A 137,984-nucleotide genomic window follows, 5' to 3' on the forward strand; every position below is an offset into this window, starting at 1 on the left:
ACACAGAGCGATTTGGTTAGAGCCGAAGGACTTTAATTTGCTGTCACAATAAGGGGAAGACGACCGGTGGAAAAGCGAGTCACGCGTTTACACTCGATGATTTCATATCCCTGCGCACTCCCGAAACTTCGAAACAATTCCCACAATACTGCTTGTATTTTTCTGTCTCCATATGACAGTATCCAATTACGCTCATAATATTAACAAAGGCGAACAATGCATAAAACAAAAATGTCATACGAAATAACTTTAACAATGCATTTCTGGAACGATGCAATAGATTCTTAGATAATCAAACCGTAATTTCGAGACTCAAACTCGTTATATCTTGCCTCCATTTATCGAATACAGGAAACATGCGATAATTGCACAAAACGATCCTCTGAATAATTGCACACTCGTCATTCCCTCTACGGAGGGGTGGTTCCCCTGACACATGGATAAGCTTAACGGCTCGCTGCGATCGAGTAGTGTAACAAGATCAAATATCCATGATATCGCTGAGATAATGTATCTAAATGTTAATTTAAAAGTGAAACTTTTCTTATCTTTGACTTTTTAAAAATTAATCTTTTACTAATGTATTTGCGAGATTTTTCCGATTAAATTGAGTAATTAAATACGTTCCAAATTATACCGTGTTTGGTGCCACTTTAATCAGGAAGATGTAAGAAACATATTGGTAAAAGTTTCATTAGTCACAAATTGAAAATATTGAAAGAAAGAAAACAAGCAGATTTGAGTCTTGAGTTAAAAGGTTTGACTTATCGCAGGTATTTATATGTTGCCGACTTTGACTCTTCGTTCCTCTTTCTCTTTCACTCTAGTTTTTAAGTTTTCTTTTTTAAGTTCGGCACATCTAATATGTCAGTTTCCAAAAATAGTATCGTTTCCACATCTGCATAATTGCAACACTCAAATCCCGACTCTTATGTAATTATCGAATGTTTCCTATATTATAAAAAAGCGCAATAATAGTTCGGAAAAAGTTGTGCTTGGAGACGAAGTTCAGTCATTTCTTCAATTAAAATATATTCACGGTAGTGGAATTTATTGATGATATCTTAGGATTTACAATAAAAGTGTTACGTAGATTTTCTTTATTGAACGTTCACTACCGACCACAGAGATAGTGGCGAGCAATATTACTCGATCCGAGATCGAATATCGATAATGAATCCAAAAATAAAACTTCTATATTACTGGCCTATTTTTATGAAATTTTCATCATGTTCGTAATATTTTTCTCATTAAAACGTCACGAAACACGATATAATTGGTTAAAATTAGCGAACTAGTGTAGGTTTCTTCGTAAACGGAAAACGAAGACTGATAAAATTTATTTGAATCAATCATAATTTATGTTACAATGCACAGATATAAGTATACAATGTATAGATATGGGAACTTGATAAGATTCATATAACAACAATGTAATTCTCGTTTATGTATTATACATATATGTGAGGGGAAAAATAAAATTTAGGCTTGCATTACACGGGTGTCTAAGGCTGAATGCATGGCATACCTATAAGCACTCTGTATATCTTATTGATTGCGCCTGTAACATATACACGTGTATATCTCAAATGGAAATAAATGTCAAATGAAGCACTAAACGCGATATGTACCTTGTTTCCCGCCAGCCAGACAATTTTGATATAAAACGAAATACCTTGTTTCCCGACATCAATATGTTTTACTCTTTTCATCTATATTATTTTCTATTACTATCTGTACGTACTACTCTTTTAACAGGAAATCCAAATCTAAAACGTTATGCCAGCTCCACTTTGAGAAACATGGGCGTTTGTGCCGATCATTTTTCACCCGAAATGTTCAAATCAAATCCTAGAAAAAATACGAATAAAATAAGAAGGTTGAAGATGAATGCCATACCCGAACCACCAGAAAATGTATTTATAAATGAAGAAGAAGAAGATGTACAAGCAAGTCAGCTCGTGATCGAAGAACAGCTGAAAGAAGGGGAAGAGGAAGAAGAACGATATCAACATCACCCCTATCACTATCAACAACAGCAAGAGGCAGAAGAGGTAGAAGAAGAAGGAGAAAATGAATTATTTATTAATAAACCAACACTGGACTATACAAAGGGGCCGTTAAAATTCTCTGACAATGAGGATTCAATGGAATGGGCAGCAGTTGAACCACAGATGACTTGCGCAGTACAACATGAGAATTCGACAACCAGAACTTTCCAAGAAATGAAATTGGACAACGAATGTGCTCAGCTGTTGAAAAAAAATAGAAATTTGAGAGCACAAATAAGATATCTCAGACAAAAATTCATAAGAATCAAGAAATCCAGAGATCGATTCCGTAAACTGTTACTTAAAGCAGAAACTGTCGATGGATTTTTAGACAGATATGAATGCAAAAATGACGCCACAAGAGCACTTATTAAGTCGCAGCTGGAAAGTGAAAGCATAAAATATACAACCGAAGAACAAGATGAGTGCGAGGAGAACAATTAGAACAATGATCATGAACTGCAGTCGTATACATAAGTCTGGAGTATCGAAGATGATCCACGCCATCATATGCAAGAATCTATAAGTTAGGAATCTGCAATGTTTGGTTTCACGTTACAGACAAAAGAAACAATTTAGTTCCACCACAAACGAGGTATACTTGTATAGTTCCACGTTACAAGAGAATTAATCTTAGATGACACAGAAAGAGAAATCAATCCTTTATTATATATATATATATATTTTTTTTTTAGTAAAATAAAGAAACTCTTTCCTTTCAAACAATAATGAATTCGTGGGATAATGCAATAATTTTAATATATCCCCAGTAGACAATAGCTTTTTAGATTTAACATTAAACTTACTTTTCTCAGGATAATGTTTTTTTTATAGCTAAACCTAAATTTTATTTTAATAATAATTTCAGCAGTTAGTAGGCCGTGAATGACATATCTGACGTGATATATCTTGAAAACGAAATTTTATATTATTTTTTCACCGATAGTAGTAGATAGTAGTATAGATAGTATTTCATGCTTCAATAATTACATCTTTTAATTTTGTAACTTTATTATATTTTTGATTTTTCGAATAAATCTGAAAAACTAGTATTCTCCATGTGTTTCCAATCTGATTTACGTCGGGAGAACGTGCAGGCCGTTCCAGAAGAGGTATATTGCTTTTCACAAACTAATGTAAAGTATGTATATATTATTTTAAAATATATTTGACGGGTTTCAAAAGCAAGATATCTCGTCATTTAAATAACAACTCAGATAACCATCCTCTACAATTGGTAACCCCGACGTGCGAAAAGCGATTTCAAAGTGAACGTGTTACAATCGATATGACGAGTACAAGCGGATCCGACTGTGTGTCGATCGAGTAAGATCGAGTAGATGCGGTGAGCACACCGCTCTGCGTACCGTCGTTAAAATATATTTAACGGGTTTCAAAAGCAAAATATCTCGTCTTTTAAATAACAGCTCAGATAACTATCCTCTACCAGTACAAGCCGACTTATGAATGGGTGCATTGTCTTGCATAAAAATTAAATTTTGATAAGTTCTAAAGGATTATAACTAATCTTGTAGCACATCTATATAGCTAATTCTACTTATTCTATTTGAACAGAGCTTTGGCCGGAAGCTGATAAGCACACAAAAGTCATAACAGAATCTCCTACAAAGTTGTGTTTTGAAAAACACAACTTTTCTTTTCTTTTCTGAGGTCGTGCCAATAATAATTATAGCCATCGGGCCATCTGGACTAAATATTTTTTCTTCGCTGAATACTACTTACATACAAGAAAAATTTTTATTACAAAACTTTGAGGGATTTTTTTACAATTTTAGGAGAATTTTATTATAATTTTGAAAGAAAAAAAATCATATTTATTGTTTTCCAATATCTGTTCACATCTTCCTTTGCAAATGCAAATTTTTTTTCATTATCGATAATCTATAATTTTGATGCCGATTTCATTTTCAGGATCACAATGTTGGATAATTTTGTAGTAAGTGTGACCAATGGTGTTTCTTGATGCATTTATATTACTTTCATTTTTAATATCCAACAGTGACTTTGATGATCAGATGTTATTTTCAGTACTTCTCGTTCATCTCATGGAGATAATTGTTTCGGCTGGCCTGACCTTTTCTTTTCTCCATGATTACATCTTTTCGTAACATAATTTGCAATTACACTCTTCAATCGATTCGGAAGTTTACGATATAACCATATCTATCTATCATTGTCTTTCCTTTATCGGAAAGTTGTTTTTCATAAGGGATTCTAATTTATAAATGTTGTAACGAACACCAAATGTCAAAAAGGATGTCAAGCAAACAAATAAACGACTGCAATATGGACAATAAAAACGGCAAATATTAATGAAATGCTCGAGATTTAATTCTTTCTCTTCTGTAGTACTTTTTTTTCTAAGTCTATTATATACATCGATTGTTGTTTAAAACTTATTTAAACTATCCTATATATTACTTTAAAACAGAACATAGGTACAATTTTTTCCTAAACTGACAAAATATCTCAATGTGGTAGGGTTGGTATATTTCTGATGTGCATTGTAGATTGCTCACGAACGATACTTCCGACGTACCCAGTGACTTTTTTGTTTACATACTTAACAATAAAAATAATGACGCGTAATGGCAGGAGAGAAAAAAAAGGAGAAAGGACAATGTGCTTTTGTGCTATGGTATGTTATGTTCGTGTTTATTTATATTGCCCATTAAATGAGTGTAAGACTTAGGCTCTCGGCCTATGTTTTATTAGTTTTGTTATTCTTTAGCGACAAATACAATGATTCATAAGACACGACAAATAAGATTCATAAGCACAATCAACATAATCGAATTTTATAACAATATTTATAATAATTAATGCAGTACATATAAAAATACATATATAAATAGTTTTATTTATACATGAAATATAGATCTATTATGTGGTCTATTATGTGATAAATATGGATCTTAATGAATAATAATCTTAAGAAAAGTTTCGACTTGAGAGATGTTTAAGAGATGTTAAGATGTGCATAATAAAAAATTCATCGTGGAGCCACGGCCAAACCTTGTAAAACTGGCGTGGCATTCAATGAGTTAAAGAAACGAAATATTATTTGCCAGTTAGTTTTCAAAATGTTTTTGTTCATAGCATTTACATACTAAATAAGTCCAAGTATATTAAATTTTGTTTCAGTTAGTAGTAAATACTTTTATATGACTGTGATCTCCTTGCGACCTAACTACCGTAAAAATATATTTTCTGACTGAAAATATGATGTATTTGTAAGAAAACACGAATCTTCGAACGCTTGGAACAGTTGCCTGGATTTCATCATCCCGAGTTCTAAAAAGAGATGGGGAAAACACTTGAGGGTACCGTAAATTATGTTCTCTTTTTTACGGTACTATGGACTAGCTGATTCCGGTGTTTGGCGACCGTGATGACTAGCGTATCTGGACATTCCTTATGGTATCATTAAAACGAGCGAACGGAACAGACTATCTTACGCGTATTCTACTATTCTGGTTAAACGTAGTAATTTCGGATAAATCGAACTGCATTTATAATATGTAGATTATATTTTTTTAAAATTCACTTACATATTTATCCTTTACTTTTTCATACTATTCGGTTAGGACACATATATTTGTGGTCTTGTTGGTATAAAATGGTATAAAATAATTTCGAGATACGGAAATCTGTAATAATTACAAGAAGTTTGAGATGCAAATTTTGCAATTATGCAGATGTGGAAAAGATATTATTTCTGGGAACTGAGTTTTCAAACGTGCCGATCTTAGAAAAAGAAACTTAGAAACGAGAATGAAAGAGAAAGAGAACTGAGAATCGAAGCGTTCAGCAACATATGAAAGCTCGCGACAAGTTAAGACTTTTAACTCAAAACTCATACTTTCTTATTTTTAATTTGTGATCAATGAAACTTTTACCAACATGTTTCTTACATGTTTCTGATTAAAGTGGCATCAAACACGATATAATTTGGAGCAAATTTGCTTACTCAGTAAATAATAATTAAATAGGAGAGTGGGTACCCTTTCCCGTCCCAGCCCCACGGGCTATAGTTCGATGTGCGGCTTAACCCCGTTCTTGGGGTTGCCGTGCAAAGTTACCTGGTTTCCCAATCAGGCAGTTGGCAGCGCCAATCTCTTCTTAGACACAGGCATGACGGAACGAAGGCAATCGCTACGAGCATTCAAATTCTCACGGTTTCAATGTCACAATTACAAAACATAGAGACCTGCTGGCCCACACATCATGCGGATAAGGGAATAATTTATAACAGCAATTTATAGTGTTGACGCTTTCCATGCTCTTTCCACAGCCAAGGGTGATGAAGGCCAGGCGGCCGTCCCAGGCGTCCGGACGTCATATTTTCTTACACATGTAAAATAGGTACATCGCGTCAGAAATATTATTCGCAGCTTATCAACTGCTAAAATTATGATTAAAATAACGTTTATGATTTATTATAACAAAAGCATTGCTACAAGAAAAGTAAATTTAATGTTAAATCTAAAAACTATTGTGTATGGAGAATATATTAAAATTATTGTATCATTCCACTGATCCATTATCGTTTGAAAGGAAAGATTTTCTTTTCTTCTCTAAAAAAATGATATAATCAACTAAGCAACTAAGTTTAATTATTGCGCGATTTTGTTATTTTCATATTTGTTTATAATAAGTATTCCTTGTTCGTAAGAATCTAATCGATCCAATTAAAATCATCTTACATTAGTGAAATAAAAAATATAAGAGGTGTATATTTCTTGTTTATCACCGGTACGAATTATAGTTAAATCAGAAATTGTTTCGAGCGATCAGTTTCAGAAAATGGTGGGGATAGTTCGCGAACAAGTTCCTTTAAAGGGATTTTGTGTTTACTAGATAGTACGGATATAGGAAATTATGATCTTGGGCGGGCATGGAAAAAGTCAGTGATTTCAGCTATCGTGAAGAATGATGCGTCATTGTCTCCTTCGCTCCTTTGATTACGCCTCGATCAGTATTGCGGTCGTGTCATAGCATAACTTTGTTTGTATTAGGATACAAAAATGCAAGCCACGTCGAGCGCTACTTTATGAAGTATCTGAATCGCATGTTTTGTAAAGTTTAATTTTAATTCTACAAGGCTGTCTCGTATATGCCAATGTTTTTTTCTGTATGTAATGTGAAAAAAATATTTTGCTAATTGTAAATAAATTGCTTTTAAGGAGTAACGAATATCTCTAATTTTTTGCATTACCAGGTATGTAAATATGAAACCGGAATTTTTGTATAGAAAACACGTTTATTGTATGAAAATGATAAAACATATTTTATTCGAAGTATTGCCCATCGCTAGCTACATTTTTCCCACTTGTTTGGCAATTGGTGGATGCAATGCCAAAAAAAACTGTCCCTCTTTTGAGGCAAACCAGTCATCGAGCCATTTTCGTACATTTTCGTAAGAAGTGAAGTGCTAGTCAGAAAGTGCGTGTCCCATCGATGCAAATAAGTAATCGGACGGAGCCAAGTCTGGTGAGTAAGCCACGTGCGGAAGTATTTCCCAACTGAACGCTTCAATCGTTTCCTTAACCGGTTTTGCTGTATGTGATGGTGCATTATCATGAAGCAAAATTACTTTGTGTTGCCTTGTTTGATATTCTGGTCGTTTTTCACGCAAAGCTTGATTCAAATCGATCATTTGTTGTCGGTAGCGCTCAGTATTAACGGTTTCGCCAGGTTTTAACAGCTCATAATAGATCACACCCTTCTGATCCCACCAAACACAGAGCATTGTCTTCCGTCCATGGCGATTTGGTCTTGTAGTCGATGTCGGTGGTTCGCCTGGGTTAGGATTCTCAAAATATATCCACTTTTCATCGCCAGTCACAATTCGGTGGAGAAATGACTTTCTTTTGTATCTGGCGAGCAGCATTTCGCAAGTGGTTTTTCGGTTTTCCTGCTGTCTTTCATTCGGTTCATATGGAACCCATTTTTCCATCTTCTGGATCCTTCTCATGGCTTTCAAACGTATGGAGACGGCTTCTCGTGACACGTTTAATTGATCAGCGAGTTGTTGTTGCGTTTAAGTGTCATCCTCATCCAACAATGCCTGCAATTCGCTGTCTTGAAACTTTTTCGGTGGTCTTCCACGTGATGCAAATAAGTAATCGGACGGAGCCAAGTCTGGTGAGTAAGCCACGTGCGGAAGTATTTCCCAACTGAACGCTTCAATCGTTTCCTTAACCGGTTTTGCTGTATGTGATGGTGCATTATCATGAAGCAAAATTACTTTGTGTTGCCTTGTTTGATATTCTGGTCGTTTTTCACGCAAAGCTTGATTCAAATCGATCATTTGTTGTCGGTAGCGCTCAGTATTAACGGTTTCGCCAGGTTTTAACAGCTCATAATAGATCACACCCTTCTGATCCCACCAAACACAGAGCATTGTCTTCCGTCCATGGCGATTTGGTCTTGTAGTCGATGTCGGTGGTTCGCCTGGGTTAGGATTCTCAAAATATATCCACTTTTCATCGCCAGTCACAATTCGGTGGAGAAATGACTTTCTTTTGTATCTGGCGAGCAGCATTTCGCAAGTGGTTTTTCGGTTTTCCTGCTGTCTTTCATTCGGTTCATATGGAACCCATTTTTCCATCTTCTGGATCCTTCTCATGGCTTTCAAACGTATGGAGACGGCTTCTCGTGACACGTTTAATTGATCAGCGAGTTGTTGTTGCGTTTAAGTGTCATCCTCATCCAACAATGCCTGCAATTCGCTGTCTTGAAACTTTTTCGGTGGTCTTCCACGTCCTTCGGTCTTCACGTCAAAATTGCCATTTTTGAATTTTTTAAACCACTCAAAGCACTATGATTTACCAAGAGCATGCTTACCGTAAGCTTCGACAAGCATTCGATGCGATTCTGCAGCAGTTTTCCTCAAATGGTAACAGAAAATCAATGCTGTCCGCAAATCGTAGTTTCCAGGCACAAAATTTGACATGTTCAACGCTATTACAAACTATGCTGTTGTATGAAACTTGCATTGTTCCGAGTCGAAAATGCTTGTGAGATGTCAACAAAGACTTTTGGTATCAATGACACATTATCAGCTAGGGCCATCTATAGGCAAATTCCGGTTTCATACTTACAGGCCTGATAAATGTAAACAAATAATATGAAATTGTAACGGTAGATTTTGTAACGATATTTTAGAAACATTGTTAACTTAAACCAGTTTGCGAAAAATTTAATGAAAATCTTTGAAAGGCATTTCAAATGCAAGTACAAAAAGTTTCAAGAAGTGTAAACTCATGGTGTAGATAGAGGATATTGAGGATATTTAAATGGATAGTTAAGCATTAAAGCATTTGTAGAAAGTGACTGTTAACAAATTTTAAATTATAACATAACAGAAAATGTTTAAAGCGTTAAGAATGATACATATCGAATGAAGTAGAGAAAGTGTTATGATACTTGTAAAAATGCGAAGCAACATGGTATTTCCGTACAAGATTAATTTTAAAATACATAATCGCTGTGCACTATAAGGTCTATATCTAACTCTAGTTCTACCAGTAACTCATAGATGGCGCAAGTAATTCTGTAGTAAGCGTACATGTGGTTATGTTGCCATTTTCCAAGTTCTTGAGCCCGCGGGTTTCAAGTTACGTTGGTGACTCTGCATATACCTATATTGCATTGTACGTGTTACATGAAGTCAGCCTAAACAGTCTTTCGCAACACTAACCTAATGTATAAATATAAGAGATGCGGTTCATGTTACTCTATTCAGAGAAGAAATTTCTTCCTTGGTTTGTAGCGCTGTTGCAGACGACGTAGTAATATTATGACGTCACACGTTCGTCGGTAAAAAAATTTTTAATTGTTTGTAACTTTCTCATTTCTAATAATTTTTGAAACAAGAAATACCTGTCTATAATGTTATCTGCGTGAATTCATTTACATAATTAGTTAAAAATGTGCAAATACCGAATTCATACCAATACGCACTTACTCATAATTGTAGTTTCTGATTGAAAGATATAAATAGTCATGCCTACGATTTTTATACACCTGATAATATGATGTTATTGGTGCAAAGCTAACATTGTATAAACAATGTATTGACATGATACTAGTATGTAGGAATAAAGCTTTTAGTTTAGTCAAATTAGTCTTAAAAGTCAAATTCAACATTAAATGGTATCTGAAATTTTCTTGCGCGAACTTATAAAAATCATGTTCAGGAAGAAATCCTATATATTTGCCATTCGAGATTTCTTACACGGATTTTGTAAACAAAAGTTAACGAATAAGTTTAGCATATAACAACGTGCCGAAAGTTAGTTATAAGAGCTGTATGTATTAAAAGTATTTATCGAATGAAATGTTACGATTGGTTAATTCTTTGAGCCGTAAATAAATGAAAACCGTCCAAAATCACATTATTTTCAATCACTTATTATGTAAAATGAGTGAGTATACAAAGTTGAAACTTTGTGAAAATGTAGCTTTTTTCATTTGTAAAAAGTGTGCAAGATTTCATCCCCAAATGTTTATTAAATTTTACAAAAAGCTGTTTAACAATTAAAAAGGCGTTTTCGTAGAACTTAATTTCTACAATTTTCGGAAATACAGCAACTGATGGGGGCTTTTTCTACTCTGGAAGAGTTGCACTATCATGTACAACTTGAAACAAATTGATTTTTTAATCGTAAACTATTTTAAACAATGGCGTCAGAAACTGCACATCATTTTACTGTTTATAATTATATTAACATTAATGAGACACGTTTATAGTATAAATAATATAACATTTATCATTAATATTTATATTAAAAAAGTAAAAATTACTAGAATTCAATAATACAGACCAAAATAAACGCATAATTATAATAAAAATGACTAAAAATCTTTAATTATTTAATAATAAAGTTACAATTCTATCTTTCTTAATATTAGTTATAAAAATATATACAGGTAATGTTAATGATTATGATCCACAGCAAATTAATGACGAAAATTAAACGTAAACAAATATAAATTCTAATTCTGAAATCAATTTATTTATTAAGCATAATTTCCGGAAATTGTAGAAATTAAGTTCTACGAAGACGCCTTTTAGTTGCCAAATATCTTTTTGCAGAAACTAGTAAATATTGGGTGAAATATTGGGGAAATTTTGCACACTTTTTACGAATGAAAAAATACTACATTTTCACAAAGTGTGAAACTATAAACTTTGTATATTCAATTTCATATGAATAATTAACGACTGAAAATAGTGCGATTTTGGATGGTTCTTATTTATTTATGGCTCAACAAATTAATCAATGCTAACGCGTGATGTCTCATTTGATAGATGTTTTTAATGCAATTTTTATTCGAAACTTGTTTTATCTAAAAATACAATTTTTATTGCGATCCGATTATTAGATTCGTTGTTATATACAAAACCCTGTTTTCGTCACCTTTGGAAATTGTTTACAAATTGTTTACAAAATCCGTCCAACAAATCTTGAGTGAAAAATATATGGGATTCGTCTCTGAACATGATATATATGTATGGTGATATATATGATATAAGAATTATATAGGTAATACAATCTATCGGTATCGCCATCGCGTAAGAAAATTTCAGATATTATTTAATATTGCGTAAAAGACTAATTTGATTGGGTTGTTTAGTGCATATAGTTCTTTAGGTAAAACGCATATTGACTTTGCTATGACTAATAATAAATAGCCAATAAGTTAGGTGAATCAAGTTAAAGAAATATAAATACAAAATTAGATAAAGTTGAACATGAAATTCTAGGAGGTTGGATGAATAAATTACCTTTGCATCACGAATTAGCTTTGCACTTCTTAAAGTAAAATTGTGATTTTTTCTGGAACGTATATATAAATATATACACAATTTATAACATTACTCTGCTTGGAGGTTCTACAATACATGTGCGATTATTAATAGTTGTTCGATACTATATACTCGCTATCACAATACATAAACATATGTGTCATACATTGGTAATAGAAAACGTGTAAAATACCACGCATTAGATTTCAAATAAATGTACATATGTTAGTATTAGTCATACACTAATTCTAGAAGATACATAAAAGCGTGCCATAAAAGTATGTATCTATATATGTATATATATAATACACCTATCAAGTATGTATACTTATTAGATGTACTATATACTATAACGTCATATCATCTTATTGTTAGTATTATGTACTTAACATGAGCAAATTCTTTTATAATGTGCAGCTTTGAGCGTAAAATGCCTCAAGCTAAAATGACTTGGATCAGTAGTTTTGTTAACAAAAATAATGTTGACGATGCTACGTAAATGGCACGTAATATTTTTGGAAGCCATTTTTCATATTATTTAAAATTTCATATTATTAAATTATTATTTTTCATATTATTAACGCGAATATACTTAGATGGATGTGTGATGGATGATGTGTACTTTTATCGAGTACAAGTAAATTAGTGAGAAATACATATTAGATGAAACAGAATAAAGGGGAAGGGGTAGGATCTTGAAAGGAGTGGGAAATAACGAACGTAACAACGTCTGCGAGAGTCGTGTCGCTACTTCCGAGCAAATAACGTCTTATAGGATACCCTGTAAGTTCAGGTACAAAATATTATAATTTTATAATGCCATACATTTTTTTATACTTATGTATGCTTGTGTGATGCTTATTAGAATATACATATATATAAATTAAATTGATTTATTCGAGTAACATTGAATGCATTTAGTACAGTGTCATTCGTGAAAAGTGTTCAGTTAAAAATCGCGGATAGGGTAATAATGACAATACTATAATATCTACATTGCTAGTATTGACTTTGACGTGAATATACTATATTAATCTACCTTAAAACTTTGCTTTTTTGGGCCTAATGAAAGTTATAACCATAAGACATGTATAAAATAGAAACGTTGCTATCTATTGTTACTCTCTTCTGATCTTTTTTCATTAGCCTAATTTTCATTTATCTCTATTGTTTATCACATTTCACAACTTCCACGATTTTTTAATTTTATTACGATACCTATTTTACGCTAAATAAATTTGATCAAAAATTAAAAAATATTTCATTTAGTTATATTTATATATTTTTATAATAATTCGAATTACTTATTATATTTTTTTAAATGTTTAAGAAATTCGTTTTGGCATTTTAAATAATTGTATATTATAACTAACATCTGATTACACTTAGTTATTTCAAATACGCTTAAAAACCGCATTATGTATAATAAAGGTTTTTGAAATATAGACAATAATGGCTGAAATAGAAAGTCGTTAATAAATCTGAAATATTTATTTTTGTTGCAAATTATAAAAAAATGATTCGATTGAAATGATTTTGGAATCGATATCATTATTTTAAAACTATGTCTGCAAGCTAAATTTGGTAGTTCTTACGTAACGTGTTAACGAACGCACTCTCACTACTGAATATATGTATGTACTTATTTAGGTATGTACCTACTCTTCGTTTCAAATTAAACTTCATAAAAAAATGCATCATAATTTAATAAATAATTATGCCTTTATAAGACTTGTGTTAGTTACGATGTGAATGATAACAAAATTATTGAAATTATTAAATAACAAAATATTAATGACAATGACAACAACTGTACTAATAATATTAATAAGAATAATAATGATAAAAGTAATATTGATGATAAAAATAACAATAAAAATAAAAATACGAAGAATTTCTATAGTTATTACACATCGATAAACATTTTTAAAATGTTTAATATTTCTCTCAATTCATAAATGTTTTAATGTTCTTTTTAACATAACAAAATATTATTTAAGTAGCTTTGTTGTGCATTAGATACTTAATTTTATATTAAATTTATATTTTTTTAATTGGTAATTGTCCGCTGATAATTATAAACATTACTAAGCTTCATTGACAAGTCAATTTTATTTTGTCACACAGAGTTGGAAAATAAAAATTGTTTTTTTTTTAATATATGTAAAACCGTAAATATAAATAACTACATACAAAAAGGACGATAAATATCACGTTAAAATTACAAGTAGGTATATTACTTATATTCTTCAAAACGTGATATATTCTCCAAAATCGGTAAAATTTTTTAAATAGACATGCAGTGTAAAACTTTTGTTTAGTTTAAATAACTGATTCAATAACATTAATTTCTTCATAACTTTTTTGGTGATTGTTATACTAAATTTAAATAATTATAATACGTTACACAACTTAATATTATCGAAGTAAGAAAATAAAAAATTGAGAGTGAAGTATTCGATTTTTACTTGGAAGAGTAATTATAGACAGATGTTGCTGTATTTTTCATATCGAATGTATATGGGTAGATTTATTATGAGAACAGATTAGAAAAATATTATATTAGCTAGTTTTTAAGAAATTGAAATATAATGTTTCATACCTGGTTGTATTAGAAAAAAATTTAGTTCTAGACTTTAATTTTGTATGTTTTACTTGCTATTTACATAATATGGCATTTTTGATTCTTGTTTCTTATACATGTTTTAATAAATTATCAGGGACCTCATGTTCTGTTTTGTTGTAAATGTGAAAGGAGTGTTTTTCGAAAACATACATCGTGTTATCTACTTATGATAGTTATCTTGTATAACTCTAGTTTAAGTATATTTTGACTAGTTTGACTACTTGTATAGTTGAAGTTCACTTGTTTATGTTGTTTCTATGACATTACGTAAATGTTACAAATTACGAAATATTTAATACTGATTTTGACATTTTGTATACTTAAATAGTAATTACATAGAAGCAATGTAAAATGTTTACAAGTTGATTGAATCATATCAATTTTATATCCTTTTTTTATTCGTTGCATATCAAAATCTTGTAATACTACAATTACGTTTGAACTGAATCGATTATAATAACTTGGTTTATGCGTGCATACATCTTATATTTAACTTTAAGTTTTTCAGAAATTTCATTGTGATTTTATATTAACATATATACGTAATATACTATTCGTAGTACGTAATTTTTTTGTGAAAGCATAAAATATGAGCAGAGAAAGAAAACAATTCTTAAAGAGATTAAGATAAAATAATTGACGTATATCATTATTATAAACCATTACAAACTACTCCTGATAGTTCATGATAGATCAAGCTATTTTAATGTTGCAAAAATTGAATTAGAAATTTTGTTAGTTATGTATTATGTCTATCTTTTCAGAATAAATATTTTAGATTTGATACATTATATATACTGTGATAATTAAATATTTATTCCAATAAATATAATTTAACAGTATGTGATAGAACTTGAAGCATATAAATTTAATAAAAGTATGTACTACAATTATTAGATACAATAATAATTAAAGATAGTAATATAGGTAAGTAAGTATTCATTGCACCATTCGTACATTTCAATAACTCAATGTTTTCAGATATAATATATGAAAATATAGTATCATATGTATACATATAAATACTTCTATATTATATATATTATTGCCATAACACTCCATAACATCAATTTATATTTTAAATGCGTATTAAATATATCTTACTTAAAATATACTTTAAATTAAAATTCTGATCACAGCGATATATCTTTTACAACATAACAGAACATATATGCCTCCGAAGTAATCATTGAGTTTAGATAATATCTAGTTGTGTCTGAATTTACGTTTATTTGTATTGTTGAGTCAATATAGGAATTGAATATTTGATATAAAAAATCAATACCTTGATATCGAGCTGCAAGTACAGTATATATCCTATCACTTTAATTGGTTTGAAAGTAAGTGAAATATACTTACGAAAGCGAAAATACTATATTTCTTGTTGGTTCTTACGTAAAACAGAAACGAAATGATTGATTTAGGGGAAGAAAAATATAAAAATAACTAAATAAATCGAGAGAATAATAAGAATAAAAGAGATAAATCTGAAAAAAACAATAAGGTCAGACATACTTCGTAATTGAAGGCGGTCGTCCGGGACTTGAGAGTACTATGTGCCAGTTCAGTTCACGGACACCAAATTAGACATGGTCTATTTTTGACCAACTTATAGTTGCTCTCTTGTTCCAATTTACTGGTTACTCATGCTAGAAACTCTATAGCAACATTACACGAGGAATTTAGTATTTCATACATTTTCCATTGAAAAATTGTTTAAAATAAAAAGATTAAATAACAAAAAAGGCAACAGGAAAGGAACAACTTCAATTCGAAATTATCATTATCTTCAATTAATCAGTAATATGTTATTTGTAGTTAGGTGATATTACAAAAAAAATTTTTAACTTTTTTTTACTTTGCTTATTCCGAAAAAGTTGTTTTCAAAATATAATACAAATGGTGAAATACATGCTTGGAATAAAATAATTGAGAAATTTTAATTCCTTTGTAGTGTTTCTCAACAGAGCCTATTCGTTTTATAATTTAGTTTGATGAAAATAGTTTTTTGGTTTAACGTCTAATTACACATTTCCAACTATTTAATGATGCGACGCCGTTATACATTGCCAACTGGAAAATTATACGTGAAAATGAAATGATCTGGCAACCTGCCATGTATACGTATAACGTATTGTATCTTAATTTAAGATTATACAATAGAAATACAAAAGTATTTGTGTCTCAGATTTTAATACTTAGGTATAGTGTATATTTGTTTAATATTCCACTAAATGAACAATTTTTGTTGTTTTTACAATTCAGAAAAGTATCCCATTCTCATTATTCTCTTCTTACTATTTTTACATCTTTTGCGCAATATTAACCCTCCAATTTCCATAGCTCAGATTATGTTACAATCTTTTGTCATTTATTATCTCTATTCATAAAAACAACAGGTTTCGAGAATTTGTTTTAAAATATATGTGAAATATTCTTTATATAAGTATTTGTTTATTTTTAATGAAATTTTAATTATTTTTTATTACCATTTTTTATATCTAATTTTATATTTTTCTTTGAATAAGATAAATTTGTTTACTATTATTTATTAAACTTAGTTCCTGCCTTTCGGCTTTGGACAACTTCCGGTTTACATACTTTCTTACATTACTACTTAAGTCACCTTACAGTACACTTATGCCACCTTGTAATACGACATATGTTACATTGCACTTTGTTATATTGCCCTAACCCTTCTGCCTGTCGTTCTTTGGCCTTTGATTCTAGCTGTATTCTCTTCTTTTCTCCATTATCTCTTTCAGCACTGCTAGCCCCTCTCCTGTCTCCTTTAGTGTCTCTTCCAGTGCCTTTGATCCCCCTGTTACCTCACATTCTTCCAGGATAAATTTGTTTACTATATTTCATTAAATGAAGAAGTTCACTGGAAAGTGAATGGTAAACAAATTTGACTTAACAGTAAAAGTTGAAATAAACGAATAATACAAACAGCAACACGCTAGAGTCATAATATCAATATTATGTACTGTATTGTATTAGTATTCAGTATTTTGCGTAGTAAGTAAAGACAGAGGCGTTACTAGATTTCAAAGACAACCGGTCACAAAAATATTTGCACATTGCACAATTTTAATTTCTAAGTTTTATATTTTCAGTAAATGTACAAGCACCAACAAAAATGTATTACATTATGTTACACTATACTACATAGATAATAGCAGAAAAAGAATTTTTGAGTTATTATTTATTGTTGTCTAAATTTTAAAAGAAATATTGAAAAAGAGCGAATTTCTATGTCACAAAAAGTTCCAGACGCAAAATATCCATTCAGAAATTTCTCAGTAAAGAAAAGCAAGTGTGAACACATCGGATTGCAAATGTGCATTAATTTCGTTACTCATTTATTCAGAATGAATAGCAAAAGGGAATATACAAATTTTGAAATACGATAGTTAGTAATATATCACTACGAATAGAAAAAGTCAATTCGTAAAACAACGGATACGATAAAAAACAATTCAAAAACGTTTAAAAAAAGGAAACAAAGCAGTATTGATTATTTAAAAAAGCTTATTTTCACTATTACAAAACACCATATTATCAAGCATATAGCATACCCAACTAAATATTAAATTTTAGTGAATAATCATTATTGGTTTTAGTTTTATATGTATCATTTGATTAATTTTACATGTATTTTTAGTATTATTAATTTAGTATTTAGTATTATAGTAATTTTAGTATTAGTGTCCGAAACTTTTTCTGACATAAAAATTCACTTTCTTTTAGTGCTTATATTAATATTTAGACAAGAATAAATAATCACTAATAATAGCGTAATGTAAAGTGATGTAATACGTTTTTGTTGGTCCTTGTACATTTACTGAAAATATAAAGCTTAGGAATTAAAATTGTACAATGTCCAAATCTTTTTATCGCCGACTACTCACGTACAAACTGAAATATCAGAAAAGTATTAATAAATTCTATATGTAAACTCAAAACAAAATGTGTATTTACCTTTTTCTTGACATTATGGCAGTAAAATTAACAAAGCATTATATGAAACGCTTTTTCAGTGAAAAGTCTGTTAAAAACAATCAAAAAATGAAAAGTGAAGCATTAGATTAATGTGCTTATACATACTATAGAATAAATACAGGGTAGTACATACACGCAGGCAATTGAAGAGTTCATTTTTATCTAAAAAACCATATAAGTAAACAGATAACCGCGTAACTAAAAATATAAATTTATATTATAATTTTCAGGATGCAATTTATTTGAATGTTTATCTCGGAAATAGTAAAAAAAAATATAGTAAAATAAAGTAGAAATTTATTTATGTAAACGATAAAAGTTGATCAAAATTTGTACAGCGCGGATCATTTTTCTTTTCACATACATATCTACATCATAAAGGATATATTCCTAAGTAGCACACGCCTTGAATTTTGCAGTTGTCTCTTTGGTTTCTTAAATAAAAGAGCAATAATTGAAAATAAATGAAAATTGCTTTTACGGAAACACCTAAGTTAAGTGACTTTAAATGTATCTCTTAAATGTATCTCTTATTGTTACAACAATTAGAACACGCGTTTCAAACCACATTCTAAAAGTTTATATAGATTTTATGAAGTGTGAACTATATATTAGAGATAAATATGAAATTGATTGATCCAAACATAATCCTCGTTTCAGTTTCAATTTAGCAGAACATTCAGTTTCAGTTATAGCAAGAAGTAAATAGTTAACAGTAGAGAAACATTCTTCTATCATAATGTTGAAGATATAATAAAAATATCAATGTTTTAATTGGCTTGCAGCAAGTGTCCAAGTACTTGTGTTCAGTAGTGTATGTATATCCTGCTGTAGCAAAGTGTAGTGTAGGCTTCTAAAGCAATCTACATATGCTAAATGTTGCGTTCTACATGTTGCGAGCATTGAAAATGTAAAAAAAAAATATGAAAACATTGCAAATGATATTTTTTAAAACTCACATTGGAATTTATGATTGTTTATACGGTTTCCTTTAGGCAAATAAATTCATGGAAGTAATTTATACATTTTTTAAAGAAGTTTCACGGTGATTATGTTTCTGAATAATGAAATTGAAAACTCCATAAAGGTGGAGTTTAATCAGTTTGGCTTCTGAGAGGCTTATATGTGTAGATTCGTTGCGACTTGCATCGATACAAGAATTACTATGTACTGTCTTGATTAGAGAACAAGATCCGATATTGATACAGTGTCATTAAACTTCGGAGTGATGCAATGCATTAGAATTTGACGAGCAATCACACATCCGTATAACACAACGGCGACGATGGACAAGTATGACTATGACATCCGCCAATCTATCGGTACAGACATTGTTATATTTGACGCGTTCTTGTAGATGTAGTCACACGATCGTAGAATTGATGTCCGTGTTTTGGCGAATTTGAATCCTTTATTATGAAAGATTACTGTAATTATCTATAAAAATTTCGCATTAAATAAGAATCCTTATCAGACACAGCATAGTATTTTTGTATTAATATTATGTGTTTTATTCATTTGTTAAGACCAATAGCCAATATTTAGCAAACCAATATTTTCCTATTTGCTACTTGAGAGTAGCAGCTATCATTTCCTGACATATGTATTAGGTTGTCCGAAAAGTTTCTTTCGTTTCATAAGGTGATAATAGATGAACAAGAATTTCTGTTTTATATTATTTTATTGAATTAGGTATGATTTCGTTCTATTTCTATTACTATGTTCGTACATAATTTAATAAACTAATATAAAACAAAAAACATTGTGCGTCTACTATTTTCTTATAAAACGAAAGAAACTTTTCGGACAACTTAATATTTTCATCAAACCTAATAATACTGCACATTTCATGTTTGTGTCCTTACGTACTATTTTTTTAAATTGTCATTAAATGGTCACTAAACGATGGCTCGTGCGAAAGTAATCAAGAAATTTAGTTTAGTTAGCTTTCAATTGATTGAAAAGTGTATAAAATGCACTTTCCATGAAACTTGTTCTTGATATACGACATATCCTTGATCTACTTGATTTAGTTAGTTTTATTCGTACTCGGTATAAAATCAGTTTAATGTCGGATATAGATCGAAATCCAGTAGCGCTTATTTATGTGCAAAGGTATAGGACTCTCCAAACCTTTTATATTCTATCGGCAGCCCAGACACAAGAAGACAATGAACAAAAAAAAATGATTCAGAAGCCAAATTGACCAAAGTTACCAGATTTTATGATAGATAGATAGTTGTATAGATGGATATTTGATTTCAATTTGGCGGTCAAGAAGTAGAAATAGACTTGGTTTACAATAACTATAGTACGATATACTTATTCATCCACCCACTCTCTCCATACTTATGATAACTTAAGATTAAATCGAAAACTAGAACTGAGGCTAAAATTAGAATCATATGATCATAATACTGCATAATTCTGTAACAATGTACGTAATTCCTTTGGCTTATTTTTTCTTTTTTTTTTATCTTTCCTTAATCGTACCACGCTTCTCAACCCTCCCATCACCTTCCATCACCTCTGATCTTTCATTTCCTAACGTTTCCTTTAACGTTAATTTTGTTCTGCTCATACGTATACAATCTTCCACTATATGTCTTAAATTTTAACTATCCTATTTCTAGCTCACATATTTTACGTGCCTTGTTCTTTTCTTCCCTTTAGTAATTATTTTCTTTTTCTAAATTTCCACATCTTGCCTTCCCAAACTTTTCCTGCCTGTTTCTTTTTTTTTTTTTATTTATTTATTCAAATTTTACAATTTGTCCAGTAGGACATTGCCTGTTTCTGCCTCCTTTTTCAGATACCTTGGTCTACCTATACTCTGTATGTGTTTGTATGACAGGATACAGTAGGGTGTTTTCTCTTTAGTCTTCTTCATTGTACTTAAACTTTATTTTGTTATATCGTACCCTGCATTTATGCCTACTTTTTCCTATTCGTCCTCGCTCCCTTTATTAGTATTCCTAATATATATTCTTCCTCTTATTCTTTTTCCGTACTATATCCAACTAACTATACCAATTTCTATTCAGGTACTCTGCTTTGTTTCTATGCTCTTTTCTCTTCTTTCTTTTAAACATTCCTCTACTAGCATAAGCTCCTTTGTTTCATCACCTAACATTAATTTCAATCATCAAAATTTCAACAATTTCAATTAATTTCAATAATCAAAATTTATTGCTCTTAAATCTGCCCTGATTCTAATCCTCTGTATTTTAATATCTTTCAGAACTATACTAATTAAGGTACTATTTCACTTATTCTGTATCTTCTTCAGCTCTTCTCTCTCTTTCCATTCAAATATTTCTACTTCAGTAGTGTATCCCCTACCATAAAATGGTCAAATAAATACATTCTTCTTTTAAAATAATCTTTGAATAGTCTCCTACTTGAGGTCTTGGGGCACTCCTGTTAAGCGTCAGGTTGGCCATCGTGCGGTTTTAGTGGGTAAGTCCGACACTACCCTGCCGCTTCCTTTTACTAATGCTCTTTTCACATTTTTCACACCTCTGTCTCTCTGTCTCTCTCTCTCTCTCTCTCTCTCTCTTGTTCTTTCACAGATACCCATAATTTACTCCTACCCTCACAGAGTCGAAGATCATATTCTTAGGTCTACGAAAAATACGCATCACAAAATACGTCACGCTAAGATCCTTAATAGATGCACCTTGGTATGTTACCAACGAAACAATACATCGCGACCTCAAGATACCCACAGTTAAAGAGGAAATAGCAAAATATAGCGACAGATATAGCAAAAGAATCAACAAACACCGAAACCCCCTAATCACTGGACTACTTGATACGACGGACCAGATTCGCAGGCTGAAGGGACACTACCCGCTAGACTTAAACGCTAGATTCAATTAGTTATATAAATTAAGTAATATCCACTTATTTATAATACTTACTTATAAATTATACTTATCTATAATAAGTATTAACTTATCATAAATAATCAGCCATGTCACTGCGCCACGCCAGAAAAATTACTGAAAATTCTCAACGCGAGAATTGATTGTAATTTTAATAAATAAATAAAAAAAAAAAAACAAAATATGTCAAGGTGTATAGAGGTCATTTTACTGCAAAGAGGTGCTCTTTGCGAACACTTACAGAATCGTTAGCTACTTAACAGTTTATTTATGATAAATCTTTGGAATTTCAGGTAGCGAAGAAATAGTTCTGTCAAGATGTCAAGGCCAATCCTTAGCAGGCCGCGTACACGCGTATATGGATGCAACTATGACAAAGGAGAATCATATTATAAGCCAATGGTCGACCACTTGGATCGAAAATACAGTTCTCGACCGCTTTTCTCTGAACCAAGAACTTCATTGGCTGACGAGATCGCAGCCCGCCGAGGCGACATCGGTAACATCTTCAGTCGTTTTCCAAAATGGTTTTAAGGGGTGAATTTATCCTAATCCCTTTCTCCTTAACTATTACAACCGTAGTAGTCAATAACTCTTTTCATTGTCAGTAAGAAAATGCTGAATTATTTTTCATTATATTGGTAATTAATGAGTGGCATGTCCGATCCAAGTCCTGATGTGAAATGAATCGAATGTACTGTTCTATACATCTGCTGTTACAGCCACAACAAAATTTTACTCTATAGAGGGTCATCGTAAGAAAATCTTTGCCCCAATAATAAAATAAAATAAAATCGTGACATAAAGCTGCAACGTCTAATGATTTATTATCTCCTGTGACATGATACGAACTTCTGTTATTTAAACGTTTTTTTCTTCATATAAAAGTGAGAAAATGAAACTTAATTTTTTATCACTTAGGTTCCACATATGAATAAAATATTAATTACTATTTTTTCCAATTTTAAATTGCTCGTGTATTCTGTTCCTTTATATATTTTAAGCTAAAGATAAAATATATTAATTTAGTTTAACTTCAGTTCTTGTTACAGAAATGGAATAACATTACCTGTGCTATTGTAAAATTACATAGAACCAAGCTAATATATGTGTTTATTACATAGATATGTGTGATAAATAACCTACATTATGAGCATGTCGAGATCACATTTTCAATTTCGTTTACGGATATTTAAAAAAAAAATTATTCAAAATTTGAAAAGAACGATATATATCATTATTACCGACAATGAAAACATCATCATTAATTACAAGCATTGATTACACATTATAATGTATTTATATCGTATGTTATTGAAATTCACTCATATTAATTTATGTTCTTCATTTTTTGATTTTGCTATCTTTTTATGTTAATTTATATGCATGTAATAGGAGAAAATCAATAGAATTTACGAATCACTCAATTTAAGTATATGATATAAAATAAAATGAAATATAAGTAGCTCTCTCCCCAGACAAATATCGAATTTAATCATTGAATATTTTGTTTACGAACATAGTAACAAATATTTGACATACCGATTCTATTTAAGTACATATTTTAATAAATAATTGTTTCCCATTTGTATCCCATTAGAAAGTTGTTACTTGAAACTGTAACAATCCTTGTTACCAAGCTTATTTATCGGAAAAGAGTAAATATAGAAATAAACTATGAATCCGCAATCGATAAATTGTAACGTAATTGAACGTAATTATAATTAAACCGTTTATCGATATCTACTTGTCAATTATTTATTCTATTACGCAGCGAATGGCAGCGTACTTACATCGACCTAAAAGCGGTTTCATTGCAGTAAAATGGTGGACTTTTAAAGAGAGTTTCAATTCAGATGACATTTATTTTTTCATTAGTCAAATATAATACATACCTACATATGTATAAGTGTAATAGTGTACATATGTTGAGATATCGGTTTTTACAGGCACGCATGACCTCTCTGGTCCTCGCAACACTTCCTTTGGGCGTGACCTTGACCTTGAATTAGACCCTTCCATTCGCGCTTCCCAATTGCCACTACCTTCCTTGACTACCGACAACTTGTTCCCCGAAGACGAGGATATTGTCTACGACAGCCGTGGCCAGCGCAGTCGACGTCGATTCGCTGAAAATTTTGCCAACGATGTCGTAGCGACGACGCAACATCTGAAAGCGAAACTGGCCACGTTCGGGTTAGAGGATGAGGTCGATGCTGTATTAAGAAAACCACGACGCCTACGTCAAGGACAGGATCAAGTTGATAATATTCTCAGTTCAAGGAAAAATCTGCAAGACATAAAATCAATTAGCGAAGAGGCAGAAAGTACGTTTAAAAGACGTTCGAAGCTTTTTGACGAAACCGATCGATTAGAAGAGAGTAAACCAATGCTTACGAAATGGTCGAAATTAATTAACGAGGACGAAAGTTCAGTGTCCGCTAATGCTGCTGCGACAAGGGCTATGCAAACCAAAGCTCGTTTGAACGACCTTGAGTCTGAAATGGAAGAGCTTGCAGAGAGACAGGCAAAAAGAGAACGCAGGGCAGCTGCCCTCAGGGCATTGATCAACGAAAATATGTCCGATACGGAAAATTTCCAAGAACAATCTGTTCATAGCAAGAAGGTTTCCATCCGTGAACACTCTGAGAAACACGTCCTCTGAACAAGAATGAATATTTATAACTCAAATATGAGAATATTCCCTCGTTATTTACCATTTACTTTCGATCAATTGACTGTCATTTGTTCCTAATGATCCTGCAGATGTTGTTTGTATTATATGTACTATTTGAATATTCGATCACTTTTAATTGACAGTGCATAGGTGCAACAGAAACAACGATCTATTCACATTACACGAATAATACAGATATTTGTATAAAATTATTTATGTAATAGAAATACATTGGCAATATCATGGAAATACAATTTCAATCGGATTATCGCTTATTTTATATACCCAGGAATATATAACATATGCAGAGAGTTCTTGTATGTATTAAAAGTCATGCTATACGCGTATAATATAAATATACGCATATACATATGTACGCACGAATACGATACCAGCGAGTACACGCAGATATACTTATTACAGCGCACATATTTATTATTTTACGTACACTAGTTTATACAGTATTATCGAGAAACTATATAATTGTAAATTTTATTGGACTTTCGATTATAATTCTGTAATTTTTCTGAAGGCGAAAGATAAGTTAAGAGTTTCTTCCTATTTATTGTCTACTTTAAAATTAGAAAATCATATTTTTAATAAAATATTGTTGAATCACTCATTAGTTAAAAAGATATTAAATAACATTAGTTAAAATAGCAGAACGTGAATCTTTGAAACTTGATATTTTTTTAATAATTGTATAGACAAACACTTATTTCCTCGTCGTCGTTGTTTTTTAAATATTAAGTACTAATTGTTTGTTTTTCTTGATATGAAAATGGAAAATGGAAAATGGAAAATTTATCAATGGAGAAGCAAAAGTATACTTTCGACTAATACATAGTATTTAATCAAAGTTAGCAAATAGAACGTAACTTATGTATGTAATATGTTCAATACCTTGTTGAATAATCAATATTTCGTTTTCGCAAATTTTACGTAAAATAAAACCGTATAATACTTATATACAGGGTGATTGGTAACTGGTGGTACAAGTGGAAAGGGGATGATTCTACGCGAAAAAAGAAGTCGAAAATATACAATAAAAATTTTTCGTTTGAGGTTTTGTTTTCGAGAAAATCGACTTTGAATTTTCGCTCGGACGCGTGCGGTACGTTACAACGGATCTCACTGTAGATCGTTGTCTCGATGGAAAAAATTAAAAAAAAAAATTTTTATTCTATATTTTCGACTTCTTTTTTCGCGTAGAATCACCCCCTTTCCGCCTGTACCACCAGTTACCAACCACCCTGTATATAAAATTAAGCGAAGAATTAATTTCATTTCTACTCTTTCTTTTATAGTCAAGAGTCAAATCACAACATAGTGTGCCAGAAAAAAACATTGTCCTAACCTTACTATATGTATTTCTGTTAATCTCTCTTATTTGTAAATAAATTTCACTGTTCCAATGTATCCTGAATACATAGTGTGTTTGCATGTTGTATACCCACCCATATATGCAAGAACGATTCCTTTTTGAATACCATGTTTTTTGTTTATATTATGAGAATACCTTTAACTTTTTGTTTTGATTAAGAGAATTCTTGATCACAGATTGTTGAATATTTGCATATATTTTTTTTGTTTCATCTTTTCTTATTATTACAATCCATAAAAAAATTCACAGCTCTTGGAACATAATCGAATAATAATAGAATTACTCTCAAAAGTATTAACATTTTTATTCATAAAAAAGATTCTGTAACTTACATCAAAAGTGTTCGTGACAATGCTAAAGGTAAGTCGAAGGGCAGTGACGTCATTATACACACTTTGAGACATTGGTCATCTCTTCAACAAATACATTATTCATTTTCACAAGCTCCCCTATTTGCTAAACTTACTGTAGGCTAAATTTCTGTTATGGATGATTTGAAACAAAAGAGTGTCTGACTCATTGTTTATGATGCCGTTTAAATACATTATAATTATACGAGTACATACGATATATAACATAGCATAGTATACACGAGTACATACATGTATATTCATTAAATCACAAATTACTATTTTCCGCTTAATTGATCTTATCAATTTATACAGAAACAAACAACAGGCATCAAAATATGGACTAAAATGTGGATATATTACAATTAAAAGCCGATGGATAGTAGAAAAATTAAGCGAAGAATTAATTTCATTTCTACTCTTTCTTTTATAGTCAAGAGTCAAATCACAACATAGTGTGCCAGAAAAAAACATTGTCCTAACCTTACTATATGTATTTCTGTTAATCTCTCTTATTTGTAAATAAATTTCACTGTTCCAATGTATCCTGAATACATAGTGTGTTTGCATGTTGTATACCCACCCATATATGCAAGAACGATTCCTTTTTGAATACCATGTTTTTTGTTTATATTATGAGAATACCTTTAACTTTTTGTTTTGATTAAGAGAATTCTTGATCACAGATTGTTGAATATTTGCATATATTTTTTTTGTTTCATCTTTTCTTATTATTACAATCCATAAAAAAATTCACAGCTCTTGGAACATAATCGAATAATAATAGAATTACTCTCAAAAGTATTAACATTTTTATTCATAAAAAAGATTCTGTAACTTACATCAAAAGTGTTCGTGACAATGCTAAAGGTAAGTCGAAGGGCAGTGACGTCATTATACACACTTTGAGACATTGGTCATCTCTTCAACAAATACATTATTCATTTTCACAAGCTCCCCTATTTGCTAAACTTACTGTAGGCTAAATTTCTGTTATGGATGATTTGAAACAAAAGAGTGTCTGACTCATTGTTTATGATGCCGTTTAAATACATTATAATTATACGAGTACATACGATATATAACATAGCATAGTATACACGAGTACATACATGTATATTCATTAAATCACAAATTACTATTTTCCGCTTAATTGATCTTATCAATTTATACAGAAACAAACAACAGGCATCAAAATATGGACTAAAATGTGGATATATTACAATTAAAAGCCGATGGATAGTAGAAAACTGCAATTTTCATCATTTTTAACCGTTTCTGGCTCATAGCAACGTTAACCGATTTCAATGAACTTTTCAGAATGTATATAGCTGACTAATAGTATGTACATAACTCTTCAAAATGTGTTGTTTAAATTTTCATTACAGCCCCATATAATAAAGTCGTAGAAGGTGACTTTTATTTTTTCCTTCGTGCTTTCAATCAAACGCTTTTTTCAAAATTTTCTGTACATGTTCGACCGTTCGCGGAGAGACGCGGTAGCAGTTACGATACGATAATCGACGCCACGAATCAGTCGATCCCCTATTTCGGTTAAGAGAATAGAGGTGGTTGAAACGATGATAACACTGAGTTAACAGGTTAAAACACATGTAGAAACACATGATTTAAACAAATGTCAAGAGTAATAAATTTGTTATTATTTCCATCGTTACTACAATGATGTAACGAAATTAATGCAGTATAAAACATATAAAAATAATTTTATTTATACATGAAATATAGATCTATTATGTGCACCTCCCATCAGTGGCTGTCGAACATGAGAAAAACCTGCTTTTGCGTGTTTTACCTTAAGGAACAATAACCCTAAGGAAAGTTTCGACTTGAAATATGTTTGATAACAATTAAGGGCCTTCATAGTAAAGTAGAAAATGCTAAATCTCAATAATGGTTCTTCAGGTCTATTGCCGGTCCGAATAAGTATGACCGAGGGATGGATTATGATTTATAGTAGGTTCCTGGACATAACAACATAGAATAGTTATTTAGCATTTCATCGTGGTGTCACAGGCAATTCCTGTAAAAGTGGTGTTAATTTTAACACCACTAAATTGGTGTATTTTGTTATATACTGTACTTTATAAAAACAGAAAAAGTGACGCAATTAATTGGGAACAATACCTACTTATTGTTCCTTAAGGTAAAGAATAATTGATAATAACAATAAAAAAAAAAAAGAAAACCCGTTCCTAAAATGAAAAAGGGAGATCTCCCCGTTCGGTTTGACTAAGTGTTAAGATGATGACTAGTCAAAGAACGGAAAATCAGTCAAGATGTTGACTGGTCCAAGGACGTAAACCCAGGGAAGTTCGGCGACGATGCTGTCGTCGATGTTGATGGCAATTTTGGTTAGGAAAGTTAGGGCAACGGTCATTGCTGTTAATTGGATAAGGAAAAGGCTGGTAAATCAGGACGGATATGTCAGGATGAGTGCTGACCGCCCCCAATCAAATGGATAGTATTGTACATAGGAAAACCCGCTTTCCTGTGTTTTCTCGGACTGGACAGTAAATATAAGAAATACTTTAATTTAAAAGATACTTGTATGGTCTTAAGAACCTTACTTATGAAAATGCTAAGATTTATGATGAGTCCTTAAGGTTATCGAGGATCGGCAATAAGCGTGTTTACACATCAGGTAGCCATTTTGCCCGAGATATGGAGTCTACTTTGTGTAGAAAGTCACGGGACGTAACAATACATGTCATATAATCAACTACATAATCTTTCTAACCCCTCAAAAAAATTCAAGTCTTTGATTCAGTTTGAAAAATATCACTCTGTTTTGGAGGACATTCGAATACTTTCGTGAGTCACTGTATTTTGTCAATGACGATAAAAGTTGGTCGATACTAGTTATTCGAATAATCATATACTCATGCAAAGTAATCTATCGTATATAAATATCATATCGTATAGAACATAATATTCATTTACTTACTTTCGATACTCAAATTAATCAATATTAATTTACGCAGTAACTAGACACGAAGCAATCATACGCTAGAGTTGAGATTTACGATCATAAGAAAGAAGCAAATCCAGGTGGTTCAATTGCAATGTTGTACATATCATAAATAATATATTGTAGTGTCAGAGAAATCCCAATGTACTTTAGATACAAAGCAATATAAGTGCTGACCATTTATCCGTCGTCCTTTACGACATGGGATAATTAAAAATGGTGTACCTGAGCATGGGTCATCCACATCTATGTGTGTGGTAGACATACCGAAACCGTAGTATAAAAGGCAGCCGTTAGTCAGTTGCAAGGACAGTTCTAATCAATTTTGCACAGAGTACTGTGGAAGGAGCTTCACTACGAGTCACTAAACTAAATTTGTGCTAAATTGTGTACAATGAGTGGACGAGTTATTGTAAGCTTCCGAGTTGCTGTTAGTTGCTGTTAGTTGTTGTTAGTTGTCGTTAGTTGTTGTTAGTTGTGGTTAGTTATTGTTAGTTGTTGTTAGTTGTTGTTAGTTGTGGTTAGTTGTGGTTAGTTGCTGTTAGTTGCTGTTAGTTGCTGTTAGTTGCTGTTAGTTGCTGTTAGTTGCTGTTAGTTGCTGTTAGTTGCTGTTAGTTGCTGTTAGTTGCTGTTAGTTGCTGTTAGTTGCTGTTAGTTGCTGTTAGTTGCTGTTAGTTGCTGTTAGTTGCTGTTAGTTGCTGTTAGTTGCTGTTAGTTGCTGTTAGTTGCTGTTAGTTGCTGTTAGTTGCTGTTAGTTGCTGTTAGTTGCTGTTAGTTGCTGTTAGTTGCTGTTAGTTGCTGTTAGTTGCTGTTAGTTGCTGTTAGTTGCTGTTAGTTGCTGTTAGTTGCTGTTAGTTGCTGTTAGTTGCTGTTAGTTGCTGTTAGTTGCTGTTAGTTGCTGTTAGTTGCTGTTAGTTGCTGTTAGTTGCTGTTAGTTGCTGTTAGTTGCTGTTAGTTGCTGTTAGTTGCTGTTAGTTGCTGTTAGTTGCTGTTAGTTGCTGTTAGTTGCTGTTAGTTGCTGTTAGTTGCTGTTAGTTGCTGTTAGTTGCTGTTAGTTGCTGTTAGTTGCTGTTAGTTGCTGTTAGTTGCTGTTAGTTGCTGTTAGTTGCTGTTAGTTGCTGTTAGTTGCTGTTAGTTGCTGTTAGTTGCTGTTAGTTGCTGTTAGTTGCTGTTAGTTGCTGTTAGTTGCTGTTAGTTGCTGTTAGTTGCTGTTAGTTGCTGTTAGTTGCTGTTAGTTGCTGTTAGTTGCTGTTAGTTGCTGTTAGTTGCTGTTAGTTGCTGTTAGTTGCTGTTAGTTGCTGTTAGTTGCTGTTAGTTGCTGTTAGTTGTTGTTAGTTGTTGTTAGTTGTTGTTAGTTGTTGTTAGTTGTTGTTAGTTGTTGTTAGTTGTTGTTAGTTGTTACTTAATTTTATGAAGAAATTGAAAAAAATTAGGGGCATTTTGCAAAATTATTGTTTAGGGGTATTCCAAGAATTAGTCTAGTAAACGCGTATCTGTCTTTTCAACTTCGATTTTCTCGAAAACTAGATCTAAAACGAAAGAATTTCATTCTACATTCAGAATTTCTTTCCATGTATAAAATAATCTCCTTCAGTAATATTCAGTTAGAATATCTTTCAATTGAAGTTGTTTAAAATATTTTCTTCGAAAACTATAGTTTTTATCATACTATTATACATATACCATTTATTAACTATAAATTAATTATAAAATGTTATTTGATGTCAAGTTGTCTAATATTATCATTCAAATACTTTAGATCCTCACAATATATCTGGATGCCGCAATGACCTATTCGATGACTTGTGTTATATATCTGGGCGAGGAATCGAAGACGATTTTGAAGACAGTTTTGTCATCAACCAACGGCGTTACAAGGAGCGTGCGGCCGCTGCGTTTAACGAAGATCTGGCGGAATTGAGGCGTAAACGAAGAGACATGCAGGTTATATTATTTACATAATATAAAAAAGATCGGTTGAATTTCAATTAAATTCCAAAATCAAGGTCAATTTGGCGATATATTTTTTAAACAAATCTCCATCCACTCAGATATAGAATCACCTTAAAATCATCTCATATACATTATATATATATATAATATAATATATATATATAATGGAATCTTTTATTTTGAATGAATAAATGAGTAATATATGAAAATCTGTCTATAAATTTGTATAAGTTTCATTAAATAACGATATTACAAGAATTTCATAAATTTATGCTGTCATTTATTTTTGCAGGATCGTATTTTCGACGTTATTGACTTGAATGCAGAAATCGAAAAAGCTAGAAATACTCTCGAACAAGCGGATATTGCTTTTGCACAACATGCAACAAAATTCGATAACACAGATAGCTGCGATGACACCAGATTAAAAAAATTCCCTAATATGGAAATTTTGTCAGAAAAACCACAGCCAAAAACCATAAAATTTATAAAAGTTCCTAATATTGATATAGAATCGTGTATGCCACAACCTACAAAATCAAGAAGAGACAAAATCAACTCAATAATGGAACCAAATGAAATTGTCAATCCATTAAATACCATTGCATTGTTACCGTTAAAAAGGAAATTCTCGAATAAAAAGAAAAGTGTTACATTTTAAAAAATTCAGTGAATATTTTAAATTACTATTGTGTTATATAAAATGTACCGATATTATTTAATATTAATATTTAAATAAAACATATATATATAAACCACACGAAAATTTTGTTTTCATAAACATTTGTAGTTTTAATAAACATCATGAAGTATACCACATGTAACCGAGAAGAAAATGGTTGAAAAACATAACTATGAAATAACATTTTTTCATTAGGAGATCATAATGAATGAGAATGCGAAAGTCCTTTGACAAACAGTGGTCTGAATATGATAAATTTTCGAAAAATTTTTAAGAACGAATTTCTTAGGAAACAGCAGGAATTTTTGGTCGAAATTTGGCATTATTCTGAAATTTATCTATGTAATGAAAAGTTCCTACAATATCAAAATTCATTTGCAAAGGTTTCAATCTATATTAGATGTATCTCATTGATTCAAAATATGTATATATAGTTAAATTTACTTTATAACGATATTGCGATGACATACATACATTGTAATAGGTGTATGCAGAATTTGATGTTAGATATAATACATAGCTTATACATATGTGTATGTTATACGTAAATACGTATATACATATGATGTAAGTAAGATATGTGTACATATAAGTATGAGTTACTAAACAAAATTAAATGGTCATATAACAGAATAACGAAGGAGGTTATACATTTTAAATAGGATAAAATGTACCTTTTTTACAGTGTTTCTTAATGACACAGTCTGTGTACTTAGCACAATACAATCCTTATACAAAATTAAGAGATAGAGATTTGAATTTTCTGTGGAATCAAATATAGATAATGACTTCTGGTTTATTATGGTTTATTTATTAGCTGAAGAAATAAGAAATATTTCTCTAGTTTATTTTTGTAGTAAGAAAATCCATTTAGAAAATATTCAATGCTTAAAATTGGTATTAGTATTCGTGAAAAATATATAGTTACGTTTGGGTAAATAATTAATATTATTAGAAATTTGGTATTATAAATTTCATATAGATAAAAACGACTGTAATGTACTTTACATCTATGCTGCATATGTCAATTCTGCCAATATATCATTAAGTTATATAACTTTATTATCAAAAAATAATTTACAAAATTTTCTGATACTTCAAACTATAATATGCTCGAGTATGGTAACTGTAATATCTAGGTTCATGTCTCATATTAATTATATATTTCATATCTGCAGATCGTTTGAAACTCTTGTCGGTATTCTTTTCGTCGTAAGTCCTCATTGCTCGTTCAGCCCACTCTTGTGCTCTGGGAGGTTCTCGAAATATGCCTTTCTCCCGTTGGTTCAGATAATCAATGACATCGTTGTAATAATTTTTTCTAAAGAAAAAAAGAATCAAAAATTCATAGAAATATACTTATAGTACCTAATTATAATTATTGTCATCGTTTACATTAAAAGAATTTATAGATCTTATGAATTATCTTTTTCAATTATTAAAATTATAGCAACTTTTAAATTAGAAGAATTATTTTAGATGTATTATAAATCTTCTCTAAAACTATTTTATGCACTTTTTGTGCATCTCTATGTTTAAATTCTGATAGCTGGTAGCGAATTAATATAAACAAATTGTATAATACTAAATATTATTCACTAGTTTATTTTTATTAAATAAATATTGAAATCTCAATAATATCTGTTCTCCTAATAAAATAGTGAAACTACTTTCAATAGCTGAATTTAATTCGTTGGGTATATTCACAGTATCTAAATTTGATTTCAACCTCAATTTGACATTATAATTGAAGAAGCTGCTGAAATAAAAAGACAACTCCACTTATCAATAATTTATAATATATAAGATCATAATATATAGTAAACCAACAAGAACCAACTCAACCAAATTACTTTTCCAAACCTGCTATAAAGTCATAATCGACAAATATTCATAGTAATAAACTCTTCTACTCTTTTAAGTATGAACCCATACCTCCCTTTCTTATCCAATAAAGAAAATTTAAACATTGAGATACCCTCTTATTGTTGCAAACTCTTCAATTGTAAAAAGAGAAAAGTAAATAGTTTTGTAATTGTAATTAAAATTAGTCAATTTTTTCTTTAAATTCTTTATGAAAATTCATTCTAAATTTAAAGTAATTTAAAAAATTCATAACTTTAAAAATATTGATACTTCAATTTTTAAATGAATATTTGTACTGTAGGACTTTATTAATAAAATGTGAAATATTAATTAATTGAGTTACATTAAAAACCCATACCTATACTCATAAAGATACGCGTAATTAAGAAAGAGAGGGCGAACCCAATGGTGATTGTAGTGCGGTGGTTCAATTTTTTCTAATTTGATTTTTGGTTTCTCTCCAGTCGCTGCATCAGCAGCTGGGGCGGCTGATTCTGCAGATGCTTCAGGAGCTTGTTCCGCCGGGGCTTCTTCGACATCCCATGGCGCTGGTTCCTCATCTGCCCACATATTTGTTCACGTCTGTCAAAAGTAAACTGAGATATAACAACAATTTTTCCTCTTCTTCTTCTAAACTCTTTTTTTATACAGTGAAATTATGTATATTATTTTGATTTTATAGATGTATGTATCGTTATACTTATATATGTATGTATGAGTCAACAACCGAAATGTTTAGGTTTGTTCGAAAGAAAGAGAAATATCAATTATATTTTTTATTTATATTGGTTGAACATATTATTGTTCTACATATATAACTGATAGTTTATAGAAAGATCTAGCGGGTCTCGTTCATTTCAAAGACTCGTTCGCATATTTTAAACACTTATCAATGTTTGGTAGCCTTCTTTCTAAGTAGATGTTACAACTAGTACTCTCGATTGATATATTTAGCTAATGAGATATATTTAACGAATGAAAGCAGGTCACGTTAAAGTACAACAAACTGTTTGATTGTGACATCAATTCCTATTTATTATAACAGAATGCTTTATTTATCGACAATCTAATTAAATCAATTATGTCAATTATATCATGATTTTGATATAATTCCCATATGATATACGATATAATCATACATGTATGAAAAAGCAAATTCAATTTTTAATAGCTCATAATACATTCCCAATTATTCGCAAGCAACATACAAACTTTAGAAATAAAAATAGTATAAATATTAAAAGTGTAATTACTGTGAAAACATTTAAGAAACAGACGTAAGAAAATGGAAGCAGGAAGAGAAGAAACAGAGACAATATTGGAGGAAAAAGTAGGAAAGAACTGGATGAAAGGAATAAAAAGGAAAATAAAGGAAATGTGGGGTAGGAGTGTGAGGAGAGAAAACACGGCAAAGAGAACAAGAAAAAAGAACAAACAAAAGATAGAGAAAAAATCACATAAAGCAAAGTGCTTTGATAGGAAAGCAGGAGATGCACCAAAAATAGGTGTATTTAGTATTTGGTAATAAGAGATAAACAGATTCAGCTGTGCTTCAGATCTTAAATCTGAAAATTATTAGGTTGTAACATAAGTAAATTCAGTTAAACTCAATATTTTTCTTTATTTGACCGAACCTATTTATGTTACAACCCAATAAATTTATAAATAGATACGATAGATACTAGGTCTTAAGTTTATATGTATGATATATTTATACTACCGAGTAGCGAGAAGTAGATATAAGGGTATAAAAACCAAAACCCCCAAGGTCCGAAAAAGCAAATAAGATATCAATGAATAAATATTAAAGGTAATCGATTAACTTTTCATAAAATTGTTTTTATAGTTTTATTAAACTAATAAAATTTCACTAAGCTTAGCAAAAGTTACTATCCAGTTTACTTTAGTTGTCAACATTCAAACTCAAACTTATTAAAGGATTTATACGATAATGCCACGGCAATATCACTTTCAACAAAATATTACGTTCCTCTTCTTTTTATTTTTCTATTTGATTTATTGCACATAAAACAAAATGCGACTTCTTCACTTTCGGACGATTTCACAATAGATTATCATTACCTCACTTATAATTTCAGCTTGTCAATTATACAATATAACGTGTTACAATATTTGAGAAGATAATACCTGTGATACGATAATCACTCCACTAAGCACTTCTTGAGACTGAAAAAAATACTCCCGCGGACTTTGCCTTGTTTCGCTTTTATTTTAGCTTATAAGATTTTCCTTGCCTTCCCACCGGTCTTCCCTTTAAGTAAAAGAAGAGTGCCCCTCTCCGAAAGAACAGTGGCAAAGAAACGACTTAGAGGGAGGATAGAGGGAAGAGAGGTGGATTTTTGGCAGCTAAACTACTGTAATCGTTATCACGCAAGACAACGATCAATTTAATAATCATTGGCCAATTTTACGACTCTGTATCGAACGATCTCTATCTTGGTACGAATTCATTTAATTAAAGCTTAAAGTAACAATTTATGCCATTACACGCAATGAAAGTTGTAGTATATCAAAACATTGCAATTAAAGATGCTTAATTTATAAGAAAAATATAAAGACATAAAAAGCTTTAAGCGATAATGTCAAAATATATATATATATTATATATATGGTTTTTTATTAAATTAGTTTTTTTCTAAACTATCATTAACTTTTTTATTTCAAATAATTTATTTTTTGTCAATAGCAATATTTATTTCTTTTCCTATTATTTAACATCAAAAATGTATATTTAAATGTTTTTATATTTATACACATTATACGTAGGTATATGTACCAGCCAGATATTTCCTATAAGCACAAGCTAACAAATATTTAACCATTAAAAATGGACTACTATAATAAGCTACTGCATTTCATGATTGTCTTTTCTAAGAGATACTCTTTATATTTTACGTTTCCTGATTTAGAAATACTTTTCTTCGGACATTTATCTATTTATATTAAAAAATATTTTATATTTATCACAAGCAACATTAACTTGGAAACATCGTATGCATTCAAATAATCTCTCATACACATTGACCACAAAAAGTATTTGCACATCATTTTACTTATTACTGAATTTGTATCTTACTTCATTAAAACCAGGTACATTTGTTAAATTTCATATCATTTAGAAGTAGAAGGATTCGTAGAAGGATTAAAATTTGATATTATGAAAATAAAATGTAGAAAAAAGCCTTTTATTCATTATGTGCAGGTACTTTTTGTAACCACTGTGCAAAACAACTTTTTAGCGAATTGAGTAGATTACGTACATAACAAATTTATATCAAAATAACGTAAATCTATAAAAACAGTAGCATATTTATGCCAGATTTATGTGTATTCAAAGAAACGTGCGCGCGCGCGCGCGTGTGTGTGTGTAATATACACATACCGCAAACATATACTGCAACATACATATAAATATAAGCAATCCTTTCTTTTCTAATTGTTTTGTACATCTTTGCAAAGTAATTCTTCGTTATTCTTCAGTTCTATTATTTCGTTTCCAATATAATTGTATGTAAGAGTATATGCTTTGCAACGTATGACCGTCATTGTAAGTTCAGTTTATTTATAAATTTGTCGCTATAGAAGGCTTAAACACGTATCAAAGAGTGTAGCGTTATGTCGAAATAGAAGCATTGACATCGTACCCTGGTTTAGTTACTATTCACAATACTAATCATAAGCTACGTTAAAGACATATATTATTCACAAAACTGGCGTTTATTATAGTATATTTGTCTGAAATTGTCATATATAAAATATAAAAAGCAAAGAACACTGAAAGCATACAATAATACTATTCTTTTCTAAGCATTGAAATTGGTAGAATTTTTTCTTCATAATAAGATGAAGTAGACTTATCAGCGTTCTATTTTATTATAGAAAGAGAATTATTGGCGATAGTAAATTTAATAGATCACTTAAAATTTTATCTATATAGATATTTATATGATCGAACGTATATATATACATATATTATATACTATACATACAAAGGCATTTCAACAAGAATCTTAACGGTGTATTTATGCGACATTACTCTAATATAGTTGCAAAAAGTTGAACTTGTTTTCCCAAACTTTCATAAAGTTTCCAGTATGCAGAATATCATATGAAAACTGTTTATCGACGATGGTCGATACCATGATAGTCGATACTTCTTCAATACCATGAAGAAGTTACAAGATTGGATGAGTGAGTGACTTGTAGCAGGGTTTAACAGAATGACCTTGCGGAGTAGAACGAAATGACTTCCTTAGTACATCATATACTTACATATAAAAATATATAAGATCCTGTTTAAAAAAAAGAACTTGACCTCAATATCTTCCTACTATTCTATTGCGAAAAAATACATGGTTAATATATTTATTCTATATACAGGATGATTCATAAATACATGTCAATATTTCAGAGATGGGGACAGAATATCTATCGGAATATCACGAAAATAAGTAAAAGACATCTTATGGACATATGTATGTCCTACATAGCTTAGTTTTCGAGTTACAGACATTTAATGAAAATATTCAAAGTGTCCGCCTTGTACCTCAACACACGCTGCTTAACGTTGAGTTCTGTACTCGCTCGAAAACTATTTTGTCGAAGATTAAGGCCGAATTTACACAATTTCATTTTGAAAGAACACCACGGATGATTCATTGAAAAGCACTGTTCTCATCCTTGTTTCATCCGCAGTGTTTCTCCAGAGTAAATAGTGAATAGAGTAGAGCCAAGCTCTATTTTGGATAAATAGTGAAACAGCACTGACACGTATAAACCGCATACTGAATGCATATTCGGGCAACCAGTTCTAAACCAGTCTAATTAGCCTCCAAAATACCCAAAATCGAGAAAAATTGTAAACAACAATTTTATTGCAGAAAATGGTTCGATAGGTCATTGGAAATGAAACATATGAGTTTGAAACTCATAAAAAGTTGAGCGTCATTGTTTCAAAAAGATATAAACGAGCTTTTCGCATATGAAAAGAAATGTAATAATTTTTCAGAAAAAGGATTCTATTGCGGAATATAGCCATTGGAAAGATCTGCAAAATAATATCCATAAAGTTAAAATCGATCGATACGTTAACTTGCAACAAAACAAAAAACCGGTAACATTTTCTTAAAGATTCTCTAATTATAGCATTATAACGAAAATTGCATATTTAAGAAATTTAAATTATATGACATTTGTTATTGTCACGTAAAATGTCATTTATGTCATTTATGTCATATATAAATAGTGAACAAGAAATATAAAAAATAAGAAACCAAAAAACTAAAAATTTTGAGCTTGAATATAATTTTTGAAAGAATTGATTGTATTCTCTGTCAATACCTCATTGAGCTGCCCCAGATTTTTAAAAATCATCGTTTTACGTCAATTTATTGCTGAGATAATGTAGGTACCAGCAGTTTGAAAGCGCAAATTCAATTTTAGGCGTGTTCGCAGATAAACCGACGCATGTCGCCACTGTTCCCACTGCGCAACTGCTCGCTATTTTGTCCGTATACTGAAACTTCATGACTTATTAAAGTTAAAGCAGGTTTTCTGAAATAATTCATTCGAAAATTGAAGGGCAATTAATTCCACTGTTTTACACTTTGTGAAATTTTTAGCTCTTATTGTTAAGAATTACTTTTTTGAAAGAAAAAAGTTATCTCATGAAAGAAAACTTTTCTGTAAATTCGTGTAATAATAATAGTTTTTGATTGATTTTATTGCCAATTCGCTATGACAAAAATTAAAAGAATTGTTTCATTCTTTTAGAGGAAAGAAACATATTTATTTTCCAGAACCACTTTTAGATGATTTAATTTAGAAATATTACTTCATTTCAAAATGTATACGATAGTGCAAGTATTAAAGAATAGAAAGCATGCTCACAGCTTACTATGCAACTTATCAAAGGCGGAAACGGTCGACACATCAAGCATAAAAAGAAGATTAAAAAGGAAACACCCAACAGATCTCACAAAGGACATAACCTAACAAACACGATGATGGTACCCCGCTGGGAGTAGCCACCCACATGTTATATTAGTATACAGCTACAACATTTTACCAAATGTCCTACTGGACAAATTGTAAAATCCAAATAAATAAATAAAAAAAATTAAAAAAAAAAACTTATCAAAGCTATAGAAACTTAACTTCTACGGAGACCCTTTTGGGATGAGGCGAACAATTTTGTACAAAATCTAACAAAAATTTCAAACTGAAATTTGGCACACTTTTTATGATTACCAAGATCATGTTTTATTAAAATTTTAAAGTCGTGCGTTCAAATCTCTGTGAATAACAAACGAGTGAAAATGAGGTCTATTTTGACAGTTTTTATTTTGTTGCAAGTCAACGTATCGATCGATTTTGATCTTATAGGTCTCATTTTGCCGATCTTTCCTACATTATGCCTGCATTTCTCAATCTAAATTTTTTCCTGTAAAATCACTATTTATCTTTTTATACGCGAAAAACATGTTTTTCGTACCTATATGCCTTTTTTTAACTACGACGCCCAACTTTTCATAAATTTGCAACACATACATTTCATTTCAAATGATCTTCCGAACCATTTTGTGTAAAAAAATTACTTTTACAATTTTTTCCGATTCTAATTCGACTGGTTTATTCGCATTTCGTACATATTTCGTAGACATATCGTAAAATAAATATAGGTATGAATACAAATAAACTAAAATTTCGATTTTTTGCAAATTAACGAATATAATCATCATTGATATTTGAATACCGCTCCCGATTAGCTATACATTGTAAAACCAGCAACGTGCTTTCATGGAAAGTTGTTTCATATGCATTTTATATGTTTTCCTTACAATAAATAACATCGCTAAATTTTTGGTTATTATCAAATATTAACAATCAATTGAAAATTTGTCCGTCATTATAATATTAGTCATATTAATATATCCACGGTAACTCTGAACACTGGACAACCTTTTATTTCCTAACGAATTTTTCTTATATTATTATTTTCCGAGATATAAAGAAGTTCGCTTTTTAAGCAGCACTATATATTTCTCTATGAATCATCTGATAGTACTTCTGAAGACAGGTTCATCAGCCTTTCATCTATACAATTTCAATTAGTTTTTGAAGTATTGAGCTTACAAATTTACTGATTTTTAGGCAAGAAACTTTGTTAGAGTAGGAAGCTCGGATGGCGCTATGTGTTAAACATTGCCTTTTGAAACAGATACAAAAGCTCTGTATCAAGACGGCAATTCAGCATGGCATACAGGCATAGCTTGAATTAGCGCTCACAATCAGCGGATATATTGAGGTACCAGGCACTTCGAATATTTTCATTAATCATTCATAACTCGAAAACTAAGATATATATGTCGGAGATGAAAGGGCACCGGAGCCTTCCCCTGGAACTTCGGGAAAATCCGTAAAATCGTAATTAAAGTTTACAGTTGTAATTAAACAATTTGCCGTCATTCTGCCCAATGGTACTTGTTTGCGATTTGTGATTGTTACGTCGCGTAACACTCTACCTAGCCCAGGCCACACATCGCGGGCAAGATGGCAACCAGATGTCTTCGGATACTCACGGCGTACCCTCAATAGCATCAAGTACCTTCCATAAATCTCATAGATTTCCTAGTAAAGGTCCTTCAAACCAAACAAACGTCTATTTCCGAAGAATTTCTAAAGACTATTGTCTACCACGGCTGGACAAGGAAAAGTTAGTTTTTCTCACGTATGATGCAACTTTCCTCCTACTACCCACTTTCTCTCGAGGGCGGTTAAGACCCTTCGTTTAACCAATTAACGACGAAGCCTATTTCCCTCACTCTCTTAACTAACATCGGCACCAACAAATCCGATGGTCCCGTGCGCTAGACACACCCATCCTTAGCTTTCCTTCGTCACAACATCGTCTCCGAACGGACTGATTTTACATCCTTCGAACGGTCAACATCCTTTAACCGGGTATACACAGCCGTAGATCGATCACTCACTCATCTCGTACATACGCACCAGCGTAACTGTCTTCGTTATAAGTTGTTAGAATAGACGGTGATATATAACTTACTATACTGTGTCATATTCATTCAACCACCTCTGTTATCTTAACCGAAACAGGGGAACGACTATTTCGCGGCGTCGATTAACCGAATCGTAGCGAGAATTGACGCCTCTCGCTGACGCGTTTTCCTCGCGACCGCGTCTCTCCGCGAACGGTCGTAACAATGATACTAATGCAGAAGCATTGTTGCGAACTTACAATAATTTTCTGATAATCATATTTATCATTTTAATAGAATCTTTATATTTAGATGTTTCATCTTATATACCACTTATGCCTATATGTAAGAAAATGTGACGCTATCACACAGTGACATTGTAACACTGAACTTCATACGTGAATTCATTTCTTTATTTTCAAATGGATTTAAAATTCATCAGTTAACAGTATCTTTCATTATCAAAAATTGCATGTTGGCTATGTTATCGCATCCTTGTTACACGAAGAACGTAATTACACGTTAAAAATAATGTCTAATTTACGTAGAATTAATAAAATTTCTGTTTCTATTATAATTAAAATGACTACACTAACTCAATCAAAACAATCAAAATGTATACAAATTAAAAGAATATTATTTGTTTATAATTATTGTGAACAATAGCTATTTCTATTAAATTAATATTTGCTAAACAAATAAAAAATAATTCAAGCTTAAAAAGAATAGAGTAATAATATGGGAACGTACATAGATTCGTTTACATACGTTAAAGTATGTCTTCAAACAATATCGTTCGAGGGGTTTAACGTTTATCGAATCAATTCTTTTTTGTTTTTCATCCGCTTATCTTCTAAGATATATTCACGTAGGAAGAAGTAACTTATACACATATATATGTGAATATGTATTGTAAATACAGCTTTTTATCTATCGTGCTTGACCTCTACATAATGGTACTATCAAATACTAATAATATAGAGAGGTCTCGTTACAAACGATTGTAAAAACGTTTCTCATATTCGACAAGCTCGTTCATTTCTCATTGATGCAAATTCGAAACAGCATTACGATTACTTATGTAACGATAAGATAACGGTATTTTACTTGTAGCAAGTTCCAAGCGCAATTAATGAAAACTTCGCAAGGATTCTCTAGGAAATGTTAATTCCTAACGGCACAAGGCGTATAAACTGACAGTATTTTGCAGTTGCGAAATTTTGTACCTATTTTATTTGTAAATATTCTGGAACAGAAATTGTTGACAAAGAAAGGTATAGCACTCTATAATATTTAGTCAATAAAATAATTTTCCGTCTAGATTATATCTTTTTAATTATATTCATAGGAATAGGAATTTATAGATATAAAAGTCTATATATAGTAACAACGTACTATATACGCATCATTGTAACTGCCTTCGTTATAAGTTGTGGAATAAACGGTGAAATATAACTTATTCTGCTGTGTCATATTCATTTAACCACCTCTGTTATCTTAACCGAAACAGGGGAACGACTACTTCGCGCCGTCGATTCACCGAATCGTAGCGAGAATTTACGCCTCTCGCTGACGCGTTTTCCTCGCGACCGCGTCTCTCCGCGAACGGTCGTACCATTTGGTCCTTCGAGCCGGATCATCAGTGGCAGTGGATAGTTTTGTCACCCATCCGGTCGAAACATTTGGTCCTTCGAGCCGGATTCAGTGACAAGTGAAAAGTGTGGACACGTAACCGGTCGAATCATTCGATCCTCAAAGCCGCATCACGCGTCAAGTGAAAAGCGCATACCAGTGACACCCACTATCATACAGTGCCACGTGAATCCAACATAACCAGCAGCGGAAGCGTTACCCCCCAGCGAGGTCAATAACGTCAAGGATCGTCACCCTTGAAGAGGTATAATTCGGTGGTTAAAACGCAACCACGCAACCTCCTGCCGCAATTGGACAATCTTCAACAGAAGTAAGTTATAACCATTCCACTCTTAATTATCTAACAAATAATGGCCACCGAAAACGAACTTACCGCCTTGCGTCGACGCCGGGGTCATTGTATCAGCCACTTTACACGCTTATCGAAAAAACTGGTCGAAATTGAACAATCCGGCTGTCCGCGAGAGAACGAGCTAATTCAAATCAAAAATCTGGAGCCATCGTCATTTGCATCCATGGCTAATTCCCGAGGAGATACCTCGGCCGCCCCCAACCTTACTCCCGATGGCACTCCGACATATATATGTTCATATACATTTTTTACACGCGCGCGCGCGTGTGTGTATATGTGTACTTCAATATTTACTATCGTATTTGAAACTTTGTATTAGATTCTTTGTTGTACTTTCTTAAAAAATAAAATACGTAAAAGATTATCTACATATATAGGTAAGATATTACAAACTTTCATGACCGGTTACTATAGAAACGAAAGTCGTACACAAAGTAAGTAAGTACATACATACGTGTATAGATATCAGATGTACACAAAATGTGTCGTTTTACAAGAAAAGATATCTTTTTCTATTTCTTAATCTATTCGGTAAATTTTACCCAAATTGTTGCTGTGAGTAAAGAATTATTTGAATATTCTCAACCATCGAAATGTAAAAATAACGAATATTTTGATACCACATCACTTACCTGCATGCCATGTGATGCCAATAAAAATTTAAAACCATCTGTCGACCGTGAGTTTGAAATTAAATTTTTCAACATTTTATTTAAATACTTAAATTATTCCTTTTATAGGATTACGATGTATATGTAACAAATTTAGTAAAAAAATTGGTTTCAAGGATGGTTATCCCGTATGCATATTTTGTGGCATTAATGCTACAGTAACTTCGGATGGGAACGACTGCATATCATGTAACACGACGTGTAGATGCGCCCCTAATGAAATACAAGGTAATAATTAAAGCATTTGCAATAGACAAAAGTATTTATGTATTAGCATTTAAACCAAACTACTTTAAATTACATATTTGTAACATATTATCTATTGATTAAATTGCAGATTCTTTAATTATTTATATTATTATTAGTTATATTTTAATCATTTTACAGTAGATAGACACTTAGATGGAACGTTATTGGATACTATACATTGTGTTCCATGTATCAATAATACTTATCCATTTTTGGATGTATCTAGATGCTTGCCCTGCAAAAATTTTAAATATGATTATTATCAAACTGATATGTATTTAACAAAGTACCATTATACACAGCTACAGAATTATTGTTTACATAAAAGTACTTCTGTTGATAAAGAGAATCTAAAACCTGCATTTCAAGTGAAGTTTAACAGTCAAAACACAAATAATTATTTTAGTAATGAACTTCAGACTGCTATATATTTTTGTAAGGTAAGAGAGCAAATAAGAATATAAAAATAAGAAAATAATAGTACACGCATATTTTTAGAAAAGAGATAAATTAGCATGTGAATATTTATCAAACATATGTGTTTTAAGTCTTTATGGTAATGATATTGCATGCAAGTTCTTTATGCAAAAACAAAAATCACCTATATGGTTATTTTATAATAAAGATGAAGCTACAACTGTATTAAATAGCAAACAAATTACGCAAAATTATAGCTTGATGAAAGGAGACAAGGTATGTAACACATATATATGTATTTGTAATATTTGTAACAATCTATTACTTAAATGTATAATATTTGATAATATAAACCATATCTTTTTAGGATAATATATTAAATTTTACAGTTGTAACATTCTCTTTACATGGCAATTTCAAATCAATTGGTACACCTAATATTCCATGCAATTTGTTAGAGCATGTTAAATTTGGTATTAATTTTGAAAAAAAATGTAAATTTGCAATTAAAAATTTACTGCACACAGAGATAGAATTTCTATCTCCATACTTAACATTTATAAGAGATAACAAAATTTTAATGTATGCATTACCTGTATTTGTTAAAAACATTAATCAGGTAAGAAAATCAATTATGAAGTAGTCAATAAATTTAGATATAAATACTTGATTACTATATTAGATTGTAAATGGTGCTTTGTGCATTATTTTATGAAAGTGTTTTAAAATATATATAATCCTAACAATTTTACAGAATCATAATAAATTATCAGATTGGCAGTTAGTTCGAAAATTTTTCTTTGTTGATAATATTAGTGGTTTTAAAACATTATATAATCTCACAAGTAACAATGGTGATGAACTGTCTGTATTACGTTATATGAAATCTTTGAACGTAATGTGAGTCCTTTACCTACTCTTTATAATTTGACTTTATCAAACAAAATTTGATTTTATCAAACAAATTATATATTAAATTTAACACATGACTACTAAAATAACAAATTTATATATTATAATACTTTTTACAGAATTAATATTCAAAGTACAAAGGATAACAATAAAATATTTCCTCCATTATTAATTATTGAATATGCTGAATTAACATATGAACAGATTGATAAAATTATAGAAGTTACATTAGATTATAAAATAAGATTCACTCTAAAAGATGAGAATATTGATTCACATTTCATGGTAAATATACAAAACAGTAATAAGAAGAAAATAACAATAAGATATATTTATAATATTATTATTGTTATATGTATATTCGTTCCTAGATAATTATTGGGATTTTGTCAGGATTAAGTTTCATTTTATCTGGGATAAAAACATGGAAATACAGTAAACAACATCACGCTTCTTCCATTAATGTATTTGTACTTATTTGGTTTTTTATTTACACTATGTCTGCTATAGGAAGCATAATTATTTTGTGTTTGGTTATTTTATGCCTATATCTATTTATGTTTTATAAAGGAAAAACAATACCATATATCCTCTTCTCTGAAGATATCAATGAAAAGATGATAAAAACATTTAGTACAGTAGCATTTTTTTCTAAAGTAAGTATTTAAACATAAAATATAAATATACAATTAATTACTTTAAGTATTTCAAATTTATTAATTTCTAATTTAGCTTATAGAAATATTTGGATTTATTTGTCAATATTGGAATACTGATATATTCTTTATTGATTGGGAACAACCAAAAATGACATACAATCAATGTAATGATCTTCCATATGTACCTATAAATGAATTCCATAATGATAAACTCTCAAGGAATAAATTAAAACATTTGCAAATGTCATCAGAAACAATAACAGCTAAACGCAAGAAAATCTTGTATAAGTTAAATAAGCATAATAACTTCAAAAATTTTAACAAATCTTTTCCAGTTAACAAGCACAAAACTAATATTTCAATTACAAACTCGATATCAAAAAGTTCTGATCAGATGATAAATAAAAGTAGCAATTTTAATAATTCATCTATTAGTATATGGAGGACATACTTTATTGCAAGTCAGTGGTTAAATCTTCAAACTGAAAGAAAGATAAACATAAAGATACAATTGCTTGTGGTTTTATGTATTTTTCAGGTAAATTATTTTATGTATTTTTTATGCAAGAGTAAGTAGCGAGAAATTAAATGATTAACATTAAATTTTATATTTCGAATAGGTCATACGACTGTATCCATGGATTCTTGGGATACCAGAAATAATCCCAACATTTTCTGAAGATTGTAATTTTATTTTATATTTTACAATATGTATCTTAATATATATATTAACTTATTCCATCCAGTGGTTAGTGTTCATTGTATTCTATGAACAATGTATTGCAAACAAAATGCAAGAATTTATAAATGTATGTTCAATTGCAAACATCAGTGTATTTATTTTACCATTTAATTATTATGGTTTTTATATTCATGGAAGGTAATATGCATTAATAAATATAAATATACAGAGTGGTTGGTAACTGGTGGTACAAGCGGAAAGGGGGCGATTCTACGCGAAAAAAGAAGTCGAAAATATAGAATAAAAATTTTTCGTTTGAGACTTTGTTTTCGAGAAAATCGACTTTGAATTTTCGCTCGGTACGCGTGCACTTTATCACGTCTCGTTATAACGGATCTCACTGTAGATCGTTGTCTCGATGGAAAAATTAAAAAAAAAAAAATTAGAAAAAAGATTTTTATTCTATATTTTCGACTTTTTTTTCGCGTAGAATCACCCCCTTTCCGCTTGTACCACCAGTTATCAACCACCCTGTATAGAAGTAAAGTGCTTATAATTAAATATTTTCATCATTTCACAACAGATCAGTGCATGGATTTGCAGACACAGACTTACGTACTTTAATTAATGATTTACAAATGGAAAAAAATAATTTATGTGCACATAGAGGTCTTGTACCAGGAACAACTCAACAAACATTTATATTGTACTTAACAAAAACTTTCAGAATTACTTTTAACAAAAGTTTAGAGCTGATGAATATCGTATGTATAACGCAACTTTAGCTAACATTTCTTAAAATTTATTTTGCGAACTAATTATTTATAATTTTTACTTCTTTTCAGGAACCAAGTAATTTTATAAGGACTTATTATTCAAATTGGGAATATATTTTCAATAATCAATTAAAACTGAAAGAATATCTATGTAAATATCTAGATCACAGCATAACAAATGAAGACTATGCCATTAAAGAACAACATTTTTTTGAGAAGTTATTTAATATAGTATTTTCCCACAACGAAGAGAAATCAATTTTCTATATTGGTAATGCTTCTTTTAATAGAAAAAGAAAAAAAGTAGCTTTAATGATAACTCATATATATAATTTTTGCAGATAATAATTATTCTTTCAGTCAAGTATTATTATATGGAAATGAGTGGTTATTTGCAACATTTGAAATTTCAGTATTTACTTTCATTATTGTGTTATGTAACGATTGTACATTAGCTATTATAATTACAGTATTAGTGTCAATGCTGTTAGTTGTGATAGTAAAAGAAAATGGCAAAAAAAATTTAAATAATCATACATTATTAGATAAATTGTTTTTTATGTAAATGATTTGTATTATTCAAATATTGTGACATATTTTGTATTTAATACGTTTATATTAACATATAATACTTACTATTAATTTGTATAGGCTATTTAAAAAATATATATGTCATAGGTTTACCAGATGATTTCACACCTTCCATTTAAACCATAGGTTTAATAGAAATTTGTTTAAAAAAAGTGCATACTACAAAATAGATGTTGACCTTAAATTTCAAGGCCAAATTTCATTCTACTCATTACAAGGACAAAACTTGTTAAAGGAATCATAGATCGCAACGTTTCAACTGTTCAAAGTCAAGTTTTACGATATACACCATCTTTTAACAAATATCCACCGATCCGAAGATGTAAAATCATCCGTGAAAGCTATGACATATATCTTTTGAATCCTTACAATATGGATTTGTATAATGCAACACGCTGAAAAATTTACAGCAGAGTTCGGCATTATTTAATTTTTTTATCCAAATAATAAATAAATTATTCGAAACTTTTATTCACAAATAAATTTATTCACAAATATTTAATTATTCGTTAAATTCGTAATTAGGAGTTACTATTTTCCTTTCATTACTTGTATATTTACTCATGAATGACGCAAATAAAATCATAGTGCGTATAATCTCGCTATGTATTGTTTGACAAAAAATTAATTACGAACTGTATTAATTACGAACGAAGACAAATTTTGCGAATAAATAAAATTATTCTTCATTCACAAATAACGATTGCTATATTTATCTTTGTTTGTTATTCATTTGGATAAATTTTGCCTGACTGATATGTAACAGTTCTTGTATAATGCAGTAAATAAATAAAGATACTTTCATACATGTATAAGTTGTAAAGTTCATATTAACATACGGTTGACTGCTCACGAATAAACTCGTATTTTTATGCACAAACACGTTGCAATGTTATACGCGTTAATCTTTACATGAAATAGCTGGTCAACAATGTATTAAATAAGAATATATTCCTTATGTTATATATGAACCAAGAACTGCATGTTTATTGGAACTGAGTGGAAGAATTCATTACTCTCATCATTTAAATCTCAAATTATAATTTATTTTTAAAGCTATAATACATATAACAGTGATTTAAACTGTTTAATATTTCCTAGCCATCAAATATGTCCTCATATAATATTAATGATGATCATCATTGTTATGATGTTTATCATGTCTGCCATAAGTAATTCCAAAATATTGTTCTATGCCTATTGTTACTAAAAATGCTGCAAATCCGGTTAGCATACCGGTGGTAAGTCCCTTAAACACTCGGAAGAAATGTGATTTACCAGGTAGTCCTGTATAACGCCAAACTTCATTTCTTAACCAAGGGTCCTTCAACCCAAGTTTAGCTAGTTCCTCTTGGACCATTTTAAGCTGTGGCACATCTTCTACTTTGTATATATCAGGACTTGGTATTTTATACCCATGATCATGACCTCCCATTTTTTCAAAAAAGTTGTATCTGAAATTAAATTATTAATTTATAATCAAATATTTGAACAATAATCATATGTTACAAAAAATACCTAAAATGTAGGATAAACAAATCTAATTTATAAATGCAATTTTTAGGTAATTAAAACAGATGGAAATACATAACTTTGTTAAGTCAGGCATTACAATTATTGTAAGGTTAAGTAAATATATACACAATACATAACATGCTTTTGTATAGAAATACAAAATTTTATATAGAACACACATATAATAAGATGAATTTAAAGACCTCATATATTGAAATACAATAACAAAATATAAGTGAATTTATTATTAATATGAAAATGTATTAATTTAACACATTACTCATAATTTTCTTGAAAATTTAATCTGTTTATTACACAAAATTTATGGTCAGAATAAAACAAGAAATTAGAAAAAATTATCTAATGTAATACAAAACTGTAGTTATTGAATAAAATTATTTAACCTTTACATCAACAGAACAACTTATTGTATGCGTACAGTTTCAAGCACGTTTTGCATTATGCTTAAAATACAAACACTTGATATTTTTATACTAATTATTAATACTTTGTACAAAAGAGGTTGTACAGCTTACGTAAGCCACAAATTGAGTGTTAAGGTTGGTATATTACATGTACTTTAAAAGCAAAATCCTTATTATCGTCATTCTACAATGTTAGTTTGATTTCATAAATAAAGATAAGAATGGTATTTACAGTTTTACAAAAACGAAACATTTATACATACAGAAAGATGTATACATACCTTTAAAAATATTTGAAGATTGTTCGATTATACAAAATGGTAATATACATACATATACACACGTCAATTTTGACGCATGCCGCATGCGCAATCTTGTATCTTGGATGTGAATAAATAAAATTTTGACTTCGCTAAATAATGCATATTTTAAATTATTCTTACGATTAAACACATTTAAATTTTAATAAAAATTATGAAATTATTCACAGAATATATATATTTGTTAGTAATTTCACAAATACATATTTCTAAATAAACTAAACATTTATCTTAAATAAACATATAATTTTTTTAATTATATATTGAATTATGACTTTAAAATTTGTTAACGAAGGTTTACTATTCATTGATATCCATTGAATTATGAATTTTGAGTTATTTAACTATCAATATACAGGGTGGTTGGTAACTGGTGGTACAAGCGGAAAGGAGGTGATTCTACGCAAAAAAAGAAGTCGAAAATATAGAATAAAAATTTTTCGTTTGAGGCTTTGTTTTCGAGAAAATCGACTTTGAATTTTCGCTCGGTATGCGTGCGGTGCGTTATAATGGATCTCACTGTAGACCGTTGTCTCGATGGAAAAATTAAAAAAAAAGAAATTAAAAAAGAAAATTTTTATTCTATATTTTCAACTTCTTTTTTCGCGTAGAATCACCCCCTTTCCGCTTGTACCACCAGTTACCAACCACCCTGTATATTGATAGTTAAATAACTCAAAATTCATAATTCAATGGATATCAATGAATAGTAAACCTTCGTTAACAAATTTTAAAGTCATAATTCAATATATAATTAAAAAAATTATATGTTTATTTAAGATAAATGTTTAGTATATACGTACAAAAATAAATATATAATACATAAATATGTGCAGTACAAAAGCAAAAACTAAACAGAAAATGTTACATTTTACGTAAATCACATACAAAATAATTGCACTTTTAATTTCCTCTAATTATAATTTAGTAGGGCAAATCACTAAAACAATAATTTCTAAAACGTTACTTAATGTCATTAATATACATTATTATAGCGCAAAAGTAGATATGGTATACGATTGGTCCTATCATTGAATATATTATGATATATAAAATTTGGAATCAACTTAATAATGGTAATACATAATATTATTGGTAATAAATGAGATATCTAAATTCTTCATTTATATTCTTTAAAAAGTACGTTATACAACAACATTTCACTATAATTTCGTTAGTACGTCGCTAGGTGGATGCTCATTCAAGTACAGCTTTTTACACAGTCATTTGCCTATCTGTTTTTAAACATAGCGCTTTGAATTAAGCTTTTCGATTGGAGAATCACGTTCAACCTCCTTATTTCCGTATCAAAAATTTTCCAAGTTGACGTTGAATAGAGATTCTACGGGACAGTTTGCTCAATTTCATCAGTACCGTGTTTTGTATGAAAAATGACAATGGACGTGCAATTTACGTAATCTAAAGGAGAACAATCGTGTATGGTGAATAATTATGTGAGTGAATGTGAAAGAGTAGCATTAAAAAAATGTTTCACCACGAATACGAAAAACGGCTGTTAAAGTCAAGCAGCGAGAGCCATATAGATAGTCTGGCAAGTCCTGGACTTCATCCATCAGTATATTTTTCGCCAACTAAAATGATGAATAATAGTTTCGATCGATTTATACCAACACGGTCGGGCAATAATTACCAAACAACATTTTCAATGATATCAGAGAACAATCGAAATGGTATAGTCACAAAGAAGACTCGCGAGAATGGAGAAAGTAACCGCGATGGTATTGCCTATTCTTGTCTCTTAAAAAATGAACTGCTTGGAGCAAGCATAGAAGATGTAAAAGGACAATGTGAAGAACGAAGAGTATTATCACCAGTGGTTACCAGAAATCTTTTTAAATACATTACACCTACAAAAGACCACACATTATTGGATCAAAGTTCACCTTATTCTTTGTCACCATTGAGTGCCAAAAGTCAAAAACTTTTAAGATCCCCAAGAAAAGCAACAAGGAAGATTTCCAGAATACCTTTCAAAGTACTAGATGCCCCTGAACTGCAAGATGACTTTTATTTAAATCTTGTTGATTGGTCTTCTCAAAATGTTCTCAGTGTTGGTCTAGGTAGCTGTGTCTATTTGTGGTCTGCGTGTACCAGCCAGGTGACTAGACTATGTGATTTATCCAGTGATGGTAATAGTGTAACATCAGTTGCTTGGAACGAAAGAGGAAACTTAGTAGCAGTTGGTACACATTTGGGCTATATCCAAGTATGGGATGTAGCTGTGAGTAAACAAGTAAGCAAGTTACAAGGACATAGTGCAAGAGTTGGAGCTCTAGCTTGGAATGGTGAAGTTTTATCATCTGGTAGTAGAGATAGGTTAATATTACAAAGAGATGTTAGAACTCCTTGTGTTGTGAGTGAAAGACGTTTAGGAGCTCATAGACAAGAAGTCTGTGGACTCAAATGGTCCCCAGATAATCAATATTTAGCCTCTGGTGGAAATGACAATCGTCTTTATGTATGGAACTTACATTCCCTTTCACCGATACAAACATATACTGAACATCTAGCAGCTGTCAAAGCTATCGCATGGTCTCCACATCATCATGGTCTTTTAGCTTCTGGTGGTGGTACAGCAGACAGATGCATTAGATTTTGGAATACACTAACCGGTCAACCAATGCAATGTGTAGATACTGGTTCTCAAGTTTGTAATTTGGCTTGGAGTAAGCACAGTTCAGAATTAGTCAGTACACATGGTTATTCTCAAAACCAAATTCTGGTGTGGAAATATCCCAGTCTAACTCAAGTTGCAAAATTAACAGGACATTCATATAGAGTTTTATATTTAGCTATGTCACCAGATGGTGAAGCTATTGTAACTGGTGCTGGAGATGAAACTTTACGTTTTTGGAATGTGTTCAGTAAAGCACGTAGTCAGAAAGAAAATAAGTCTGTATTAAACCTCTTTACTAGTATTCGATAAATTATTATAAAAAAATTATGATATTATGTATAATACATAATATATGCACTATTCTAGTATTCTGAAAAATTATAAGATATATAACGTATATAACTAATAATTTACAAACATTTAGTTATAAGTAAAAACATTTTGAAATTTATTAAGATTAAGTTTATATGCACAGCCTATTGTTCATTAATTTTTATGTGCAATAAGTTATTCATAAAATCATGCCCTTATAAGGAAAAACAAAGATCATATATAATTTTTATGTATTTTTCACACAAATATTTTTATGTCCAAAGCATTAAAATTTATATTTCAAGAATGCAATATCTATTTTTTTAACATTTTTTTATATTTTATCTTATTACACAATATTACATACAGATAATTATTAATTAGTCATTTATATCTTTTATTCATTTTAACAAAATTCAATGACTAAGTATTTAACAATTTACTTTAGATATACAGTACTGTAAAACATAAGGCAAAGAAAATGGAATATTATAGTATTGTTGTTAATTTTGAATTGCAATATTGCAGTTTCTTTTAAGGGCATATTATACACTGTGTGTGCGCGCGCCCGTGTGTGTGTGTGTGTGAGAGAGAGAGAGAGGGAGATTCCAAATATTTATAATTTTTAATTTTTTATAAAATCTACAGATTTTCAAAGAATATTTCTTACAACCTTATCAAAATTTATTATATATATGAAATTTATATAGAAAAACTTATATATATAAAAAGGTTGTATCATAATTATCAGTTATTTTTCCTCCAAAACGACTTATATTAATTTATATTTTGCAGCAGCAAATTGTACAAATAAATTGAAATATGATTTATAAAATAAATTCATTTATTTATATAAAAATAATATATTGATATATACTTACCTGTATATTCTAAAAGAAATTAGAAAACAGTTAATAAAAATACTATAAACATTCTAGTGCAGTAGAATTTAAAATTTATATTGTATAGTTCTCAAAGAGTATGTATAATCTATTTTCCCAAATCTTAAAAAATACTTTAAAGTATATGTAAAACGAAATAAATATATTCTGACATTAAATTATGATGTGATTTTTTTATAAAAGTGTTTGTAAATTATATGACCTTATTGTATCATAATTGATATGATACATTGGAATGAATTAATATAAGTGCATATATCAGTAATTTTAAATATTATTGTTTTCTTTTTTAAATATTGATATGATACTATATAAGATTTTAATATCATAATAATATTTAAATAGAAAATACAAAAAGCTATAGCTTATATTTTGTACAAACTCAATTTAGAAATAGAAATTTAAATACTAACATATATGGAATGATTACGCTTAGTTTATGAAATTATGATAAATGTATATTACATTCAATGTAAATATACATATACACATAAATATTACTCATATTATTCAAAATATGGAAAAGATGTTTGATTTAGAGGAGAAAATACAATGTTGAGTTTGAGCTTTTTGAAAAAGAGATATATGTAATTATTACACACAATTGCTGTAATATTTTAAAACATTCAATAAATAAAATACATAGTTATAACATAAATTCAAATCAATGGGAATATCCATATGTATATGTATCTACATTGCCTTATATTGTTAAATGTATAAATATACAGTATATTTATGGCTGTCACGATTTTTTAGGAACTTTTAGTAATCTAATAAAAAAAATGTTCCAAACAAATGTTGATCAGTCCTGAATCAATAACAAGTTGTAATGTAAAACTAGCCTGAAACTTTTTTTTGACAAAAAGTTGTGGTCACCTGCACTTTTTGGAAGTTACGTTTTTCCCATTTAGTTTTATAAGTAACATTGAGACAAATTCAGTGGTATTATACAAAACTACTTGTCTTCAATAATTTACTTAGAAAATCGTTCTAAAATATAAAAAAAACTTCTTATTAACGTCTAAATGAAACGCAAACAAATTTCAATGATATCTTATAATTGAACATAAACAGTAAATACACTTGTTACAGATTCCACTTCTGGTTCATTACATGTAACTGTATTATCATTAAATTTATTTTAAATGCATCAGTACAACAATTATTATACAAATATTTATAAATTATTTATAGAGATATTCGTAATTAATTTTTTATGAAACATCCATTAATACTATTGAAGAATTTTGAAAACAGATAATACATACATGCAAAATTATGAATTTACAAAATTTAAACTTCGAAGTATGTTATTAAAAGAAATAGATAATAATGAGTAAATGTCAATGATGTTTTAAGACATATATCATATATAAAAATGAAGAAGACACTAAATCACTAATACTGTTATAATAATAATATTTCTAAATATTAACTAAATTATTTGCTGATCATTCTTTATTTAATGCTTGAAATATTTGTATTTTAATATAATACATCTTACAAAATACAGACTCACAGTCATTTTTATACACTTATCTTCAAATTGTATGATTATATTGTTTATATTTAAAAATATATAATTGAATTCTATTATAAAAACATAATTTCATATATGTATATTTAAAGAAAATTAATTTTTTAATTATATATAAGTTTACAATCGATAATGAACAGTTATATTTTTAAAAAATTACTTTTTTAAATTGCATATGTTGAAAAAATTTCATTCATCTTGAGATTTCTTTTTCTTTTTTTTTCTTTTTTCGCTTATAACTTTTTCACTTGTTTCTTCATTTGTGAATGTAGTCTCTTCAATCTCCTGATCCTTATCTTTCTTCTTCTTTTTCTTCTTTATTTGCTCTATAACAAAAAAAAAACATATTTTATATGTATATTAAATTTGTACTTATTATATTTTCTACTTGTAATTTTATTCATATCATATTATAGATTTAAAATTCATAAAATAGATAAAATAAAAACTAACCCCCTGATATCCCAGGAATGTTTTCTATTGCTTTCTCTCCTTCTTCTTCACATTTAAAGCTTGATTCAATATTACCTTCTATATCCTGTACTTTACTTTTTTTCTTCTTTTTCTTTGTCAAAACTTCTTCTGACTGAGCTACTTCCTGAGTTACTGATTCATCTATACTGTCACTAACTTTCTTTTTCTTTTTCTTAGGCATTTCTTCATCTAGCTTTGTAATTTCTTCAACTGGCTTTGTAATTTCTTCATCTGGCTTTGTAATTTCTTCGATTAGCGCTTTTTTATCTTCAATTTCAGAATGTTTTCTTTTCCCATGTCGAGGAGTTACATCCTCATTAACAGAATACTGAATATATTCACTTTTAGTATAATATTTCTCAAATTTTGCTTTTGCTTTGCCTGTGCCACTAATTCTACGTAAATTCCCTTCTTCTAGAATCCTCAAACGTGCTTCCAATTTAGCTTTATGTTCAGCACCAAGATCAAAGCTGCCATCTTCTCCTAATGCATCTACTCTAGTTGCTAATGAAGCTTTAGCAGCTAACATTCTGGACATCTTTCCCTTATTTTTTGTTGAAGATTGTCCAACAAGTTGTGCATGATAAATTAAACCATATTTTGGAGTATCTTTTTTTGATTTTAATGCTCTAAAGAGAGCTTTTTCAGCACCAAGTATTTGCACAGTAGATGCTGGATGCTTAGCAAGATTAATTAAAGACCCAGCATGTGAGATTAAACGAGCTCCCACTAACTCTCCAACAAGAACAGTTAAATTTGGTGCCATTGCCATCATTCTTGCTTTAAGATAATCATATAATTGTGTTCTATACTGAGAAATTTCAATAACTTGATCACATAAATGTTGAATATTTAAAATATCATCTTCAGAGATTTCAGTTCCCATAGATATCTCAGCAGCTTCTTTTACTTTTCCCTCTACATCTTCTGATAATATATCAGATAAATCTGAATTTATAGTATTCTCTCTAGTTCCAATTACTTTTACTGTTTTAACAAATGCTATATTATCTGTAATAATCTTTCCAAGTTCTGGAAAGTGCCAGCCATACCATTCACGACAACGCATAACATAGTTATTTAATTCTTTGTCTAAATCATCTAACAAACAAACAGCTTGTATTATCATAGTATCAATTTTATCAGGTGAAAATTTCAATTTGTACCTAGAAAGGCTATGTGCTAAACCCAATGCCATTGCTGTTATTTCTTTTTTAGGTAAACCAGCCAATAAACTATCCATCTGGCTTCTTATACATCTCATTAATTCTTGTATAGCAGTATTACTGACACAAGACAAACTCAGTTTATCCTTTATAGCATTACCTAACTTAGCGTCAGCTACAGCTAGTTGTTCTTGAAGTTCATTACAATGTTTTTTAAGTATCTTCTTTAATGATTTACAAAGTTTACCTTCTACCGCAGCAGTTGTAGCTACAAGAGCCTCAGTAGTATCGGCAAACTTTTCAAAGTGTTTCAACTTCACTCTGTAATGCAAGATGTTTAATATTAAAACTAAAAATTAAAATTGTTCTGAATGCAATATCTTGCTCTATCGAATTTATTACTTCAATTAAAGGTATTAATGCATTTTTTAACAACAGAACTTATCAAAATTATTGTAATGCAAAATTAAAGTCAAAAACATCAACTTACATCTTACTAGCTGCTTCAGGTGTTTCAAAATCATGATAAAGATTTTCTACTTCTGTTAACTTATCTTCATCAAGCAACTGTAAGAAACAAACATGATTTTATGATACATATTTAAACCAATAAGGTATTTACACCGTATTTAAAACGTAAAAAGATACTTAAATTGTTAAAATAAACCTAAAAATTATTAGCAGCACGAACACGTGCAACATTTTTTAGGTTAAGTATTAAGTTACAGCTTTTAACATAATTTACCTTGAAAATTGCATATCCCGCAGGGGTTTCAAATAACACTAACATTTTGGTTAATTTATTTTCACGTTACGTCACGTTATTTAATACGAAATATCGTATTAAGGTTTTTAACAATTTTCACGTCTATGATAAAAGACGCCAGCTAGTTATAATTTCGTAAAACATTCGTAACCAGTAAGCACGGTCGTATAACACTATATACTGCAATGGAGGGGGATTGGTGAGGGTATCAGCATTTTGGTATAGTATTTAATTATTAAGCCGCATAATGGTGCTGTCATGAAACCTCCAAAACCACATGTACATGCATTTGTCATTATTCATCAGTCATCAATGAAAACTCGCTAGGGAAAACCGTCTGAAAATTGAGTCACAAAAAATTAACATCGAAGACAACAAAATTCTCGTTGTATGAGATAGACAAAGATAAATATAGTGTCTTTGTCTCTGTCTTAAACATCCATAGCATATCACGTATGTGCAGAACGAGATCCTTTTCTTGTCTTCCATTGATTTATCGTTGATTTATCACGACTCAATTTTCGGACGGTTCCTTCTATACATTTGGTTTCGGTAGAAATCAAGTATGTCGATCGAGTGTCAACGTCGAGTCAAAGTCTGTTCATATGACATGTTCGTGCTTTCGCAGTTAGTTTATATGATCATAATATGAACTATGAGTGAAGTAAATATAGCGTACTAATAAGTCATACACTAGTTATTAATTTTATACACGTACAAGTATACAATATTTTTACAATACTGATCTCCACGCCTTAGGACTAGTATTTTTGAATTATACTTGATTTTTACATTTTGTCATTATCATATCGTATAAAAAGAAGCTACAAATTCGGTGTACTCAAGACAAAGTTCAATCGCCGTAAGTTAAGTATTTTATTCATAGAAAATAAATTTAACATGTTCGAAAATAAAATTCAAAAGTTGTATTGAATGTTGTACATATAATAAGTTACATTATTATTCAGACATGATAGTATTTAAAGTATCATTGATGTATTTATAATAATATTAACAAATTTATTGCTTCTTGATACATTAAAACAAATATCACAGTTGTTAAAAATATGTATTTTATTTATTTAATACATTCTATTTAAGCTTACTTACAGAATCTGACTATTAAATATTAATGAGATTATATCTATGTATCATATTATAAACTGAAGATTGAGTATATTACTGAAGTTTATACTAAAGCATATTATTACTTATGTTCTTGCAGAGATCATTTACGAATATGTAAGACAGAATTAGCTGTTGAAGTCTTCGATTTTGTCAAATATCCTTCTTATTTCCTGATTATTAAAATAAAAAATAACTTATGGTCTAAAATGTCTGAGGTAATTTTCTAAAGTACTGATATTTCATATTTTTCATACTCACATTTAAACTGAAAAATGACAAGAGTAATTAAACACATATATTCTTGTAACCACTAACAAATTTGGAATAAACATTGCCTTTTTCTATCCTACTGAATATAATAATAAGATAAATATATAATACTATCATGGCGGGACGTGGTAGGGGAAGAGGTAAACCTTCCATGTCAATCAGTACGGAACAATTAGGCTTTGCTAAAGGAGAAGCATTACCTCCACCAGTTTTACAACCTCCATTAAAATATCCTCTTCTAGAATATAAACCATTGCCTTTAAATATTACTAAAGAAATGAGTTATTTGTTGGAATTAAAGAAAGGATATGCAGAATATATGAGAGAATCGCCTAACAATGTTTTGCCTTTAGTAATTAAAAAGGATATTGAGAGGTATTCAGATCGATATCAAGACTTGATTACTGATAAAAGTAGTTATGAGAGTAGATATGATTGGAGCAGAATGCCTATAGAATTAAAGTCTCAATTGCGAAAGCGTAAAGGACAAAAATGTGAGAACCCACAGACAAAACGTAAGAACATTGATATAGAGCTAAAGTTGCAAGAATTAGAAAAAAAAGAGAGTTTGCAACAAAGTGATGCAGAGGAAGAAGAAAAGGAGGAGGAAGAAGCAGAAGGAAAGGATGATGAGCAAGCAGAAGATGAGGAAGAAGAACTAGATGAGGAAATGGATGAGGGAACTGATTATGTGAATAATTATTTCGATAATGGAGAAGGTTACGATGATGAAGACGATAATTTAGATGATGGGCCGATTTATTAAGATAGTTTCTACAAGAATCAAAAATTTCCATTTCAGATAGTATTTTATTTAAATACCACAATTTTTTATCTTAAAAATTACTTGCTAAGATCCTTATCTTTCTGTTTCAATTTAGAAAATTTGATAATTTTATATGTATGTGAGATGTAATTTTATCATATATATATATATATATATATATATATATATATATATATAAAAGTGCATAGAAATATTTTTAAATAAATAGATCACTTAAAAAAGATACAAATTAATTTTTTCCTAATTTTTCCTGATTAAATTAGATTATTTATACTTTATAAAGTACAGATTAATACATTTTATGTTTCATAATAATATTAGGAACGCTTATAAACTTTTTAATTCGTTAAATTATCAGTACATATACATATATTAATATTTAATACAGTAGAATATGTGCTTGTATATTGTATAATAACAGTAATAATAATAAATCCCATGACAGGAATAATAACAGTACAAATATAATAAATGTAAGTACTTACATGAATATTATGTGGTATATGAATTTGTTAGGTTTTTGTTAGGTTAAAAATATAATGACATTTAAAATATTTATTCTCAAATTAGAAAGATTCATAAACAAAGATATACGTACAGATATATTTTACATAAATAATAAAGTGAAGAAAATTTAACATATATATCAGATTTATTACTATTCTAGATTAATTTAATTATTATAGATGTCAAACCTGAACAGACAAATCAAATAATAGAGGAACACGTAAAAAATGAAAATGGAAGCAAGACTTGATATACAGAGAGTTATATCTCCACATCAGTTGTTCTAAAAGATAAAAAATAATTGCAAAATTGGTTCATATGTGAACTCAAAATAATGAATATGATACATAAATAAATATATGTATATATATAGACATACATATATATACATATATCAACTATACGATAGAATGTGATAAAGTACAAAAGTTATGTTAAGTTCATGGTATTGTGTAAAAGGACAGCAGTGCAAGAACATTTCAATAACATTTTGATGATGTATGAATAAGTAACGACTTATTAACCGTTTTGTATCTTGTTTTATCGCATTAATTTTAAGTTAAGTATTCTTGTCCGGTTTTCGTAAAACTAATTTTTACACTTTCAATACAATAGTACCTCTATATGAGAGGTTATATTTTGCAAAACACATAATTACATACATTTACATCTTTTACTAAAAAAAATTCGAACGTAATATATTAAATAAAAATGACAATAAATTTTCTTATGATTTTCAGAGGATATTTAATTTTTTTAGTACAATAAGTGATTTATGAAATAAACATAGAAATGCTTCCTAACATACATGATAAAGATTACAGAGTTTTGGATTTGGTACGTCAACGTGAAATACGGGTACGTTAATATATATAATAATATATAATTACGCATTTCTTTATCTATTTATTTAGTTGTAGATATATTAATATTTATTATTTCTTAATATAAGTTTAATGGTTTCTCATAATGTCTTTATATGTTAGTATAGACTTTATTATTTTTTTAAACATGTTTTATATAAAAGTAAATTGATGTTTAATTCTATTTAAATTATTTTATTTAGGATTCAGTGGCATATGCAGTTTCTCAGAAGTTACATGTGACAGAAAATTTGATATCCCGGTTAGGACTTGAAAAAGAATTAGTTGGTCATACAGGATGTGTTAATTGTTTAGAATGGAATGAAAGTGGGCAGTAAGTATTTTTTAAATAACATAAAACACAGTCATAGAGTAACATCATAGAATTATTTAGAATAAATGTAAATATCCGTAGATAATGAGAAAATTAACTATAAATTAACTATAAGTTATATGTTTATGTATTAACATATATTTTTAGAATTCTTGCTTCAGCATCTGATGATATGAATATTATATTATGGGATCCATTTCGATATGAAAAAAAGTTAATACTTCGTACACGTCATCATGGAAATATATTTTCTGTTAAGGTAATTTAATATTATATATGTAATCTTCTAAGTACTAAAATTTTAATTTAAATAGTTATTAATTTCTATAAATTTTAAATTCTCAGAGTTTTGGAGATCAGCAGTGAGAAAAGAATATAATCCTTTTTTTGTTTTGTAGTTCATGCCAAAATCAAATGATAGGATATTGGTATCAGGTGCTGGAGATGGGAAAGTACGAGTTCGTGATCTTACGCTTCTTGAACCAATATTTTCATGTAATTGTCATATAGGTCGTGTAAAACGTATTGCTACTGCAACTACTGTACCTTTTCTTTTTTGGAGTGCTGCAGAAGATGGTCTTATTTTACAATATGATATTCGTGCTCCTCATAGTTGCAAAAGCAATGGTTGTAATAGTGTATTAGTAAATCTTGTTAATCATGCTGGTCGATATGCAGAAGGCAAGTGTATTTCTGTGAATCCAAAAAAACCTGAACTAATAGCTATTGGAGCCAATGATGCATATATACGAATGTATGACCGTAGAATGATTAAGCTTTCTCAGGTAATTACAAAACAAAAACTAAGCATTCAATAAATTTATGTATAAAAATAGTTTTATTTGAAAGAGCCTTATTCTTAAACTATGATATATTTGAAATAAACACTAATATAAACCAACATTAAATGATTGAGCAAGAAAAATTTTTCTTTGTATGTTGTTTTGACGATAGGTGCCTATTTCGTCTCCACATAGTAACTGGACAAGAGGAAATGTATGTATACGTCTAGCTGGTGGAGGTGATCCAGATGAGAATGTACCACTGGGTTGCGCACAGTACTTTATCGCGGGTTCGTTCGTACGATCAGAAATAGCGTACGCGACTCCTTTACCCTTATCTTCCTCTATTGTTATATATTACACGATCACTCTAACGAAAACTATTAATGTTTGATATTGAGCAGGCCATCTGCATTCTCGGCAACGTGACAGTAATAGAAGTCTCACTACTACATATTTAACCTTCAGTGCTGACGGAAACGAGCTACTTGTTAACATGGGTGGTGAACAAATTTATTTATTTGACATCAATAATCCAAAAAATTTGAAGACTTGCTTTGGTTACTCCTCAAATATGTATTTGGGTAATGATTATAATTATTACAATGTTTTATATTTTGTGAATCATGACTTTTTAAACATTTTGAAAATATAATAGGAAATATATATAAATGGTAATCATCATAAAATACCAGTTATGATTGGAATAATAACTTTTATATTAAATTTTATATTGTTTGCTATCTACTACAATCTTAGATAAATTAAGTTATATCTTAAATTTATATGCAACTTTAAATTCGTTAAAAACTGCTAATAGGAGATTTTGAAAAGTGCAGTATGGCAAATCATGAAGATATTACAGATTTTACCAACAAAAACATTAAAATCCTACCACCACATGTTGAAGAATTAAAACGTCAAGTAAGTTTACTCGTTTTATATAAATCTTATTTTATAGTTAAAAATATAAAATAAATAATTTTCTTTTATTGAACAATATTTTAAACAATGATTATAATAAATTATTGTAGAAAAAACGGTAAAAAATTGTATAATATTAATTTGGACTAATTTACTTGATTTATTTAATTAAATAATTCTTTATTATATCTGAAAATAATTAAATGAGTTAATTATGTTCCTTTTCTTCTCTTATTATTGTTTTTCTTTGTAGGCAAATGAAAGCTTTGAACAACAAAAGTACACATTGGCAATTAATTTATACAATAAAGCAATCTGTTATTGTCCTACTGCTGCTGTGCTTTTTGCTAACAGAGCTGCAGCATATATGAAAAGAACTTGGTATGATCTCTCCACTATTATACTTTTTATATTTCTGGATATAGATTTTGAATAGAGTTGTACGTAATTTACAGGGATGGTGATATATATGCTGCTCTTAAAGATTGTCAAACAACATTGCTTCTTGATCCTGGACATGTAAAGGCTCATTTTAGGTAATAACGATCTGTGAATATATGTTCATATATGATAACATATTCAGTTTAATTAAACGTAATATGTATAATATAATCTTGTATACAGGGTGTATCTTCTAAGATTGACCATCATTTTTCAGGCAGTTCTAACAATAACAATAATACTGTTTCATTGGCTATGATTTACAGCTGTTGATCTAACTTTCGTTCAGACATTTATTTAGCAAATTATTGGAAATGCCTGGAAATTGGTGATTAATTTTAGAAAATTTAACATATATGTAACATGTATATTATATGCAGAGTGTGTTGTATAAGATATGCCACCTGAATAACATTTTCAATTATGGAAATAAGATAAATGTTTGAAACAAAAGTTATTTGGCTCCAACTATTAGGAAATGGTAAAAACTTTTTAACAGGTGGACGTGCTTAGAAAATTTGTAACATCATCTCTTTAAATGGAACTATGTGTTTTTTGGCACTTACGACTGTAGCTCTCCATACGACAATGCTTATATCATTTAAGGTCACTCAAGCTTATGGACGTAATAATAGGTAAAAAATGAAAATTTATGATGAATGCTTCTGAAACAGAATATTTCGGTTTTAATGCCAGAATCATACTCAATCAATTCAAAATGTATGGATATGTTGTTGGTCTCTTAAAATTCTTCTATAATTGTATGCGTAAAACGTAGAACAAGGTAGACAAAGCCGTTCAGGAAATCTGTCTCGGTACAAGCATAGTACTTGAATGCAAAAATGTAGACTAATGATAGTTTAAAGATATTTATCATTTGAAACTTAATATCAGTCTATTATTCGTATTACTATTTACATAACTGTGAGAGGATTTTGATGATAAATGTCTTCACAAAATTTGTTTAGATTTTGTATTGAGTATGATTCTGTTAATAAAGTCAAGAATACTCTGTTTTAGGAACATTCATCATGAATTTTAATTTCTTATATATTACTGCATCCGTAACCTTTAGTGATCTTGTATGACTAGGGTTATTATCTTGAAGAAGGATACCATTATAGATGTCCAAAAACATATAGTTCCATTTAAAAAGATGAAATTTCAAATAACTTTTGTTTCAAACATTTCTTCTTACCTCCACAACTGAAAGTGTTAGACAGATGGCTTGTTTTACGTGATTCATTCTGTATACATATATACACATATGTGTACATATATATATATACGCATATATATATTTATAGATTGGCTCGTTGTCTCTTTGATTTACATCAATCAGTTGAAGCTGATAAAATAATTAAAGACTTTCAACAAAAATTTCCGGAATATGCATCCAACTCTGCGTGTAAAGCATTAAAAATGGATATAAAAGAAGCTATAGATTCTGGTATGTCTTTTTTCGTTATATTATATTCAAGGTTGATATGATATGTATACATATACATATTTCATATATATATATATATAGGAGGTTTTTACTAAAGTTGTTTCGGATTAATTTTTTTGAATCTATGATAGAAACTTGCAAATTTTTATATTGTTTTTTACACAAAAAAGTCTCCTTATTTACTGCAAGAAAGTTATTGAGAGTAATATTAAAGTGTAAAAATGAAGTTCATCTCATACATTTTTTAATAAGAATGGGCATCTATGAAATACGAAATTTTTATTTTCATGTTAAACTGGATATTTTTTATTTCAACAAGTTTTTACAGTAATCTGTTCTTTGAGACTGGAGGTTTAAAGTATTATTTATAGCTAAAAAGTATTTCAGTTTACTAAAGAATTAGAATGAATTAATAATTATTACTCATTTAATACGTAACATATTTATCCACCAAGCACAAGAAGTTCTATTAATCACAATAAATAATGATAGAAAAGTGGAATAAAACATCCTTTTATTCTATGACGTTTATATCTTGTAGTAATATTTCATTATATCATCCTTATATATAATGCATAGTATAAGTCTAATAATGCCATAACAGTCAATAAAAATATGCAAACGATGTACATAATATTCATAACATCCATATAAAAACAAATTTGGAATATATACTAAATATATTAACATTAAGAAAGAAGTTAAAAGGGATTCTATGAGACGAACAAAGTATTCAGAAACATTCTTTCTCCTTTAAATCCATTTTTCTGAACATTGTATATACATACACGTATGTATACATATATACAACACACATATACATATATACGACATACAAATACGTATATATATACATGTATTGAAATCACATATAACAAAGAAAAATATTTTGTAAGATTTCTGATTTTGTGAATGATTTTATACATAATTGATTCATCTTACGGTTTCCATTGATAAATAATAAAATTCTGCTTATTAATTATTTCAATATTACGAAATATTGCCTTGTTTAAGAAAACAAACATTTAAAAGGAGTATGTTATCTAGTTTCATTTTTACATGTATCCAGATATAAAATTGTATTCAGTACACCATGTTGATATCATTTAATTCTAGTATAATAAGCAGTGATATAAATATAACATAATATGTCACTAAAAATTTTACCTACTAATGTATTATTTGTATTATTTTCAAGGATTACTTGCCTGGTACAGCTAAAATATTTACTAATAGCGATATCATAACAAAATATTTTCTCTCTTTCTTTTAATTTTTTTTTAAATTTCCAAATTCCCCCAAATAATTTGCTAAATGAATAAAAAACATAAGATTTTATTTGGATATGTAATTGTATGTAGTATTGTCGTGCATATTTCCTTAAAACAGACATTCATGTATTAGATTATACATTGTATATGATGTGTTACATTATATTTATATATCTTTTATCTCTTCTTCTAGCTCTTCTTCTAGATATATTTATATACCTATTCACTTTCACTTCATAAATAAGTTTGCATGCCTTTTAATTATTAATAGTATCCTAATTTAATTCTAAAGAGCTTACTATTTTAAAAATTCGTTAAAGTTGAAAAATATTTAGTTTAATATAAAAATTAATATTATATATTACATACAATTTACTTGCATTGAATATTTTAAAGGTATTTTCATCTTTACTCCTCCATGTAGTTTCATAGGGAATAAGATCTTGTGCTGAATGAAAGAAGTCTCAAGGCCCTATTTCTTTCATAATGTCATAGATATTAATCTATAGTAGAATATATATATTGGGTTGGCAACTAAGTTATTGCAGATTTTGTCATTAGGTGGTATTGACAAAATTCGCAATCACTTAGTTAGCAACCCAATATCCTTTAATAAAATATCTTAAACATATACACAATACAACAACTAAATCTATTGTCTTATATTACGGACATTGTAGAATATAAGAACTATATAAAATTAGTGCTTTTTCTTTAAATTTTTATATTTTTGCACATCAAGTATAATATTTTAAGGCAATTAAGTACGAAAAAATAAAATAAATATGTATTCAGTACAAAAGACATGTTTTACAGAAATATAAAGGAAAAGTAAAAGAAAACTATTTGATTTAATATACTTTCCATATTTTATAATATGCACATGAAATATGAATGAATCCAAATATGTAGCTGTTATATTTGTTACATGATAGTATACTAACAATATATTTTTTATGTTCATTCTTTCAAAATATTTTTTCAATTGGTAATTAATGTAATTATTATACAATCAGGTAGAGATATTGATATGAATCAATTAATGATTCAAATATCAGAATATGAACAAGAATGGCGACGCAATACAATTGATTACAAAATGAGGTTTTGTGGGCATTGTAATACTACAACTGATATAAAGGAAGCCAATTTCTTTGGGAAGTAAGTACATTTTAAAAATAATTTAATAAATAATTTTGGAAGTTTATTAATTAGTAATGCATTTATAATTAATAATTTTTTCTTTAAGCAATGGTCAATATATTGTAGCAGGATCAGATGATGGATCTTTCTTTATTTGGGATCGTAATACCACAAATATTATACGTGTACTAAGAGGAGATGAACGCATTGTAAATTGTCTTCAACCTCATCCATCTACATGTTTACTAGCTACTAGTGGTATTGATCCAGTAGTTAGATTATGGAGTCCTTTACCTGAGGTATATGTTATAATTACTTACCAAAATTTATTTTATTTAATAAAGATAAATAAATAAGGATTGATATTTATAAAATATTTAATTAATTTTAAAAATTATATTTGAGTATTTATTTGATGTAGGATGGTAGCATAAATGAAAGAGAAATTCAGAATTTAGAAGATGCTGCATCTGCAAATCAAATACGCATGAAAAGCGATCCATTTGAAGTAATGCTTATGAATATGGGGTATAGATTTCCTGTTCAGCAGGCTGAACTGAATGAAGATGGTGATGATAATCAAGATCAATCAATTGTGCAACCTTTAAATTGTAGACCAAGTTAAATTTAAAGACAAAATCTGAAAAGTGGTATGAAATTGCAATTAAACAATTAAAGACTTATTCAGTGTTATATTCTAGAATACTAATGCTTTAATTCCAATTATCTATTTTTTTATCAATTCCTTATAGACGTTGACTTTTCCATAAATAACCTATCAAAAAATATTTGGTAAAGTGTTAAAAATATAAATTTTGAAAAGAGAAGAAAATAGTTGTACTAAATAGTTGTGAAATTCCTATCATCGACTTCTTTTATATATAATAAAAATGGGCATAGATATGTAAAGAGATAACACATTAAAAACAGACAATAGTTATGGTATAATATAATTGATTGTATTTTACACACATAATACTTATATATATATATGTTTATTATATCTATGTTTTTTGTATAAATTAGCTGCTAAACATTAAATGATTCAAAGAAATGAAAATTAGGAAAAAATGTAGAATAATATATTTTATTGTAATAATTTTTTTACATTAATTTAAAATATTATAATTTTAATTTATAAATGAATAAAAAATTAACTTTTATATTTATTTTATATTCAAAGTTTATGTGATGTATTAGCATTAGTTATGTTCTAAACTTTATATATATAAAGTGCTGTTTACATAATATTTAAAGTTTATTAATGTTATCAGTTAAGTTTGACGCACAAGTTCCCATAGGCTTTGTAGTGTACTAGTTTCTCGAGGTTCTTCTGCTGCAAGACCTAAATAAATCGAAAAACTAGGTTTTCTTTGATTTGAACCTTCAGAGAAATAATAGCCAAACACATTTGAAATTTCAGGTTGATTGTCTTGTATCTCAGATTGTTGTTCTACGTTTAATTGTTGTAATGGAGCCTGTAATAATTAATGGATAATTAATAATAACATATTTATTTATTCAATGCATTTGTTAAAAACTATATTAGCATAATATTACCTCATGTTCAAATGTATAATCAATACCAAAAATAGGAGATTTTTCAAACGCTTTTAATAACATTAAAATTTCTTTATGAACAGTATGAAGTTTTTGGATAGGATTTACTTGAAATCCTAATATATATCCTCCACTGGATTCTGTACTAGTAACGACTAGAGTTGGACCAAATTTTGAATTTTTAACAGTAATCTATTTAAAAAAGAAAGATTCTCCTTACTATATTTTTTTATTAAAAATTGTTAACATGTTTTTATGTATGTACTACATATATTACACAATATATGCACTTACATTTGCTATTATAAGATAAGGAATTGATATATTGAATTGATAATTCATATCAGCAAACCAGACTAAACGTATATTTGTTACAATAAAAGTTCCAACATTTCCCTAACAAAATAAATTTTAAAAATACATTTTTTTTAAATAGTATAAATTACTACAAATAAGAATTCAACCTGTTCTAATGATAAATTCCAAATATCTTGCAAAGTTGAATGAACTGTTTCCAGTGGTAGTAATGTTAATTGTTTATCATTAATTATCCCACTTCTCAATTTAATTTCTCGATAAATTTTTGATGAAACATATGCTCTGCAACGTTTGAAGTATTATTTAACACTTTTCTCTAATTACGTTAAATTTTAACTTCACTATAGATAATAAGTAGATAAAGACCTTTCAAATTACATATATTTGTTCTTTTTTAGGAAAAATTCTATTAAATCAAAATCTTGAAAATCTTATTAAATAAGTTAGTCAAATAACGAATTTATGTCATTGTACTTATCAAATTGTGGTAAAGATATTGAACTAATTGTTTTCTTGATAAAAGTCTCCTCTGTGTATACGATATATTATATAACATACTTACTATTATTAATTATTTCCTACTTCAATAGAAATTCTTTTTAGATTTATTTTTTTATTTCTTTTTCTACTTTACTTAATTAATTTTATATTTATTCACTAACTATATAAACCACACTTTTAATTTATACAATTCTTTAATCTTATAAATTTATTGTATATTAGTAATATATATTGTTGTGTATTTTATTTTGTTATTATACGTATAATTCTACAAATTGGTTTAAATCTGTTAAAGTATGTATAAGTTATAGAAATATTGTCATTATTATTAGGATTGTAAGAATACTGTTTTCTAATAGATAATGAATAAAAAACATATAAGTATAATAAGATAATCAAAATGCATGATAAATCAAAATATATGAATTTATCCAGAACACAAAAGCAATGACTAAAAAAATGTAAATAATAATAATAGGAAAAATCCAGGTAAAGTATCATATGTCATATTTTGTAACAGCTAAATTTTCATAAAAATAATTTTTTCATATTTTTACTAAATATAAAAAATAATAAAAGCTTCTATTTTAAAAAACAGAAAAATATCATTTTGAAATTAAATACAAAATTTAATTTTTATTAAAAAGAGTTTGACAAAAATATATTTAACATTATTTACCTTAGACATTATGGTTTCAATTTAAAAATAAAAATTAATAAAAATAAAACATATGAAGGTGTTTTTATTATGCTTAAATATTATTTACACAATCCTAATCATTTAAAATATCGTACATCCTGATGTTTGTCTTAAATATAAATATCATGTTTTAGAACAATTTATATAATAAATAATACAAATTTTAAATTTAATAGAAAGTGTACCTGTAAACACCAATAACAGATGTATAATGTCTTGTACTTTTTAAATCTTGATTTGTAAATAGAAATTCATATCTGCAATGTCGGAAGGAAGCTAAAATATGTAACGCTTGCACATGCTTTCCTTGCAACTACAAAAATAATATGCTTCTGTTAATTGCAAAACAAAAATCAAAAATGATGACCTCTTAAAGCATACTAACACTATGTATAGTTTTAGTATTTATTGTTATAAAGGTGTTATAGCCAATACCTACAGAAAAACATATTTATATGAGATTTATCATTTTTATCATACTTAAATCATACTTTATATATGTGTATATAAATATTATATTTATATATCTTAAATAGCACTAATAAATTTCAAAATTATGAAATTTAACTTTAATTATTACAAATATCTCAAAAATTTTATTTCACATTAATAAGCATGTGTATGTTTCAGAAATACATAGTTATAAAAATGATTATAAAAGAATATTTGATTCAATGATTTGAATCACTAAATTAATTCATACTTAGATTGATCTTGGGAAGAAACGAAGAATGCCATATAATTCTGAGATTAGTTATTATAAGTTTTCCAGTATCTCCTGCATTTCCTTTTGTATCTTCTATTAAGTCAAGTTTATCAACAGTAAATTCGCCCAATCGTAGTTGCATATGACTATTAAAAATTTAAGACTTTATAAATAATGGACTCTTCATTATTTCTTCGCATAATTTTATATAAAATATTAATCTATATAGTGCTATTCATTTTAACTTTTTTAATTTTCATTTTAATCACACATAAATGCACACGCACGCACACACTTATTCATATTCTTAATACATATCTGCTTATACTCTTACTCTAATTTAATTGTTAATAATTTTATAAATAGTTGTTTCGCTTAACTGGAAACGGTGAAATATCTTATAAGGAATTGTAGTTATCAAAACTTATTCTTACAAAAGTTATTTGGTGTATAGAGGAATATTAGATGGTACAAACCATTTTTTTGACAAATTGATCTTTTTAAATGGAACCCTTTATTTTTTATTCATAATATGATAGGGTTTGTTGAGACGAATACAACCACCTACCACATGATGTCATTTCATATCGTAGAATGTCATAAGATAAATTTTAAAGTCAACGTAAATCAGTAGCCGAGTCCTATGTAGTGTCATCCGATAGCGTTAGGTCATTAGACAATGCAGTAGAGTTCAGCTACCGATTTATGTTAATCTTCGGATCTAATTTATGACATTTTACTACATAAAATGACATCGTATCGTAGGTCGCTGTTCGTTTCAACAAATACTATCATATATTTGAATAAAATGTATGATTATAGATAAAAAATATAGGATTTCATTTAAAAGAGGTTACTTGACTTGTCTTTGATACTTTCCGCACTAATTTTAATTTACAAAGAAATTATTCATGCCATCTAATGCCTCCCTGTATACCAAACAACTTTTGTAAGAACAATTTTTTGATACTTTCAATTCCTCTTTAGATATTTCACCGTTTCCAGTTAAACGAAACACCCGTTACAGTAAATTTCTATTAAAAATATAAATAAAAAATGAAGAAAATGAAAATACGTATCTAATAATTATACTTAAAAGTATCACAATTATTACGTGTAAGAAACATCGAATCGAACTTCATTATCTTGCCACATTTTTGCTAAAAATATAACAATGTACTGTAGAATTCAACTATCATAAAAATCAATATCCTTACCATATCAACGAAAGTGTAACACTTAGATATATATATGTTTGTATATATATAAGCATTTAGTAATCTGAAATATTTCCAGACTTCTATTGATTTATTAATTGTCAAGTATGAAATGAAACCAATACAGAATAAATAATTAATTTTAATAAAAAATCGAGAAAGTTTCAACATTAATACTATATTTTACTATTTGATTTAACACCATTCCAGTTCGTGATTTCAAAGATCATTGAACTTGTTTTTATAAAAAATAAATATTAATTCAATACATACAAAAAATGTCAATGATCTTGAAATAAAACACAAGACTATCTTGGGGAGCTTCCTTTCTGTTGTCGTTATATAAACGCATATGTTTACAGTGAAAAATAAACATATTCATACAGTACATTAGAATGTACAAATAAAAAGAGAAATATTTTCTATATTATTAAATATTAGGTTGTTCGGGAAATAATTTCGTTTATTCATGGGAAGATGGAAAACGAATTTTTCATATTTAAAAAAAATTTCATTCTGTTATACAAACTGTTAATTTTAACTCAAGCACCTAAATTATTTTCGGTCATTTTAACGACTTTTTCAAGGTCATCGTATTTTTTTCATATTAACATGTATTTTTTATAACACGAAGTGGTGTTAAGATGAGTTCAACGACCTATACATCATGGTCTTTAAGTGACCTTGAAGGCGAAGAAATCAGTTTCAGTTTGAAGAATGCAGAAGTAATAAAAGGAAAAGGGCAATATCACTTTATTTTATTAGATGCTCAAAATGCTGGCTGCCCGCAGCAAGATACGTCTGCAAGATAATATGAATTTTTCTGATAACGTATTATTTACTAACGATTCAACTTTTACTAATCATGGAGAGTTAAATAGGTACAAGATACATTACTAGTCTACTGAGAATCCTCATTGGCTTAGAACTGTGGAACTCCAGCTTCCTTGGAGTGTTAATATGTGGTGCGACCTATTGAAAGACAAAATTATTGGTCCATTTTTTATTAATGGTACATTAAGGTGAAAGGTACAAGGAATTCCTTATTGTAAACTTAAACGAACTATTAGATGATGTTCTATATCAAGAACGATTATTAATGTGGTATCAACATGATGACTGTCCTGCTCATAATGCTCGAAGTGTATTAAATGACATGTTTTTCAACTGATGGATAGCCCGTGGTGCAAGCATTAACTGGCCAGCTCAGTCACCCGACTTATCACCAGTAGATTACTCTTTGTGGGGAACTTTAAAATCTAGTATTTATAACGATGTTCCCACGATGCCAGAAGTTATGAAAGAACGAATACAGAATGCATGTTGCACTATGAATCGCGGGAATGCCATAAAAAATGCAGCCACTCACTTATCGTGTACGGATGCGTCTTGCTGTGAGCGGCCAGTATTTTTAGCATTTAATAAAATATAGTGATATTGCCCTTTTCATTTTACTATTTCTGCATTCTTCAAACTGAAACTGATTTCTACGCCTACAAGGCCACTTCAAGATAATGGTGTGTAAGTCGTTGGGCTCATCTTGACGCCAACTACCACTTCCAACTAAAAGTGCACGTTAATATGCAAAAAAAAAAGATGACCTTGAAAAAACCGTTAAAATGACCTTCATAAGATTTTTTTACCACTATCAGTTGCACGCCTTAAAACTATGTACATTTTATTTAGTCATTTTTTCTTACTTTTAAAAATACTTTTAAAATTAACACCCTGTATATCGGTCATTTTGTTCTACTGCTTTTCACCATCTTTTGGACAATTTCAAATTTCCACGCTCATAAAAGTGCTTCTCGCTGTTGTCAAAAAATTGAAGCAATTGATTTTTTATTGCGCTTCATTTGAATCAAAGTTTATACCATTCAGAAAAAAAGAGAACAGAGCAAATGATCAGTCCGATGGTGCAAAATCAGGAGAGTATGCTGAGTATGGTAGCACATACAAAGATACATATCAATATGTGTCCTTAGTACATATTTATAGCTAACACTACATGTCTGCTTTGACAGTACTTGGTACCGTGTGCATATTTATCCTCCACTGCTCACCGGTACGATCCAAGATCGTACGATCGCACATTCCCCCTCTAACCGTACATTTGCTCGTTTCTCCAACCAAGAACTCTAAACCGAAGACAAAATTAGCAAGTAGTGCAACTATTGACCACCAGAGGCCCTTATTCTTGGTGTCCGTTTTGGCTGAATTTCGTCCATAAGCATTGGTGATCTCTCTATTGGTCTCTGACTGTGATACGCACTGACTTTGGCACTAATAACAGTGGTGATACGACATCAGCGAATGTGATCCGTGCTTTTTGTACGTCACTAATGACGAATGCACATGCGCACGCTTGGATAGTTTCGTTGACAGCGCTATGCGGCCAGTAAAGAAATTATAAATACGATATCAAAATGATGGTACCCCTTCCATAGGAGTTGCCGACATATGTATACCGTATGCATATGTATCTACGTATACGGTCGTGGAGAGTCAAGCTGCATTGGTAAGTAGATGCACGTATAACCTTATACTATAAAATAATGATAAGTTAGAGAATTTAGTTTCTTATCAATGTTTAACATAATTAAATTTAGTTATTATTAAATCTGCTAGTATGTTCACTTATCATATTTTTCTGCTTAAAATATTATCTTACTAAGACTTGTCATATTTTTATTACTACTCCATAAATATGTTCATACATATATTTTATAACAGTTACAAATATTGTAACAAAAACATTCTTTCTAAAATTAAAGAATAAATAGTTATGAATGTTAAACTTTCATTTTTTATTATAAATATATTCGTTTTTGCTGTCATTATTATGTTTTGTATTACAAAGGTATAAACAAAATGGAATATTTCTAATTTAAAAAATTTATCGTAAGCTAAAAACTGTGACTCTGTAGCAATTTTATTGTTAGTATTTGAAACGTATAGTAGTTTGAAAAGTATAGTAGTTTTTCTTCCAAATATACAATCATTGTAAATTATGATATATAATTTCATATTTCATAACAAATTTTTTAAGTTCTTTTAGTTTTTGTAATATTTTATGATTTTGTAACATAATGAAATAATTTTAATTATTTATGATAGAATACTAATTTTATTTATATATTTAAAAATTTAATAACACTATTTAAAATATTTGAAATATAATTAATATATTTTATAATTTAATGATGATAACTCTCTATATACAGGATACGTGAAAAAGCTTTGGAAATATATAGTACTTGTCAAAACAAGCAAAAGTGTCTTTATAAACATAAGTCCAAAACTAATGGTTTTTGCTTTAGGTAGATGTTTAATATATAAAACTATAGTTTATAATAAACCAATTACATTGTTATATGTGTTGATACAAGGATTCGAAAACCTGATGCCAAGAGATAAGAGAAATACTGGGGATTTTTCAATATGTTGAACTGTGTGTTGAAATAAATAGGGGACATAGTGAACATATGGTATACAGCTTATATCTTAATGACAGAAGCACCTTACAACTCAGAAGTTAGTGATTTTTGAATCCATGTTTATTAAGATTTTTTGTTTTGACTATATGTTTCTAGAGTTTTCCCCAAATTTTTTTGTACATCCTGTATAGACAATGAATTTACAATTTTCAAAAATTTTATTATGAAGAAAATGGTTTGTAACTTTGGAGTCACAAAAAATGAAATTAGATTAAAAGAATATTGATATATAAGCATGTGACTTCTAAGTTACATGGCATTATAGAGAATTAATGTGTAATGTGTGATAAATAATCATATAAATTTTAATACTCTTTTTTGTATTATATTGCATTTAGACTTACACCCATTACAATCTTAAATGTGTATAATTAATTTAACTATCTTATATCTATGTTAATTCTAATTAGTAAAATTCGAGCTACTTTATGTTATTTTTCTAAATTCAAGGTTTATCAGTATTCTTTGAACCCGATTACATTCCTTCTTATATTTTTGGACAGTTTAATCTGAGTTTCATTGCATTTTTTATGAAATAATACAGTTTCTTAATATCTCCCTTCTTTGCTGTAATAATTTGCTGTGTACTTCTTCATACATTGGATAGGTTTTAATACATGCTCTATTTAATATTTAATACGTGTCCTTATTCATTGTTCCTTATTCTTTACTGAAGCCTTCCTGTAAGTCTCAACTGTGCTTGTACTCTTTTGAATTTTATTGGAAGATTCATCGCTAAGTAATTCTATGCTTAAATTCTTTGTCTTTAGAAGCAGTATTGTATATGGATATTTCTGCTTTACTCCTATCTTCTTATATTAGACAATTTCTTATCTTTTCCAGTAAAATATTTTTGTTTCTAATTACTTTATCCTTTGTGGCTTGTTTCATCCTTAGACGGGATTTCCTAGGTGCATCCATAGCACGCGGCTATATCTGACATAGCCTTAAATTAGAACGGGCAATATCCATAGTCTATTTGCGCTAATTGCATACGTTTGATGATCGAAATGTATCGATCAAATCAGTATTTTTTCGGAAGCACTATAGACCAGTAATTCTTAATCTGTAGCCCCCAAGAAGCACACATATAAGTTATTATTTTATGATTCGAATACAAAATATTTACTACGAGCATATGTATTTATTTATTTATATTAAATCTTTTCTCTTCAAATTTGAAGGTTGTTGATGAGTAATTGATGAGTTTTTTAAATACACATATTTAAGGTATATTACAGATTTAAATTTTAAATTATCTTGGGGGTCCGCGACAACAAAAAATTATTTAAAAGAGCTCCGTGGTAAACAACAGATTAAGATGCAAACGCAATGCAATCAAACTGTACCGGACTAATCAGTCTTTTTTATTAAATAATTTTATTTAAAAAGTACATTTCTGTTTAATAAAAAATAATGATAATTAGTAAAAATGTATCCTTTTTTAACAACAATTAATGTTGTTAAATATTTTTATTTTAAAAATATAAGTTAATTTTAAAGGTTCAGACATAGGGTTTTCCACATATATTTTTGAAATTACATTCCTTTAAAAAATGCAAAAAGATCGGTTTTTTCGAAGGTTTACTCTAGAATATTTCCTTCATAAAAATTAATAACAATTAATTTTTTATGATAGAATTCAATTGCAAAACCTGTATTTTAATGCTCTATAATGAGTAACTAAAAGAACTAGTTAACATTAACCTTACCAGGCCCGGTCAACTGGCCGGCTTCAAATTTAATTTAAAACTGTACATTCATTGTTATTTTTTTTGTTCATCTAACATCATGTAAGTTTTTCACCTCCAAATTTCTTATAAATGCATAAAAATTCATGTTCTATATTTCGTAAATCTATTCATTACATTTAGTACTTCCCATGTTGTTCTGACAACTATTTTTCCTGTTCCTACTTGGCAGAGATTTTTGTTTGCCATTTTTAATAACGACTTTAGTGTTTGTAATATGCTTTAATCTTCCTTTAAGTGTCCTCTTCTTAAAATTTTCTTTGCTAGTTATTGCTATGTCGTCCCCTAATGTCACTTTTCAGCTATCATCTTTAAATTTTCTACTTCCATCTCATATTCTGATTAATTTAATCTTACCCCTTTTTAACGTTTCATCTACGCTTCCATACTTATCTTTTCTTTCTTACTCCTCCTTCTCCTAAAATCCTCCATCTATAAATTTTGATATTAATCTATGTTACAGAGATTTTAATAAATTAATATATTTAAGAAAATGAAACGAGCACGTATAAAAGCTATGGTTACTGTTCCAACCCGAAGGAAGCCAACTCAAGATGTATCCATTACTGAAGACCCTAATTCAATTGAACACAATGAGAAAAATAAAGATATATCTAATGACATTTGTATAACATCACAACAAATTTCAAAAAATGTTTTCCAAGAAACACAAATACAAGAAGATGATACAAAAGATGTAGATGATACAAAAAAATTAATACACCAAATTCAAGACGTAGGAGACCAAAAAGAGAATGAGGAATTACATGTTGATAATCAATGTAGTGAATATAAGGATGACTCTACAAAAAATTCTGAAAAATCTATGAAAGAAATTGTACATTCCCCAGAAGTTTTAAACACAACACAAATTAGTAAGTATAATGAGCTACATACAAAAATGAATAGCTAGAATTAGAATGAATGACAGTACATAAATGAATATAATAGATAGTTATATAAATTTGTACTTTGTATCATTATTGATTTCTAAATTTGTTTAAATTTCTGCATGAAATCTTTTTTTAATTTGGAATATGTAAGTACATTGTGCATTTGTATTAATACTATGAATATAATGTGTATTATTTTATAAAGATAATGATTGTTGCAAATATTCATAAAGATTCTTTTAGATTACTTGCTTAGAATGGAATTGATTTATTTAATATCAGATGAACTTTTTATAACTAGCATAAGACACTATTAATTATATAGTTTACTTAAATTTAAAAATTAACGAATATGATATTAGAAAAAAGAAATCAATCTTTTTTAATAATAGTAAAGAAGTGATAGATAATGAATAATACAAATTATTATATGATATTTATTTTTTACATAAAGTAAAGGATATAATATTATAGGTTTTATCATAGATTTATTGAGGAAGATGTGATTATCATAGAAGTTTATCATTGATAATAAGAAGAGCACAGATCAGAATATTGTCATTGTGAAGAATTATGATATTTGTTTATATATTGTTTTAGGTTCTCCTATAAAATTAACGCAAAATCGGACTGGTTTTATGAAACCAACACCAAAATTCGATAATAGTAATAGAATACGGAGGAATAGTATTCAAGGGAGTGGAGCAAGTACAAGTGAATCTGAAGATGATAGTAGGAGACTATCATGCACTATTGCTAATCATACTAGGAACGATTTAACGCAATCAACAAATAATACAAAAGATGCAGTTACTAATAATATCAAGAATAATTTAATAACATCCAAAGTAGGACAAAAGAGACGTATTTTAGTTTCAGAATCTGCAAGGAAACTAGCAGAAGCTAGAAGAGAATTTCATTTAAAGCATGAAAATAAAACCCCAGATAGAAGCAAACTTACAATGTATGATTTAATTTATTATAATCCTGTTACTAATCCCATGAAAAAGTCTAAAGACTCTGCCATATCAACAAGAAGAGTCTCAGAATGTCAGTAAGTATTCTATTTAGTAAATTATGTAATGTAAATATTTCAAGTGTATTGTAATATGTCTTAATTTTGGAGAAAATAGTTTCATAAAAACAATATATAAGTTGAAGTACAAAAAAGTGACCATTTTTACAGATCTGAAGAATTTCAAGAAGAAGAAAATGAAGATGATCCATCATCTACAATGCCAGTACCTCAAGTAAAAGTTGGACCAAATGGTGAATTAATAATAGATGAACAGAGTCTTGTTATAGAGCAAACTAATGCAAAGAAAAGTAGGAAAGTATTAGCAAAAGAAGCTATTATTGATGATGATAATAGTGGAAGTGGATTTTATAAAAAGCGTCAGAAAAGTAAAGAATGGTCCGCACGAGAAACTTTAAATTTCTATAGGGCATTAAATACAATTGGTACAGACTTTTTGTTGATGCAAAGTCTTTTTCCTAACAGAACGAGACAGGAAATGAAGATAAAATTTAAGAAAGAAGAGAAAGTAAATAGACATTTGGTTGAAAAAGCTCTTGCATATCATCAAGAATTTGATACTGAAATGCTAGAAAAGTCATTAGGTAAATTTGCATATTCTGTATTTATTTTTGAATTGACTGTGAATTTATGTTACTTCATGCAAAATATTTTATGAAAAATATAAAATGATTAGATGATAAAATATACGTAAATATAAAAACTAAACTACAAAATAAACGTAAAAACTTCATTGCTATTAGTACCAATTGGTACTAATATCTGGTAATACCAATTTGGTATTGATTAAAGAGTAAAAAATTTGTCTTTTACGCCTATATGTATATTTATACACTTATTACCATTGGATGAAAATTTCTATTTCAATATATTTTAACTTTATCTTACTGCAAATGTAGAAAACAATATTAGTTTATTGAATTAATCATATTAATTTTAAATTAGTACTCAGCTTAACAATAAATTACAACTTTTATATAAAGTATACTTAAAGTATATATTTTAATCCTAAAAATAATTTTGGCAAAATGAAGTATATAAATTTATACTTATTAATAAAGATATGTAACTAGGTGCTGAGAAACCAATATTATGTTTCTTTATTTTATTGGCTTTGCAGTAAAAAATTGAAATAGAGGTTATAAAATTATTAAATAGTTTATTTATTGATTAATATCATGATTTTAATTGTTTATTAACAGCTGCATTTGAAGCTTCAGAGAAAGAACTTTTAAGTATAAAAGAAAAACGTAAACAACAAAGGATGAAGAAGAATAAAAAATCAAGGAAACGACGAATAAGTAGTAAGTTAAAAATAAATATAAATATTGAATTTGAAGAATTTTGACATTACACTTGCTCAAATATTTCTAATATTTTCAATTGCTTACATTTTAAAATATCTTTGTTAAAGTGATATATATTTAATAAAGAATATTAAGCTACCAGTATATTTATTTATTTGTAGAATTAGCACGCAGTATTGGGATTGAAAGCGAGACTGATAGTGAAGAAGGAGAAGAAGGAGAAGATGAAGAAGAAGGAGAGAATGAAAAATGCGGCTTGGATTCAATGGTATACAAAGAAAATACAAAATCAAATGGCAAATATCAACAAACATTAAATAAGACAAATAAAAAACTTTATAAAAGACCAAGAGATGAGGAAAAGTTATTGACGGAAAGAGATGACGTAGAATCATTAAGTTCATGTAACGATGTTGACAGTGATACTGAAGTTTATCGCGTAAGACCAACAAGATCTGGAAGATTACCAAAAGTAAAAAGATTACAGGGACCAGATATAAATACGTTTGATAAGGAAAAGTTAAATTACTGCTCTAATGATCATGAAATTACAATTTCATCAGAAAATGATGCTAAAGTAACAGAGGATTTAATTTTTGACAGTATTAATTCAGAAATTCGTCATATAGATCCTCTTAAAACAGTTATACCAAATATCGGCGACGTAGAACCAGGATCCTTTGTTATTTTGTCAAAAGAATCTTTGGAGGAACCAGGTAAAAGTGTTTTGCAAGTTTATATGGTTAGTTCGGACGTTCATCCTTAAGATTTCAAGGAACCTAACATACATATGTCACCAAAACTCTTATAATTCGCAATTGTAATCATCGACTATCAAATGTTAAATCACTTTCAACAAAAAGAATACTTAATTTAATTTACATGAAAGGTTTTAAATTAACTTAATTTAATATACATATATCTCTATATCTTTATATCATTTAAAATTTCTACTGAAAATGTCACATACTTGTATATTATATTTAAATTTTTGGTTAGAATTCAAATGCACTTATGTACATTATCTGTTTATAAAAAAGCACTTGATTGTGTTAGTTCATTGTTTTAGTTAAATTTTTACTTTATTTACTTAAATTTTTTATTATTAGACTAAAGAAAATTGATTTAATAATTCCTTCATAATGTACTTTGTTTGATACGGGATTATAAAGAAGATGATAAACAGAAATTATAAAGATAAGGACGCAAATTTTAAACTTCACAATTATGATAAACGTAATATAGAACAATTATTAGTTCATGTAAAAAATTTAAAGATTGTTCTATTTGCAATCATTATAAAATTCAAATTGATACATGAATATTAAATACCACTTCTAGATCCACAAGCCAGGTTCGGATGTTTATTCTATCTGTTTTTATATAAATCTAGAATGTCCGATCGTAACTCTGCCTATTAATTATTGCCAGCATATATTGTTATACAGTAGCACATTCTTTGGAGAGTGCCATTTTCTATACAGTGCATTAATTAAGTAATAATAATGCTAATTCTTTAAATGTGGCCTGGAATACATTTCAACTTTTGAATGTAGCCGTGAATTATAAATGTGAATGGTTTGACTGTTATATTCCTAGCTTTTGAGCTATAAATATTTATATATGTTTTTTTTATGATTAATTGCTAAATTTAGACAATATGATGAGTATTAGACTACTTTCCTAAAGATTCAAACGAATCATACAATACATTTGTAATTTTATAATCTTGTCTGATGCTTTTATGTATTTTTATGTGTATTAAGTTCTGTTAAATAATTTTCATACATTAGATTTTAGCAACTATCATGATGCATTGAATAAGGTTGTAGTGTTTAACATACCCTCTTAAGACTATCTATCAGAGTTCAACTTATTTTAATTACATTGATGTTATCTATATTGTATTTTATTATCATTTTCTAAATTGCATAATATTCTATCACATTGGAGCAATTTAGGAAATATTGTAAAATGCTGATTTTTGTAACATTTTTTACATGAACATATGTTGCTTATATATATTTTAATAGTAGTTTATTATATATAAATTTTATTAGTAGTTTAATTCATCATGGCTTTATAAATATCAAGCAAAGAAATATTTTCTGAAAATTTCATTTATGTAAATATGAATTCGATTGTAATTGAGTTAAATTAATTTTTAAAACTTGACCAAAATGTACAAGCTGCATAAAATAAAAATGTCATGATCACCACTGTGAGATTCTATACCTCTGGATCGATGAAGATTTGTTTAAAAAAGTTCCCGAAAAATTTACCTTGATCTTGAATTTCAAAATCAGATTTTGTTTTACTTACGACATATTCTACCTATCACGAGGACTAAATTTTTCAAAGAAATCACGGGTCAAAACTCAATCGTTCTCTTCAAAAATAATATTTAGAAACCATCAAAATTAAGCCATGAAGTTAGATGTGTTATTTTATCTAGGATGGGTTATCTCACATGCTAAGGAATAACTTCCTGTTTTCTCATTAATATCACGCTATTTACTTCTTATCTGACTAAGAAAGATAAACAACACAAATAATGTCATTAGAAAAGCCAAAGGAATTTTCCAAGGGAACAGTTGAGTTCCAATCTGTGGTTCCTGTAACAAGTTTGGTCCTTATAATGAATAGAATATGATGCACCAAAAAAAAATTAGCCTTGATATTCAAGGTCACAGTCAATTTTGCTGCAGCTTTATTTAACAACTTTTTTTAGCAAATGATGGTCATGACATTTATTTTGTATGCACTCTGTACATATTTGCATCATTATGATATTGTAATTTGATTTTAATTGTTTAATATATATACTTACCTGTTAATTCTCTATACTCCACGCTTGGCTTATAAGTATAGGATTAGTATCTGTGATGTTATTGCATACTTCTCATGCATTAGCAGGATAAGGTACACTTATGGGAGTTAAAGAACTAAGTATTTCATAATTTTGCCTTTATCATGTTCAACATCCAGGACACCTTCCACAATTATAGATAACTACAAAAGTATTTTACTCATTAAAATCAAATTTATCCCATTAGCAATAAAGAATAATGTGCGAAAATAGCAAATTTGCATTATTCAATAAATGGTATATTTTCCTTGTTTAGAAATATTACTATTGATAAGAAAAGTGCTTGTTCGAAGTTATTAGTACAAAAGTTAAAATAATTTTGTATAATTAGAAAATTAAAATAATAAGTAATAAGCAAGCAAGTAATAATAAATAAGCAAGAAAGTTTGTATTTAACTACTTTTCAAAGAAAGATTTGGTGAATTTGTAGAACCATTCCGTCCTTTCCGATTTCTATAATTTTTGAATATTTTGTAAAGTTCAACAGTTTGAACAACATTTTCGTACACGTGTAACGGAGTCGATTTCGCTTATTTTACAAGATATTCGCAAAAAAACTGCAGGTACCACTAGAGTGTATTTCTGTGTATAGTTGTGCGTCTGTGGCTGCGTATGCGTTAGTGTTGATTGTAAGCCATCGGCAGCTTATTTTTTATTTATAAACAAATATCTACAACATATATGCGAAACTGCAAGAATTGTCTCTTATAATTGACTTAAAAATGAATATCATCAACGTATTGGGTTTGGATTAATTTTCGTAATTCGGCCGCCACGAGTCTAGTAACGCTTGCGTGAAATAATAACAAATTAATTACAAAAATAACAGACCAATGAATAATTGATACTATTTTACGAAATAGAATAATCGTTATATTTCATGGCAGCCATCTGCTTCGCAGCGATATTGGAAAGTTTAATCCAAACTCAGACCCCACTCATTAATGATATTCACTTTTAATTGAATTATAACTTATAAAAAGACTGCATTTCTTACAGCTTTGTATATGCACGTTATGCACGGGGTCTTTACGCTCGTCTAACTCTCTTTTATAAACAGAAGATAAGCAGCCGGTAGTCGGTAACTCATACTAACGCATATGTTGTCACAGATGCACAACTACGAACAGAAATACTCTGTAGCGATACCTGTAGTTTTTTGCGAATATCTCGGAAATTAAGCGAGACCAACAGTAATATGTAAAAAGAACAATTGCTCAAAATGTTGATTTCTCAAAGTTCTACAAGTTCACCAAAGATTTGTTTATCTTGATTATAAATATATAAAATGATATACGAATTCATAGTAAACAAGTTTCTTTAAAAAGTGTAGTTTGAACTTCTTCAAATATAAAAATACAAATTTTAATTAAATTTTGTATAAAGAGATTTAAATTAATTTTGTATATTATGGTGCATAACATATACCTTTTCCTAATAATGTTAGGTTTTTATAATAATATATGTATATAAAATATATAAATATATACTTGAATATTAATGCTATATATATTTGTTTATTTATTTATTTTCTGTTAAAGGATTGATTTAAATTTGGCCAAGTTCATACACTGACAAGTTTTTCGGCTTTGAACAATAGCCTACCTGTGAGATACAAAAATCACATATACTATATACATTCAATACATATGTATTGTATATATTGGGTATATATGTTGATATATATTGGGATAGTAAAACTATCCCAAAGTAAAGTACAAAAGATCGATATATGAAAATATTTAAAAACCAAATATATTTAGAAATGTATATATGTATGAATTAATAATTATTATATATCCTTATTTATTTTTCGGCTTCACAACTTTAGAAAAGAACTTGGTTTACATATTTCTAGTTTTCACTCATCCCCTTACAGCTCCTAGAATATCCATCATAATCCGAAACACAACCACCCACATTCCCATGTCAAACATATATCCCCTTATACAGAGTGGTTGGTAACTGGTGGTACAAGCGGAAAGGGGGTGATTCTACGCGAAAAAAGAAGTCGAAAATATAGAATAAAAATTTTTCGTTTGAGGCTTTGTTTTCGAGAAAATCGACTTTGAATTTTCGCTCGGTACGCGTGCACTTTATCACGTCTCGTTTTAACGGATCTCACTGTAAATCGTTATCTCGATGGAAAAATTAAAAAAAAAATTAGAAAAAAAATTTTTATTCTATATTTTCGACTTCTTTTTTCGCGTAGAATCACCCCCTTTCCGCTTGTACCACCAGTTACCAACCACTCTGTATAAGGGGATATATGTTTGACATGGGAATGTGGGTGGTTGTGTTTCGGATTATGATGGATATTCTAGGAGCTGTAAGGGGATGAGTGAAAACTAGAAATATGTAAACCAAGTTCTTTTCTAAAGTTGTGAAGCCGAAAAATAAATAAGGGACAGTCAACAGCGGCGATTAGGCCCTCGCGACACTAGTGATAGTGGTCTTAGGTTCGATAACGAATCCACGGTCAACGGGAGGATGGATATGCTTGCTCTAACTCAAACGTGTACTGATCGTAAGGAGCTATTCCCTTCCTCGATGAGGTCTCAGTCAGGAATGCCTCTTCGTCCCAACGATGCCACCGAGATAAACTCTGGTGGGGTATCTAAGTACCCAAGATCCTCGGATCGACGTCGCTGTCGATTGTTCAATTTGGGACAGAAGCTGCCTGTCCGCTTGCAAAACATCTTAATTGCCGAAAAACCCAGGTTTTATAGCGGGTCCTCGGGCTGCCGGGACTTGTGCTGTGTACGTGCCTCAACCTCAGGTATTACTTGTCCTAAGGAACTGTTAGCATGTTTTACTGTCCGATACCTCTATAGGTAGTTCCTTCAATGAGGGTCATAACACCGCTCCGCACCTTTGTTAGACGGAGCGCCCGTCCCGTTGGGCGACAGGCTGTCGCCCCGAGCCAAAGCTCACCGTCACTAATCCCGGACGGTTACCATCGGCTTGGATGACTGCGTATATCCACAAAGCTACAGATTACATATATATGTCAGAGAAGCGTCAGTAATAGAGTTGTGGGCGTTTGCTAGACCTCTCTTGGAGCTGGCCAGGGTCGTGTTATAACGAAGATACGGCCTGATACAACGGGTATGAACACTACCGATTCGACAGTCAACAGCGGCGATTAGGCCCTCGCGACACTAGTGATAGTGGTCTTAGGTTCGATAACGAATCCACGGTCAACGGGAGGATGGATATGCTTGCTCTAACTCAAACGTGTACTGATCGTAAGGAGCTATTCCCTTCCTCGATGAGGTCTCAGTCAGGAATGCCTCTTCGTCCCAACGATGCCACCGAGATAAACTCTGGTGGGGTGTCTAAGTACCCAAGATCCTCGGATCGACGTCGCTGTCGATTGGTCAATTTGGGACAGGAGCTGCCTGTCCGTTTGCAAAACGTCTTAATTGCCGAAAAACTCAGGTTTTATAGCGGGTCCTCGGGCTACCGGGACTTGTGCTGTGTACGTGCCTCAACCTCAGGTATTACTTGTCCTAAGGAACTGTTAGCATGTTTTACTGTCCGATACCTCTATAGGTAGTTCCTTCAATGAGGGTCATAACACCGCTCCGCACCTTTGTTAGACGGAGCGCCCGTCCCGTTGACCGCGGCTACGTTGGCAGCGACAGGCTGTCGCCCCGAGCCAAAGCTCACCGTCACTAATCCCGGACGGTTACCATCGGCTTGGATAACTGCGATTGTTTCATTACGGCTATAGTAGACTCTAGATTACAATGTTAGGAGGTTATCCTGAAGTTCCAGAGGGGCCCCGGCGTCCTTTCGTCTCCGACATATACATATATCTTTATTTCTCTTAACCTATATATCCTATACTTAACCTATCTATTATCACATATTTCTCTTTGGCTTGCAATCACTTCAGTAGCTATATTCTTACGCCTTTTCTCCTAAACTCTTAACCAGTTTTTCATTGTTTCGTTAACTCTACTTTCTGCCGTATTCTTTTCTCTTAGTAAACTAAAATCTAATCTATAGTTGTCTTTTAATAACTGCTTCAACGTACCCATCTCTAAATTACGTAAAATATATTTTCTTTTTTCTTCTGCCAACCAATAATTGTTTTCCTCTTTCACATTTCCGCATCTTGCCCTTGCCATTAGCCTCTTGCTGCCTTCTCTTCCTTCCTTTCCCGGATATTTCGCTTTGTCCGCTGTTCTTATGTATTTGTATTTACTATTATATTTGGCGTTCCAGATTTTATTATATCACAATTGGCCTTGCAACTCTTTGATCTTTTCTGTCAGAACTTTTATTAACCCCTTCCCGTACTTTATCGAGTCAGACTCGCGATGAAGATTTTGGCCCAAACATGAATATCGCGACCAGATACTTGGGCCAAACGTAAACATAACAAGCCGAGCTCGCGGACTGTTTTTTGCCCGTTACGATCGTGACTGAATGTTAGTTCCTGTCAGTACCTCATAACAGTTAGTCACAATTCTTATCGTTACTGTTACGAAACAGTTCAATTATTAAAATTTAAGAAACCCCTTCAAAATGGAAGATACAAAAGTGTTAAATGAAGACAGTGACAACGAATCCTCTGATAGTAACGTGATTATACCAGTCGCAAAGCGTGTAAGGTGTATGATTATACATGAGAGTAGCGAAGAGGAAAGTACGACACGACAATCATGGATTTGGCAAAAAGTAAAAAACACACCAATAGTTCGGAAGTATTCTGATCATCATGGAATAAAAGCGTCTGTCTTAAATAATGTAAGCGACAATCCAAGAATACTAAACCTGTTCTTTATTACATTTGATAACAAGTTTTGGGAAATCCTGGTTACGGAAACAAATCGCTTCGCAGATCAGACAATACACGACGAGCTTAAAAAACGGTATGTGGATGACACTTGGTATTCTGTCACTTTAGACGAAATCAAGGCACTTATGTACTATGTATTTTGATGGATCAAGTAAAAAAATCAAATATTCAACTTTATTGGACTAAAAGAGCTGTATTAGAAACGCCAATATTTAGGCAAACGATGCCTTTTATGAGATTTTTACATTTTTCCGACAATGAAACTGATGATAGTAAAGACCGACTTCGCAAGATAAGACCTGTAATTAATTTTTGGAATCAAAAATTTAAAGAAATTTACACACCCAATGAATATGTTAGCATAGATGAATCCTTGATGAAATATAAAGGGCGTTCAGCGTACAAACAGTTCAATCTGTCAAAAAAAGCTCGGTTTGGAATAAAAATTTACAAGTTGTGCGAGGCAACTACCGGTTTCTGTCATGGTTGTAAAATATATACCGACGATAGTGCGTCGGAGAACGTTGTGATAGAGTTGTCAAAGTCTAATAAACGAAGGATATACTTTATTCTTGGATAACCGGTACTCTTCACCCAACCTGTTTCTAAAATTACATCAGCAAAAGACAAACGTTATCGAGACCGTACGCAAGAACAGAAAAAATATACCACAAGACTTAGAAAAGCATATTTTGAAGAAAGGAGAATTTGTGTGGAGATCTTGTAATAATTTGATAGCTCTGCGATGGAAGAACAAGCGCGACGTTTATATGCTCTCCACAAAACACAGAACTATAGAGATGGTCGAGCAATCAACCAAACAATTACAGAAAGTAATGAAACCGAAATGTATCGTGGAATATAACAAGGGTATGGGTCCAGTTGATCATCAAGATCAGATATTAGCCTGTTTGCCAATAATGAGAAAAGTCATGAAAGGATACCGGAAGCTTTTCTTTTACATATCAGATATGGCTTTGTTCAATACCTATATTATGCAGAAAACAATTTAGAGTCGAAAACGGGAGACTTGTGTTGATTACCGTGTAAATATAGCGGAGGCAATTTTACAAATTGTTAAATTATTGAATTACAAAATGCGTGGGAAATCATCAGTTGAAACACCTCTTCGACTCCAAGCTCAATATTGGGCTCATTTCCCCAAAAATATAGATCCGACACCTCGGAATAAGCATCCAACAAGGACGTGCAAAGTCTGCTATAAACATAAAATTCGAAGCGCAACGAAGTGGGAATGCGCGAAATATAAAGTGGCTTTACATTTGCCAGAATGTTTTAAAAGGTATCGTACCATGGAGGATTTGTAGAGTTTTACGTATTTCCTTTTTAGATATTCATTCAGTTTTATGATTAAATTTTATATAATTTTAAATAATTTTATGACAAAATATAATAAATTTATAATATCTATAAAAGTAAAAGCATAAGAGTTTACTTCCTCAACAGCATTATCGCGTAAAATTGACTATACCACTGGTATCGCGGGCATCTACATTTCGGTTCGTATTGCGACTGTTTACGAGCATCAGTCTGGTCTGTTTAGCGCGCGTCGATGTCTACCGCTTGGGCCCGAGTTTCGTCGAACTAAATGGCACGGGAAGGGGTTAAATAAACTTCCCGCTGCCTCAGACTTCTCACACTTTAGATAGCTGTAGTCGTTTCTCCAGAAGTATTCTTTCTCTTTTTCTGCTATTTTTTGTTTCTCCTATTGCTCTTTCTTTTTCTTTCAGGCATTGTCTAACGAACACTCTACCTACACCCTTTCTAATAACCTCTTCATATCTCAGAGCTCATTCCCTTGTTTCAATTTTCTCTCTCTCTCACACTTAGTTTCTTCTAATATTATATACTCGGGTGTGCAGTAATCTAAATGTAAGCACTACTTCAGCGATTTATTAAGCGATCAAACATAAGCAATCTTCTTTTGAAATCATCCTTAAACTTTCTTACTTGTATTCCCCAAACTTGTCTCATTGGTACCTTTGCATTCTTTACACGATCTGTGATAAGGCTAAACATAACCCCAAATTGGAGAAAAGAACGCACGCCTAAATGCATAAACTCCCCTGGACGAATGTATTGAAAAAGAGATAAATCCGAGCAATTTCTGGAATACACCTCTCTGGATAGTGTTCGCCACAAGGACCCGAAATAGCGAACATTAAATGTAGACATCTCTCTTTTGACATATACAGAGCATTTATTTTATTTTAATACAGTGAAATATCTTTTGAGAAAATAATTTTACGAAAAAGATGTTTTAACATTTCTACATCTAAATTCAGATCATTTAGATCATAGATCATTTTAGAATTCTAATATCTCAAATGATATGAACTTAGTGAAAAATATATTTAAGTATTATAAAAGTACTGAAATTTTCTGTTAGACAAATAAGTTTCGTTTTGAATTTTAAAATATTGAATTCTATGATATGAGGTTACAAATTACATTAGAACAGCATAGTATAGCGCTCATATATTAATAACAATCGATCGCGTTTATAATAAAATAGAAATAAATTTCGTTTTACAAGCTTATATTGCAAGTTATACATTTATTTATATCACCAATAAAAATACATAGTGTGTATGTTGTACAAGTATAGCAAAAAAGTTTTAATAACATAATTCTAAGGTATCACATGGTATCCATTTTGAACTTTCTAATGCATCCCACAAGTTATAATCTTGTTCTATTATTTCTCTATTAAGTTTATCGATGTCTATGGGAACAGAATGTTCTATAAATAAAAAAAAAATTATGTTTACTATATTATAGTAAAATAATATATATAGTAATAGAAAATATTATAGTAAAAATTTCCAAGTATATTTTATGTTTCGTGAGTTTAAAAAATTAAAAAATATACTTATAATAATATAAATTATTTTTTGTTGAAAATTAAACTAAATTTTTTTGTTTAGAGAACAAAAGCATAAAACTAAGTAAACTTTTTTAGATTATACATTAAATATTATTCACTAAATAAAGCATATCGTCAATGATATTAATCAGAACAAGGTTAATGCTATGTTAAGTATTTATCAATGAAATGATATTGCTATATCTATAAAAGATGTGTTTCATACCAATTAATTCCAATTCATCTTCTTCAGGTTTTTGATCAGATATATAGCTATTATATCCATCTGATGTAGGTTCACTTTCATAATAACCTTGTTGCCATGCACTGTAACTGTTCCAGTAAGATGATGTGTCATAGTAATTGTAAGCATCTGAATTTAAATTTGATGGTGTATATTCTGATGATGATTGTGGAGGTGTTGACCTGAAGAATAGGAAATTTATTTATTGATACTATATTATAATTTATGTTTTATAGATAAAAAATTAAAGTATTATTTGCACACCCTGATAATTTATTCCAAGGCCTTGGAACAGCATTGCAAATTTTTAATGATTTTGTTCCTAATCCTCTATATCCATTCATAGTAACTAAACTATTCTTCTGCTCTTCTTCATTAGCAAATCTGACAAAACCATATCCTTTACTAAATCCAGAACTGTCTAAAATTACTTTTGCTGTTCTAATTGAATTATATTTAGCAGCAAATGCTCTATATAAAGAATAATCATCTACATCTGTTGATAAATCTCCAACCCAAATACTAAATTCTCTTTCTGTTGTTGGTTTTCCTGTGGTACTAGCATGATTTAATCGGAATCTTACAGCCTAAAATATAGAAGGCATAAAAGTTCAAACTGATGCATATATTAATATAAATGAAGATATAATAATTTATCAAAAATATTGCATTAAAAATTTTTAAATCCTTACTGGATTTGAACCAGGTATCACTTTGCCATTTAATTTATGCATTGCATCAAGTGCCATTTCGTCAGTTGGAAAATGTACAAAGCAATAACCTGCAGGTTCACCAGTGTAACGGTTTCTCATTACTTTAACTGTTTGTGGTTGTTCTCCCATTTTATGAAAAGCATTCATTATAAAACTTTCTGTCATATATGGTTCTAACTAAAACAAAATATACTTTCAACTTCATTGTAAAACATAGATACAAAATATAAAAAATATATTTTTGTATAAAATAATAAGTAGTCTTTACTTACGCCACCCATCCATAATTGACATAATACCATAGGTCCAGACATTTTCTTGTTTATAATTGTTTAAAACAGAAAAATCTCGTAAAATTCTGCAATGAAACAAAACAATTCATAATTTTCATCACTTAAATGATAGCTATCCAGTTTATCTATTTTTATACAAATAGGATTAATATTATATTTATGTATTTAATTTTATGCTGTAATCTCGTTAGTGTACTATCAATTATTATGAACATAATATAATGCATATGTATAAGACGTAATGTTTTATTAAAGTTGTTTACTATAAGAAGAGGTTAGAATCTAGATAAATTAACTCCTGTCTAAATTTGGATTCATTTAAACTAATATAAATTTAAGTAAAAAGATGTTATGTTATGAACTTACTGTTTTCATTAGATTTCTACTTTAGTAACTATTACTTTGTATTAATTAATATAATAATGATTATGTAAACTGTAATTATTTAAAATAAATTTTGCTCTCTTTATCGTCAAGTAAGTATACTTGTAATGGTTATTCAGTTTCACTGTTTCTATATAAAATAATTAACAAACATTACTTATCATTTGAATACTACTTATGTAGTATTCACCAGATGGTATGTAAGTAAGATAGTAAATAAGGAACATAAAGAGTAAAGTAACGAACATTGCTAGTTAGCGTCTAACCTCAAACCAATCACGACTATAATTTTAAATGTCAACTTTTAGGAAAACTATTTTGAAAAAATTAAAATTTCTAAAAATATGGTGGTATAATTACTTATAACAATAATTTTTATGGAATTAATCCTTGCATCTCATCTTGTTTCAACATATAAAAGCTACTTTAGGTACAGTACTTGAAATGTTAAGACATGTTAAGACATAATTTGAATTGAATAATTGCGAGAAAGCTCTGTAGTAATTGATTTTTGTATAATAATTGCAATTTGTTAACAATTGTAATAATAATGAATGTCAAAATTGAAATTTCATATTTATATACAAAAAATTATTTATAATTACTCTAATGATATGATGATCAACTAAGAAAAATTATTTATCAAAGTATTGAAGTTTTCACAGTCAAGAAATTGGGTTAATAACTTTTTTGCCTCAAAAAAATAAAACATTTTTCATAATGTAATCCATATATTGCCTATGAAATAGCAAAAAATAATGGATTTCAATGGGATTTTGATTAAAACTATTGGAACATTTTTGTTAATAAATATATTTTTGTAAGAAACAATGAGAATTTATTTATATGTCTATATACCTAGCTTTTTCATATTATTTCCCTGAATGACTCATTTAAATTTCATGAAGAAATTATTCCAAAATAGATGTATTGTATCACTAATAACTTTGCTTGGCTTGAAAATATATCCATTTTTTTATTTCTAAATAGTTCATACTGTGACTTAGACCATATGAATTTCATTACATTAACATATATGGTATCATGTTTGATATTAATGACATAGTTATCTAGAATGGATAAATGCTATTGAGAGAGAAAATGTATATGTGGATGTTTTGTTTTAAAATCGAAAGTTTGGCTAATAGTTTCTATTTCTCTATAATGTAAATTTATACTTTCCAATATCAATTTGTAACTTAATTGTAAAAATAAGTGTATATTGCAAACAAAATTATTTTTATTTGAATATTTTTTAGTCTTTATGATGATTTTGCATGTATTCAAATGTAACAGTTTAGAAAAAATGTTCAAATTATTGTCCTATAATATCAATGTAGTTTTAAACTTAACTTATTTATCAAATTTAAATTAACAAATTTTAACATATATCACTTTTCAAACAAATAGGTGTATCAAGAACTTCATGTAAGAACTATACATAAGATCTACAACTTTTCTGCCACAGAAGACTTAGAGTTTACACACAGACATAGATCAAATCTAAGCATATTACAGATAAGTAAGAACATTTATTTTGATTACTGCTTTGGTCATAGATAATATTGGCCATAATAGAGAAATAGAGAGAAATAGAGAGCTAAGAGAACAGTGCATGACAAATGTAAATCCAGTAAATATTTTTTTTTATGAAAATATTTAAAACAAAATAAAAATCATATGAAGAATCTTTATTGAGAGTTTTATAGAAAAGAAAAGATGACTTAAGTGATATAAGAACAAATTTTGTACTATCAAATCTTATTTAAATACTCATTAAACTTGACAGACTAATATTCAAATCATAAGTTTAAATATATTTACAAATACTAATATTCCAATATTTAGAAATATGTATATAGAGTATCCCGTGTAAGTAGGATAAACTACATTTCTGAAACTGTAAAAGCAAGAAAAAATTTTCATTGGACAAAATTAGATAGTTTGAACAATATATGACCTGGTATATATATTCATCTTGAAAGTGATGCCATTTTAGAGATTTTAAGATCATTTCTATTCTTTTAAATAGACATAACTTTTTGTATAAGTATATTAATTGATGTGTCTTTTAATCTTCTATATAATACAAAGGTATTAGAAAACTTGTGTCCAAAAATGTTTAGTTTAAAAGATATTTTAATTTTAATTTAAATTGAGTATGAAAGATAAAAGAAACATAAACATAAAATACTGTCTTCCCTTGTCCTTCATATGGTAAGTTTTACAAGATTAAAGTTAAAATATCTTTTAAACTAGTTAATTTTCTACTTCTATATTAATACTTTTCTAATAGAGAATATAAGGTTCCATCGATTAATGTATGTAAAATTTTATAATTTTTTATTTTAAAAAGATGTGATTTTTATACATATATTCAAAATGCTACCAGTTTTATAGTAGACATCTACACTAGATCATAAATAATTTTTAATTTTGTCTAATTCTTTCCCATCTTCTATGTTTCAGGACTATAGTTTATCTTAAATAATATGGGATGTCCCCCGGATAGATTGCAGAATTTACAATTATAGAAAAACATGTTGTTATAATTTGTTTTATGTTTTCAAATTTGATACAACTTATTACTGTCATAATGTTAGTATTTGGTAAGAATACCATTTCTGTTGTATAAAAAAAATTTTATTACATTCTTGATTGTGTAAATAATTTTATGAGTCCCAACTAATCACTTAATTGTTTATATCACCATTAATTTTATAGCAAAGCGATTTTTTTTATGTAAATATTATCATCACAGTCAACTTTTTCTTTAATGATACAAAAGTTTAAAGTTTTGATACATTATTAATAGTTTCATTAAGAATAATAATAATTTATCAGAACCTATACTTATGTATACAGAAATACAAATATACAAAAAGTTTAGTAAGATAAGTTACTAAATTATAATATATATATATATAACTTCCTGTTCTTAATAATCTTTCCTTAAACAATAAATACATTCAATATTTATGTTACAAAAGCAATTTCTACTAAATCCATCTTGAAACTGTGATATAAATACACAAACATAGAATTTTTTATGAATATATTATATGTGCTATACAAATCTCTTAAAAATTTTGTTGATATTGCAAGTATTACAATGTATGACAATTGCAAGTATTACAGTAGAATTTGAAACCAATCCAGAAATGTATATAGAAGTTGCAAGGCATTTATTGTAAATATTCATTTAATAAAGAATTAATATACAGCATGAATAGTAGTCTTAAACAATAATTACCACTAAAGATTATACATGATGTCTTGTTTTCTTATGTTTATAAAAATTACATAGCTTTCTTAATAAATATAAGCTTCATAGGATAATTATAATCTACCCAGATACTTGATATATAAGTTATTTGTTCTTTTCTATATTTCCTTTTCCAGAAAAATTGTAATAGTTGTGTACGAAAGAGTTAGAATTTGTACATCTTAAGTAAGGATAAGAATAATACAATAATAAGTAATACTTTGGGATAACCTCCAATTAGGTGAGTCCTTAAGAAAACTACATTTTACTTCTGCATATGCATATATAAATTATTAACAAATTTTGTACAGAATATTCTCCTATTTATACTAAATATTTAGGACATTGTAATAAAGATTTATTACGTTACATTAAAAATATTAAAAAGTCGCTGGAGAGATTAGAGTTATAAAGACTACATAACAAACATTTTTCTATTTTTCTATAAGCTATCATATAAATTAGCAAACTGAACAGTTTAATGTTTATTTACACATTTGTAAAAAATATTACAATTTTCTGAAGTCACCGACATCTTTGCAATATTACTCCGTAAGGTTAAGAAAAAAATAATAAAGAATAAAAGAAATAATAAGTAAGAATAAGATGGAAAAGGAGAAGGGGAAATAGAGCAAGAGAATCATTACGAATATCTAGTAAATTCTTATATTTTAAATTATCCATACCAGGTTTTCTTTAATATCATACATGCATATATATATATACACATACATATACATACATATACGTGTACATATATAGTCGTAGTATAATGAGAATTTATAATAGTAAAGGATGAAATAGTGCCATAGACATGTAGTTACGAATGATATAGATAAATCATGTTCATGTATGTACACATATAGTGTTCCGACATTTGCTATATCTTTACAAATGAAATACTTGTCTTTTAATTGAATAGTAAAGCAAAATTGTGGTTTGTAATTTATTTAATATTTTGAGATCTTTTACTTTTTTGTTAAAAAAATATGTGCCTACATAAATATTTCTGAAAACTTTCTTCTTCATTAACTTTAATGATAATTATTACTAAATACATTTATATTTCTTTTCTTTCATAAAAATATGGCTTTTGAAATAAATAAAATGTACTAATTATTATTTTAAATTAATGTGAAATAGTTATCATTGTTAACGAATATAATTTTTCCTCAGTGGTGATAATGAATTGTGATATCACGGCAAATAAACATGGCGCTTATTTGATACCGGAGTCTTTTACTTGGACTAAGCCGCAAACGTTGTTTCAATTTATATCAAGTTAGCAATTTCATTTTCCGCATTTTTTCATAGATAATTCAAACTATTTACGATACGGTGAATGTATCGTCTATATTTCGAACTGTTTTTACGAGGAAACGTTTGATAGACCTGAACGTCATACATGTCAAAATGGCCCGGGAATATGATCATTTATTTAAGCTTCTAATAATAGGAGATAGTGGTAAGTGCACAAATTTTCATTGCTGTTAAATATATTCAATAATAAACAAATATAATTGTACGGTATGATAAGTTAAAAATTATACAGAAGAATATAATGCTATTTATATTTTTAATAAAAAATAGACAACATACATTTATCATAATCAAAATTAGGAGAAAATTATATTTCATATGATAATAACAAAAGAAGAAATTTTCATTCAGGAAATTTTTACTTTTCTAAAACTTCATTAAAATTTGCTATTTACAAGTGATTTTCTTTTTAATGTACAATTAAAAATATACATAAGATTTCTTAGAATTGTATAATTAATATTATTAAGTAAATTAGTAATTTATATGTATTTATATTATGTTACAAGTAATTATAATGAACAAGTTCGTAATCTTTACCGTGTAACAGTCTTTGAAACTTTTGGATATATTATTATATTCCAAAATATTTTGACAATCTCAAAAAATGCTTTAATATTCAATATTGAATGCAGTTTTGTAAAACTTTGATGTTATAATAATATAATAAGATATAGATAATAAAATAGAATGAAGTGTTATTGTGTACTTAACATAAATGAGTCATTAAAATTCCTTTTTAATGAAGACAATAGAAATATTTTTCCTATATATTTTTCCTATTTATTTTATTAAATTAAAAATTTTTAAGGATATTATTATAAGAACTAAGCTAATATTTTGTTTAAGATATTATGATATAGCTTATTACTAAGTATTTGAAAATATACAGTTTTAATGAATTTACAAAATTAATGTAAATCTTCCAATTATTTCATTATTTAATGAAAAGAACTATTTTTTGTTACATTTACATAATTTATATTTATATTTTTTCATTTTATTAAGTTTGTTAACTTAATTTTGATTAGTGATAGCAGATTATGTTCAATGTTATGATTTTATTATTAGTTTATCGTACTGATGGTTCCTCCATTTGAAGAATTATCTTGAAGACTATAATATCAATAATATACGTATATGCAAAGTAAAATAAATGTATATATTATATATTCTCTTATTGTAATACATATTTGATTTTAACTAACAAGAAGAAACAATGATATAATTATTAGTTTAGTCATCAACTTTCTTTTTCTAATTTGAGATGAATCTAACAAATCTGAATATTCATATACACATTTTATTTGAAAACATGTTTAGCATCATAATTTCAATAAATGAAAATGTGCCTATCATTAACTAACATCATATAATATTTCATTTCAGTAAAGCAATAATATATTATGTCTTACTTAAAATTTTATATATTATTATTTGAACTGGTATTAGTAATTAATGTTTGAATTAATATATTAATTGAATTTTTTCTTATTTTAAATATTTTTTTACTTTTTCAAAATATTATAATATCAATCCTTATCTTAGAGTTTCATAAAGTTTTGTAATTTAAGGAGTGTCATTCTGTAAATGTTGATTCTTTCAAAAATAGTAAATACAGAATTCAAATGAAGTATTTTGTTACAATGTTTAAAGAATCACCCATAATATTCTTCCATCGGGCATAATATTAAATACAAATTATTTGATATTACAGACGTAATTAAACATAATTAAATGTAAGCTAAGATTATACTATATTACATACTAAGATTATATTAAGATTATTATAAATTGATTAAACAAATGATTTATATAAAATATCCTTGGATAAATGTTACAATTTATTTTTTCCAATATTACTAAATGTAATATAACATATAATGTATATGTTTTTTATTATTTGCTTGTTTAGACATTACTTTTTCAGTTATTTAAAATGCTATTTATTTAAAATTTAACTAATTTTATTATGTTACATTAGGAAAATTATTAATTTTTCTAAATTGATCGAACACTATGGTTTATAAATATATTTTTTTTGTTGTTTTTTTGTCATTGGAATTATTGTTGGTTATATATATTATTTCTAATATGTTTTTAAAGAATGAATATCATTTACATTTATACTATAGATATCGTATCTGTCTATTACTAAATTGTGTGTTTATTTTTTACCACATCTTTATAATTACACAAAATAAAAATAAATGTTTTAGGTAATGTTGAAGGAAACTATTTGAAAAATGAAGTACTTCCTGATGGATTGATTAAAGATACTCCATTAATAATATTAAAGATTGTAATATATAATAATAAGGCAAAGAAAGTCACTACATTTAGTAAGCTTTGAGAAACTAATTTGTATCACTTTAGCTAGGGCTTTCTCTATTATATAAAACTTATTTTTGTTAATAATAGTTATGTTTTATTTATCATCTATCAGATTATAATAATCTATATTTATTATATTACATAAACATATTTGTATTTATATGAGCTGCATTTGTTAAATTATATTCAACATTTCTTTTTCATTTTTTGTTTAAGGAGTAGGTAAAAGTTCTCTGCTATTACGATTTGCTGACAATACTTTTAATGGCAGTTACATAACGACAATAGGAGTGGATTTTAAAATTCAAACTGTGGATATAGATGGTGAGAGAGTAAAGCTCCAAATTTGGGATACAGCTGGACAAGAACGTTTTCGGACAATAACTTCAACTTACTACAGGGGAACACATGGTGTTATAGTTGTGTATGATGTGACCAGTGGTGATTCTTTTGCTAATGTTAAAAGATGGTTACATGAAATCGAACAAAATTGTGATGTGGTCAACAGGGTACTTGTAGGAAATAAAAATGATGCACCTAATGAAAAGGTGGTATTAACAGAAGATGCACAAAGATTTGCTAATCAAATGGGAATTCAGTTATTTGAAACTTCTGCTAAAGACAATATAAATGTGCAAGAAGTAAGTATGATACAGTATACATATATCTATGATTCATGTTACAACATGTTTTCATAAATAATAATTTGTAAGATAATAATTTGTATTTGATATAATTAAATGTATTTATATATATATTTTATATTTATTATTAGTGATTGATTATTTCAATGTTGTTTACAGTTTTTTAAATGCCACTATATGATAACCTATCTTTTGAAATTAATGATTATATTTTTAAATAAGAATATGAACATATTTTAACAATATGGCAATTGCATATATTATTCAGAAACTTATAGACTTTTTGTCTATTTTTCTAACAAATTTTATAAAATAATTTTTCTTTTTGATTTTCATACGATGATTTTCTTATGATATTATCTCTTAGTAATTTATATTTTTCATTATCTTTTTTTACTATTAGATTTATCAGATTTAAATAGTGTTTGTTACTGTTACACTAACAGTTGTATTTGTTATGCTACACATATTTTACTACATTGTCTTCATTTATGTAGATATATGAAGACGTAGTATCTATCAGTTTCATATTCTGCATATTTTATATTTTTTGTTATAATACGAAATATTCAATAAGACCAACAAAGTTTGTCATTATAATATTATTAAAATGCATAATATTATTTTAAACAAGAAATGTTGTATACATCATGGTCTTTTTTCTTGAGCTATAGAAAGTGTATTGATATAAACTACAAATAATTAGGCACTTTCCTATTATTTAACTTTTATTTAATTATTTATGTAAAATTTTGTAAAGTTGTGTTTGATGTCGAAACATTGGTTTGTTTTATATATATTGTTAGAAATTATTATTTTCTGTCCTTATGTACACAAGTATATATACTTCATTGAATATCGATATTTAAAAATTATATACCAAGGAAATTTACTCCATATATGTACCAAATTTCAAACCAATCAATTATTTAATAAAATTATTTTTTTAGAAAATTATATCAAATATCACAATGAAGGAGTAATTTTAAAAAATATACACTTAATATTTTAGATTAATACAAATCAAATTGCTGCTTATTTATTTTTAATCTGTTATATTAGTTTTATACAGCCATCTTTTCCTTTCTGTGAAAATGATTATATTTCTATTAAATTTTATTTCTGTAAGAAAGATTATATCATTTTTTTATTTTATGGAGTATTATAGAACTAATATTTTTAAAAACTAAACTTCAAAGAAACAAATTTTTTTCTGCATTTCTGATTTGTGTTTGCTATTAAAGAGATTTTTTTTTTATAAAGGTAATGTAGGACTTCTAATGTAGTACTAAATAAATAAATAAATAAATATGTTAAATTTGACAGTGACATAACTTTAATTTATATTAATTTGTTGCATTTAGATGTTTATGGCTATAACACGGCAAGTATTAAGAACCAAAAAGGAAAGGAAGGAACGACAAGCTATACAAACCAGTGAAACAGTCAATTTAAGAAAAAGCACAAAACAGCATAAAAAAAAGTGTTGTTAACAGAATTGTATAAGCATGCAATCTGTTCTTAATACCATTTAATAGAGTAATAAAAATGAAACAAAACTAAAACAGAGAGCATGCTATAGCAACAAAATGATCATGTAATGTAATGCCAACGTTTTTTAAAACTATTAAGTTTTGTATCTAAATTACAACATCGAAGATTGTATTCTCATAGAAATATACTTTGATGCTAGTAATGTTCAATATACATAGGATGCAAATGTTATGAGTGTGTAGTGTTTATTTAGTAAAAGTAACTTTGTAAGTAACACACTTTTCAACAAGCTGCATATTTTGAATGTGGCATTAGGAACATAAAGGCCTATTTATATTGTACAATTTACAATTTACAAAAAATTAGCACAAAAAAGAAAAATGAATTAAATTATATACACAGCTGCTTCTTATCCATTCTTTTTACTGCAAAATATTATTTATAAAGAAAAGTGGTATAAAATAGAAGATAAAGGAATATATTGTACAAAGCTCAATCTAAATTTATTGAATAAAATGAAAAAACGTAAAATAATGTATGTGAGATTTGAATGATTATGGATAAATTTTTCTTAATAAGTTACCATAATGTGAATTCAACATAGATAAGGCATGCTATTTAATAAAGAGAAGACGATCTATCTTCATCAGCAGGTTCAGGTAATTTTGTGCATATTCATTGTACAAAGTTCCTGTAGTTTGATGACGCTTTAGAATGGACTTTACAAATCAAATTGAAATAAACAGTAATATATTTACGGTATAACAGAGGCAAGCTGTTTAATTGATGAAGGAAAGGTTACACTGTGTCAATTTAAATATTATAAATTCAATTAAAATATAAACACAGACTATTCATTATTTGAAAACTGAATTAACAAATTGAAAAAAATTAAAACTATTTATTTTTCAATATGAATATATGTTGTAGACTTGAATTCTGTAAAGTATATCTTGCAATATGTTAATACAATACTATTAGCATTTGTGAAATTTTTATTTTTATGAACTTGATTCAAATAATTAATTTTTTAAATAATATGAACTGAAATTTTTATTTTGTTTGCAATCAGTTTCATTGTTGAAACTATTATAAGTGTTTCCATTATCATAATAATTAAAGTAAAAATTATTAGCAAATTTTTTAAGTATGTATTACATATAAACAATTAAAATTAACATTTTGTAATTATTGAAAAGACAAACTTCTGAACACGTAATAATTTGCCAAGTTTGATAATAAATGTGATTGACATATTATATGTGCTATAATAACACAATAAACATATTTTATCATCTGTGATAATAGTTAGGATACTTATCTAGCTGCCGCTGTAATACCGTTAAAAACAGCTCCGTAAATTATTGTAATTGATATTACAAATTTTTGGTCAAAATAACATATCTTTCAAATGAGGGAATGAAGCGGCATCCTATAATATGTAAATATTCTACTTGCCAGTTTTAGTGGCATATTACAAATATTCCAATCAAGCATATTCAATATTGTTTACTGTTATACAGTTATAACATTGTAATATGAATTATTATATACTTTAAAATATAAATAAATAGAATCTACGTGTATATGTGTGTGTGTGTGAATATACTTCATATTTTTTTTAGATTATTTATTACCTCTCCCATTTTTATTCACATTTAAATTCTATGACAATTATAAATTAAAGTATTGGATATCATGCATTTTTATATACTTTTTTGTTTTCAGCAATTATAGACATAAATATAATATTGCAAAAATGTTTATAAAAAAATAAAAATCTGTTCGCAAAAATTATTGTTATTAAGTAGTTACTATTAAGGTGTAAAAATTAACAAGAAATATGAACAAGTTTAAATATATTTGTCATGACTAAATCAATTTATTTACAAAAGTAACATTAAGCATTGATATTTGAAGATGTTAGAATAATTTCCTTTTTGGTTTAATCCCTTAGGCAATAAAGTTTCCTTAGGCATTACAATACAATTTTTGAAAACTAGATCAAAGGTATTTTTGGAGTTCTAGATACGGATAAGAATAAGATTTCAAATAGGGAATACGGATTAAATTAGTTTTTTTTACTGATTTTCTTATTAAATTGAATGGTTTTTATTTAAAAAATTTTCCTAATTTTACTCCCAATTTTTACAATCAAGAAAGATATATGGTTTGTGAAGCTAAGTTGTTAATTAAAAATCCTGCATTAAAAGTAACAAATATGTATAACATTACTTTTCCTAAATAACATTATTTTTTATATAATTCAAGATTTGTGATGTATAGCAATATAAACTTTAGTACATTACTAAATGCTAAAATAAATTATTAATCATCTTTGTGAAAGATAAATTTATCTCGTGTATATTTAAATTAATTTCTTATATCTATGTAATTTATGTGAAACAAATACTAAATAATATTATAATAATTATAATATTTCATAGCCATTATATGTTTTATATTGATTTCAAAATTTTGTTGAACTAAAAGTTAACACTAGAAATTAAAAAATACATAGAATCATTAAATATTGATACATAATGAATAATTTTCATTAATAAATTTATATATATGTACAAATAATAGTATTTGCATAATAAATAAGGATATGTAATAAACATGGAATTATCAACAGTCAGTGTATATTATTTATAATGAGTAGGATATAGGAAAATATAAAATTAAAAACAATTAAAGTTTAAGAAATATAAAGCTAACTTTTGTAGTCATACGAGATTTAAATTTTGTTTTTAATTTAGTTGATTTAGTTGTTTTGTATTGTAGTTTCAATTCAAATTTAGTTATTACATATGGAAAGGTTGTTTTCTAATGATTATTCTTTAAAAACAATAATATAACTAATAAAGACATTTTGTAAAGAATACAGGACTCCTTCAAACCCCTTAAATACAAAAGGGTGGATAATAAGGATGTCAGTAATGGAACTAATGATTATTGTACGATATCTTTTTTTCTTATTAGGAATGAATTTTCATTTAATGATTAAGCATGTGTTATAAGATCAAGTGCTATAAATATAATATAATTGTATTATTCCGGTAATTAAAATTACTCACATTATTTTAATTTATAAATCATTAGATATATATGTAAACTTTTTTTTCAAAAATTAAATCTCAAAAGCAGAAGAGAATAAAATCTAAGAAAGAAAAAGAGAGAAAATTGTTTATTCAATTAGATTATGTTTCAAATGTAGTAAAACTTATTGGTAAAGAATAATATAAATTAAAAATAGTAATATGAATTATAAACGGTTTAAGAAATATTCGGTAAAATATTATCTAATATCGCTGAAACGAAAATTATCTATTATATATCTCTATACACACATAAAAAATTGCGTAACCTCACATTTTTTAAAGGAGAATCTGTAAAATTTGTATATAAAAAGAATAATAAAAAAATTTTTACATGTAACCATATAAATTAATAAGAATTACATATAACGTATTGTTATAGACGTGTAAAATGATATACAGTGTAATTTATACATATATTATGATACTAGTATTGTTATCCATACTTACATAGTATATATATATATACATACATAGGTACATATATACATATATACATACATTATAAACACATACATACATATATACATATCCTTTGTCAGTAAACTCTAAAATCTATAGCACTCACATATTTTAAATTGATCTTACTCAACGTGTTTCGTTTTGACGGAAAGAAAGATTATTAAATAACTTTAATTGTATGAAATATTTATCACATTGATTAATATTAAGTTGAGCATTTACATATTATTTTATATATGTATATATACATATATATATATATAATACACAAGGCAACGTGTATATATATACATACACGTGCACACAATATAAACGCGTAGTAATATTATGTAGTAGGTAATTCACATATATATATGTATATATATCTATTACCTACTATACATCAGAGTCAATATATATTAGAGTCAAATACTGGTAAAATTTTAGTTTGTGTATTATTATTTTGTATATTACAAAAAAATATTACCTCTAAACATATTCAATTTTTCTAACGTATGCTATTATAATAGTTTCATTTCTAATAATTTCTCTTAAATAATTACTTTTAAATATAGAGTATATGCTACAGAACTTACCACTTTAAAAATAAGCTATGCTAATTAAAATATGGCAGATATTTTATGCATAATGAAGTTTATGAACTGATTATTCTAAATTTACTTACAATTTTCATGTAATGTAATTGTAACATTGCCTCGCTTTGTTTTGTCTGTAAAATGTTTCATCTATTTAACAGTATATAAATTTTTGTAATTATTCTATATTTCTTAAACAATATATTAATAGAAACATATCTTATATATATATTCATAACGAATTTTTATTTTACTTTTTCGTATGCAACTATTTACTATTTCGTAACGTTATGTAATTCCAATTAAAATAAGTTATACGAAAATAATATTGTAACTGTTTAATCTTTTATGAAGATTATTGATAATTATTAAAACGTTACAATACAGGATAAAAAACGCAAGGAACGAATTCCATTTCTTTCCTTTTCCAAATTAATAATGAAAAAAAGTACTGTAAAATAAAGAAAATCAAAATCAATGAAAAAAGGTTATATAAAATAAGAATACAGTATGTAGGAAAATTTAAGGAAAGGTGTTCTAGCAACGTGGTTCGGAATACACGGTGTCGTACCCCCACCTCCTGACGAAAACTTAAAAATGCCGCCGCAGCGCAACCCGAATCGATATTCGCCAACGTAGTCACGTGACTGAGACTCGAGTGCTGGCAGCCAATCGGGATTTTGCTAGAATGAAGTTTGCTCTCCTTCTATAACAGAGCGACGACACGACATCTAACTTTAGGTAACTGGAACAACAGTTCGCGACTGGCAGCGCACCGGTTTATGTTTTGGCAATGTGTCTCGTTTTGAAGCCAGTAAGCCAGTTACGCGAGTGGTTTTGTGACACGTTCAACCGTTAAGGCAGTGAATACAAAGACAATATCACAATATCAGAGTGTGGAAAAGAATAAATTTGGCGCTTGACATAATTTGTTCATAATTTGTTTTTACCTGAAAAGGAGATAACGGCGATGTGCGTGTGAGTATCGCTGATACTTGTATCGCGTCTAAGAAAAAGTAATAACTGGGGTAAAGAGAGCAGAATCGAAAAGAAATCAACGATCGCAAGCGAGAAAAAGTTCAGAATAACGAGGGGAAGTGCTGGTGGGGTGATACAAACATCGAAGAAAGAGAAAGAAAAATTTACTACACATTGTACGCACGACACGCACGACGTACGCGTATGCACACATATATAGATACGCGCGCTTGCGGGCGCGCTTACAGATACAGATACGTAATAAAGTTATATACACGGGCAGTCAAGCACACGCACGCACACGCGCGCGCGCGTGCGCGCGTGTGTGTATGTACTCTATAGTAGATGAATATATACACGTATTTGTACATATATAGAAAGAGAAGAAGAAGAGAAGGACGGTGTGAGGGAGGTTAAAGGAGGGAGCTTGGGGAAGGAGCGAGGGAACGAGCGAGTAAGGGAGAGAAATATAGAGAACAAGAAAGAAGGAAGAAAGCGAAACGCGTGGAAGAAGGGAAATAGGAATCGAAAAATACGGTAGTGTTACATGTGATATGCGGTGTTTCGCGAGTGCTAAGCGATCCGCGTGGGACAGAAAATCGTAAAACAAAACAATCGACGAACTTTCTCCCTTTTGTTTCGTTTTGTTAGTTAGAATGGGTTTATCGTTGCTGATAAATTTAATCAAACGATCGGTACGACAGAAAAGTAAACTGTTCAAGACTGATTATTGCCGATCTCGAATTAATATTTAGACAAAAGAATCGAAGATTGTACTTGAAATATGAATCGTGTATGGTACAAGATCGTTGAGTGTGAGGAAGAAGGAGAATAGCGGTGCATGGAAGAAAGGAAAAGCGAGAGTCAGAGGTGTGAAGAGATGATTCCATAAAGACGGACTGGAGGATATTGGGGAAGGGAAGGGAAGGGAAGGGAAGGAAAGGAAAGGGAAGGGAAGGGAGAGGAAAGACGGTAAGGCAAAGGAAACGGGAAAGAAGAAACAAAGAGAAGAAAGAAGGAAACGTGCGTGAAATAATTGTGAAGGCTCGAAGTTTTTGAAAAACGTGTATATGTGTGTGCGCGTGTGTATATATCAGTGGGCAAGATGGAGGAAAGTCAGCTGTTGATGACGGAACTTCCGGCATTGACGCCAAGTCGCGGCACAACGTTGCTTCATCGTTCAGGACATTATTATCAGTTACACCAGCCGCACCTGGCTGCGATACCGACGTCGCCGCAGAATCAGGGGATTCTTTACAACTCAAGTAACGCGCCGTCACATTATACCAGCGGTGCGACGACTGGCCTACCGGTGTACGCGCAAGGTCTTTCGTCGAGGCAACAACCGCAAGTAACTGCTCGTGGTACTGTCACAGTACCGAGCACGCATATCTCCTGCCTGTATCCTGAAATATTGGCGCTGATCTTTAGCTACCTGGAGGTCAGGGATAAAGGACGCGCTGCCCAAGTATGTACCGCGTGGAGAGACGCGGCATATTACCGGTCTGTCTGGCGAGGGGTTGAGGCCAGGTTACACCTAAGAAAGCAGGCCCCAGCATTATTTGCTAGTCTGGTAAGAAGAGGGGTAAAAAGGGTCCAGGTATTGTCATTGCGAAGAGGTCTTGGCGATGTTTTGAAAGGCGTGCCGAACTTGGAGGCCTTGAATCTTTCAGGTTGCTATAATATCACCGATGTAGGCTTAATCAACGCTTTCTGTCAAGAATATGCCACGCTTATCGAACTGAATCTTTCACTGTGCAAACAAGTGTCGGATATTTCTCTCGGTAGGATAGTGCAGTATTTAAAAAATCTCGAGCATTTAGAACTCGGTGGTTGCTGTAACATTACAAACGGAGGACTTCTCTGTATAGCATGGAATTTGAAAAAGTTAAAAAGACTCGATTTACGAAGCTGTTGGCAAGTATCTGATTTGGGTATCGCTCATTTGGCTGGTGTAAATCGAGAATCAGCCGGGGGAAATCTCGCGTTGGAGCATTTGAGTCTTCAAGATTGTCAACGGTTGAGCGACGAAGCCCTCAGGCACGTGTCGATCGGTTTAACTACCTTGAAATCCATTAACCTTTCGTTTTGTGTGTGCATCACCGATTCGGGGTTGAAACATCTGGCCAAGATGTCTAGCTTGCGCGAACTGAATCTTCGATCCTGCGATAATATCTCCGACATCGGTATGGCTTATCTCGCGGAAGGTGGCAGCAGGATTTCCTCGTTGGATGTATCGTTCTGCGACAAGATTGGAGATCAAGCGCTCGTTCACATTTCCCAAGGATTGTTTAATTTAAAATTACTTTCTCTCTCTGCCTGTCAAATCAGCGACGAAGGTATCTGTAAGATCGCAAAGACCTTGCACGATCTCGAAACACTGAACATCGGCCAGTGCAGCAGATTAACGGATAAAGGACTCTACACCATTGCCGAGAGTATGAAACATTTGAAATGTATCGATCTTTATGGATGCACCAGGATAAGTACCAACGGTCTAGAGAGGATTATGAAGTTGCCGCAATTGAGTACGTTAAATCTTGGTCTTTGGCACGTGCGGTGATGGCTTTTTCTCAACCGTACTACATGCACTATTTGCGTCCCTATATTCGTACGAGTATTCGACGAACGTGTTTCCTCGGTGCCTGCGAAACATCGCCGGATGCCATGCCGATTTTATACTTGTATTTCTCCTAATTATTTTCTCTTTCAATTCTTTTTTTTTCCTTTACCAACGTCCCTAACACTTCTTCTCCATCCCACCCCGTCTACTCCGCGTCTTCTTACGTACTACTTTTTATACGCTATCCTATCAAATCACTTGTGGACAGTAGTAGCAACAGCAGCAGATTCCTCGTCTTTTTTTTTTCTTTTTGATCATGCGACGATTGTGTAAGATGTCTCACACTCATTTTTTCTTCTTCTCTTGCCATCCTTGCGTATCGTGTCAAAGACAAATTTTCACACTTTTCGGTCATTAATGTTACAAAGTGATGAACAGGATTCGTTAATCATCGGTTCCATATACATATATACTTTATTTTTCAGAACAAAAACTTTTTCTCAAATTTTCAGTGCTTCGTTCAACCCGCACTTACTGCGATATCGGTATATCAATATTCAATATATTTATATCATTGGAAACTAATTTCATTTACGATAAATACGCAGCATTTGCGTATGTTCGAAAACCCATTCGTTTCTTTAATCGTACGTTTGTTTCCTTTGTCATAACCTTATCGGAATTAAACGTTGAAGATTTAATTACACTCTAGTCTAACGTTTACGCTCTTTTCGTGCTTTCCAAAGCGTTCTGCATATGCACGCAATGGAAAACGCGTATCGAGCTGTTTCATTATTTCTTTATTCCATTATCGTGTCAAGAAATATGCTTATTTTCTTAAATATACATACATATGTACATACATATGAACACACGAATCTGATACGTAAATCTATGTCTCTTTAATGAACGAAATATCGTAACAATTTAACCAAGGTGTTATACTTGATCGATTAGAATCATTTGCCGCTCTCTCGGTCTCTTTGCAATGTTTTATACATTTTTCATCTTCTACGTAAACGTATATGCATACCTTACATATATGTATTTGTATTTACACGCATATACGCATATACACAACAATACATGCACGAAGTAGGTAATCGGTCAAATATTTTCTGTTACCAAACGTTTTGTCGTCGTAATTGCGTATTGTTTTCGATTGATCTCTTTGTACGAACATTACCAAATCTTTTACATAAAAAGACCCAAGTTTCTCAATTTATTTCTTAAATGTAATTTCACGTAGATACTTTTTAGTTAAAACCTTGCTAGTTACTCATTACCATCTGTTATTTTTTTTATTCATGTGCCTTCTATAACGAGATCGTTGTATTTGTTATTTGAGCGAAGATCTTTTCGTCGAATCATCGTAATTATCTAACATATTACGCATACCAAAGAATACGGAGATTAGAATAATACTATAATCGCCTGATTCGTTCGTTTTCAACGTGATTCGATTATTTTAATATGAGATAGTATGTAGAGACACACTCGTTATGTTTGCCTGATTAGCGAAAATCGTTGCTTTTTTTTCATAATATAAGTTCGAATTTAGTATGATAGTAAGAAAAATGTTATCGAATACGTACGCTTTGCTAGACTTCAGGTTATATGATACGATTATTTTGTCTGTACAGATATTCCATAACATCAAACATGCTTTTATTTTATATAAATGATATTGAAACATATATCCGTTCCTTAAAAGCATATAAATACATACAAGCAAAGAGAAGAAAAAGAAACGAGAAAAAGAGGTGAGCGTGAGGAATGAAAAGGATTAGTACGTTGTATTATATCTGATTTAGCAAATTTTCTGTTATCGTAGGCAAGAATTAGGTGATATTCTATATACGAACTGAAGAAGATAAAAATAATGTGTAGGTATAAAACAAAGTATGCATATAGCAATAAACAAAATCAAATTTAATAGCATATAATTTAATCGTAGCAATTTCATTTGTCCAGACAAGTTACAAACAGAATATGTATTAGAATTAGAAGAAGCAACCTGCGTTGTTATGTCAATGTTGAATTCGAATGAAATAGCATAATTCGAATAGCAAAATTATTTGTTTTAACGTTTTATTTGATCATGATAAATCTAAGTATATACGTCCATATGTCCATCTTTTCGGAGGATGTCATATTTCGGGTAATTTTTGTTTAATACATATATTGGGGTTTTCCTTTTTAATTTCTATATTGTGCATTTGCACTTTTTGTTATTTGTAGTCGGAAGAAATTACAATTACTATTCGTGTAGATAGCTTATCGAAAAAGTTATAACGCATTTGACTAGGATTTTTAGATGCATTATCGTTAAGTATCTTTGTATTAGTTTTTTAATATTATGTTCGACTATTATTGTTATGGATAAAGATAGATAGTAAATTCTGAAGAAAGTTAAGTATTGATGACGAAGTAATTATTAAACATGACTTTAGCAAGGATCATCATTTGTATCAGAAATATACAATCTAATCTTTACTTTTGATAATACATGCACACGATTTTTATCTCTTTTAATGATTTATACAACTCTATTTCTTTACACTCTAAGCAATTAATTATATATTTCTTTTCTTTATTTATATATCCGTGTGTGCAATATTTTGTAACTGCCTTGTGCGCAACATTAATGTTTCCGTTTTCTGCTTTATTTGACTTTCTTCTTAAACATTTTGATCGATAGATCTAATACATCTATGTACGTATATATTTTAGTTCTATGTTCTTATACTAAACTAACATATATTTTTGCATTTAAGAAATATAGGTAATTAAAACGACAAAAAATGTAGGAAAAAAGGAAGCAGTAATATTAGTTGACATGAATATGTTACACAAATTTGTACAAAAATTGGCTTCTCAGTCATGTATTCGAACAGTAATAAAAACAATTCTCAATATCAATGACTTTTTTCAAAGTACTACATGGGTATATGATATATATTGTATTTAGAATGTTAACCAATAGGAACTTTTTTATTAATAATGTAATACAAACGATAAATAGTTGGTATTTATTTGCAGACAAAAGTAGAACTTTGTTTCGCATATAAATCCATTCATGTTTTAAAATGTGTAAAATTTAGAATAGAAAGTGAATGATGTTCTATTAAAAAGAACATGGTTAAGTTTACAAATATATCCAGCTGAATGATGAAAATAATTCAACTTATCCTGTTTTTGGTGTATCTTGATGTTTTTCGAAGACTTCCACCACCGTGATGGAATTAGACTTCATAAAACATTATAAATACATCTTACAGTATAAGAAAAGAATCTTACATTTTCGATCATTATAAGTAAATAAATAATTTTTCATGCTTAATGTGTTCTTATAATAAACAAAGAAAACATCGAAGGATACTAGATCTAGAAAGTTATTTTTGAGATGAGACATCAACTTTCAATCTTTTTCTTATTCTAAATTTTTACATACTTTTTCAAGTTATAATTCTATTTAATGAATTTTATTTGGTCAGCTAATATAAGAATTGCTTCAAAAACGCTCATATCTTCGATGTGTAATAAAAAAAATTTAACGCCCCTTTTTAAGTTCTGTCTTTTCCAAGACAGTATCTTTTAGTAGTCATTTTATATTTATATTTTCAAAATGTTTTGTCGTAACTCTACACGTTGTTAAAGTAAAAAGATTGCATGTATCTATATTTTCCACTAGAATATTATTAAATATTTCTAACAATCGTTCATAGACACGTTTGTATTCAGGCACTCAACATTAAAATGAAAAAAATGCTGAATCTTGATCATTCGTTGCTACATACGTACATAGCATGTTTTCAAAAAAAAACTTATACAGTTAATTTGAAAAATGTTCATTTACGATTTTATCAATACATGCGGCACAGATTTCAATTTTCAATGAATAAAAATCAACTTAATTATGAGCATATACTAGCGCTCTTACTATTGCTCGGATCTACCGAATGTGATACTCGGGTACTCACTGAATTCACATCCAGGTATCCGAATATAACTGAGTACTTGGTTACTCGCTCGATTTAGATCCGAGTATCCGAATACTTGATTACTTCTGTACCAACATCCAAAGGGTGGTGTAATACTTCTGAGGTACGATGTCTTTTGCCAGATGATAATAAAGCGTTCATAACAACAACAATAATAACAATAACAATCCACGAATGGATTGGTCAAAATAAAGACACCTTTCCAACACCGCTGCTAAGAAACTTGCCACATTCTAAAAAAAGTTAATAAGAGGAACTCTTTCGGAATGACGCGAGAAGGTGTCACCCTGAACTTTATTCATGCAGGATCCACTTCGCGCCCCACTCGGACAAAAGTATGACAGTATTCGCACCGTTCGATGTAGAAAGCCGAGATGAGCTATGTATACATAGATATATCAGTTGACAGTTTTCTTCTTCGTTATCATTAGCCCACAGGCAGTCGTTATGTAAAACAATAAATAAGTTAGTCATAGCCATGAGATAGTTTTCATTACAGTTACTCGTTAAAATTGAGATTGTCTAAGGAATAAACGATTTGAATAAATGCACGATGTAATTAACGATCACCTTACGTAATTATAGGCTATGATGCTAGTTTATAATTTCTAAGGACGTCTTCTTTGTCTTCCTTGATGATTTAGAGCACTGCCTCTTCACATCCGATCATCACTGGTAGGACAACAGCTGTAGCTGCATTTACTCTTCGTTTAATGAACTTTGCGGTATCTTTGTACTTTTGATTTTGTCCTTGTACGCTTTATTCAAGTTATTTTTCTCTTCATAGCATACTTTAACGTCCGCTGTAAACCGTAACACGATCTGTAATGACTGCATCAGACTGACACAGCTGATTCATTACATTCATCAGTGGTTCTTTGAATATCGTGCACCGTTTAACAGCTTTTTCGATGATCAAGTCGCATACCTCGTTGTGTCTTCTTATGCTCTACGTCTTAATGAATATATACATGCCTAATATCTAGTCCTGGTAAACTCTAGGCTTGGACTTCACATCTTCTGCATCTGAAGTGAATACTGTTTCTAACTCTTCTTAGAGCCACCCTTGTCCCATGGTGGGTCACTGTAAATCCATAGATGCGGCGTACTTCTTAACAATACTATATTAATATTACTAATATTAAACTTGGTTTCCTTAAGCTAAATTCAAATATATAAGAAAAGCTTCATATATATTTGAATAATCATGAAAAAAACGTTGAACCCGGATACTCCATTACTCATGCTTATGTTTAGGTAGTGCGGATAGTAAGAGCCCTAGCATATAACTTAACTCATTTTTGTACAATATGTTTTGAACAATACAATATTTGAACTTTAAAGAATTATTAGTATTTTGCCTCTAAATCTTTGACTTTTAAAACAGCATTAATTGATATATTTTCTGTTAAATTTTGATAATATTTAATATCGTTGGTTTTAAATCCAGAATAGTATAAATCGCTTATTCGTATTTTTGATAATTATAATTTCCCACAGAGTTTAGATTGAAATTTTATATTGACTAATCCAAACTAGAAAGTTGTTGAATTTTTAGCCAATTCTGTATGACTTCTCCGTACTTTTTTCAATGAACGGTAATATAATTCCATTCAGAGTACTAGTATTATTATTAGTGTACTAGTAATACTAGTACACTATTATTAACTTTTATCTCATCAAATTAGATAATTATAGATTTTTAAAGTTGTTTTTCTCAAAATGAAATATTTTTTTGAAAGCTTGTTTTTCTAGCGTGTTATTTCTACTTGCTATTTCTGACATCCTTTTTGTTCATGTTAATAATGATCTGTATCCGTTATTTACATTCAGACAATTGAAAATGTAAAAAGAAGATGTAAAATGTATTCGAATGATATAGAGATTATGTTCTAGATGAGAACTCTAAAAATGAAGGAACAACGTTTGTTATCTAAATGTTTTTATGTTAGAATTAGGTTATTATCAACAAAACAGGACGTGTTAATTTTGAATTCATTAATTATCATGATACTACCGATAATGCATACTTACGTTCTGGCAAATAATAAATTTGTTAGGAACTGCTAGTCAAATGCACAGACATTTTTGCTCGAATTAGTGTATATCAAATATTTGTCAATCTACGACTAACAATATGTTAAGAGATAAAGTGCAGTTGATTTATATTTTTAAATTATAATACTTATACGCATTGAATTTTATTTAATTTTTATTGATAACAAGTATGTATATTAATTCGTTTTTTCATATTGACTTGTTATTTTCATATTTGGCAAATTTATCTCATTTCGATGATGATAAATTGATGGTTGTAAATAACTTCTGTTCCTAAGTATTATTTTACCACAGTTGTATGTTACCATGCTCATTTAAATCAACAGTCTCTAAAGGATGCATATCTAATATCTAGAGACGTATATACATGCATATATTTGTGTACGCCTTGTTTTTGCAGGTCAATCTTTTACATTGACTGTTTGTAAAAAGGTTATCTCATTACTCACTTCAAATTGAGAAATTGTAAAATACAACTTTGTTATAGAAAATTATACGTAAATTCATTATGACAGTTACTAGCAGCTGTTGCTATTAGCCGTTACTGACATGCAGAAACATGGCAAATATCCTTATAAACAATTATTGACGATTCACTATTGACGTTAAACGTGTTGACACTGCGAAAAGTAATTGCGTTTGTTAATATTTTATAATATATTTCTTTAAATGTTAATACATTTCATTTGTATTTTTACAAATATGTTTTTTTCAATATCCTACATACACTCACTCGTGCCCACACCCACTCACATACATAATTATTATAATTATTTTTACGATATTTTTATGTATGTATATAATTTCTATAAAATTCTTCATACATTATATTTTTTTATTATATGCACTGTACTTTAGTTGCAAGTATATCAATTATATTATATCAAGTTTTTTCCTTTTATATTTCGTAAATTTTTAAAATTAATGTAAATTTCTTAAAATCACATTTATTCTTTTCGATCGGTTACGGTAGAAGAAGTTTCAATTAATTATGATAATTTAAATATTGAATCGCTGGAAAGCCTTTATTATACCAGGCATATAAACCACGTAATAGGTAACTAATAAAAGATAAATTGGTAATTTTAAACGAAAAGTAATAGTCTCTGATAACACAGATAATATTACGCCAATTATGTGTTCTCCGTATTGATGATACATTTAATATAGTGCAAATTCGCTAAAGGATTACAAGAAAAATACAATTTTGGGAGCTAAAAACAGTATTCTGACTCTGCTGCCGAGCCTGTATGTTCATCAGAATTAGTGAATACGAATCGGGCCATAAACGTTTCGACAGTGTGACTGATCTTGCTATTTTTCTACGTCTATAGATTAAGCATATATGTACATACGTATGTATCGAGTCTACATACATACATATATTGTTACTGAATTAATTTTATAATTCTTCAAAAAGAGTTTACGAACCAATCCGAGCCGAGTGGAGTTGAATCATGTCGAAACAGATTCATTTTTCTTTATTCGATGCTACATTTATTTACAACGAATAGTTGAACAAAGTTGAATCGAATCATACGAGTTTTAATATATCGTGCCGTAGAAGTACGTGTATTTAAATGAGAAATCTTGTATAACAACTCTAAAGTCAACTGATAATATGGAACTAAACTTTCTTGAGATGTAAGAAGACATTCAATTATAGAAAACATTTTTTATTGTTTATCGGACAGTGTGCAGTTTACAATCAATTGCTATTGGCGTGGGATGTAGCATTTGTCATATTCATTAAAAGACAAAAAATGAACAATTTTCGTAAAGTTAGATAATTTGTATCAGCATTATACATATTTCTAAAAAGAACATCGAGAATCGAAAAAGTTCTCGTTTGGAAGTAAAATGAACTTTTTTCGACAGGTAAGTTGACTTTATATAAGTCATATAATAGATATAATTTTCAACGAGGTTTATTATAAGATGAGTAATCTTCGCTTGGAATCAATCACCTTATTAATTTTCAGTTATTCTTGCACGCCAATTTAGAAAAAAATAATTTCGCGAAAACAAGCTTAAACTTCTAATGACATTTTTCTAGAAAAAGCAAGAAAAATAACAATTTTTAGATGAGTTAGATGTCTATAGTAGAAAAATCAATCAAAATGTTAGTTTACTACTTTGATTTATTTGTGTTTGGTATGCGAGACCCTCCTTAAGCTAGATGCTGAATAAACGCGCTTACAATACTCTCTATAGTACGTGCTGTAGATTTCTTTAACTTTAATTCACTGTTCGGTTCATACGTTATTGGTAAACACATTTGTTAATTAGACTTTAGATTTAGGAATTAAACTTGTTTCCAGCTAATATTTACTTTTCTTTTCCTTATTTCCATACCTTACTCTTACAAACAATATTCTTTTTTCTCTCTTCCTTAAGTACGTTGATAGATTTGTGTGACATATTTGTCCTATTATTCTATTATATCTAACTCTGTTTATTTTTCTGTTTTTGTATACACAATTTTTTCCTTGCCAGTTAATTCCTGGCTTGTATTTATGTTTTCTTCTAATTCTTCTCTGTTTTCTTCTTCTTAGTTTAATCTTACCTAAAGTTCGTATTCGGTCCTTCTTCAGTATTTTTTTCTACTCGCACCTATTTTTCTTTTCTCTTTCTTTCTATTTTATACATTCAGAAGTTCAAAGCTCCCCTCCTGTGGTTTTTGATTCGTGCCTTTTTTCTTTTTGTCTCTTTTAACATTATATATTTTGGAGTGCTACTATCTATTATAGCTCTACGTAGTACCTATTTTATATGTGTATTTTGTCTGTATTTTTCTTATCCTTTTTTTCTTTCCCCATTCTCAAACCTTCGATACCTATGCTACTACCGATTTTTATTAATAAAAGTGGTTTTATCATTCATCTAAATTTGTTGGATTTTTGGTATTTAAACATTTTTATATCCTGCAGTTCTTCTCTTTCTATAGCCATTTCTTTTGTTTCTTCCCCCTCCCTTCTTTTCTACATATTATTATTCCTTGTTTTTCTACACTTAAGTTTAGATTCCTTTTCTGTATGGGAAGTTTTTACACGTTCTTCACGTTTCACCAATTTCTCCCTCGGTCTTCTGTCACAAACGCTGTACGATTCATATGCCAAAATATATTAATGATAATTATTAAATACATAATATAATTCATTGTTTAACTTCCCTCAGATTGGATATAAATTTTTAATCGGTTTCACACGCTTTGAATTAATTGTGTCGTATATTCATGTATTAATTTCTATAGTGTTATCAAATTATTGACAAACAAAATTTTACTTTAGATGCTTATATGCCTAAGTAATAGGAACTAATTGAAATAAAAACGTCATTGAACGGACGTTTTATTATATTATAATTGGTTAAACTAAATATAAAGAAAGAGTAAGGGAGAGAAACAAGGACTATCACGAAATATGTTTATTCAAAAAATTCAGTTTTAATCTTAACTTTTTTAGTCCACTAGTCCATAAATAGGCAACTTTCAATGAATTTAACTGTTTTGTTTATAAAATGAAGTTTATACATTAAACATTACAAAAAGAAATATTAAAATATTAATTATCTTAATGTAATTGTAATTCTTGTCAAATTTGGACACCATAAAAAATTGAAATAAAGTAAATGATTCCATTATTAGTGAAACTATTATTATTTGAAAGAAAAAAACGCCACTTGTTAATGCTCATTAATACCCATTGACTCTTTTTTCATTTCTTATGTATATATTTTAATATACGTAATATAAAATTATCTTATAAAATCACGGAGTCTTAGAAGTGCATAAGTTTTTTAGGACTGTAAGGTCTTGGTATCTTACCTTTGAAATAGCTAACAATTCTGTATATGCTTTGTTGAGAAATTCAAACTTCCCTTTCTTTGTTTTATTGTCTCGTCTTCTTTTTTATTGGCGATAACACTGCTTAATTAACAGTCATTATAAACAGCTGGGTAAGAAGTAAACCTAGGTTTATCACATAATATTCGTAATTCTCTTACTTGTTGAATGAAAGATGGACATATGGACATAGACATGTGATCTTGACAAATCTTTCTCGCAGGAAGAATGTTCATTCCCTTATATTTTGATTTATCTTTACAACTTAAAGGGCTTACTTCGTACATCTCGCAGTACATTGACCCAATCTTTTGTTGACTCTATCCTCGTCTTCTGATTAACTCCATATCTTTATCGTATTTTATATATAAATGTCATCTAACAGAGAAAGTAACATGAATCGAATTCAATTTTTTCAACTCGTGAACAATACAGAGAAGATATTTGGGTACGGGTAGTACCCAACCGGAAATGAGTGGATTCCTTATGAAAAAATAAATTGAAGATATAGAATAACGATTTTTTGTTTGCGACTAAGTTTTCGAGAAAATTAAGTTTGAAAATTCTTCGTATGCATGAGTACTTGCCACGCATTTCACTTAAGTGTACGCACTATACACTAGTATTATATTTTGACGATATTATGAAGGAGATTGCCTAATTCTATTTTGGCGGAATTAAAACTTACATTAATGAGGAAATTGCCGTAAACGAATTGCTTGTCGAATCATGGAAACATGGACTAATGCCAATGAATTTTGAGTTCTTATTTCTTCAGATGCTTTATAATTATTCATGTTTCCTATGCTATTCGACATACACGAATTCTTTCATGCGATTCCATGAAGAAATGTGCAATGAAGTGAGGTCCGGTGATTTGCTGGCATACAAAATCAATTTTCTACTAAAACCAAGCATGACATTACTAATGTTTACATGATCATAAACACATGAAGAAGCTAATCTAATACCATTATAGTAGTATCGATTAAGTCAACAGCGTGGCGAATGCCCCTGTACACGAAGAATTTTCAAACTTAATTTTCTCAGAAACAAGGCCGCAAGCAAAAAAAAAATCGTTATTCTATATCTTCGATCGATTTTTTCATAAGGAATCTACTCATTTTCGATTGTACTACTTGTACCAAAACACCCTGTATAATGAAGTAATCTAACTACAGTGGTAACATTTTCGTTCTGTCCGTCATATCGCGTTTGTTGAATCACAAAAGATAATGTAAATAAGGGACATTTTGCTACAAAATATTGTATTAAAAGAAAAAAGGATCGAAGAAACTCTATCTGAAGCTTTCTCTCCTAAAAACTTTAGATAGATAAAAAACAGATTTTCCTGAAGTAAATGTATGAACGTTGAACGAGAAATCTGTCTCCTGTAATAAACATCATTCTTCGTTATGTCAGGCAATGAAATATTTTGTTTTAGAGTACATTTCTATTGCTTCGAAGTCGAAGTTGCTCCTGAACTCTCACCTACATTCGAGCAGTCCGTTTTCTCTCATAAAATAAACATAAACTTGGTATGAAATATTTTAATCACCATAAGAGATCTCAAACATTTTAGAAACATTCAACTTTCAAATATGCGTATATAATTTTTTAGAGTTTTATAGAGTATAGTGATTCGGCCTTCTTCAAAAGGAAGCAATGTGTTCTCGGATTCGCTTTTTTTTTTATTTTAATTTTCATTTAATTTCTAATGTTCTAAAGAGTGTTGACCTCTTTTATCGAGTGTAGGTGTTTTATCAATTTTAAAATACCTTCGAATGTGCTCTAATGCATGAATCGAAATAAATCGACATAAACAGATGTCTATTTCTTGAACGATATTTTCTCCTTTTATTCTGATTTTATATCGAAATGTTACATTATGTTACAATGACACTTATCGCTTTCAACAATAAGAGACATGCGTTGATTGAATGTAGACTGCTAAATTTATCGATAATAGCTTGTCTTTCTTCAGCATTTGTAGTTTCAAAACAGTTTAGACCTTCACATCTGAAGTTTTCGTTTACTTCGTGGAATTGAAGTCTTAGCCTTTTCACAATTGTTATAAACTAATTGTCACTCAAAATCAGTCTATCTGTTTTGCATCTCTTCTAGCTCCTCTTTGGCATCACTACTTTACATTCGATTCGATCTTTTCATCTGAACTCTGAATGGAAAATCACCATAAAGAAAGATAAATACGATCTTTTACACGCTATAATTCGCCGTAAATAAAAATAATTTTTCCATAGCGATAGAATCCTATGCTTGCTAGACAAAGAGAGCTGTAAAATGGAGAATCACGAAAAATGAACATTCCTCGTTTCTGCCCCTTGCCCTTCAAATACGATTACAACAGTAAAGAGGAAAGCGAAATAAGAAAGATAAATAAATAATAATAAGGGCATAAGGATAGATGAGTAATAAAAAAAAGAATAGTTGATAAAAACGCTAAGGACAAAAGGAAATATTAATGATAATTGTAAAGAAAATTTGGATATACACGTAGTAACGCCCGAATTGAAGATTGTTCACGTGTGATCAGCGATGGGAGGAAGGAGAACGTGCGCAGATTTTTATAAGATAAGCATCCCGAGGTCGAGTAATACAGTAGAGCCACACGATGGTGGTGACATTTCCTCTTGAATGTTAGGTGACGCACGCGCAATGACGCCTGTTACGTTACTTCGTTGTTCTCGCGTGATCCAGCAGGTACAACCTCGTTGACCAACGTTACATGTGCCTCTGATTCGTATTCTTAAAAACGCACGCGTAATGTCACTGTGTGTATCGGAGAATGCAGGATGGTACATCAAAGAGATTTTCTTTTTTATGGTCTTTTTTCGTAATATTTCCCTTTTTCTTTTTAATTTTATTCTGTTATAAAAGCATATTAACAACGTGTATATATAGCATACAAAATACGACTACCAGTCGACAGTAGATTATTGTGGAGTAAAACATTATATACGGATTTTAATAGTTCGATGAATTGAGATCCCAAGCGTGCAAGTTGTTCAATTCGCTGTTGAATTTTGCAATATTGCTTGTAGCAATCTGATGTTAAGTATTCATGTCAGACATACAGTTATGTACTTTAAAGCGACGAACGGATTGTGGAATTTATAAATATTTTGATTTCACAACGGCGTAACGTGTACGAGTACGAATATTTTTCTGACGTTACACCTGCAACGATTTGTTTAAATTTCCATTTTAAGTACATCAAAATGAATTGGTGTTTTGTAATAAATGATATATAAATCAGAAGCTTAATTAATAAAGCTATATACAGGGTGTTCATCGTAATGGTCGGCACGATTCTTCTGGTATTTCCAGTCATCTGATAAGAAAATGTTTCGAACGAAAATTAGTCAGCATTTATTGTCAACTGGTAACAAATTGCAAAGATAGAAATAGTCGCAAATTTGTTGATTCAAGACAAGATCGAAATTTGCCTGAGTCTGGATCTTCTTTAGTGATACTATTCGTTTCTTTATTTAGTATCGAAGATAACATCGAGAGGAATTCAACGATATTATGAACAATTGCTTTTCTCTAGTAACTTATGAAAAGATCGATCTAAAGTGTAACAAATTTACTCATTAACAAGTAAGTCAGTTATAGAAGTATCCAGTAATGCTTTCTATCGAATCAATTAAAAATGCTTTTTAATCAACGGTTCAATTTCTTCGTCTTCTAATAACAAAAAGTCGTCCTGCAGTCGCGTCGTCAAATATGCGCACGTCCATATAAGCATTATCAACAGATGCTCTTTTCAGAAACGACAAACTGTCGCTAGTGTATGCGCAGCTTTACTGAATGCAAACGGTATAAACGTGTTAGTCAAAGATTGCTTCTCTTGCCATGGTACATGTTTATATTGTTGTAATAAGTGTATTTTAAACTTGTCAGTTTAGTAAAAGCGATGTTTATTTGTTATAGTTGATATATTATTATTGTACTGTGTATGCAGAATATATGCCCGGAAAATAGCGGATTTGTATAGATAACGATACTCGGATTATCTCAATTACAGAATACTAATATATATGTATTTTGTACTAATATATGCATTTTTGACTGATTCTCTAAAGAAATTATTGAGGAAACACAGCCGTGTTGAATTCGCTGCGTATAGCCATCAACATTACATAAAAGATATCATATGGTGTCATGTAAAGAAGTAAAAGTTTATTTGATTTGAACTATCAGAGTTTATACGTACATGGTGAGTCAATAAACAGAACTATCTAGAATAACTCGTTACCTATTGGTTTCATCGAAAAACGTTTTAAATGAATTATGTTGGAAGAGACAACTGACGTTGTCTTTGTACTTCATACACTAAATTTAACAAATTAAAGTTAAAATATCTGTCAAACTAATGGTTTTTCGGTATAAATAAGTTAATACTTTTTTGTAGAAAATGTACAGGATCGATTAATGTCGCAGAAAATATACGGTACCATTAAAAAAATTCAAGGTCATCTTGACATGTCAGAAAATAAAACTGTATCCATTCGATAATTCCCTTCAAATGTAACATAATTCATTTAAGACGTTTTTCGATCAAACAAATGGCGAACGAGTTATTTTAGATAGTATTTTTTATTGACCCACTCTGTATGTATTTAATCTGTTTATAAGTAATACATGGTCATCACTATTATTATCTTATGGATTAATTCTTTTTATCCGCAGTATGTTCCAAAAAGCTTAGGCAAGATTTTGGATATAAATTTGATGCGTCATAGAAAAGGAGAAAAGGGAATAACGTTCGTATAAAGATATAGTCTTAAAAAGTAAATTGGCAGGTTTGAAAAATCAGACTTTATTACTTCAAAATCAAATTATTAATATTAAATATTAAATATTAGATAAATGAAAAATTCTGCTACAAATTAGAGGTGTATTGTTAAATATATAAGCAAGAAAAAATTTGAAAATATTCTTACAACTTTTAAGAAAATAGATATTTATTTTGAATATAATTCGAAAGGTACCTAAGTTAATGATATGATTAATGTACATAAAATAAAAAAAATACGTATGTCTATGTATTCTAATATGATATTATAATATTTTTTACTACGAATAACGGCTTAGTTTTGTTCGGATAGAATTAATAAAATTATTAGCGATATTGTTGCCTGTTTGCAATGCCTCTTAAAATTTAGTTTTATTATTTCTCGAACTCTTTTTTTAAATGATCCCATAAATGTCTCATGGGTTTGAAATCCAGACATTGGAGTCGCAGGATAAATCTTCTAATTAAATGCTTCTGTACAAATTTTTTTATAGTATCTTGATATATTGATGATTGATTTTTCAAAGTACCGACTTTGATGAAACATATAACTAAATTAACAACTCTAAATATCGAGAGCAGCCCCACGCCATTATGGATCCACCACAATGCTTAATAATAAGCACAATTAAATTTGAATGCTTCATGACAGTTTTTTTTAGACATATGTACATCTATATCCACGCATATTCCATAGTAATATTACAGAGACATAAGATGCCATTCTGTTTTTTCGAAGTAATTTCAGGAACTATTCAACCGATTTGAGTATCGTAATAATATTCACTGTTGAAAAATACATTTCCTTCAGATGGACATAGGCTATATTTTATTACGCTTACTCCTCAGGGAAGCAATGCGACACAAATCGGATTAACGCAACTTGATTTCTTCCACAATTATATCGATTTTTATGTCAAATGACGATGAATTTTGAATCGCGCAGTTTGTGCGTTCGAGACGGCAACTTATAGAAAGCTGGAAGGAGATAGAGACAGTGTTGCGATGCTATGAAGTTTGCGTCGCACTCAAGATGTTTCCGAGATCCAGTTACATATATCGTTTGCCTGATCGTGCGATTATTAGTTATTATTTTTTATTTACTATTATTATATATTGTATATTCGTTATTATATATTATTAGCTTCATCACATGCTGTACGGATTTGCTGCTTCAAATGTTTTATGTTTTCAATTGACATAACGTCGACCTTTTAAATGACTCATAGGAAAAAAGATAAGGAACGCGAGTCAGAAGACCGAGGTGACTAGAGAATAGTTTTATAAGCAATCAGCCACTGTTCTTTTGTACTTAAATATTCACCAATAACCTGAGTACTGCAAGATGGATATCCGTCTTATTAATTCATTGGGAAACAATTGTAATAATATGGGAACTTAATAACTGCTACAAATTGTGTCCAAAGCTGGCTAGCAATTGATTTCAATTTTTGTAAATATATATTATGAACTTTTTGTTTCTTAATATCATTTTGATTGCACGTTTAACAATAAATTAATAATGTTTCATGTTATTTAATATTTTACAATTTAACAATTTATGTTAACAATGTTTTTCAATGATTAACGATTCAACAATTTCATAACATTCTGTATACAATATATTCTCTTCTTTTTTATAAACAAGTTATATTCAAACTTTCGCTTTCCTGATAACGACATTTACCGTTTCCTATAGAATTGAAAATCGAATGCTGACAAATTATTAATAATATCATGGTAAAGTAAACAGAACCTTTCAATTATCTACATTTTACTATGAGACAAATAACATAATTTACATCAAAAAGTACGAGTACTTGAATACTGTTGTGGTGTACTTAGTGATTGAAAATTAGGTTAGGACCCTTGAAAACACAAACAAAGTACATATACATACATATATGCATCATAAGCATGTACAACATGCAACTTCAGTAAACGCGACTGTACACATCGCGATAGACTTGTTGATGAAACAATGTATTACACATCACGACGGTATGTCGTTGTATCGACGAAGAATAATAGCAACGCTCGATACTGTCCAGGTTTTCTTTACTGTTTACCCGCCAAAAGAATAGTTTATCGTACTATCTTCGCGATTTTACGAATAGTCTTATATTTTAAATGAAACACCGACTGGTATGAGAATCAGATGTAGGGTAAAACAAATATTTGCCTTATTAATGCTAAATTGAAAAGCATTGATCACGTACAAATTACATACGTATGAAGACATAGCGGAATTAATCAAGATGCATTTATTTTTCAAGATAATCCGTCAATATGTACTATTAAAATGAAGAATTGTTTCTTACGAATAATTCCTTCTCAAGAGTTCTAAAACGATTCTAGTTCCTAAAAAAACAATATAAATGAGTAGTTTACTTTTATCCTGTTCAAAAAGCGAAGGTATCTGTTATGCAGATTCGCAGAGAATTTTTGTATTAGATTGTAATATAAATTTGTTCCGTTCTTTTATTGTTTTTTTAAACAGTTAGTCATAGCTTTAATCAATTATACATTTTCCATGTTGATTGATTGTCTTCTGCCATTTTTCTGACAGCAGAAATATTCGTTTCTTATAAAATTCGTGTCTTCTCCGCAAAATATGTGTCCAAGAAATTTTTGCATATATTTAAATCTGTTAACTTCACACTATACTATTAAGAACATCGTGCAACGAACAGGATAAATGAACATCAGAGGGTATAAGGTTCTGAGTATGTGATGGATGCACCAAAATATCTCAGACGAACTCTAGTAATTTTTGCCTGGTATCCAATGAAACATCGCGTTGCCGTGTAAGAACACAACACCCTGCCTATTGGCCAACTCTTCTTTTTTCGTCGATTGCCTTCTTTAATTTCGCTAATTGCGAACAATACTTGGTCGAATTTATCGTTTCATTAGATGGCAACAACTCACAGTATATGACACCTTTCCAGTTCCACTATATACACATTACTTTTTTCAAATGAATTCCAGCCTTCGCTATAATGTAATGTCTCGTAATGTCTCGTTGGATTTCGATCATGATCTTTGTTGGCTACCATTATTATAAACAAGCCATTTTTTGTTGCCAATGAGGGATCTTTAAAAGAATTATTCCCTTTAATGCGTTTCAGTAGCGAATCGCAAGCAGATCTGATCGATTAAATTTCTATCGCTCAATTCATACGGCACTAAGTATCGAGCTTCTTAGTCAGCCCAAGGTCACGTATATGTCTTGAAACAGTCATATCAAATCATACGTTTAATACCTGACCAACCTTTCGTGTTGTTAGCTGGTGGTTGCCATCGATTACGACCTTGATTTTAGATTTAGATTTTGGTTTAGATTTTGATTGATTTCAGAACGTCCAGGGTGACAGGACGTCCAGGACAAGATGCATCTGTCAGATAAAAATTTTCATCTTTAAATTTTCGATACCACTTTTTGCAGATTAAGTTATTTATGATATATCATCTTCGTATATTGCATATATTGTCATTCCCGCATATGACAATTGATTGTGTGAAGTTGCCAATGGGTCGAATAAACGGTGACGCTACCAACTGTCAAAAATGTAATATGCTGCATTGCTTTTGAGAAACGTTAAAGATCTATGGATATCGTATTATTTTAAATAGTTTAAATTACAGGAGATACATTTTTCAAATGTTTCCAGTAACTGTATGTACTAAGAATGTATAGAGAAAGAACGGAAGCATTGAACAATAAAAGTTTGGCCATATGCAAATATGCTTTTCTGTATTAGTCTGAATATTTTCTCAATGCATTGTGCATTTTCGGAATCTTATCAGTTAATTTCAATCTATTTTTTAAACTCAAACTAAGGACATGTAAGTTCCGAGTTTCATCGTTAATTACGTCAAATATGTTTAACAATACGAGAACGTTGGTGAGTAACATCGATTTTGTAAATACAGTTAATATAAGCAACTGAATCTCATTCATACTGTCAAATTATGCAGAGCATTACGTATCAGCTTTTTCTGGGGTTTTGTATATTTGACACATGGTTTTATTGTTTGGATTTAACAACTAATTTAATACTATGTTCGTTACTTTGTTATATTTTCGTAACGAGATATATTAAGATAAAATATATTAAGATGCCCGAAAGTGTCAAGACATTTGTTTGATCGTAATAAGTATATGGAAAAAGCAGGTATCTAGAGAATAATACCAGTTTTTAAATAACCACAATAGAAATGCATTTTAAAAAGCTTTCTTCATATGTAACTTTAGTATATATGCTTGGATATTTATTTTTCGGTACAATCACTTTGACTTTTTATAATATTTGAACACTTAACTTAACGTAAGACGAGTTTACACTTCCGTCACGAGTTCACATAACCTGTATTTCACGTATTCTTTTAAATCATTGTTTCATGCTAGGTATTATCGACTCAAAAGTTCTTTCAATTTTGCAAAATGTAGCTCGTGTGATACGTCGATCATTTATAATAAAATCGTAGACATGTTTCATGAGCTTCTCTGTAATGAGAGACGGATGCCCAGAACGTTTATGATCACATTACAGTGTTTCTATCCGTATTGGATTCCCGTACTCATCGTCTTATCAATGACCTTAATTCATCCATAATTACCAACAACTGCTATAATTCAATAGTGAATTCCTAACGGATGATGAACTTCTTAAAATGATGGACACTTAAAAGTGTGACAGAACAGTGCGCTTCATCATCGGCACAATTTTTAATTCGCATCGCTATTTTAAACAATAACAATATTAGTCATTTAAATACGAATATACGTGATATATTTCAACGTATGAATGAAATTAGGTGACTTTTATAAGCACATTCTACCGTTTTATATAGCTTCTATATTCGTTTCATATGTAAACAGGTATTACTTTCTGGACGATCCGTGACTTTCGTAGTTACGAAACCATTAATGAATTTTGCTATAGAATACCTTTTGTTTTGAAATATAATATGTATTTATAGATTGTTTTATATAGTATACGTTTTAATACGATGTAATTAACATCAAACGAATTTTCCTAAAGCGAAGTCGATCACAATTATATGAAAAGCTGTGTTCGAAGAGATTGTACAAGTAGCTCTCTGTTGTTACCTACATATCATAACGTCGAAAGTAAGACAAAAGAAAAATCAGCCAGGAGCTAAGGGACATTCCGCCATCTTGTTCTTCATTTTTAGAGTTTTGAAGTTAAAATTGCCTAATCTGGCGGGAGGGGACACAAAGTATCTTAAATTCGGATGAGATATAATTTCTTCGAACGAGGCTCTGCATATAATTGCAATCGAACTTCACTTCAGTGAAGCTCGTTTGATCGTTCGATTATATTTGAAGCCTCGTTCTTAGGATTATATATATAGATGTTTAGAGATGGCAATTTTATGGAGTAGAAGATCTCTTTTATTTATCTATTCGTCTTCCTAACGCTTTATCAATGTAAAACTTTGAACAGCAATGAGTTATAATTAACAGTATAAACTATAGAAACAAAGTATAACACTGTACAAAGCATAAGGTTATGTTAGCTAAATAACGATGTAAAAATTCACATATCTTAATGTTTAATTAAAGGCTTAATCTAGTATCGCCTTGGTATAATCTTCCGCATTTATTGTCTGACAATTATAAAATTTTATCCGGCCCTTCAGCTAACGTTCAGATTGATTGCCTTGAATGCTGTAGATATTGATGTTGCACCTCTTTGGATAAGCCGACGAAGTGTTCGTTTTGATGCAACTGTCTTCCAGAACTGATTTCATCCACTGACTAAACCCGATTGACTTATGATGCCTTTTAAACGATATGAATAATTGTTAGCTATTATTTCTGATCTTCTTGGTTACTTCTATATCACCTATACCATACCTCCATATTGCGGAGACTACGCATGATTTGGACTTGTTCTTGAATTCTGAAAGAATTAGCTGTGGTTAAAATGCTTCGGATCTGACGTCTTGAGGATGTCAGGGATTCCAATTTCCAGGGCTTTTCTAGATTTGTGTATATTATTGATTTTAATGTTTACAAGAGTTTGACGTCCGTGAGAGTGTAAGCATACTTCAGCTATCAGCATTGCTGCCTTAGTCAAAATTTTTTAGGCACAACTTTTTTAAAGGATAAAGCTTTTCTAAATAGTCCAACATTATGGATGTCTTAAGTATACGCATACTTTGGTCAAGCGATCTTTAACTTGAAAACTACTTTCAGGAAACGGGCAGTCACTTTATCTTCTTCAAGCTTGTGGCTTTAAATAAATTATTGACCTGTGAAAATTAAATGCGTCATAAGACGCGTTAAAATTTCCCGTTAGAAAATCTAGGACGCTATCGCATTTAGGGTTCATAAAGTCTACATATATTGTTTCTTCCTGCGAAAACCTGTGTTACGTCGCGTAACACTCTACCTAGCCTAGGCCCCACATCGCGGGCAAGATGGCAACCAGATGTCTTCGGATACTCACTGCGTACCCTCAATAGCCTCAAGTACCTTCCATAAATCTCATAGATTTCCTAATAAAGGTCCTTCAAACCAAACAAACGTCTATTTCCGAAGAATTTCTAAAGACTATTCTCTACCACGGCTGGACAAGGGAAAGTTAGTTTTTCTCACGTATGATGCAACTTTCCTCCTACTACCCACTTTCTCTCGAGGGCGGTTAAGACCCTTCGTTTAACCAATTAACGACGAAGCCTGTTTCCCTCACTCTCTTAACTAACATCGGCACCAACAAATCCGATGGTCCCGTGCGCTAGACACACCCTTCCTTAGCTTTCCTCCGACACATCATCGTCTCCCAAGACAGTACTGATTTTACATCCTTCGAACGGTCAAGATACTTCAACTGGGTATACACACCCGTAGATCAGTCACTCACTCATCTCACATATACGCATCATTGTAACCGCCTTCGTTATAAGTTGTGGAATAAACGGTGAAATATAACTTATTCTGCTGTGTCATATTCATTTAACCACCTTCGCGGCGTCGATTCACCGAATCGTGGCGAGAATTTACGCCTCTCGCTGACACGTTTTCCTCGCGACCGCGTCTCTCCGCGAACGATCGTACCATTTGATGAGTGACTGAGTGAGTATCCGAAGACATCTGGTTGCCATCTTGCCCGCGATGTGTGGCCTAGGCTAGGTAGAGTGTTACGCGACGTAACACAGGTTTTCGCAGGAAGAAACAATATATGTAGACTTTATGAACCCTAAATGCGATAGCGTCCTAGATTTTCTAACGGGAAATTTTAACGCGAACTCCATGTTGATAGTTGATGGCCCATATTCTGTTGGATCGGTTTGGCTCGATGGTAGGACGAGCTGCGTGGTACCTCGATCCAAGATGCTCCTTGCCGTGTGAACAACGGCCGTCCGGATGATGCTGTCGTCCCCAGGATGAACTTGGCGATGCGGACGAAGGCCCGTTGCCTGGATGGCACGTTGTCTCTCTTGTAGTCTAGATCGCCGTCTTCCTCGTCGATGCCGAGCGATTTCCGAGTGAAATTCACGACCCAGGAAGTGTCGTGGATCTTGCTTCTGGAAGTGTCGTTAAACACCTCGGCCCAGGAAGTATCGTCGAAGGGAGCGTCGGTGATGCTTGGTGAAGATTCATCAAGTGCGGTGCGGAGGTTTGAGGTTGATTGGGAGGCTGGACTCCCCCCGATGACCCGCTCGAATCGCATTCTCTTAGTGATGACCCTCGGTGGAGAATGACCGTTGGATGTCGTGACTGTGACTTGCCTTGGTGTTGGAGAGTATGTTGGCGTTTTTGGAGCCAAGGGTGACTCCAGTGAGATGGTTGTGATACGCGACTCGTTCGGTACGGCGCTCTGTGAACTCAGTAGAGAGTCGTTGGGATCAGATAGAATGTTCTGTAACAAATTGCGGGAGATTAGTTTCTGAAATGATTTGTCGCCTGGTGAGACCCTCTTTTTCTTCAGGTCCAAAGGCTCGTTGAAGCTTGTCAAATTCAAGGTGATTAGTAGCGTTGAATCCGATTGTTCAGTTCCTGCCGATGCTAATGTGGCTGTCGTCAGGCCGCGTTTAGGTGACACGTTACGAGTGTGATACGATGAGTTGCGAATGGGAAGAGTTTTCTGATTTAAGGCGCTCGGCAGCGTTGTATCAGATTGTTGAGATAATGAGGACGCGAACTTGGTTGTCGTCAAGTCGCGTGTAGGTGACACGCTGCTAGTATTGTGTAATGAATTGCGCGTGACTCGCGGCGAGGTCGGCGTTCGAGTCGATGCGATCTTCTCCGTCGGCGGAGTTTGAATAACGTTGCGTGTTTTATTTAAGTCATTGTTACTTCCCTTATCCGTGGGCCCTTGTGGCAATGACGAAGGTGGCGTCTTCGCATTATGTCCAGGAAAATGATTCTCCGGTAATTTAAGCGAAGCAGACTCGCGACCGGCGGCTGATTCGTCGTTTGTCGAGCTGATTCGTCGTTTGTCGATTGTGATGTCGTAGTTAGTCGTAGGTTGCTCAGTTGAGTAATTACTCGGAGTTCTAATTTCTCGTACTCGTCGGCTATCTCGAGGCCGCGCTCGATCTCTTCTTCATCTATGCTTACGATCTCATTTTGAATGGCGCGGAGCTCCGTCTCGTATGTTTCCAGACGATTTTTGATTTGAATTAGCTCGTTCTCTCGCGGACAGCCGGATTGTTCAATTTCGACCAGTTTTTTCGATAAGCGTGTAAAGTGGCTGATACAATGACCCCGGCGTCGACGCAAGGCGGTAAGTTCGTTTCCGGTGACCATTATTTGTTAGATAATTAAGAGTGGAATGGTTATAACTTACTTCTGTTGAAGATTGTCCATTTGCGGCAGGAGATTGCGTGGTTGCGTTTTAACCACCGAATTATACCTCTTCAAGGGTGACGATCCTTGACGTTATTGACCTCGCTGGGGGGTAACGCTTCCGCTGCTGGTTATGTTGGATTCACGTGGCACTGTATGATAGTGGGTGTCACTGGTATGCGCTTTTCACTTGACGCGTGATGCGGCTTTGAGGATCGAATGATTCGACCGGTTACGTGTCCACACTTTTCACTTGTCACTGAATCCGGCTCGAAGGACCAAATGTTTCGACCGGATGGGTGACAAAACTATCCACTGCCACTGATGATCCGGCTCGAAGGACCCATTTTGCAAATTAACGAATATAATCATCATTGATATTTGAATACCGCTCCCGATTAGCTATACATTGTAAAACCAGCAACGTGCTTTCATGGAAAGTTGTTTCATATGCATTTTATATGTTTTCCTTACAATAAATAACATCGCTAAATTTTTGGTTATTATCAAATATTAACAATCAATTGAAAATTTGTCCGTCATTATAATATTAGTCATATTAATATATCCACGGTAACTCTGAACACTGGACAACCTTTTATTTCCTAACGAATTTTTCTTATATTATTATTTTCCGAGATATAAAGAAGTTCGCTTTTTAAGCAGCACTATATATTTCTCTATGAATCATCTGATAGTACTTCTGAAGACAGGTTCATCAGCCTTTCATCTATACAATTTCAATTAGTTTTTGAAGTATTGAGCTTACAAATTTACTGATTTTTAGGCAAGAAACTTTGTTAGAGTAGGAAGCTCGGATGGCGCTATGTGTTAAACATTGCCTTTTGAAACAGATACAAAAGCTCTGTATCAAGACGGCAATTCAGCATGGCATACAGGCATAGCTTGAATTAGCGCTCACAATCAGCGGATATATTGAGGTACCAGGCACTTCGAATATTTTCATTAATCATTCATAACTCGAAAACTAAGATATATATGTCGGAGATGAAAGGGCACCGGAGCCTTCCCCTGGAACTTCGGGAAAATCCGTAAAATCGTAATTAAAGTTTACAGTTGTAATTAAACAATTTGCCGTCATTCTGCCCAATGGTACTTGTTTGCGATTTGTGATTGTTACGTCGCGTAACACTCTACCTAGCCCAGGCCACACATCGCGGGCAAGATGGCAACCAGATGTCTTCGGATACTCACTCAGTCACTCATCAAATGGTACGATCGTTCGCGGAGAGACGCGGTCGCGAGGAAAACGTGTCAGCGAGAGGCGTAAATTCTCGCCACGATTCGGTGAATCGACGCCGCGAAGGTGGTTAAATGAATATGACACAGCAGAATAAGTTATATTTCACCGTTTATTCCACAACTTATAACGAAGGCGGTTACAATGATGCGTATATGTGAGATGAGTGAGTGACTGATCTACGGGTGTGTATACCCAGTTGAAGGATCTTGACCGTTCGAAGGATGTAAAATCAGTACTGTCTTGGGAGACGATGATGTGTCGGAGGAAAGCTAAGGATGGGTGTGTCTAGCGCACGGGACCATCGGATTTGTTGGTGCCGATGTTAGTTAAGAGAGTGAGGGAAATAGGCTTCGTCGTTAATTGGTTAAACGAAGGGTCTTAACCGCCCTCGAGAGAAAGTGGGTAGTAGGAGGAAAGTTGCATCATACGTGAGAAAAACTAACTTTTCCTTGTCCAGCCGTGGTAGACAATAGTCTTTAGAAATTCTTCGGAAATAGACATTTGTTTGGTTTGAAGGACCTTTACTAGGAAATCTATGAGATTTATGGAAGGTACTTGAGGCTATTGAGGATACGCAGTGAGTATCCGAAGACATCTGGTTGCCATCTTGCCCGCGATGTGTGGCCTGGGTTAGGTAGAGTGTTACGCGACGTAACAACCTGCTATTGACGGAGAGACGACTCATACTACGATAGAGTTGCGTCTGCTAGTGACGCTACCATAATATCTGTTGTTGTCCGATCCCACCCTTCGTAAATGCTTGGCAGATAATCTTCCTTCTATTAAACTTAGCATGCTTTGTCATGAGATGCATCCTCGATCTGCACGGTGACAGAAGGAGATTAGGTCAAAGTTGGAGATTCTTGGTTCTTCCTTGAGGAGGGAATTGAAAATCTAATACCAAGCTTCGATCAGTTTGGGGCGATCAGAATCCCTAACGCCTGTCTTTTTTTTATCTTTACTAAGGCCTTTAATATCAAGATTTGGTGTATGTAAAATAACGGACCGATGGTGAATCGATGTTTTTGAGAACTCGCTGCTGGACGACAACTATGCGCTTATCGCTACATTGTGTATATCTCGCCGGTCATGTAAGACGATCTGTCTGCGACACTGTAGTATCAAGGGAGACTGTTTCGACCGTTCGCGGAGAGACGCGATCGCGAGATAGCACGTCAACGAGAGTTGTAAGTTTCCGTTACGATTAAATAATCGACGCCACGAACTGATCGATTCCCTTATTTCGATTAGGATAATAAGGGTAGTTCAATGAATTCCACAGAATTAACACCAATAAATTAACGTTTATTTTAACAACTTATCAACTAGGAAGACATAAAGAGAACAACAAAAAAAATGTAACTGCGTTTTGCTTGATAAGTAATGCGCGATATATGAGATGTGTTGACGGTTCGACTTCTCGAAAAGTTTTGCCCGCCTTTCGATTTTTTTCGTTTTTTCTGGAAGGCGACCCCACTACGTTCGGATCACGCCACATTCTTTTAC

At 30.0% G+C, this 137,984-nt stretch overlaps 15 protein-coding genes, 2 long non-coding RNA genes and 1 pseudogene across 47 annotated transcripts; 13 read left to right on the forward strand and 5 right to left on the reverse strand.

Annotated features, from left to right (window-relative positions):
• LOC105681095 overlaps window positions 1–3,420 on the forward strand; it is a 4,214-nt pseudogene extending 794 nt beyond the window's left edge.
• Window positions 3,421–9,788: 6,368 nt separating this feature from the next.
• LOC100747294 lies at window positions 9,789–25,546 on the forward strand. 3 transcript variants are annotated; one of them, XM_033322165.1, is made up of 3 exons: window positions 9,789–9,896; window positions 22,698–22,903; window positions 24,354–25,546. In XM_033322165.1, the coding sequence occupies exons 2-3, from the start codon at window positions 22,723–22,725 to the stop codon at window positions 25,067–25,069; spliced, it is 897 nt and encodes a 298-aa protein (XP_033178056.1). In that variant the 5' UTR covers window positions 9,789–9,896; window positions 22,698–22,722; the 3' UTR covers window positions 25,070–25,546. The 3 variants fall into 3 exon arrangements, with proteins under 3 accessions (XP_033178056.1, XP_012244092.1, XP_003491526.1); XM_012388669.3 differs by lacking the exon at window positions 9,789–9,896 and adding an exon at window positions 12,525–12,672; XM_003491478.4 differs by lacking the exon at window positions 9,789–9,896 and adding an exon at window positions 12,544–12,682.
• LOC117151978 lies at window positions 12,620–28,824 on the forward strand. Its single transcript, XR_004462171.1, has 3 exons — window positions 12,620–12,632; window positions 15,243–15,249; window positions 28,319–28,824. It is a non-coding gene; the product is annotated as an uncharacterized LOC117151978 (long non-coding RNA).
• A 2,720-nt stretch (window positions 28,825–31,544) lies between these two features.
• Window positions 31,545–32,729, forward strand: LOC105681094 (the record flags this gene model as incomplete). Its single annotated transcript, XM_033322139.1, has 2 exons — window positions 31,545–31,748; window positions 32,050–32,729. Coding segments are annotated over 2 exons (573 nt in total), but the record flags the coding sequence as incomplete, so codon positions are not given.
• Window positions 32,730–33,210: 481 nt separating this feature from the next.
• LOC100747416 (flightin) lies at window positions 33,211–36,625 on the reverse strand. 2 transcript variants are annotated; one of them, XM_003491479.4, is made up of 3 exons: window positions 36,454–36,625; window positions 34,664–34,887; window positions 33,211–33,760 (listed from the first exon to the last, which is right to left on the reverse strand). In XM_003491479.4, exons 2-3 carry the CDS (start codon window positions 34,873–34,875, stop codon window positions 33,517–33,519), a joined length of 456 nt encoding a protein of 151 aa, XP_003491527.1. In that variant the 5' UTR covers window positions 34,876–34,887; window positions 36,454–36,625; the 3' UTR covers window positions 33,211–33,516. The 2 variants fall into 2 exon arrangements, with proteins under 2 accessions (XP_003491527.1, XP_024225167.1); XM_024369399.2 differs by lacking the exon at window positions 36,454–36,625 and adding an exon at window positions 36,388–36,412.
• Window positions 36,626–44,808: 8,183 nt separating this feature from the next.
• LOC100749132 (meckelin) lies at window positions 44,809–49,272 on the forward strand. 2 transcript variants are annotated; one of them, XM_024369391.2, is made up of 13 exons: window positions 44,809–45,007; window positions 45,069–45,227; window positions 45,387–45,688; window positions 45,747–45,941; window positions 46,033–46,284; window positions 46,420–46,565; window positions 46,697–46,862; window positions 46,949–47,233; window positions 47,310–47,774; window positions 47,857–48,116; window positions 48,502–48,682; window positions 48,764–48,965; window positions 49,036–49,272. In XM_024369391.2, the coding sequence occupies exons 1-13, from the start codon at window positions 44,809–44,811 to the stop codon at window positions 49,257–49,259; spliced, it is 3,036 nt and encodes a 1,011-aa protein (XP_024225159.1). In that variant the 3' UTR covers window positions 49,260–49,272. The 2 variants fall into 2 exon arrangements, with proteins under 2 accessions (XP_024225159.1, XP_033178029.1); XM_033322138.1 differs by having other exon boundaries at window positions 44,872–45,007; window positions 45,551–45,688.
• A 1,036-nt stretch (window positions 49,273–50,308) lies between these two features.
• On the reverse strand, window positions 50,309–51,634 carry LOC100747652 (NADH dehydrogenase [ubiquinone] 1 beta subcomplex subunit 3). 3 transcript variants are annotated; one of them, XM_003491481.4, is made up of 2 exons: window positions 51,507–51,634; window positions 50,309–50,739 (listed from the first exon to the last, which is right to left on the reverse strand). In XM_003491481.4, exon 2 carries the CDS (start codon window positions 50,718–50,720, stop codon window positions 50,412–50,414), a length of 309 nt encoding a protein of 102 aa, XP_003491529.1. In that variant the 5' UTR covers window positions 50,721–50,739; window positions 51,507–51,634; the 3' UTR covers window positions 50,309–50,411. The 3 variants fall into 3 exon arrangements, with proteins under 3 accessions (XP_003491529.1, XP_012244021.1, XP_003491530.1); XM_012388598.3 differs by lacking the exon at window positions 51,507–51,634 and adding an exon at window positions 51,403–51,435 and having other exon boundaries at window positions 50,310–50,739; XM_003491482.4 differs by lacking the exon at window positions 51,507–51,634 and adding an exon at window positions 51,205–51,347 and having other exon boundaries at window positions 50,310–50,739.
• Window positions 51,635–52,768: 1,134 nt separating this feature from the next.
• On the forward strand, window positions 52,769–55,121 carry LOC100749253 (fizzy-related protein homolog). The gene has a single exon (XM_003491495.4). It carries the CDS (start codon window positions 53,032–53,034, stop codon window positions 54,490–54,492), a length of 1,461 nt encoding a protein of 486 aa, XP_003491543.1. The 5' UTR covers window positions 52,769–53,031; the 3' UTR covers window positions 54,493–55,121.
• A 1,743-nt stretch (window positions 55,122–56,864) lies between these two features.
• LOC100747532 (nucleolar protein 58) lies at window positions 56,865–59,529 on the reverse strand. 5 transcript variants are annotated; one of them, XM_033322129.1, is made up of 6 exons: window positions 59,323–59,529; window positions 59,068–59,144; window positions 58,738–58,898; window positions 58,488–58,512; window positions 57,391–58,406; window positions 56,865–57,263 (listed from the first exon to the last, which is right to left on the reverse strand). In XM_033322129.1, the coding sequence occupies exons 1-6, from the start codon at window positions 59,365–59,367 to the stop codon at window positions 57,127–57,129; spliced, it is 1,461 nt and encodes a 486-aa protein (XP_033178020.1). In that variant the 5' UTR covers window positions 59,368–59,529; the 3' UTR covers window positions 56,865–57,126. The 5 variants fall into 5 exon arrangements, with proteins under 5 accessions (XP_033178020.1, XP_033178019.1, XP_033178018.1 ...); XM_033322128.1 differs by having other exon boundaries at window positions 57,391–58,512; XM_033322127.1 differs by having other exon boundaries at window positions 58,488–58,898.
• A 74-nt stretch (window positions 59,530–59,603) lies between these two features.
• LOC112213269 (DNA-directed RNA polymerase III subunit RPC7-like) lies at window positions 59,604–61,573 on the forward strand. The gene is made up of 2 exons (XM_003491484.4): window positions 59,604–60,205; window positions 60,569–61,573. Exon 2 carries the CDS (start codon window positions 60,857–60,859, stop codon window positions 61,505–61,507), a length of 651 nt encoding a protein of 216 aa, XP_003491532.1. The 5' UTR covers window positions 59,604–60,205; window positions 60,569–60,856; the 3' UTR covers window positions 61,508–61,573.
• A 601-nt stretch (window positions 61,574–62,174) lies between these two features.
• Window positions 62,175–70,303, forward strand: LOC100748057 (WD and tetratricopeptide repeats protein 1). 5 transcript variants are annotated; one of them, XM_012388610.3, is made up of 15 exons: window positions 62,182–62,594; window positions 62,776–62,893; window positions 63,102–63,232; window positions 63,380–63,491; window positions 63,631–64,017; window positions 64,187–64,304; window positions 64,419–64,598; window positions 64,835–64,938; window positions 65,192–65,319; window positions 65,394–65,474; window positions 66,687–66,829; window positions 69,117–69,261; window positions 69,350–69,542; window positions 69,665–69,893; window positions 69,996–70,303. In XM_012388610.3, exons 2-14 carry the CDS (start codon window positions 62,828–62,830, stop codon window positions 69,866–69,868), a joined length of 1,992 nt encoding a protein of 663 aa, XP_012244033.1. In that variant the 5' UTR covers window positions 62,182–62,594; window positions 62,776–62,827; the 3' UTR covers window positions 69,869–69,893; window positions 69,996–70,303. The 5 variants fall into 5 exon arrangements, with proteins under 5 accessions (XP_033178032.1, XP_012244033.1, XP_024225168.1 ...); XM_024369400.2 differs by having other exon boundaries at window positions 62,182–62,593; window positions 69,665–70,014; XM_012388611.3 differs by having other exon boundaries at window positions 62,182–62,533; window positions 69,665–70,014.
• Window positions 70,304–70,396: 93 nt separating this feature from the next.
• Window positions 70,397–76,479, reverse strand: LOC100748177 (Bardet-Biedl syndrome 5 protein homolog). Of its 8 annotated transcripts, none has more exons than XM_033322146.1 (8): window positions 76,352–76,479; window positions 73,026–73,174; window positions 72,708–72,757; window positions 72,508–72,635; window positions 71,268–71,403; window positions 71,098–71,199; window positions 70,804–70,995; window positions 70,397–70,721 (listed from the first exon to the last, which is right to left on the reverse strand). In XM_033322146.1, exons 2-8 carry the CDS (start codon window positions 73,168–73,170, stop codon window positions 70,518–70,520), a joined length of 957 nt encoding a protein of 318 aa, XP_033178037.1. In that variant the 5' UTR covers window positions 73,171–73,174; window positions 76,352–76,479; the 3' UTR covers window positions 70,397–70,517. The 8 variants fall into 8 exon arrangements, with proteins under 8 accessions (XP_033178037.1, XP_033178038.1, XP_012244042.1 ...); XM_033322147.1 differs by lacking the exon at window positions 76,352–76,479 and adding an exon at window positions 76,203–76,309; XM_012388619.3 differs by lacking the exon at window positions 76,352–76,479 and adding an exon at window positions 75,946–76,196.
• Window positions 76,480–76,624: 145 nt separating this feature from the next.
• On the forward strand, window positions 76,625–84,453 carry LOC100748300 (transcription factor TFIIIB component B''). 2 transcript variants are annotated; one of them, XM_033322142.1, is made up of 7 exons: window positions 76,656–76,763; window positions 77,470–77,779; window positions 79,957–80,368; window positions 80,987–81,440; window positions 81,573–82,006; window positions 82,625–82,726; window positions 82,891–84,453. In XM_033322142.1, the coding sequence occupies exons 3-7, from the start codon at window positions 79,987–79,989 to the stop codon at window positions 83,493–83,495; spliced, it is 1,977 nt and encodes a 658-aa protein (XP_033178033.1). In that variant the 5' UTR covers window positions 76,656–76,763; window positions 77,470–77,779; window positions 79,957–79,986; the 3' UTR covers window positions 83,496–84,453. The 2 variants fall into 2 exon arrangements, with proteins under 2 accessions (XP_003491535.1, XP_033178033.1); XM_003491487.4 differs by lacking the exon at window positions 77,470–77,779 and having other exon boundaries at window positions 76,625–76,763.
• A 5,681-nt stretch (window positions 84,454–90,134) lies between these two features.
• LOC100749365 lies at window positions 90,135–90,988 on the forward strand. The gene is made up of 2 exons (XM_012388597.1): window positions 90,135–90,481; window positions 90,598–90,988. The coding sequence occupies exons 1-2, from the start codon at window positions 90,135–90,137 to the stop codon at window positions 90,986–90,988; spliced, it is 738 nt and encodes a 245-aa protein (XP_012244020.1).
• Window positions 90,989–92,967: 1,979 nt separating this feature from the next.
• LOC100748418 (tRNA selenocysteine 1-associated protein 1) lies at window positions 92,968–95,443 on the reverse strand. Of its 6 annotated transcripts, none has more exons than XM_012388621.3 (6): window positions 95,290–95,443; window positions 94,525–94,610; window positions 94,232–94,429; window positions 93,804–94,126; window positions 93,522–93,721; window positions 93,048–93,172 (listed from the first exon to the last, which is right to left on the reverse strand). In XM_012388621.3, the coding sequence occupies exons 2-6, from the start codon at window positions 94,564–94,566 to the stop codon at window positions 93,048–93,050; spliced, it is 888 nt and encodes a 295-aa protein (XP_012244044.1). In that variant the 5' UTR covers window positions 94,567–94,610; window positions 95,290–95,443. The 6 variants fall into 6 exon arrangements, with proteins under 6 accessions (XP_012244047.1, XP_012244044.1, XP_012244045.1 ...); XM_012388622.3 differs by lacking the exon at window positions 95,290–95,443 and adding an exon at window positions 95,105–95,187; XM_003491488.4 differs by lacking the exon at window positions 95,290–95,443 and adding an exon at window positions 94,912–95,045.
• On the forward strand, window positions 94,608–95,758 carry LOC112213272. The gene is made up of 2 exons (XR_002947168.2): window positions 94,608–95,125; window positions 95,238–95,758. It is a non-coding gene; the product is annotated as an uncharacterized LOC112213272 (long non-coding RNA).
• A 3,108-nt stretch (window positions 95,759–98,866) lies between these two features.
• Window positions 98,867–105,572, forward strand: LOC100748536 (ras-related protein Rab-35). 4 transcript variants are annotated; one of them, XM_033322149.1, is made up of 5 exons: window positions 98,867–99,131; window positions 99,371–99,659; window positions 101,734–101,856; window positions 102,065–102,489; window positions 103,857–105,572. In XM_033322149.1, the coding sequence occupies exons 2-5, from the start codon at window positions 99,608–99,610 to the stop codon at window positions 103,983–103,985; spliced, it is 729 nt and encodes a 242-aa protein (XP_033178040.1). In that variant the 5' UTR covers window positions 98,867–99,131; window positions 99,371–99,607; the 3' UTR covers window positions 103,986–105,572. The 4 variants fall into 4 exon arrangements, with proteins under 4 accessions (XP_033178040.1, XP_033178041.1, XP_012244049.1 ...); XM_033322150.1 differs by having other exon boundaries at window positions 98,867–99,044; XM_012388626.3 differs by lacking the exon at window positions 101,734–101,856 and having other exon boundaries at window positions 98,888–99,131.
• A 3,285-nt stretch (window positions 105,573–108,857) lies between these two features.
• Window positions 108,858–116,217, forward strand: LOC100748656 (F-box/LRR-repeat protein 14). The gene has a single exon (XM_012388658.3). The coding sequence runs from the start codon at window positions 110,208–110,210 to the stop codon at window positions 111,663–111,665; it is 1,458 nt and encodes a 485-aa protein (XP_012244081.1). The 5' UTR covers window positions 108,858–110,207; the 3' UTR covers window positions 111,666–116,217.
• The last annotated feature ends 21,767 nt before the right edge of the window (window positions 116,218–137,984 follow it).

The sequence above is a fragment of the Bombus impatiens genome, unplaced genomic scaffold, assembly GCF_000188095.3.
Source record: "Bombus impatiens unplaced genomic scaffold, BIMP_2.2 scf_0565, whole genome shotgun sequence".
NCBI lineage: Eukaryota > Metazoa > Arthropoda > Insecta > Hymenoptera > Apidae > Bombus > Bombus impatiens.

Excerpts from the sequence above, each read along its gene's own strand:
- LOC100749253 (XM_003491495.4), top strand. The coding sequence starts at position 53,032 with ATGTTTCACCACGAATACGAAAAACGGCTGTTAAAGTCAAGCAGCGAG.
- LOC100748057 (XM_012388610.3), top strand. The coding sequence starts at position 62,828 with ATGCTTCCTAACATACATGATAAAGATTACAGAGTTTTGGATTTGGTA. Across the intron at positions 62,894-63,101 it reads TACGTCAACGTGAAATACGG|GATTCAGTGGCATATGCAGT; the intron begins GTACGTTAATAT and ends TATTTTATTTAG. Across the intron at positions 63,233-63,379 it reads GAATGGAATGAAAGTGGGCA|AATTCTTGCTTCAGCATCTG; the intron begins GTAAGTATTTTT and ends ATATATTTTTAG.
- LOC100749132 (XM_024369391.2), top strand. The coding sequence starts at position 44,809 with ATGTGTCGTTTTACAAGAAAAGATATCTTTTTCTATTTCTTAATCTAT. Across the intron at positions 45,942-46,032 it reads GCTTGATGAAAGGAGACAAG|GATAATATATTAAATTTTAC; the intron begins GTATGTAACACA and ends ATATCTTTTTAG. Across the intron at positions 48,683-48,763 it reads GTTTAGAGCTGATGAATATC|GAACCAAGTAATTTTATAAG; the intron begins GTATGTATAACG and ends ACTTCTTTTCAG.
- LOC100749365 (XM_012388597.1), top strand. The coding sequence starts at position 90,135 with ATGGAAGATACAAAAGTGTTAAATGAAGACAGTGACAACGAATCCTCT. Across the intron at positions 90,482-90,597 it reads CACGACGAGCTTAAAAAACG|AGCTGTATTAGAAACGCCAA; the intron begins GTATGTGGATGA and ends TTGGACTAAAAG.
- LOC100747532 (XM_003491480.4), bottom strand. The coding sequence starts at position 59,367 with ATGTTAGTGTTATTTGAAACCCCTGCGGGATATGCAATTTTCAAG. Across the intron at positions 58,899-59,067 it reads CCTGAAGCAGCTAGTAAGAT|AGTGAAGTTGAAACACTTTG; the intron begins GTAAGTTGATGT and ends CTTGCATTACAG. Across the intron at positions 57,264-57,390 it reads CATTCCTGGGATATCAGGGG|AGCAAATAAAGAAGAAAAAG; the intron begins GTTAGTTTTTAT and ends TTTTTGTTATAG.
- LOC100747652 (XM_003491481.4), bottom strand. The coding sequence starts at position 50,720 with ATGGGAGGTCATGATCATGGGTATAAAATACCAAGTCCTGATATATAC.
- LOC100747416 (XM_003491479.4), bottom strand. The coding sequence starts at position 34,875 with ATGTGGGCAGATGAGGAACCAGCGCCATGGGATGTCGAAGAAGCCCCG. Across the intron at positions 33,761-34,663 it reads GCGTATCTTTATGAGTATAG|AAAAAATTATTACAACGATG; the intron begins GTATGGGTTTTT and ends TTTTTTCTTTAG.
- LOC100748656 (XM_012388658.3), top strand. The coding sequence starts at position 110,208 with ATGGAGGAAAGTCAGCTGTTGATGACGGAACTTCCGGCATTGACGCCA.
- LOC100747294 (XM_033322165.1), top strand. The coding sequence starts at position 22,723 with ATGTCAAGGCCAATCCTTAGCAGGCCGCGTACACGCGTATATGGATGC. Across the intron at positions 22,904-24,353 it reads AGCCCGCCGAGGCGACATCG|GCACGCATGACCTCTCTGGT; the intron begins GTAACATCTTCA and ends CGGTTTTTACAG.
- LOC100748177 (XM_012388614.3), bottom strand. The coding sequence starts at position 74,636 with ATGTACTGTATGAATATGTTTATTTTTCACTGTAAACATATGCGTTTA. Across the intron at positions 72,758-73,025 it reads TCTTCCCAAGATCAATCTAA|GTATTGGCTATAACACCTTT; the intron begins GTATGAATTAAT and ends GTTTTTCTGTAG. Across the intron at positions 70,996-71,097 it reads CTTATCTTATAATAGCAAAT|ATTACTGTTAAAAATTCAAA; the intron begins GTAAGTGCATAT and ends TTTTTTAAATAG.
- LOC100748536 (XM_033322149.1), top strand. The coding sequence starts at position 99,608 with ATGGCCCGGGAATATGATCATTTATTTAAGCTTCTAATAATAGGAGAT. Across the intron at positions 101,857-102,064 it reads AAAGAAAGTCACTACATTTA|GAGTAGGTAAAAGTTCTCTG; the intron begins GTAAGCTTTGAG and ends TTTTTGTTTAAG. Across the intron at positions 102,490-103,856 it reads ACAATATAAATGTGCAAGAA|ATGTTTATGGCTATAACACG; the intron begins GTAAGTATGATA and ends TGTTGCATTTAG.
- LOC112213269 (XM_003491484.4), top strand. The coding sequence starts at position 60,857 with ATGGCGGGACGTGGTAGGGGAAGAGGTAAACCTTCCATGTCAATCAGT.
- LOC100748300 (XM_003491487.4), top strand. The coding sequence starts at position 79,987 with ATGAAACGAGCACGTATAAAAGCTATGGTTACTGTTCCAACCCGAAGG. Across the intron at positions 80,369-80,986 it reads TTTAAACACAACACAAATTA|GTTCTCCTATAAAATTAACG; the intron begins GTAAGTATAATG and ends ATATTGTTTTAG. Across the intron at positions 82,007-82,624 it reads AATGCTAGAAAAGTCATTAG|CTGCATTTGAAGCTTCAGAG; the intron begins GTAAATTTGCAT and ends GTTTATTAACAG.
- LOC100748418 (XM_012388624.2), bottom strand. The coding sequence starts at position 94,566 with ATGTCTGGACCTATGGTATTATGTCAATTATGGATGGGTGGC. Across the intron at positions 94,127-94,231 it reads TGATACCTGGTTCAAATCCA|GCTGTAAGATTCCGATTAAA; the intron begins GTAAGGATTTAA and ends TCTATATTTTAG. Across the intron at positions 93,722-93,803 it reads CCTTGGAATAAATTATCAGG|GTCAACACCTCCACAATCAT; the intron begins GTGTGCAAATAA and ends CCTATTCTTCAG.